Genomic DNA, 128,248 nt, shown 5'->3' on the forward strand with positions numbered 1-128,248 from the left:
AGATATAGGTTCAAAGTGAGATTGAGCAGAAAGCACAGAGGATTCCCATAGGCCCTCTGCCTCCCCCACAACCCACCTCCCACCTTGGGGTCACCGACAGTCTGGAGATCAGATCACAGAATATGCTCTCACTGGGCAGCAGATCTGCTGGCGCCCTGACTTTGAACATTCCAGCTCCCCAAACTGTGGAAAATAACTGCTTATTGTTTGGTTTAAGCTACTGGAGCTACACTCCTGTGTCATGGCAGCCTGAACTGCCTGATGATGCTTGTGTACCATCTACTAATCCCCCATCTCCTGTAACCCCTAGGCACGATGGATCTTTCTACTATCTCTGTTTTCCCCTTTTCTAGAATGCCATGTGGTTGGAATCCAACAGTGTGTAGCATTTTCAGGCTGACTTCATTCACTTCATGATACCGGCTTAAACTGCTTTCATGTCTTCTCATTGGCAGCTAACTTGGGACTGAATAGAATTCTACTGAAGGGACATACCACCAGGTGCTGATCCATCCTACTGGATGAATATACCACAGGGTATTGATCCATTCTACTGGACGGATATACCACAGGGTATTGATCCATTCTACTGGATGAATATACCACAGGGTATTGATCCATTCTACTGGACGGATATACCACAGGGTATTGATCCATTCTACTGGAGGGATATACCACAGGGTATTGATCCATTCACCTCTTCAAAATATCTTGGTTGCTTGCACGTGTTGTAAATTTTGAAGAGAGTTGCTAAAATCATCTGTGTTGGCGTTGTTTTCCTTTGTTGCTTAAAGCGAACACGCTTCCAACTCCTTTAGCTAAACACCGAGAAGCACCAGTGTTTGTTAGCTGCTAGACTGCATGCCACGAAAATACAGTTTTGTAGGAAACTGCCCTTATTCCAAATGGACTATAACACTTTGAATTCTCCCCAACAATAAACAAGATTGTCACTTCCCATCCTTACCAAGGTTTGGATTTGAAGGGCTTTGACTTTTGACGTATTGTAAAGGCAGGCAGGAGATGACTTCATCTGCAGTTCCCCAGTGTCATGTGACGGTGACCCTCTGTGTCGCAATCGTTTGCCACCTGTCTGTCGTCTTTAGTAAGGCATTTTTCAAGTTATTATATCCACTTTAAATGGGGAGTCTGCTTTCTTATTGTCAAATTCTGAGGTCTTTGTATATTATATTGGTGTATATCATTAGCTCTGGCCTTTTGCAAACATTTTCTCCTACTCATCTCTTTTTCCTGTTGGTACCTTTTCCAGAGCATATGCTCTGTGAGTCTGAGGCCAGGCTAGTTACATATCAAGTTTCAGGCAGGTAGGACTACCTACGTAGTTAGAGTTTGTCTCAAAAATAAAATAAAAAAAGAAGAAACAAAGAAAAATGTGAAACTAACTATTCTCCCGTGTGTGAAATTGAGCCGTTGACTTAGTTCATCTTCTGTTACTATAACAGGAATGCCTGACACTAGGGTAATTTATGGAGTTTCATGTGGTTCAGGGTACAAAGTCCAGATGCATGCTATCAGCATCTGTTTGGTTTCTAATGAGTACTCTGTGCTGCTTCAAGCTGCGAGAAAGTAGAAGGGACAGGAGGGACATGCACAAAGGAAAAGGAACAGAGCGCAAAGGTTCAGGAAGACTGACTATTCCACGAGAAACACATATCTCCATCATAAAGCCTCTATCCCCATGGACCAAATGCCTCCCACTAGGCCCAGGCTCCCAACACATGGGCCTGGGGAGGGAGCATACTCAAACTGTAGCCTTTCTCCTCTGCCTCTCATCCATGTACTTCTTGTTATGAAAGATATAATTATTTCATCCCAACAATCTCTAAGTCTCAACTAGTTCCAGAGTCATCTCCAGAGTCCCTTGTCTGAGGCTCAGTCAAACTCCTGTCAAGTGTGAGGCTAAGAAGTCAGGACAAGCCATGGCCCGTGAGGTGTAAAGTAGAATAGGCTGAGGGTTGATACTTCCATTCCCAAAGTGAGAAGTGGCCATGAGATGGGAAAACGGGTGGCACCTGACAAAACAGACTTTACAAATTACAAATCTGGAATCATCCAAGCACAGGGCAGAGGTTAGGCTCTCAAGACTGCTGGTGGCTCTGTTCCCACATCTTTTGGGGGCTCAATCCATGTGACTACACTCTGGAGGGGGAGCACAGTGATCTCCCTACTGCACTGTGGAGTCACAGTGGGACCACCGTGACTCTGCCACCTCCTATTCTGGCAGGTCCCGGGCACAGCCCCCAGAGAGTCCAGTGCATCTTTTGATGTTTAGTTGGAGGGCTCCACACTTTCGTAGCAGCTGTGTTCTGCTCCCCTGAGGAGCGGATGCCGCCAGCATTTGCTTATCGTGCCCTTTGCAGCCATGGTAGAAGGCACATCTGAGTCCACTTGAGACACAGCACACTGCCCAGGTGTATGGGTTGGGGACTTCACTGACGTGACCAGAGCTACACCTGGATACACTCGAGCCAAGGCTGGTTGCGGATGAGCAGAACCACGGTGTGATGCGGGAAGCAGAATCCTTGGGATCCCAGAAGGCATGAGGCTGTGGAGGGTACCCCAGGCAGTCCTCTTGGGTATCTTGAGCTATTATCATCATGTCTCCAGTGCAATATTAAAATGTTAAAATTTTTATTGTTTTTAAAGGTTATTTTATAAAGTCATTGTTATACACAATTGAATTAGTGTCTACATGGATAAACGGTACACAAAATGAGTATTATACCATAAAAATCCCCATACTTGCCCATCAGCAAACTATAAAGTATAGAGCCTAATTTAGTACCTCTTCAAATACATATATTCATTTTAAAATTTTTGAGCATGGGTTCTAGAACATAGCGCCACAGATCCTGACCATACATGGCTTTGCGGAGACTGATTGGACCTTTGGCAGGCATCATTAATTCCCCCACACTGCTTAGTTGCTAAGAAAACCATCACTGCTTGATCAGATACCCCTTGGCACTCACTTTAGCTTTCATTCATGTTTAGACTCTCTTCAACCTTGAGACTTAACACTGAAAGGCAGGATTATCAAACAGCTGTCTCTAGGAGCCAAGCATTGCACACAGGCTACGCTGGAGGCCTCTTTCTTGCTCTGTCTTCTTTTAAGGGGGAAACCCTCAGATGCTGTGGTGTCAGATGTGTAATAATTATAATTATCCCAAGTCTCAGAGAGGGACACTGGGTCATCCAAATGCACTGAGAGACAGAGCCCATTCTCCAGTACATACAGAAGCCACACTGGAAGGCAAAGGGTCCCAGGGAGCACACGCAAGAGCTACAGCAACTAAGACAAGCAATGGTCCAGTAGAATCCCTCACCAAATCAGTTTTTTGTTTTGTTTTGCTTTGTTTCGAGACAGGGTTTCCCTGACTGTCCTGGAACTAGACCTATAGACCAGGCTAGCCTCAAACTCACAGAGATCAGTCTGCCTCTGCCCCCCAAGTGCTGGGATTAAAGGTGTGCACCACCACACCCTGCCAAATCAGTTATTTTTTAATTCTAATGTAAGTAGAAACGATCTAAAATATTTTTAAAAATGGAAACAGGTCTCGCTATGTCGCAGTCAGGAGTAAGCTCAGAATAGGAGTATCTGGGCATACTGTTGCGTTATCACAATTACCCACATTGTCTCTGGCTCAGCCACATGCCGTATTTTCCTCTGCAAGCCCAGAGAAAACCAGTGATTACTTATTGCAGCAGCAGAAGAAAGATGCTGGAGGGTCACCTTCTAATCTGTATTTTCCAGAACTGGGGAGGTCTTTGCAGTCTGCTATGAACTTGCGAAGCTCTGTCTCTGGGAAGCCATTTTGCTGGTAGTGCTGCATGGGAGAAGGGAAACGTTCAGGTTAACAAGGTCCTCTCCCACAGCTGTATTCCAAATTCACGATGGTGCATTTGGCAACAAACGGAAGTGATCTTTCTCAGGACTATTTCGTTGCTCCCAGGCATGTCTGGGAGCTATCCCCTCTGGAGCCAGCTGCTCGGGAATCAGCTTCAGTCTGTCTGTGCCTACCTCTTCCCATACCTGGAGAAGCTTGGGAACCTTGTCCATACCCTCTCCTGGGAAATACTCAGCCAGCTTTGTCCTAAGTGCTACGGTGTCCACCACCAGTCTGCCCCGCAGCCCCGTGGTTCTCAGTGTGAAGGAAGCTCCTTGGGTGGAACTGGCTTCAGGCACAGAATACCAGCCAATCTAGATGAACAGAGCCTGGCTAGGGGCTGAGCAGTGAGTGTTCCTATTCTTCCACAGGTGACCTCACAAAATTTTGCCTTTCTCAAATGTGTATTTTGTATGCCCAATACTTACTGACCATTATTAGTCTAACAAAAGATTCTAAAACATACTTAAGGCCTGGGAACATACAGTTCAATGGCACAGGGTTTGCCTGACATATGCCAGGCCCTGGGTATGACCCTTAGTACAGTTAACAATGAATTTTTTAAAAAGGAGAAAATAACTTTTCTTAACATAAAGACTGAGAAACAAGACATTCAGCATTCTAGAAATTCCATATTCCTTTGTTTTTTTTTTCGATTCCACGATTGCCAAAATTGAGCTGCATCTCTCTGCACAGTCCTCCTTCCTCCTAGCCCTAAGATATGTATCACCTCTACACAGCTCTACAACAGCATGCTCTGGCTCTTGACGAACCCACCTTAATCGTTTCATACGTGTCTGTGATGAGCGCAATGAAGAGGCTCAGAATCATGTATATGAAGAGGCTGATGAAGGAGTAGAGGTAGATTCGGCTGAACAGCCAAACCAGGTAGCTTTTCTGCTGCATTTTTGCAAAGGTGGAAAACATATCATCTCCATTTATCAGAGAGAAAAGGCACTCGGAGACCCTGTTCAGAGAACGGAACTGGGGAAAGGGGGGAAGAGAAGTTTAGTGTCTTCCATGTTCTCTCGTATGGGAGGTTTTTGTTCATGACATCATCCTGAAAATGGTCAGACCTGGTATCCCAGGTGACACTTTCCCAACAACCACCCCGAGGTAGACACAAGCATTTGCTTTGCTGCATATGACATGTCTGAGGCTGCTGCTTTTTCGGGGCTCAAGTGGGTGGCTTTTTTGACGTTCCTCTGAGCTGTAGCAGCCTGACAGAGAGCGGGAAGAACAGCTCTGCTCTCTCCATGCAGAGCTGACTCCTTCAGAGTCAGACTTTCCCTTCCCTTCCCTTCCCTTCCCTTCCCTTCCCTTCCCTTCCCTTCCCTTCCCTTCCCTTCCCTTCCCTGCCCTGCCCTGCCCTTCCCTTCCTCCTCCCTTCCCTTTCCTTCCTCCTCCCTTCCCTTCCCTTCCCTTCCTCCTCCCTTCCCTTCCCTTCCCTTCCTCCTCCCTTCCCTTCCCTTCCCCCTCCCTTCCCTTCCCTTCCCCCTCCCTTCCCTTCCCTTCCCCCTCCCTTCCCTTCCCTTTCCCTTCTCCTCCCTTCCCCTTCCCTTCCCTTCCTCCTCCCTTCCTCCTCCCTTCCCTTCCCTCTCCCTTCCCTTCCCTTTCCCTTCTCCTCCCTTCCCCTTCCCTTCCCTTTCTCCTCCCTTCGCCTTCCCTTTCCCTCCCTTCCTTTCTCCCCACTTACCTTTCCCTCCCTTCCCCTTCTCCTCCCTTCCCTTCCCTTCTCTTCTCTTCCCTTCCTTTATCTTTCTCCTTCTCCTCCCTTCCCCCTCCCTTCTTCTCCTCCCTTTCCCCTCCTTTCCCCTTCCCTTTCCTTCCCTTCCATCATCCTTTCCCTTTCACAGAAGAAACCCATGAAACACCTTGAATGCTTCTGCAGTGACATCTAGGTCCCAGACTCACATGGTCCTTTGTCTCATTTGGAAGCTCATCCAAACTCAATATAAGGTCTAATGTTCAAGGCAACAGTTTTCACAGCAAACTTATCAAATATTCCTACAGTGTTTTTTCCCTGTAGTTGCTTAAATGTATATTGATTGGTGAACTCAAATGAACTAACCACTGGTATAATTATCTAATGTATTCCAAATGGGATTTCAGGCAACGGGGCAGATCAATGACACTCCCAGGGTGCTCACATTTGACTGGTTTAGAACTACTGACACCCTTACTCTTGGACCTAATATGTGGATGTAGACATATGACTTTCCATAGTTTAAAGCTGAATTACATAATCAAAGAAGTTCATTTGAGAAGGATAACTCTGTTGGCAGTTGATGGCTGTTAGCTGGAGGGAGTCAGTGTGGGGACCTTGGCAGACTGACCATACTAACATAGACGGCCGCACACCCATGTGCATGTGGGATGCACTAATTGGACCCATTGGGTTATTTAAAAAAGAGGACATTAGCAGTGCTGGGATTAAAGGCAGTAGTGGTGCACGCCTTTAATCCCAGCCAGCACTCAGGAGGCAGAGGCAGGCAGATCTCTGTAAACTTGAGGCCAGCCTGGTCTACAAGAGCTAGTTTCAGGACAGGCTCCAAAGCTACTGAGAAGCCTTGCCTTGAAAAACCAAAAAAAAAAAAAAAATGACATGAAGTTAGAATCTGGAAGGAATTGGGAGGAGTAAGGTAATCAAAATGATCAAAACATATTATGTATATGTGTAAAATTCTCAAAGAATAAATAAAAGTATTAATATTTTTCAAAAAGATAAAACAGCAAATTATGTGTGTTGGCACAAACCTGTCATGCCAGCACTTGGGAGATAGAGGCAGAAGGACCAGGAGGTCAAGGTCGTCCTTGGCTACACATGTGAGTTCAAGGCCAACCTGAACACAAACAAAAATATAAATGAATAAAAAGTACAAATCATAAAAATAGAAGCCATTGGCCCGTTATTTGCACTTAATACTGTCAGGAAGAAGTTGTCTATCAGTACCTTGTCATGGTAAGGGCCCAACACGATCCATCCACAAAAGCAATAGCCTAGGTAGATCATAGTGGCACAGCAACAGAACCTGATGACATTGGGCAGCGCTGCCTGGAGGGTCAGAATAAGGAGCTGTGGAAGTAAGAGAGGCATTAGAATCTCTCTGCCCTTTAGCCAAGGCAGTAGAATAATTCTTATGGGTTCTGTAGGACTGCTTACGTTATACTTTGCAAAGAAACCCAGGTATCGGATGACACCAAGCCACACGAGCATGGTCGAAGTCCCAAGAAAGATGCTACAGACATCATAGCTTGTGAGACTCTAGACAGATGGAAAAGATTGGTTAAATAGCAATGTGTCCGTTGAGTCAGACTTATCAAGTAGCTATGCAACAGGAGCTGCTCTAGGTATGAAAGATAAAGCAATTGACAAACAGTTTTTTACCCTCGTGAAGTTTACACTCTAGTGCAGAGTGTGGAGCATAAACCAGCGTCAGATGAATACAGCCTTCGGTACATTCAGTAACGGTAAATGCTGAGGAAGAAGGCCAGCCAGAGAGGGAGAGAAGGAACGCGTTATGAGTTGGCAATTTGAAAGAGGATGAGCAGGACAAATCTCAGTGAGTAAGTGACATGGAAGCAAAGATCTGAAAGAAACGAGGAAGAAAATCAAGCAGAAACCTAGAAGGAGCCTTTGGCACACAGAGCAGCAAATACAAGGGACCCAGCAAGAAGCAAGCAACAGATGGAGGTAAGGCGTGGGAAGTATAAGGCCTCATGGGTTTTGTCAGAAAAGGTCAGGGAGATTTGAGAGCCTTGAACAGGAGCAACAGGACCAAGTGCTGGCTGTGACAGACAGCAGACTGCTGGAGGCATGAGAGGGTTCTGGGTCTAAGAGCCAGAGAGTCATTTTCAAAGGTAGAACACATATGATCTCTGTGGGATACAGTATGGGAGAGAGGAGATTCATAAAAGAGAGGAACTTCGGGGAATGTACTACTGTTTGGGGCATGAACTCACAGAGAGTTGCCTTTAATGGACACCAGAAAGTCAATGGGAGAAGTGGATTTGAATTGAGGAGGAAGACTGAGGGGATTCTGAGGTGGGTCTGTTAAACCTGAGAAGATATGTGGATAGTCAGAAGATATGTGGTCAACGCATGGACATTCAGGATGCAACACAGAGACAACCAAGGAGGAGATGCAGATTTAGCAAACACTGGCAAATAAATAGCAAAATATCTGTCTGGGTCAGGAAGATAACACCAAGGCAGTGGCAGAAAGGAGCTCTCCATGTAGGATGTCTCGAAACATTCTCACATGGGGGTTGGCGAGTGAGAGGGAACCAGCCAGGGAAGCTCTGAAAGCCAGCCAGGGATCTGGAGGAAGCCTGGGTAAGTGTCAATTCAGCTAAAAGGCACCTCAGCACAAACCAGATCAGCTGTGAGAAGCTACTGAGGGGAACCACGGGACATCTGCAGAAAGGAGTTTCCACAGGGAAGTGAGGCAGCCAGGTAGGGAGACGTTCTAGAAAAAAGGGGCTGGGGGAATCAGAATCATCGTGAGGGTTAATAACTATTTTTGAGATCTTTCATTCTATAAAGTGGAGCAGAGATCTGGGGAAATAGGTGGGTAGAGTAACTGGGATTTTAATTTTACACAAGAAGCAAGAACAGTATGGGAAAGTTCCAGGAGAGAAACAATTGCTGGAGAGGAGAACACGGAGCTGAAGTTATGTCCTCCACTAAGAACCTGGGGCTAGCCCCTGAGAGGCAAGTGAAGGGGCTAGCCTTGGATAGCAGCCTGAGAATATACAGACACTGGGGACAGTGAGAGGGCTGTGGAAGGGGTGTCTCTTTCTGTTCTGAAACAGGAAGTGATGTGGGGCTGGGAGGATGTGTAGAGGTTTCAGAATAGAAGAAGATAGTCCAGAAAATGAAGAAAATAGACACTCTTCGCTCACTGAAGGAAATGATAGTTGAAGTTGGTGAAAATAAAGAATTGTGTCTTGTATGATATGTGCCTGTAATCTCAGAATTTGGGAGGTGGAGGCATGGAGATCAGAGTTCAAGCCCAGTCTCAGCTAAGTGATGAGTTTGAAGATAACCTGAGCTGTATGAGATCCTATCTCAAAAGTAAATAATAAAGAAATAAAGAGTTACAACAAATCTACCATCTTTTTGTTGTCGTTGTTCCCTAAAGTTAAACTGCTCAAACGACAGCCTTATATGGCCACAGTTGGCCTATGGTGAGCAACATCATTCTCTAACTTAGGTCTACTTATTCCCCAGATCCTTTGCAGGTGGGTTTGTCTGCTCTAGAGGGTGTGAACAGGAGTAAAATCTGCTATTCCTGTGCTTAGGCCACGTGACATGTGACACTGGAGAGCTGCCACCAGCTGGTGATTTCACTTCCCACGGGCTGTAGCCAGTTCATGAGGCAACCCTGTGTCACTCATGAAGTCAGGATGAGCTCTTAACTTCTGAGGAGGAACTAATGAGGAGAGTTCAGGTCCCTGAAGACTGCACGGAGCCGAGGGATTGGCCATGGTAGAGCCCCACCCTGACCGTTTCAGAAAAGAGGGCAAGCTGCCCTTTGACCCAGCCTGTGTATTGAGTCTCTACCTAGGTTTACAACCAGCTGCATAGGTAATGTGCAGTTAGTTACAGCAAGTCTAGGGAACTATGAAGTTGAGTGAGATTCATTTGAACATTTTTAATTTTTGTTGTTGCTGTTGTTTGGGGAGAAAGATTAATCTTAGACCAGATTAACCTTATTTCAAGAGAATAATAACAATGGAAAAAGTAAGAACGCAAGCATCTTTGTGAGAGGAAATCATGTAAAAACACACAGGGTCATGTGTTGACCTCACTTGCCTCAGGCCCCACACCTGGCTTCAACATTTTCTTTTAACTCTTAGCATAATTTCTTCAGTGTAGACATGGCGTTTAGTGTCTGTGGCCTGGAGGGTCTCAACTATCCTGGTATAGCACAGAGTATTTTCTGGCCACTTTGATTCTGACCTCTTAGTTTATGGATTATTTTTAAAACTCTGATTAGGAGACTTCTAGACATGGGGTTGGAGAGATGACTCGGTGGTTAAGAGCACTGGCAGTTCTTCCAGAAGAGCCAGGTTCAAATCCCAGTACCAACAAGACAACTCAAAAATACCTGCACCTCCTGCTCCCGGGAATCTGACACCCTCAGACAGACATGCAGGCAAAACACCAATGCACATGAAATAAAAATAAATAATTTTAAATAATGTTTAGAAAACTGCTATTTTAGTTTTGATTTAACTGAATATAAAGCTCAGAGGAAAGCATTGGCTTTAAATCTCTTCATAGCTTGGAAAAGTACATTTACCATTGGGGTTGCACAATTGGGAAGAACAGTTTTTACCTTGGCTTGGATTTCCATTTTCAGAATCGATCCAACGATGGTCAGTATATCACTAACAATAATCATAATGTACCAACCGTTGATGAACTCCATTTGATCAGAGGCAGAAACTTCCTTCTTATAGTGGAGAAGGAAGAAGCTGACAAATTCCTTTAGGGAAGATGAGAAAGAGTATGAGCATCCCTGTGGCCGAGTGTGTCAGCGGCGTCTCAGGGAGCAGTTTCCTACCTGCTGAAGCTGAAGACCCCTAATCACAGACCTCGCACAGAGGACCAGCGAGGACAAGCAGGTCAGAATGACAAAGGCATCAAAGATCATCATATAGTGGGTGTTCTTCTGAACTGGAAGACAGAGGCCGTGAGGGTTCAGGGATGAGGCATTAATATGATGCTGTTGGCTTCTTTTTTACAATGATTTAGATAATTCAAGCATTTCAGAACAACAACCAAAAAAAAAAAAAAAAAACTTGTGAGCAATCTTCCCGTTAGCGTTTTTAAAAAGCGGAGGGTCCTTCCTTTAAAAAAGGTAACACTCCAAATCAAAGGTCTTTAATTATCAGCTTGTGGTCCTTATGCTGAATGGGTGCTCCTGGCTGGGTGTGGTGGTGACATCTCTAACCCCAGCACTTGAGAGCAAGAAGCAGCAGAACGGTCACCAGAAGGTCTAGGCTACCTTGGATTATATACTAAGTTTGAGATCAACCTGGGCTACATATAGTGAAATCCTTTCAAAGAAAATAACCAATCAATCAATCAATAAGCCTTTCTACATTGCTTGTTAACATACTTAGCCTGGTATAAAATAATCATTAAGCACCCCTATATACCTGGGACTTTTCTAGCTACTAGAAGACAAGACAGCTGAGGCCCCTGACCTATCGGGAACATCTATGACGGCAAGACAAGCACAGGAACAAGCAGGTGCGTGGACAAACGTACAGATGGAGTGAGACAAGGAAGTTAAGTCGCAGCTACAGATTCTGCCCAGCCACTCTCTCCTGACTCCGTTCCGAGCACTTTGTGTGCACAGATCCTCACAACAGCCCCAGAGAGGCTGTGGGGACTTCCCCCATGTTGCAGTGAGAACCTGAAACACAAAGGGTCACATAATTTGCCTAGGTGACACAGTAAGTGGCCCAGCTGGCATTCAGTCCTTCACCGCCTGCTCCCAGCACCTCCCAATCTGCACCAGGGTCCTTTTGTCTTGTTTTAGTATCACGTGGAGACGTCCTCAGCTCTTGCTATAAAACTACTGACCCTGGTTCTAGAGAAATTCCCAGGAAACCATAAGGATGACCTCAGCTAAGACTCTCAACAATAGAGGAGAGGGGGCCCCAACTGGCCTTGCCCTGCAATCAGATTGATGAATATCTTAAATGTTACCATAGAACCTTCATCTAGCAACTGATGGAAACAGTTCTGAGCCTTGGTTTCCTCATCTGTGATTTTAAGGATTCTGCTGCTCATTGAGATATCTAAAAAATACTAGCCTGAGGACACAGGCATGTGTGGCTGTTAGTGCAGAACTGAACATGTAGCTACATAAGGAGCAGGCAGGCGAGGACGTGTGGAGACGGTAAAGAGCCGTGCTCTTTAAAGACAGTGCTGCGTACTGTCTGAAACACCAGACATCTACAACAAACCCATCTGCTTACAGAATATCGAGAGACTCGGGACTAGCTCAGTCTTTTACTTACTGGTCCTTATGTCCTGCAGGCAATAATTTAATGCTTCATTATTTAACTGCCATCCTGCAAATGAGCCGAGCTCATTACTTACTTGATCCGGATACGTGCCAGTCTTTGCATTCTCTGATAGAAATGTCATTATCTAGACTTATTTTGATTCTTCCACTGTGAGCCCTGTTGTCAAATGTTATCTGTAAAGACAAGAAAAAGGGTCCAGCATGCATGACTAAGTTTTAGAATCAAGATGGCTCTCTGAATTCATCAGGATCAGTTCATTGAAGGATACAGGAAATGTTGATCCTCATCTCTGGCCAGATGGTGACTGTTAATCCCTGAAGAGTACCCCTTGATTTCTCTGAGTTGATAATATTAAATTAGATTTGCTATAGAGAAATTTTAGTGTCTAATACCCCGGTTTTTAGGATGCATTCCAGCCCTGGATACCTTAGCAAACAAGAGTGCCTTCCCCTTCTTCCTATTCTAGAAACTTGGCTTGGCAGGAGTTTGTACAAATTAGGTCTGCCCCACCTTCCGACAGAATCTTAGCAATGGATGGCTTTTTGATGTTTGGGGAAATCATGTCTGTCATTTCTGTCTTTAGACACCCCAGATGGAGAGTTTTTTTGTTTTCATTCTGGGTCTAGATTTCTCCATCACTATGGTATCACATGTATTATAAAGGGCTCAGTGACAGAGTTGCTAGCCTGCCTTGCTTCTGAGACAACCAGGTGAAAACTCTGAGTAGAGACAGCACAAAGCTACAGCACAATGCCTTCTGTCTTCCTCCCGTGTCTCCTTCTCATCCCTGTCGATAAAGGGGTGTGCAATCAAGGAAGACTCCTAATGCTAACTGTGGGCCTTTACACACATGTACACACACACACACACATATGTATATATATATATCCACCCACACATGCATGTGCACACACACATGTGTGTGAAGACACATATACAGGTGCCCATACACTACATACATACACACACACATCATGGGCCACACACATGTGAACACATTTACACACCACACACACAAACACACCCAACAAGGACTTCAGAGGTTCATAAAGAACCTCAGAAAACATCGCGTGAGACTTCTGAATGCAGATGAACATTTTTTTTCTGTTATAAATCCAACTTAACACATGCAGGCAAAGGTTAAATACGATTTCAATGAATCTTAGGCATCGATATCAGGCCCCACAGTGAAGACAGTAAGAGACAAGGTAAGTCCCTGTCTTACAGAACACACACCGAGGTGCAGAAAACAAACAGCAAGTTAGCAATATGCAGACTAGAGCCAGCTGGAGCGATGTCCCAGGATGTTCAGGTACAGCATCCTATATCTAGTACCAGTATACGAACATGAACTATACACCTAGATAAAACGGATCTTCTCTAGACAGGAACACAGCCCACACTTACAGTCAGAGTAAAGTCGTAGCAGTCAGGAAGCTCCTGGTGGCGAACTGTCTGCAGATTAATGGCTTTCAGCTTAAACTGAAGCTCCACCGTCAGGAGCCTGGAAAGCAGAAGATACTTGACATGAGGGACAGACATGGGACGAGTTGTGTGCTCCTCCAGACAGAGGACATGAGATGAGGGGACACACACAGGCCCATCCAAATGCTCCTCCAGCGGACAGTCGAGAACACGGGCTGAGCTATCACCCTTTGGCTGTCCTCACCTGTGGAAGTCCAGGGTCAGGTTGAGCCTATTTTCTCCAGGTGTTCCGATGTCAAAGGGTTCGTCTGGCTCTATCAGGAAGCATTCTGCAACAGAAAGAAACAAAACCATAAATAAAACTGCATTTTCAAAGGATGATGGCTAAGATCAACTATTCATGCTGTTGCTGTTTAGATCAACCCTGTGGGAGCTCGGTATCAATGCCGCTTGTCCGGACATTCCTGTTTTTAAGACATTTCTGGAGTGATCGGATATTTAGACAGACCCAAACTCTGCCTCAGGATGCCATCATTCTCCCTGTCTCTATCTCCTCTATGTGTTATCTGTTTGTTTTCCTTTTGAATTCATGAGTTATATAACAAGTGTTCACAACAGGAGCTGGCACGTAAGAGTTGTACAGTTCTTCCTAAGCCATGAGAGCACCGACTGTCATTGTTTTCAGAGATGCAGTCATCACGGGGCTTAGGTGTAAATCAGGAAATTTAAAAAAAAAATAGTTGAAGGTTATAGGAGATCATCACCTGTTTCAATTTCTGGGTCAATGTCAAAGGTATCATTCCCGGGGCAGATGGTCCCTCGCTTGTAGAAGTGCTGACAGATTGCCATGGCCGACTCCTTCGTCCCCTTGTTCTCGTAAGCGTGGTTGCCAACAGAGATGTTGCGAAGCTGCAAGTACTTCATCCAAAAGAGAGAGATGGGAATGGAACAACACCCAGGGCAAAGGGGGTGCCAGTCGGGGAAGAGGAGAGCCACTATAACCCTTCCTGGCCATGTCTTGAGAGGGGGGGTTCCCATCTCCCTTCGGGGTGCAGACATTCAGGAAACACACACTGGATGCTGCATCTGAGTGAGTGGCTCTAAGGAGTAGCAGTGAAGACCAGAAGGGACAGCCACGTCCAAGGAAAGCCTGACAGAGGCCTTGAACACTCAAATACTTTGTACCATCTACCCAGGAATTCTCCAGGTCAAAACCGCCTTCTGATCACAGGCTCTCCTACACTCCCAGCCCAGAATCTTCTTCCTCACTTAGATGCAGCATCCCAGGTCATTCTATGACTGGTAAAGTAAAAATGAAGTTAAAGATTCTTAGCCAAGCACCACACATCAGAAGTAAAGCCATTGCCCATTGCTCATTTGTAGTCCTTCCCTGTCCCTGGAACATGTACAATAAAGATTTTGAACCTATTACCCAACATTTTTGTGTCTCTCTGATATTTCTGTCTTCATGGAGTAAGTTCATCAAGTGCTATGCCATTAAGCACTGATGGGGGGTTGGATATGTATGGAAACGAACAGAACATGTGTCTCTCTGCTGCAGGAGCAGGTCTATACAGCAAGGGCTGTGGTTTCTGTGGATTCATTAGGAAGTAATGCAGAGGTACTGGGACCACTGATTGGGGAATAAGAGAAAGCGGCAAGATACAGGACTTAACATGGTGTATTTGGACTGTTACATCAAACAGTTCCAACATAACAGGGCCAGTGGGACTATGTGGACATTTTGGCCCTCTGTGTCCCTTCCAACAAGAGCTGACTGTGTAGACATCTTGATCTTGGCCTTTCACGCCTCCAGAACGGTGAGAGGGAAGTGGCTTTTGCTCACTATCCTGACAGATGGTTTCCTCCAGCAGCAGAAAGAACGTGGCAGTGAAGGTAAGGGATCTTCACGGAAAGAACATGGACACCTAACAAGCTGTGTGGCTTCAGAGCCGGGCACAGTGTTTTGAAGACTGAGCTTAGTCCTAGTGATGAGGGTAAAGATGGTTTATATAGAATTTACCTGGCCTTGTCAGGCATAGAGACTGCTTTTCAGAGGTGGAGGCAGGAGAATCAAGACATCAATGCCAGCCCCTGCTACAAGGAGTTTGTAGTCACCTTGGGTTGCATAAGGCCCTGCCTCAAAACAACAAAATGTAATGGACTGTTTACTTCTTATCTCTACATAACACCTAAGAAACATAGAAACTTGATACAGTGCTCACAGATACTTAATACATTTGAAAGTTAAGTCCAGCGTTGAGAGATGGCTCAGTGTGTAAAGCACGTACCACCAAATCATGAGGACCTGAGTTCAAATCCCCAAAACCCATGGGACACCAGGTCCAGTAGCTTGCATCTGTGATCCCAATTTTCCTATGGTGAGGTGAGAGACACAGACAAGAAAATTCCCCAAGAAGCTTGTAAGCAGCTAGCTTAGTATATGCAACGGTGAACGGAGGACTCTGATTTCAAACAAGGTAGAAGCTGAGGACTGACAACCAAGGCTGTCCTCTGACCTTCACACAAATGCCATGCCACATCCTGCATGCACATGTGTGCACGCACACACACATGCACCTGTACACGCACACACACACACACTTTATTTTGATTCTCTAAACTTACCTTCATCACTAAGTTATTTGCTATTTTCCTTCTAAAAAAATTTTTTCCCTATATTTTCACTAGAATATTTTTTCTTTTTTTTTTTTATTGAGAAAAGGAGAAAAAAAAAAACAAGTTTCCACCTCCTCCCAGCCTCCCCTTTCCGTCCCCCTCCTCCCACCCTTCTCCCCCTCCCCCACGCCTCTCCCCCTCCCTCTCCAGTCCAAAGAGCAGTCCGGGTTCCCTGCCTTCTAAAAATTTTAAGCCATGATTCTGTTTAACAACTTTATGCAGCCTTTGTCCCTAAGTTTCCCGTTCCCACTGCTAGCTAAGAGCCCGGGCTCCAGAAAGACGTGTTTCACCCCAGCAGCTCATGACCACTGTTTGAACAGGCTGCCTCCAGAAAAGAAGAGTCATGATTGCTCAGGAACAATGTTTGAAGAAGGGATTTGATGATTTTGAAATGTGACCTTAGGTTAAAAATACTGTGGTGGCAAGCGTCTTTCATCCTGACAGGCAGATCTCAAGGCCAGCCAGGTCTACAAAGCCAGTTCCAGGACAGCTAGAGCTGCTATACAGAGAAACCCTATCTTAAAAAACATATATATATATATATATATATATATATATATATATATATATATATCTCAAACGCATGTTTAATTATCCCTTCACAAGAAGTGGCTCTGAACCTTGAGAAGGTACTAATTATAGCAAGAACAGCCCAGAATGAAAACTTGACCCTGGAGTATGAGAAACAAGTTTCCTTTTGTCGGGCAGATAGCCAGCATCATGGGATCAGCATCAGGAGTGACACAATAGCCTGACCTTACACAAGCTTGAAGGCTTTGGTTGTTCAAGATTAAAAACCTCATTATCTATTCTAGGCCTCTAAAGTATAAGCTTTGAAGACTTAATGACTACTTATAGCCAGGGTTGTGTTAGTAATTTCAAATATTGAAGCTCCCGCGTCCAGTCCTAGCCCTGATTCTTTTCATTAAGTCACTGAAATGCAACTTTTCTGATGGTTGGAAATGAAAGCTTTTGTCAATTTTTAGTTGTATAATTGTTTGTTAGCAATATTTTTTCAATCAATTTTTAAATATGCATTTAATTTTAGGTGTGTGTGTGTGTGTGTACATGGATGTGCATGCATGCCCTATGAAGGAGTAGGTAGTACTACTAGGCCAGAAAGACAATGAATTCCCTAAATCTGGCATTACAGGCAGTTTGCGAGCTGCCTGGTGTAGGTGTTGAGAAGCAAACTCAAGTCCTCTTAACCGCTGAGCCATCTCTCCAGCCCTTAAACTATATTTCAGTTACTTCTTCATAAGTCATCTCTAAGCAGAACTGTTCAGTACTTGGGTGTGAGTTTCTATATAATCTGTTGCTACCATTTCTCTAGTCTGTTCTTTCTCCCAGATAAAGAGTGCACACACTGTCTGGCTGTCTCATTGTTAAAATGCTTGCCTAGCTTGTGCGGGGCCCCGAGTTCAACCGCTAACACCTAAAACAAATGAAACCAACAGCAAATGCACACCATCTATTTACCTGGTTCACTGCGAAGAGGACCTGGTCATACACGTCACTTTGAGTGTACACTGCGTATGTGTCTTCCATTCGATCCATGTATCCTTTCAGGAAGAGGTGTTTGAAGGCTATAGTGTTCTCTTCCTTGAAAGCTACTACCATCTGGTTGCTTAGTCCAAACAGGACCAGCTTGAAAAAGAAAAAAGAAACAGCAGGAGGGTGAAATGTCTGAGCAGGAAAGAAACGGAGGCATGTGGTTCCGGTCTTGGCTGGCAAGAATGTGCAAGGGATTTGGCAGGATGTCCAGAAGGCTCACGGCTTGGGGGCTGGGAGATGGCTTAGTGGATGAAAGTGCTTTCCTTACAAGTATATAAGGACCTGAGTTAAAATCCCCAGATCCAAAGAAAAGTCACATGTGTGCCAGCACTCCTATAGGGACGTGGAGTGGGAGACAGAAGACTATCCAAAAGCTCATGGGCCAGGTACACTCATGTCCTGTGGACACAGTGGAAAACAACAGACCCAGTTGGAAGGTGAGGACAGACGCTCAACTTTGTCCTCTGGTCTCCACAGGCATGCCATGGCGAGTAAACACTCACATTCCCGTGCCCAGATCTGCATAACATACACCATACATACAGAGAGACAGCAGACAGGCAGACAGAGACACAGACAAATGGGGAGAGGGAGAGAGGGAGAGAAGATTCACATTCCTGTTCCCAAATGTGCACACACATACATCACGCATACAGAGAGAGAGCGCAGACAGACAAACAGCAGACAGAGACATACAGAAAGACAGAAGGGAGAGGGGGAGACAGAGAGAGAAGAAATGCTTCCACTTCCTGGATAACAGACTAAGAAAGTCTAAGTCCTACGAACAAACTAAAGTCCTAGACCTCATTACCCAAATTGTTTCAATAAGACCCAAAATAAAAACTATATTATCTAAATTCAAGTATACTAAAATAATATCTCATTAATATTCAGACAGAATTCTCCATAAAACTCAACTGTGAAGACTTGAAAAGAGCTGTTTCACTGTGCGGCCATCAATCAAACCTGCCTCACTCCAAGTTTCTAGTCTTTCCCCCCTCCCAAGCCACTTCAGGGTCTCCTCCTGCCCTCACTCCTTCCTTCCCTCCCTTATGCACTCTGTCTCTCTCTGTGTCTCTCTCCTCTCTCTCATTCATCCTGTTCCCTTCTCTCCGCTCCCCTCTATTGAATACTGTGGTTCAGACCCAAGGACAAGGCAAGGTATACGTAGAAATGATACTGAGCATCTATGTGTGGACGCCATTGCAGGAACTGGCCCCACAGTTACCAGCCCCTCAGCACAGTCCCCAATACAACAGATTTGCAGATGAGTTTGTAAAAGTTCAGAGGAAGTAAATAATTGCAGTCACGTGACAAGTGCATAGTCAAGATTGTAGTCCTTGTCTGAAGGATTACATACAAGCTCCATTTAAACCATCATTGTGTTGCTAGGATCTGGTGAGAAAGAACGCACTTGTCTCTCCCCCTTTGACATGTGACCTGAATCCATATACCATAGTTTTCTACCTCACAAACATTCATTTCTCAAGAGTTGCTTTAAGCTAACTATGACAGCTTGGTATTCTAGGGACCTGAAATCTATCAAAACTGGTCCAAGGATCTCCCAAGGGTTCCCAAAGATACTCATATATACACATATATATATAGTCAAACATCCAAATGCCTCCTAGAATTCAACACTGAGCCAGGTACTGGACAACAAGGAAACAATGTGGCCTGGTCCTCAAGAGAACCTAAGAAATAAAACTCTAGGAGACCGAAGCTGAGGCTGGAGCTCCAATGCCAGGGAAGGAGTCCGTGAAGGAGGAGCTGTCATCTCAAAATTGTCTTAGCAGCCCACACTCTGACAATTTATCTCACAACAGACTGTGTGGCTCGTGTTAGCATCTTCTCTATAATCTCTAACACTGTTAGAGGTCAGGTGAAGGTGAGATCTGTCCGTCTGTCTCTGTCCTGTCTCTCTCTGTTACTCTGTCTCTCTTCCCTCCCTCCTTCCATCTCTCTCTCCCTTCCTTTCCCTCCCTTCCTCTCTCTCCCTTCATTAACAGCTCTAGTCAAAACTATAAATAAACCTATTTCCTCCCCCAATAGTCTGTAAAGTACCAAGCACTGGGTTCTGGTCACATGGTGACAGACAGAGGCTACAGTGGCTGACAGATGAGGAGGGCACTTAGAGCTACAGCCATCTTCCTTCTGCTGCTGAAAAGCAAAATCTCCCAGTTAGAGAGACTCCTTTCCCTAGAAAGAGATCGTCCATCACCAAGTCAACCTAATTTTCCCAACTACAAAGTCGCCTGTGTGTGACATGTTGAGTAATCAGGTCCAGACTAAAGACAGATTACAGCTGAGTCAGATGTGGATCACTGGCCATGGGGACACACGCCTTTCATCCCAGCACTTGGGAGGCAGAAGCAGGTGGATCTCCATAGAGATGTTCAAGGCCAGCCTGTTCTACAAAGCAAGTTCCAGAACAGCCAGGGCTACACAGAGAAAAACAGAGAGAGAGAGAGAGAGAGAGAGAGAGAGAGAGAGAGAGAGAAGGGTTGGAGAGATGTCTCAATGATTAAGCATTTGCTGCTCTCGCAAAGGACCAGTGTTCTTGTCTGCTCACAATGCCCTATAATTCTAGCTCCAGGAGAACTGGCACGCTATTCTGGCTCCTGGGGGCACTGTCACATATATGGCAAACACACACACACACACACACACACACACATGCACACACATACACACACATAAATAGATAAATAAAAGTTTGATATAGTTTTTCTTTAAAAGATTCTCAGGGGGAGGGGAGGGAGGGAGGGAGAGGAAAGAGAAAGAACATAAACGCTAGGTATGGAGGTTCCTGCCTGTAATCCCAGCACTTGGGAAAATAAGGTAACAGGATTTCACAGACTTTGAAGCCAGTCTAGCCTACATAGTGAGTTTGCAACTGGCCTGGGCAATAGATTGAGACTCCATCTCAACACCTAAACACCTTTGTGTGCTTCTTACCTAAAGGCTTAAACCACTGGCTAACATCTTTTGACCACTCTAGTAAACTACTGGGGATTCTCTAAATCGATGAGGGAGTATTTATGAGTGTAAGCTGCGAGTGTGCAAACCTAAGACCGTGCATCGCTGTCCTCTGCTATAGGGTCCTGTGTTACATGGGAATACACCTGCACTAAGCCTTGTCACTGTGGGAGAGAGAGACAGGGATGCACTGCTCGGGTCCTAAGACTTGAGCATGAGCACGTATATAAAACACTGAGTGTGGCACACAGCAGCCACCCAAATGTACCCATTATTACCCTAAGTAAATAACATAGCATTCCTATCAGCTGGTACAGACTCCCCATAGAGATGACACAAATAAGCTTTTCAGTGTTGTGACATGTTGCTTTATCACTTGGAAATAAAATTTCAGGTGCAAGTTGCCAATTATGAGACTGAGAACTGAGCGTGTTTTCATGGCGATATATTGAGGAAAAAGTGCCCCTGCCTCTGGAGTCTCCATGAAGTCACTCATGAGCTATTTTTCCAAACACTGCAAGCATCAGTACTTCTCTGTGAAGTGAGAGAGGCTGGGATTTCCCCAAGAGGAGGGTGGTGGTTAGAACGACGTAAGATGATGCGCTCAGACAGAGTGCTCACCCAAGTCCAGAGTTAAAATCTAGATAAGAATTCCATCAACTTCAAGTGTTCTAGAAAATGGTTTACTAATCACAAGTACCTGTTTTCAATAGGCAATTAAGATTAGCCATCTCAAAATTAAAAAAAAAAAACAACAACAACAAACTATCCTTCAATAGCAGGTGTTCACCAGGAACAGAAAATAAAAATACTAACCTAAATTTGGCCTTCATTTTAGTCCTACTGCTTTTAACAAGAGATGCTTCCCCTCATGGGCAGGAAATCCCACTTTCTGACATTTATTTATTTTGTTTTTGTGTGTACACATGCAAGGAGGTCAGAGGACAATGACAGGAGCCGGTTCTCATCTTCTGCCACGTGGGGTCTAGGAATCAGTCAGACTCAGGCTGCCAGGCTGGGTGGTAAGCCCTTTTCCAGTGAAGCCATCTTGCCAGCACCCAAAGTCCATTCTTATAACAAACCACAACCGTACATGCAACTATCACAAAACTTTGTTCCTCCAAAAAAATTTTAAAGAAGTTATGGGAAAGAGATTGACTTTTTTCCCTTCTCACAGAAATGAAAGCGTGTATTTTATACACCCGTGCAGGATCCCTTCTGCCTACCCCATGTTCTTCCACTACACAGTTCTTATTATCCAGGCCTGTAGTAATCCCAGAGATTGACTACAGCAAAAATCCATGCAGTTTCTAGAGAAAGGAATGCCCAGAATATGAGAAATAAAAGAAAAATCTCACATTGGGAGTTAGCTAGAATCTGTGGAAGATTTAGGTACCTCACAAGAAATGTCTTTATTAGGATTCAGAGGTTAAAATTGTTTATTCCTGAAAACTGCGATGGTGGTAAAATTACATTACTGAAAAATAAAAATGAGCTGGATGTCTTGGTAAACACCTTGTTATAGCAGCACTGGGGAGGCAGAGTTATGTGGATGTCTGTGAGTTCAAGGCCAGTCTGGTCTACAAAGGGAGTCACAGGCTAGTAAGAGCTAAATAGTGAGAGCCTGTCTTGATTTTTTTTTTAAAGAAACTTAACAGAAAAAGAAACAAAAAGCCAAAGTTTTTCACAAATGTTAAAGAGAAAAAAGTTTACAGCTGTTGCGGTGGTTTGGATAGGTATGACCCCCACAAACTCATGTGTTCCAATACTTGGCTCATAGGGAGTGGCACTATTGGGAGGTGTGGCTTTGTTGGAGGAAGAGTGTCACTGTGGGGGTGGGCTTTGAGGTCTCATGCTCAAGCTAAGCCCAGTGTGGCACACAGTCTCCTTTTGTTGCCTGTGGATCAAGATGTAGGACTCTCAGTTCCTTCTCCAGCACCATGTCTGTCTGCATGTCACCATGTTTCCCCGCCATTATGGCAATGGACTAAACTCGGAAACTGTAAGTCAGTGCCAATTAAATGTTCTCCTTTATAAGAATTGCTGTTGTCAGCCGGGCAGTGGTGGCGCACGCCTTTAATCCCAGCACTTGGGAGGCAGAGGCAGGTGGATTCTGTGAGTTCGAGGCCATCCTTGTCTACAAGAGCTAGTTTCAGGACAGGCTCCAAAGCTACAGAGAAACACTTTGTTTGTTTTTCAAACAAACAAACAAAGAGTTGCTATTGTCTTGGTGTCTCTCCACAGCAGTAGAAACCCCTTGCTAATACAGGTGTATCTTTTCTTATTTTCTCACGTCCCTTATGTATGTTGTTGAAAGTTGTCGCATCAGCCAGGCCCTCCTTCTCTGCCTGCACCACACTTGTCTTGGGAGTTGCTTACCTGGACAGTCACCATTGCAATTTTCAGAATTTGTATGGCGAGTTTCCAAGGCTTCCTACCCCGAGCCCAGAACTTCTCACAGGGATTCATAAAGAAGAATTTGAGTTTGCGCCTCATCTGGTCTTCTAAGAGAAGCAGCTCACTGGGGGACGAGCTCTGGTGAATGGTACAGGGACTGTCATCCTGGTGAGAGCCACAGCCGCTTCCCACCACCTCGGGGTTTGCCATCGCTAGGGAGGGAACCAAACAAGCCCACTCAGTGGGGAAAGACACAGTGTCCAAGGATCACCCTCAGTGAGGCAGAACAGAAAGCCGGGAAAGTGGAGGACACGAGAAAGGAATGGGGTGGGCGCTGCACTTCGAGCCTGGTTCAGCTGAGAATCAAATGTTCTAGCACAATTAACATTTGCTTAAGGCCTCCCTCCCTTCCCAAATCTAAACCTGCAGTTTTCTCGAACTCTCACTGGGAAACCCCTTAACAGGGACGTATCATAATAACCCCTTGTAAGGCCCTAGTGGTTTGCTTTACTTTATTAGATTACAATTCCATCCAAGATCTCCCTGGAGCCACCTGTCACCATACTTATCAAAAAGTGTGAAATATAGGCTGTTTCCCAGCAACACTTGGAGATGTGGCTTGAAAGCCATCAAAACAGTAGATGAGGCTAACACGGAGACGCTTGCCATCCTCTCTTGGGAAGCCTGCGCCCATGCATGAGGAGGCCTTACTCTTCCTCCTGGAGCACCCCTCTCTCTTTTCACCCCCATGCTTTAAGATGTGTCAAAATGTCATCGATAAACTCCCACCCGGCTTCATGTTAACTAGTCCTGAAATTTTTTTATCCCTATCATAGCCAAGGATCCACTTTTCCCTGAATGGAAGTACCTGAGAGATGGCCCAAGCCACTGCTGGTGACTGTGGTAGAGCTGTGACTTCTCAGACTCAAAACTACTTTAGTTAGTACATCTAAGAAAGCTGGCATGGCTGCCCAGTGTCCGTAGAGTTATCCTGTATCCCCACACGATCTTAGCTGAACACCCATTAGCATGGGGGATACCAGTTTCTAACTGGTTTCAATACTTAAGCGAATTCTCACCTTGTTGAAAGTTAGCGTATTTAAGGGCTGTTCCTACTAGATTGTAGGAGATTACATGTTTAATGTGATGTAAAAGATTAGATGTTTACATGTATGGTTGTATATGCTATGTGTGTGTTTTCTGGCTCATTGGGTACTAGATACAGCCATTGCAAAGATCAGGGTCTGAGAGGCTGAATAAGAACTTCATAAGTAAATAAGTAAATGGACCCTGAAATGACATGCATATTTTCATGTGGATATAGTCATTCATTTTCCTCTCTGGGGAGAAGCAAAAACTCCCATACAATGATTAATCAATAAATAGGTTTTGTAGGAACCAAGAACCAGTTTAGACCTTGATATTTTTATGATTTGTGTCAACTCACTCAGCCCACATTGAGCCTCAGTCCTACAAAATGATAATCTCTATCCTTGGAAGATTGTAGCAAACATTAAATGAAGTGCAAATAAAACCTTAACACAGAGTGTGAGCAGGCAGCCTCACCTGCTCTCTACCCCACTCGTCGGGGAGGCTCTCTAACACCGCGAGATTTCTAGGGACTGTGTGAGCCCCCAGAATGGAGCTCAGCTACACAAAGGAAGGCAATCCTCAACTGCGACCCAACTCCAGAACGACCCAATACTGACCTTGCTTACCTTACCCAGCGCGTTTCTCCCTTTGAAGCATGTGTGCATGCTATTTCTTTGGCCTCTTTGATAGGTGTAAAGAAGCTTTTTCAGACTGAGGAAGGGGTCTCTCCAGAGCCTGGGAGTTACCTGGGATTTCCCCTCAGGCTAGTAATAATACTATGAAAACCCATTCGAATAAAATACCCACACCTCACCAAGAGAGCAGAGTCCTTCCACACGAAACAGAAAGCCTGTCTGAGTTTAATGTTTTCCTAACAACTTGCACTCAACAACGAAGGGGGAAGACTTTTGCCTACATTTATACATCTGATAAGTCATACCCACTTGCTTTCCAAGTCTAGAATCACACTCTGCATGTAGATTACAACATTCTCAGCAAACCCAAGATTCCTAAAATGTAGATTTGGGCTATAAAAACCAGTCATGAGTAGCATCTTAAACTCCTGATTAATGAAAAGTAACGAGGCCACTGCCGAGTGAAGAAAATAATGCATAAAACATATTCCTATGTAAACAAGCGCAGTCAGTTCCTCCCAAAGAAGTGGCTCGCCTCAAGTGTGGTTTGCTCCAGTGTCACAAGACACCTCAAAGCATGAGTGTATGTAATAATACTTGGGCAAAGACATAAAAGAGAGGAAAAAAGCGTGGCGAGACAAATTTTCAAAACAGTGGAACGATTTAGACAGCATTTGCTTGTTTTTCCATCTGGGGAGAGAGTCCATACATTGTTCGTGTGAGACAAGTTGATTTTTTTTTCACTTCTCTCTCTCTTAAATTTTATTTTATTTTATTTTGGGTTTAGGGGAGGTTGTAAGGAGAGAGAGTAGATACAAAGGGATGGGGAAATGAGTGGGATAGAGATGCATGGTGTGAAAAGCACACAAAGAATAAATAAAAGGAAGGAGAAAACGAGAAAAAGGAAAGAGAGAAAGAGAAAAAGGAAGGAGAAAAAAAGGAAAGACAGAGAGGAAGGAAAAAAGAAAGAGAGGGAGAGAAAGAAAGAAAGAAAGAAGGTTATGGTGTTTATCACAGCAATAGAAACACTGGCTAAGAGAGACGCAAACCATTTCTGTTCATTAGCACACATGAATAGCTACAGTGGTGAGTTTGTGGCTACTAAAGTGTTTTGTGAAGTCTCACCAAACCCTTTTCCACTGTGATACAGAGAAAATGAAACTTTAAACACACCAGCCGTGTGCCACGTAACAGTAACCTACAGGAACAATGAGAAAACAGCCAAACACCATTAATTTATTTAAAACGCTGCTCAAGTTGTTCCAGGAGCCCAGCTTTCATTCCCACTGACTGCTAATCTTACAAACCCATGGGGAACCACACTGGCTGACCAGGTATTGACAGCCACTTTTTTTCTGGTGTCAAGGCCTGCTGCGGGGAGGGGGGGACAACAGCAGACGTCCACTCAGGTGCCAGGGCGCTGGCCTAGCCTGACTCACAGACCTCCTAATCACAGCAGCCAGAGGTTGAATTGGGTTGAGCGGCAGAAATGTAGCTATACAGAGGGAAGGTGTAATTGAAGAAAGCACCACCAACTGCCACAGGCTGCTTCCTCAGCAGCGGGACATCTCACCAGACCCCTCCTTTCCTCCCTTTCTCTCTGGTTCTACAATACAAGTCTATGACTTCAGGCCACTCACTGGGTCCACACCGAGCCTTGGTTTTTGCTCCTGCAAAACGAGAACAGTTCTATTCTTTCCGCTGTCCCTCCTTCCTCTTTCTTCTTCCATGCCATGGGACTACATCTGTGGTACCCATTCCTTGCGAGAAAGCAAAGTCTGGCCTGCTGCCATCCTAATACCACACCCTGAGATATTTGGATTTCTGCAACCTGCTGGAGTCCTACTAGCTCAGAACCTCTGTTGTTGCCCCCATTTCTACCTCTGGCAACAGCCTTTAGAAAGGGAAGGCCCAAGTTAAGAGCAGACACGAAGCCGCTCCAGGAATGGTCCCTGAGATTCTGGTGGGAGTCCAGTTGACCTCCAGGGGACACCGGCCTCCCAGAGAGCAGGAACACTCTGGGCTAAGATGGCATCCTGCACTGGATTCTCACCGCTTGCTTCCTAGGAAACACGACTGGTATCCACAGGCAGGACTCTGCTGTCGCCTCCAAACCTTGCCGAGGTGGCACAGAGAGGGAGGGTGTTCCCACCCCAGCCATGAGCCCCACTGACCTGTGGTGCGTGCTGGAGCCCCGTTTGTGACAAACTGGTGCATCTCGCATTCGGCTCCCCTCTGTGTGCCCTCCATGGCTGGCACAGGTGTCCTGGGCCCCTACCCTCCCGTTTTATGTCACCTCCAACTGAAGACATCGGGCTCCCTCCCCGAGCGCCAGCGCCGCAGGCTAGGTTCTTAGGACACCTGATGCCCTGGGGCGGCGCTGGGCTAGGCTCACCTGCGGCCCAAGGCGCGCCGAGGGGGCACCGGCGGGGACAGCGCGGACTCGAGGGGAGGAGTCAGGTCCTGGTAGCAGCCGAAAGATCTGACTGATCAGCGCAGAGTCACCCTCGGTTTGGAGCCCGGAGCCCACAGGCTCCAGCCATCCTCCCTCCTCGGGCCCCAGCCTTGTGACCCTCCTCCCCACGGCTCGGGTTCCCTGCCACGCCCTTTGTGGGGCGGCCTTTCTCTGAGACAGGTGGGGAGGGGAGGCCGTCTGAAGGATTGTGGTTGTGATGCTGTCCTCTCTGGCACACCTCCAGAGGCTTATTCCCTGCGCTCCCACCATTTCCTTTCCCTGTAAGCTGGAAAGTGACTGGTGAGGTGGATCACTAGGGGACCATTCCTGCTAGGGGACCGTTCCAACAGGTTGGGCATGGAGCTGTCAAGGTGGTATGGAAAACACACTGAGGCTCGGCTGCAGTGAGTTCACCTGGCTCCCGGGCCTGCTAGGCTCACCTTTGCAGACAATGTGAACTCGGAAAATGTAAGGCATCCATACGGAGCCTTGGATCATCAGTCAAAAGATGGGAAATGAAGGGCTGTGGATTCTCCCCAGAGCGCAGGTGCAGAAAGAGCCCTGGGGAGCCCTGGGGTGCCCTGGGATGCAATGCGAATACAAATATGTCAGACACCTTTACAAGGCTGGAGGGTGGTTTAGTTAGGAAAAACCATCTGCCTTGTACTCTTAAGAAACTGAATCTATCCCCCAAATCCGTATGGCACCCACAATCTCAGTCCTGGGGGAGGTCAGAGGCAGAAGGATCCCTGAGTTCATTGGCCAGCCTGTCTAGTCTAACTGGTGAGCTCTGGGCCAATGAGAGACCTTGTCTCACTGGATTCTTGAGTATGCCACACCATGGCAGTCCTCTGGTTCTCAGAGGCATGCGTGTGCGCCAGTATGGCAACACATAGGTGCATCTTTACACAAACTGGCACACGCTCGTGCATGCATGAGCGTTTCTCCTAAATTTAATGTTTATGGACGTTGGTGATTTGCCCGCATGCATGTCTGTGTGAGGGAGTCAGCTCTTGGAGTTATGGACAGTTGTGAGCTGCCAGGTGGGTGCTGGTCCTCTGGAGGAGCAGTCAGTGCTCTCAACTGCTGAGCCATCTCTCCCGCCACCACACATGAATTTCTTAAAAGTGCCAGACTGGGGGGGGGGGGGGATGACTCCGTCATTAGGAGCTCTTGCTGCTCTAGCAGAGGCCCCAAGTCTGGTTCCCGGCAATGCGGCTCACAACCATTTGTACCTCCAGGTCCAGGATACCAGGTGCCTTCTTCTGGCCTCTGAGAACACCAGGTAGACCCTTGGGGTGCATGTGCATGCACGCAATCAAAACATTTATCCATGTAAAATAAAAATAAACCTTAAAGCAAATGCCTGGGAGCAGTCTTTAAACTATAACCTTTTCTTCACGAATTCCTGTGAAATGTTTAACAGTGGTTCTACCACTTATCAAGACTAGCAGGAACTTTAGCTAACTTTAATTACAATCACTTGAGATTTGTATTAATTTATTGTTTTATTTTTATTATCTTGGGGCATGAATACCTACCTGGCAGGGGAGATACCATGATCACGAAGGTGGTTTTCCCAGGGCTGGGGCTTCTCCGTTGCACTCTGGATGCGCTGAGCCCTGCGGTTTCCCCAAATGTGAGAAACTAACTGCATAATTTGCAGTAGTTGGGGACTGTGTGCATGCTCTCCCTTGGAAAAGAAGTAGATCGTCCTAACGGGGTATCCCACCAACTATATCCAGAACAGACGGATCATTTTGGAAACTTTTTTCTCAAATGCTAGATAAGTTTGCACAGAGAATTTATAAACGAAACTATCCTTTCTTGTGTCTTTTTGGGTGGGGGAGTGTTTCTAGTTTTGTTTTGCAATGGAGTGTAAAAGGTTTATGCTGCTCATTAACCCGAATCCCAAGTGGGATAGACGAGCTAGATGCTGAGAGGATCTAACTGGCACACTCTTTTCCCAGGTGCAATTTGGAAGTATAATTTAATCTCTAGTGCCCATTGTCTCTGCACAGTTTAATGCTGACTTCTTCCATGCTGTAGCTGAAGTTATTGTTGTAGGAAGAATTTGAAATGCAAAATTGTTCAGACACGATCTGAATTTTGGATGGATTTGCAGAAATGAGAGATGACCCTCAGCCCTACTGCAGGTGAGCACTGTCTAGTAGCAAATGAAAAAAGTCTGGCTTTGGGCGTCAGTTCAGTGAGGCCCAAATTCCCTTTTGTGTCTCTTCCCAACTTATTTATAAGGAATCATTTACTCTCTTTTCCTCTCCACTTCCCTTCCTGTCTAATCTCTCCAATGAAAGGAATAGTGAATAGCCTGAGGGATGGGAGAATCATCATTTGATTGAGTCACATGACTTGTGCCTTCACATGACAGCATTATTGAACACAGATCTTATTTTAACTCTGAAGCTGTCTACTTGGCTGAGACAGTTCATTCACCCTCTTCTCTGACTCTCTCTCCTTCTTCTCTCCTTTCCTGCTCTAATAGAAAGTTCTTTGTGGGAACCGGTACTAGCTGAGGAGCCTTCCTGGCTTTGCCCCACCTTCTTCTGCCTTGCTCTAAGGAAGCACTGTCACCCCCCACTGACATTTGGGAAGTTTAGTTTGTGAATGGCATTTGTCTAGACAAAAACAGATTCAGGCTTAGATACAATTTTCTTGCTTTAAATGTAGTACTATCACTTTAAAAACATTCAAAGTGCCCTAAGGATTAAAAAAAATAAACATATCTGGTGTTTGTTCACCAAAACTCAATGCCTGCTCACACCAAAGGTCCCTCACCAGCACGCAGTGGGCTCGATGCCTGCTCACACCAAAGGTCCCTTCACCAGCACGCAATGGGCTCGATGCCTGCTCACACCAAAGGTCCCTTCACCAGCACGCAATGGGCTCGATGCCTGCTCACACCAAAGGTCCACCACCAGCAAGCAGGTCATGGTTCTCCCCCGACAGATGTTTCCGAGTAGAGAGCGTGAAGACTCATCCAGCAACGGTGTACTCTGCTTCCTTACGAGGTTCTTTGCTTCCTCCCGAGCTGCTGCCCCAGCCTCTCTGGAGACACCTGCTCTCTGTACAGCACAGACCTTGTGCGGGGACAGATGGGGCCTGAGTCATTCCAGTACCATCTGGACTCAACTACCCTGCAGAAGTGACGATGGGAATTACCCCCTTCCTTTATTTGCTTTAGTGTATTTCTCACCCAAGTCTTTTTAGACTTGCCTTTTTTATAATTGCCACAATAGGATGAGGAGATAGCTCTGTCAATATAGTGTTTACTGTACAAACATGAGGGCCTGAGGTTGACTCCCAGGATCTACCTAAAAAGGCCAGGCATGTGGTGTGTGCTTGTAATCCTGGTGTTGGCGAGGCAAAGACGGATGGAGTCGTAGGGCTTTATGGCCAGCCAGTCTAGCCTACTTGATGAGCTTTGGGCCAGTGCAAGAGCCTGTCTCAAACAACTAGATGGATGGCTAGTGAGGAACAAGATCCAAGGTTGCCCTCTGCCTCTACGCACGTGCGTGCAAACACACATACACCACACACATATACCACACACAGACACATACACATACACACAGACACACACTCACACACAAACCACACACACATATACACACATACACCACACACAGACACATACACACAGACACATACACACACATACACATACACCACACAGAGACACAGACACACATACACATACACCACACACACATACACACAGACACAGACACATACACACAGACACACACACATACACCACACACAGACACATACACACATATACCACACACATACACACACTCACACACAAACCACACACACATATACACACATACACCACACACTCACACACACAGGAACTTGCACACATGGATGTTTATATATACTCACACCACATTAGAATTGGTACTTTCCATCAATGGATATTAAATTTGCTGCACAAAATCTGACAAGGTAGAGATAGGTTGATTTTTAAGCCTTGCCCCCAGGACAGGTGTCTGCATCTGATTTTCTCATTTTTGAAGCTGAGAGTTCATTGAGGGTGTTCTCCTGTTCCCTCTGCCTTAGACTAAGTAAGACAGCTCCCCAAGAACTTAGAAGTGATCCCACAAGGGCAGAGTTCAAACACGGAGACCCCTTTCCTTCTCACCTGTCCTCTCTCCTAAGGACACTGAAGCAAGTGACAGTACAAGGATGCTTTTCACAGCCTCCATTCTGAGCTCTTCAAAAAACAAAATAGAAAAAACTATCTTAGCTCTAACGTGTCAGATTTCCTATGGCAAACTCACTTTGAAATTTCTCTAAGCGTCCTTATTTTCTGATGTAACTTCTTCACTCACTACATCTTCACTTAACTGACGAAACAAAAACGAATTTTGAATATCTTCGAGTTTGCGGCAAGTTTAATCCACGTCCCCTGAGAGTTCACAGGCGCTCACTAGTCACCCCGGCCCTCTCTTCTGGCCACTCCCACTAGTCACCCCGCCCTCTCTTCTGGCCACTCCCACTAGTCACCCCGGCCCTCTCTTCTGGCCACTCCCACTAGTCACCCCGCCCTCTCTTCTGGCCACTCCCACTAGTCACCCCGGCCCTCTCTTCTGGCCACTCCCACTAGTCACCCCGGCCCTCTCTTCTGGCCACTCCCACTGGTCACCCCGGCCCTCTCTTCTGGCCACTCCCACTGGTCACCCCGGCCCTCTCTTCTGGCCACTCCCACTAGTCACCCCGCCCTCTCTTCTGGCCACTCCCACTAGTCACCCCGGCCCTCTCTTCTGGCCGCTCCCACTGGTCACCCCGCCCTCTCTTCTGGCCACTCCCACTGAAGTACGGATTCTGTTCTTCATGGATCTGCAGCGTGAGAAATCACTACTCACTTCCCTTTTCTCTTTTACTTTCTTGGTATTGTGACTCTTGACTCATTCACTGGGGTGTGTCCAAAGCAAAGATGACAGCAGGACCTGTGTCTCAATCAAATCACAAGGTTACAATCCTCTTTAAATCCAGTTATTGGATTGTGGGGAAATTTTTTAAAGGAAAACAAACCATTTTAAGAAATTTTTTGAAAAGCCTTTGCTAATATCTCTTGCATTTATTTTCTAGAATAAGCAATTATATATTTACATACACTGCATGGATGTGTACATAATGTAAGACATGCGTGCATCAGGAGCTGTGTTGGGCATTACATCCACTTAAAAGAAAGAGATATTACCCCAGCCTTAACGTAAGGAGTGCCTTAGCTGCACTTTGTGGTGCTCAAACGGAGGAACAGGAAAGAGTGACTGATTCTCTCTGTGCTGTGTGGCTTTGCAGAGGAAATGGCACCTGAGCTGAATCTGACAGGTTGAAGGGCCTCACAAAGCAGTGAAGATGGAGAAAGGGACTCGGGCTGAGACAGGAATAGAAGCAATGCCACCGTGTCCTGAGGAAAAGGCTTCCACGGAGGAGCCACGGGGACTCGCTATCGCCTGAACCAGGATGGCAGAGCTGCTTAACACCAAGGGACGAGCATGTCATAGCTGCCTGGTGTGGGTTTTTTTCATTCAATTTTGTGTCTATTTTAGTCAATGGTGAGTTTACACATTTTTAAATTGACACAAATATGAACATTGTGAAGCAGAATGTCAAATTCTCAAAAAGAGTTCATCTCTGTGTGAATGGGTCATCTACCCAGTGCCCACTTGGAGACTGGACAGCTTCGAGTCGCTCGTTATCAGGTCCCATCTCCCCATACCAGCACTGGGATGCACCCGCTGGGGTCTCGGACCTGAACTTGGGTCCTCACACTTACATGGCGAGCGTGCCTCCCTTCAGTCCACGGCCTAGCCTTTACCCCCTAGCCTCATGCCCCTTGGTTCCGAGAGGTGGATCAAAAGTGCTGGGTTGCACTGTGAGATGCAGAAAATGGGGTAAGACGGTATCTGGCACCCGCCAGTCATCTTTCAAGTCATGCTCAGAATTTTGTACAACTTTTTGTACACCACATGGGGCTGTGCGAAAAGTGCTGCCAGCCTTGGGTCCCTGATTCCGAACACTACATGGCAGCTTAGAAGATAAACTAGAGGGAAAAAGATGAGTCGTGTCCGGCACTGCTGTTACCAGCGAGGTGACAGATGAGGCCATCCGAAATAAGGAAAAGGCAAAAGCATCGTAGAGGAGATGTATCTTCAGACACACATTCAGGGAGGAGAAATGGTAAGACTTAGTAACAATCGGAAGCACTGCCGCGAAAGACCGAAATCGCTGGCGCTTTCCTGGCTGGCGGGAAAACTGCCGGCTTTTCTGGGGTTACGTTAGGTGACGTCACAGCATGACAACCAATTACAAGCCTGTTTTGACAAAAACGGTTGGGGGCCGATACCGTATTGGTGTCGGGGATTTTGTCAATCTCCATCTTAGCAACGGACGCGTCCTAGCAACGCCCGCCAGCTGCGGTTGCTGGAGATTAGAGATTTATTTTTCCGGAGCGAGAAGCGTCAAGCCCCCGTCTCCAACCCTTAGAGAAGCTTTTCTCCCGGGTACTGACTACCAAGAGGCTATCTTCTTTTGCCTTTAGTGATACAGGTAAGGCGGTTCAGAATGGGCAAGGGTAAACTAAATATCTCATTACCATTTCAAGGGCGATCGGAAACCTCCCTCAATGTTCTAGACACCGGGAAGTCAACGAAATAAGCAAAGACTTTTTTCACTACTTTCAAAGGGCTTCCAGCCCAATCCAGAGACAAAACAGCTACGAGAGAGCAGTTAACAGCGATTTAAGAATGCTGGGAACAGAGAGAAGATACTGTCTTGTTCTAGCCCTTGCATTGCCTGGCACGCAGTAGGAGCTCAATAATTTATTCATAAATGAATATGAGAATGACGTGGTCCTGGTTGCTCATCTACACCATAGAAGATTAACATGGGCTGAAGCAGATCACTGGGGCCTGGGAGAAGGCTAACCAGGAAGTCAAAGAGAGATGATGAAAGAGGTTCTTGTTTCATTTCCCAAGGGATCACTGTATCTAGGACCTAATTGCTGCTTAGTGCGGCCTCTCAGCCTTCGTAATCCTGTGTGCTGAACGCTGAGTGAGTCCACAGCCACCCCTCAGGCAGTGTATTTGGGACCTGTGTCAGCTCCTCTCAGCATCGCTAGAATATGTCACATCAAGACTGATTCAGGCTCAAGGAGAAAGCAGACCACCAGTGCAGGATAATCTTCAGATACAAGCTTCCAGAGTTGGAAAAATTCTTCTAAAATGCAAAATCCACTCTTTGGAAGTAGAAAGGGCTTGGGAAATGCATTTCAAGTGATGTCAGTCTTATACTTAGGGAAGTAACTTGACCATTTTATTCATATGTAAAAAGCATATTCATTGTATAGAATATGCAATGAATGGTCATGGTGGTCGTATTAGCAGTATTAATGTGTGTGTACATGCGACCACACGCCTGTGCAATTGCCCACGCTGTAGCTGTATGAAGTAGGGTGGTGTTTACAATGTTGTTGAGTATTTTAAGCCGAATGGAACTGGAATAGAAAATGGAGAGGAATATACTGATGAGAAATCTTCCAAAAGAGAATAATGTCTACGCTTTGAATTTATGATTCTGGAGAATGGTGTGGATAACACTTCATCTGAAAAACTGAAAGAGCATTTATTGCAGAATATCTATAAGAAGTAGAGCTTTGGGCCGGTGGAATGGCTCAGTAAATAAAGGTGCCTGCCACAAGGCCTGGTGACCTGAGTTTGCTACCAAGGCCCCACGTGCTGCATGGGGAGAACTAGCTCCAGCAAGTTGTCCTCTGTCCTCCACACACACACACACACACACACACACACACACACACACACGTGTGTAATTTAAATTTGTTTAAGTATAAAGTTCAGGACTGAGGAGACAACCTTGCCGGCTAAACTGTGAGCACCTGAATTTGATCACTAAAAACTAGGTTAAAAACAAACAAACAAACAGCAAGGTGAAAGGGTTGGAGAGATGGCTCAGTGGTTAAGATCACTTGATCCTCTCGTTGAGGATCCAGAACCACATGGTAGCTCACAGCCATCCGCAACTCCAGTGCCAAGGGATCTGATGCCTTCTTCCGAACTTCACCAGCCCAGACACGCAAGTACAACACACACAATAAAATAAATAGTAGTTCTAATAGTAAGTCTAAAACTTTTTCATCGAGGTGTGGTAACACACACTTGTAATCTCAGCACTTCTGACGCAGACATGGGAAGGTTCCTCAAGCTTGGCGGTCAACCCGTTTACTGCTGGGTGACCCTGTCTCAAGAAACTGTGATGATAGGTAGATAGTGCCTAAGGCACGACATTCTAAGTTTTTCTGTGCCACACAAACATGCCCCTTCACACACACCGGTGGGGAGTACAGGAGGGAGAAGAGAGGAAGAGAAAGGAATAGACATTTCTTTAAAATTCAGAATCATAAAATACTGATCAAAGCACAAATTGTGCCTTTATTGATGAAGACCATGGCTTTAAATAGTTCTGTCTGTGTGCTGGCTAGTTTTATGTCAACTTGACACAAGCTAGCGTCATCTGAAAGGAGGGAACCAAAATTGAGAAAATTCCTCAATAAGTTCTGGCTGTAGAGCATTTCCATAATTAGTGATTGGTGTGGAGGGCTCAGCCCACTGTGGGTGGCGCCATCCCTGGGCTGGCGGTCCTGGGCTCTGAAAGAAAATGCTAATTAAGCCACGGAGAACAAGCCAGTAAGCTTTATCCCTCTGAGCTTCTGCATCCGCCCCAGGTTCCTGCCCTGTTTGAATTCCTACCCTGAGTTCCTACAACACAGAGTGTAGACCAAATAAACTCTCCCCCCCCCCCCCAACTTGTTTTTGGTTGTGGTGTTTCATCACAGCAATAGAAACCCTAGTAAGATATATTTGTAATGAAACACAGAAATCCGAGGGATGTTGTGGTGTGGAGGCTGTGTGCTCACCCTCTCTATGTCCCCTCGTCAGGGACCTGACCCCTTCATCCTTCATAAAACACGGATGGAAAAATGACAGTAATAACAACACGTGACTAAGATTAAGGTCGCAGAAAAGCTGAGGCAGAAGTATCTTAAACACAAAGCCGGTGTGAGTAGGCAAATAGGGAAATCCTGTCTCAAAAAAATTCATATAATTTAAAATGCACATGAAATGCTTCAAACTGGCTGGGCAGTGGTGGCGTACACCTTTAATCCCAGCACTCAGGAGGCAGAGGCAGGTGGATCTCTGTGAGTATGAGGTCAGCATGGTTTACAAGAGCTAGTTCCAGGACAGACTCCAAAGGTACAGAGAAACCCTGTCTCAAAAAAACAAAAAAAGAATTAATAATAATAATAATACACACATTCAAGGCTCAACATGAAAAGCGCTTTCTATGCAAATCTGATGGCTTAAATTCAATCCCAGGACCCACATAAAGGTGACTCCACAGAGTTGTCCTTTGTCTGTCACACAAGCACAGTGGTACATATGCCACCCTCCTTCCTCCTCTGCATGCATATATACACATACACAATAATGATAATGTTTTCAAAGCATGCAAACACACGGGCACCCACACTTTGGTCACAATTCTGTAATGAGGGGACTAGGTCAAGAACAACAGAAGCTGATGATGTCTTAGACATCAGCTACAAGATAATGCTCAATCTGTGTTGATGTTGATTTCGTAAAATAAGACAAACCTCTCTGAGGTGACAAGCTGAATAATGATTTTATTTTTATTACTTTTATTGAGCCCTCAAAGCCGCCTTCTGAGGGGATTCCATTTTCCCTGGGAAACAAAGAAATACATAGAGACTAAGACGGTCCGCAGCTTGCCAGGACCATTCAGCTAAAAAGTAAGACTGTTTGTAAATCCCGGTGCACAGACTCCTGAAATCACGACTTATTCTGTAGCCCAGGCTGGCTGCAGTGCAAGGCAATCCTCCTGCTTCCACCCCCAAGAGCTCCAATCATAGGATGGCCACTATACCTGACTCTGAAATCACACTCTTAACCATTTAATAGGATGAGTCTATGGTGGGCATCTTGACAGGGATTTGATGCCGTGGATGACCTTGCCCAGTGCCACATCCTGCCAAAGCACCCTGAGGCGGCACAAATAAGACCTCAACGGTTACATGTAAGACAGGAGGATGACTTAAGTTATATTCATCTACAAACTATGCACAGATGTGCGTGCTGTGGACCTGACTCACCCCATGGCTTAAAGCTCATTTGTGTAGCCGAGACACCTGTGAGGAGACACAGACCAAGACAGCATCGAGCAACCACAGAGAAGATCCCAGGGCAGCAGGGATGGCCATGGGGCACCTCAACCAACGGCTCCATAGGAACCGTGTCTTATCAATCACATTGCTGTTGCACTAAAACCTTTAGACACAGTCCACAGCTAACCCTGAGTTCCTACTGAAAATTCATTGCTTATTTAGTCTAGGCCCTAAGCCTAGAAAATATTATGTTCACTAAATAAGAATGCTTCATACCTGAAAGTATAAGCCAGTACTTAATAATGCTATCTCTCATTGTAGCCTACATCAGAACCATGGCACCAAAAGCGCAGAAGAGCCCCAAGGGCCAGAAAAAGGGCAAAAAGAAGGCCAAACAACCATTACAAGGTAGGATTATCTTTTTGTTTATGGGATTTTTTTTACTGGGTTATTTCTTGCCGTGTATGTTATTTTGTATTATTGCATGTTGTTGTGTACTATGGAGTATATACTCTTGATTTATCTATCAAGTAAAATGAGATACTTTTGCTCTTATAAAGTCAGACAGACATTGAATGGTGCTTAGCCTTTCCCCCACATATGAATGAAATGCGACCGACCACACATGTGTTACTAAAAAGAAGACAGTTTCCTGCTTCTCCTGTAACCAGTCGGGTGGCAGTTGAATTCTTCAGTATATATTTTTATTTATGGTTTGTGTTTGATGTGGCATAGCAAGGGGAGATCACCTGATTCAAACTGTAAACTCGATATCCCATTGCCTTTCAGTTGCCGAAGAGGAAGAGCCAGTGAACATGGAGAGCATGGGTGAGCAGAAGCAGCACTGGGGATTTGCTATTTAGAGGCTCACGACGAAGCCCAGATGTGCCCCAAACTTGGGGTCTGCTCGGGTTGCACCCCCACACCCCAGAATTTTTAAAATAAACAATAGCAATGAAAATAGAAAGCAGAAATTAAGTGGAGAAATAGGTTTGGTCAAAACAGTCCTTTAAAAACAGAAATGTTTGAGACTACGAAGGGGTAGTCAGATGACTGTGGGTAAAGCACATTCCAGGCGAACCTGACAACCTCAGTTGATCCCAGAACCCCAGTAAAAGTGAAAGGAGAGGCTGGAGAGATGGCTCAGTGATTAGGAGCACCGACTGCTCTTCCAGAGACCTGGATTTGATTCCCAACACCTATATGGTGGCTCACAAATGACTATAAATCCAGTTCCAGGGTACCTAGTGCCCTCCTTTGGCCTCCAAGGGTACTCTGCACTGCATGCACATGGTGCACAGCATGAACATCTATTCATATAAAATAAGAATAAATAGTCTTTTGTTTCCTTTTCATTTGTTTATTTATTTTAAATCCACACCATAGTTTCCCCTCCCTCCTCTCCTCCTATTCCCATCGTCAGTCCCCTCCTCTTGCTTCCGTTCAGAAAGGAGCAGGCCTCCCATGGGTGTCAACATAGTATGGCATATCAAGTAGCTGTAAGAAGAAGCAATGCCCCTTGTATTAAGACCGGGCAAGGCAATCCAGTATGAGGGATAGGGTCCCAAGAGCCAGCCGAAGCATTATGGACAGCCCCTGTTCCCATCGTTAGGAGCCCCACAAGTAGAATAAGCTACACAGAAAGTTACACAACTATCACACGTGTAGAGAGCCTGGGTTGGTCCTATGCAGGCTCCTTGGTTATGGGTTCAGACTCTGTGAGCTCCTATGAGCCCGGGTTAGTTGTTTCTTGTGGCTCCTCCAATCCTTCCTCCCACTCTTCAGCAGGATCCCCTGAGCTCAGTCTAATGTTTGGCCGTGGGTCTCTGCATCTGTTTCCATCAGCTACTGGATGATGGCTCTTTGATGATAATTGGGGTAGTCACCAATCTGATCACAGGAGATGGCCAGTTCAGGCCATCTATTGATAAAAAATCTTAGCTAGGGTCATCCTTGTAAATTCTTGGAGGCTTCCCTTGCATCAGGTGTCTACCTGGCCCCAAAACGCCCCCCTCTCCAGTCACCTCTTTCAGTACTCTCCACCTCCACCCACCCCACATCCTGATTCCTCATGTTCCCATCCCCACCAAACCCAGTTGCCCTTCTCAGGGAGATCGGTGCATCCCCACTTGAACCTTCCTTGCTACCTAGCCTTTCTGGCTCTGTAGACTGTAGCATGGTTACCCATTACTTTGCAGCTAATGTCTATTTAGGAATGAGTACATACGATGTTTGTCTTTCTCAGTCCGGGTTACCTCACTTGGGATGATTTTTTTTCTAGTTCCATCCATTTGCCTTCAAGTTTCCTGACATCATTGTTTTTAATAGTTGAGTAATACTCCGTTGTGCAGAAGTACCACATTTTGCTTATCCATTCTTTGGTTGAGAAGCATCTAGGTTGTTTCCAGGTTCTGGCTATTACAAGTAAAGCTACTATAAACATAGCTGAGCAGTCATCAGAAGTCTCCAAACAAAAAAAGCCCAGGACCAGATGGTTTCAGCACAGAATTCTACAAGATTTTCAAAGAAGAACCAATGCCAATACTTCTCAAATTGTTCCACACAATAGAAACAGAGGGAACATTGCCAAACTCTTTTTGTGAGGCTACAATTACCCTGATACCCAAACCACAGAAAGACATCACTACAAAGAGAATTACAGACCAATCTCACGCATGAACATTGATGCAAAAAAACTAAATATGCACTGCTGTGCACTCACACTCACACCCCACATGTGCATCCTGCACTGCTGTGCACTCACACTCACACCCCACATGTGCATCCTGCACTGCTGTGCACTCACACTCACACCCCACATGTGCATCCTGCACTGCTGTGCACTCACTCCCCACATGTGCATCCTGCACTGCTGTGCACTCACTCCCCACATGTGCATCCTGCACTGCTGTGCACTCACACTCACACCCCACATGTGCATCCTGCACTGCTGTGCACTCACACTCACACCCCACATGTGCATCCTGCACTGCTGTGCATTCACACTCACACCCCACATGTGCATCCTGCACTGCTGTGCACTCACACTCACACCCCACATGTGCATCCTGCACTGCTGCACGCCCGCCCACACCCACACTTGTGCATCATACACATACCTGGTAATAATTCCTAACCTATCATCAGAGTACTAAAAGATCTTCTGTCTGAAAGTTATTACTTCTATACTGTAGCTCAAAGGCAGTATTCGTCTGCTGCCAGTTCATTGTTGCTGAGCTCATGGCCAGCAGTCTGGTAGCTGATACCTGTGTGAAGCTCTATCCTCCTCTGCTCCCAGACCTTCCTTGGTCTCTCGGGAACAAACAGCATCCCACTTAACAGGTAGGCTCAAGTGAATGCCTCTTACTGCTGATCTCACAGCCCAGTGCTGCTGCCTCAGGTCCTGATGCTGTCCTCTGCGCTTGCCTTGAAGCCTAATAGCATCTGCTCTTGTTAAATTTCACCTCAAACTCTGTTGGGTGGCAGAATCCTCAGGCCTTGCTCTATCCTGTCTGTTATGCTGGGCCATGAAGGTACATTCTAACAGCTGCCTCTGTTCACAGTAACCATTGATTGTCTACCCCAGCTACAAATAGCCTATAATGTTTCCTAGCTACTACACAAAGAAACGTTAAATCCTATTTTTATATTGCCTTTAAAATGTCTGGTTACTGGCTGGAGAGATGGTTCAGTGATTAAGAATACTGACTGTTTTTCCAGAGGACACAGGTTCAATTCCCAGCACTCACATGGCAGCTAACAACTGTCTGTAACTCCAAGATCTGACACTCCCACACAAACGTACATGCAGACAAAACACCAATGTACATAAAACAAAAATAAATAAAATGTCTGGTTAGAGAAAATTGGCCATTTTTGTGAAAAATACCAAGTTATGTACTGGGTGTCTAGTCAGGGTAAGAAACATAAAGCACAGTCTTGAGGCAGGGTAATTACCTCAAGTTCAAAGCCAATCTGTTCTACATAGGACATTTTGGGCAGCCTGTGCTTAAACGGCGTGAGACCCTTTCTCAGGTTTTATTTTTGTTGGCATGATAAAATCACTGGGCACATAAAGCAGCGTAAGGGAGAAAGGGTTTACTTGGCTCACAGTTTCAGCTTATACTCCATCCATGAAGGGGTAGTAAAGGCAGGAGCTGCAAACAGCCACTTCCTTCACATTGAGAGTCAAGAGCTGAGAAAAACAAGCGCAAGTGTCCTTGCTTGCACTCAACCGGATCTCTCCCTTCTCATACAGTTCAGGGTCCTCCCTCCTTGCCAAGGGAATGGTGCCACATGCATGGACTGAAACTGCCCACATCAGTTAACTTAGTGAAGGCCATCCCCTATAGACACGCCCATACAGCCAATCTATTGTAGACAGTCTTCCCCAGGTGATTCCAGGTTCTGTTGCATTGATAATTAAAGCTATCAATCACAGACCATCTCAAAAGGCCTTTAAAAATTAAACTGCAGTTTTAAAAAGAGAGCATGGGCTTTTTCGTTTGTTTGTTTTGTCTCTCCAGTTTCTTGAAGCTTCTTGCCTTTCTGAACACCTGTGTTAGTATAGTACCTGCTCTTTTTCCATCTTGGGTGCTGAGGAGTCCCCAGTTCCTCCCAGCAGCTTCCTAAGGAAACCACGGAGTCTTTAGTGCGTAGTCTGTGTGCTGGACATCACCACTGGGACCCAGGAATGCTGAGATGGGAGAAGATGCTATAGGGAGACAGAGGCGGGCCTGGCAGGGACTAATGATATTGAATAGGATAAGACTCTGGAAAAAATCCATAATGAAGGTTGATGACGGGTAAAATGCTCCCTTCCCCTGTTGCATCCTCTGACCCAGGACACGCCACTGCTAGGGACCGGTCTGTGGTGGGAGGAAGTAGCAAGACCAGGGACAGAGACAGACGTTGAAATGACCTAAAAGAAAATCACCACACCTTCAGACCGGTACTTCCACCCCTAAAAGTACCCCAAAGAAACGGTTTGTAGTACAAGAGCAATTCATAAACATTTTTTTTATTTTTTAATTTATTTATTTATTAAGGATTTCTGCCTCCTCCCCGCAACCGCTTCCCACTTCCCTCCCCCTCCCCCGATCAAGTCCCCCTCCCTCATCTGCTCGAAGAGCAATCAGGGTTCCCTGACCTGTGGGAAGCCCAAGGACTGCCCACCTCTATCCAGATATAAGAGTAGTTATAATAATTAGAAACAAATAAGAAAAACTGAATATTCAACAGTAAGAAGATGGTCGAATACAGGGATAAATTAATTTAAAATGTTTCAGAGATACTATTTAACATCACAGTAGAAATACAAGGGAGGTGACAGTTAAGCAGTAAAAGGGTTGCATGGGATGATAGAGGAAAACATTAATGTTCCTTAGAGGATATTAATAAGCCATTGGTACTCTCTTTTTATTTTGCCCTAGGTTTTGTGTGTGTGCACGCATGTTTGTGTTTGAGTGGGTGCACCCATGTGTAAACGCAGGTAGAGGACAGAGGACACCTTTGGATGTCATTCTTGTTTGAGATGGGGTCTCTCATAGGCCTGGAACCTCTCCAAGTAGGCAAGGCTGCCTAGCCAGGAGCTCCAGAGATCTGCCTGTCTCTACCCCAGGCTCACCGTTGCTGGCAGGATGAGGGTATCCCACCATGATCTAGGATTCCCTTTGTGTGCCATGAATATGTTTTATTACCTGGTTAATAAAGAAGCTACTTTAGTCTGTGACACAGAAGAATGTAGGTAGGCAGGAAAACTAAAATGAATGCAAGGAGAAAGAAGGCAGAGTCAGGCAGATGCCATGTAGCTGCCGAAGAAGAGAGATTCAAGCCAGCCTCTGAGAAAACAGACATATAAAAAATGAAGTAACACCACAGCATGTGGCCAAACATAGACTAATAGGAATGGGTTAATTTAAGATGTAAGAGTTAGTTAACAAGAAGCCTGAGCTAATAGGCCAAACAGTGTTGTAATTAATATAGTTTCTGTGTGATTATTTGGGTCTGGGCAGCCAGGAAATGGAAGGGCAGTCTCTGTTCCCACCACGCTGCCCACCTTCTGCGTGGGTGCTGCCAATGGAGCCCAGGTCCTCAGGTCTGTAAGGCAAGGGTTAGTGACAGAGTCATCTTTAAAGTCTGTGGTTCAGAATATTTACCGTGAATGTAGTTGCTTCAGATGTAAGACTGAGACGTTTAGAGTCTCACATCTGTAACCAAGAACATTCCTTGATACTAGCATTTTAAGTTGTATTTAATGTCCCAATTGCACTTTGTTCTCCCAGGCCATCCAGAGATTTATCCATTAGTATTAACGACCAAGACCCAGGAAATATTCAACTGTCGAACAGATGAAGATTTCACAGATGAGCAAACATATAAGCTCATCAAAAAAGAAGATATCTTGGCAGACTTGCTGAACCGAGCCGCAGTGTCTGACTTCCACCCGGTGAAAAAAATTGTCCGGGTAAATACAGGCTTGATCTTTGCTCTCAGTCCTACCTCAAGAGCAGCCCAGAACAAGTTAGAGATGATTTCGCATTCAATTCTGGCATTCCCTTTATGTTCAGCCCCCGGAAATCCTATGTGAGAATGCTAAGTGAAAGGTTCAGTCTTACCCCGTAGCTTAAAATAGGAATCAGGCTGGGCATGGTGGCACTTAGGAAGCTGAGGCAGGAGGATCACAAGACTGAGGACAACTTGGGACATACAGCAACTTCCAGGCCACCCTGAGCTGCAAAAAAAGATCATGTCTCAAAATTTTTTATTATGTTGTTTTAAATTGTTAAATTTATAGTTTTGGTCCTGCTTTGCCTCCAAGCATCGAGACCACACCACCAAGCAGTGCACATAGCTCGCTCTTTTTTCTAAGGCGTGTGTGCATGCATGTGTACACATGAGTGTGCATTGTGGGTGCATGTGTGTATGCATGTTGCATGTGTGTGCATGTGTGTGCGCATGTGTGCGTGCATGTGTATGCATGAGTGTGCACTGTGTATGCATATGCATATGCATGTGTGTGCGCGCACATGAGTGTGCACGCATGAGTGTGCTATGTGCATGCATGTGTATGCATGAGTGTGCATTGTGTGTGCATATGCATGTGTATGCATGAGTGTACACTGTGTGTGCATGTGCATATGCATGTGTGTGCATGTATGTGTGCATGTGTGTGCATGTGTATGCATGCGTGTGCACTGTGTGTGCATGTGTGTGTGCATGTGTATGCATGCGTGTGCGCTGTGTGTGCATGTGTGTGTGCACATATGTGTTGGGCTGGGTGAGTGTACTCTGTAAGTGCAGGCGCATTGTGTGCATGTGTGTGCATGTGCGTGTGCGCATGTGTTGGGCTGGGTGAGTGTACTCTGTAAGTGTAGGTGCATTGTGCGCATGTGTGAAGAAGATGGCGCTCATACATATGTTCGAACAAAACACTTAATTGAACGGTAAAAATTACATGAATCCATTTTATTTTTGAGAACGTTTTAATTAAATTTGAGGATTTGGTTTAGCAGGCAGATCATCACCGTGATTACATTGCAGACTATGTCGATTTGATGTTGGCACCAGCACAAAGTGATGAGCTCTGACCCTCGACCCCCGTTGATGTCCCCACAGGAATATCCTGGGGATGAGTTGCTACTCGTCTACGACAAAGACTTCAAATATGGACTAAACTTTTACCTCATTGGGACCGAGGAAGGCAAGGAAAACTTTTTAAAGGTAAGAAAATCATAAGCCTTTGCAGGTCAGCTGCTGGGTCATCCCTAGGCTCCTTGACACAGCTCTGTACCCTGAGCTCAGCTCAGCTTCAGAATGGTGAGCTTTCTCAGTTCCTGTAGAGGAACTAAGGAAAATAAATTATACCTCAGGATAGAGTTATCCCAAATAGAATACACACATATACATATATTTGTGTGTGTGTATATATACACTCACATATATACACATGTATATATACATACATAAATATATATGTATGTACTTATATATAATATGTATATACATACGTGTGTGTATGTGTGTATGCATTACTTTCCTCTTATCAGATAATCCTTCATAAATCCAGGGAAACTGAGTTTTATATTTTAGCCACCAAGCTAAGCAATCTGTATTATTTGTAAAGACGTGCAATAAATTATGCTTTCTTAGCATATGGAATATCCTGTTCATCCTCCCTGCTTGGCTGGAAGCGCCACCCCAAGTCCCTCCCCCATTTCTCTCCAAACCCTACTGCATCTCAGAAAGCCTGCCAAATGATGGACCCCTTATGGGGTGTAAAAAAATTTAATCTGGAAATTCCACCAAGGGGCTGTTTTTCCCCCACTGGCCCAGGGCAAAATGGTGGTAAAACACCCTTCTCCCCAACACCTGCTCTCCGGCAGGCTAAGACTGGCTTTCAACTAGGTAAGCTGTTTTTCCCAGGGCCTGCTGCGATTTTCAGGGTGTCCCGCCAAAGGCGCAGCTGTACCAGGCCCTCGACCACCTGTTACCAGGACAAGGACCTACCTTATCCCCTTTCTCAGAAGGCATTCTGTTCAAAGGACACCCCCTGTTTTTTTGACTCAAAGCCTACCACTGTGGATACATTGCACTAGGCTTCGGTCCCAGCATAGACTTGCAAAATGGTCACCTGCAATTCGAAGCCAGATCCACGAATGCCCTGGGCAGCCTTTAACAAAATCTTTTTAAATTGGGGCTGATACCATATGTCTTAAATATCTAAAAATTTTTGCCACTGTGGGACAAGTGGCCAAAACTCCCGTATGCCCACTGGGTGCTACGCTCCCATCCTTCCCTCAATAACCAGTGTCCCTCAGCACCTGTCCTGTTGGCTAGGATCACGGCGCCTCCAGATTCCCGCCTACCTGGGAATTGTGACCCTAAAAATGCTGCCCTGACCATGCTGCCGGAAATACTGGCCCCTCCCTCACACCTCTAACCCTGCCTACCCAACTCCCTCCTACTGGGTCACATGTCCTATACAGTGGCCAACAGCCCTCTTACTCCTCTCCCATTCATCCTCCCGGCCCTTTGAGACAGAGGTCAAGGGCCAACTTCCTCCTCCACCACCCTTTTGCTTACTGGACTTATGAACACATAAGTTGGCAAGGATACAGGAAGCGCTCCATGCACCCCTAAAAAAGTCAAGTTAATTGTGTGAGACACATGGATTATAAGAATGGCCAGATGTTCTAAAATGCTTCTGTTATGCTCTAGACCCCTGAAGTGCCAGAGGAACAAGAAGAACCCAAGGAGCATGCTCCAGAAGACATGTACATCTACAAACCGCCTCTCTCCAAGCCGTGGGTGTCTCTGGGCAGTGAGAAAGAAATTGAGGAAGAATCCGTCAAGGAATCAAAAAGGCGGGTCAGAGTCTTTGCTGCTGTCCAGTCCTAACCTCCCCCCCCCCCCCCCGCCCGGAACTAGGAGTGTTCTTTCCTGGGATAGCCTGAGCTTTGCTATATTGGAAAGTGTGGGGTTTCTTCTTTTTCTCATAGAAGAGCTGTAAAAAGATGTATGCAAGCTGGAATGGGGCTGAGAGACTTAAAAACACACAGACAGAGAGAGACACGGACACGGGCGGTCCTTCATACAAGAATGCCAATTCCAAGATTAGTGTGCTCAGAGAAACCTTATATAGGGATCCTTAGCTACACCCAGCTCTCGGGATCTATCAGCTGCAGGCCTCATCGGAATCCACTCCCCTGCCATTAAGGTCTCGTGCTCAGAGCAGCTGCAGACACAGGTGTTTTGCCCAGTTCACTCCAGCAAAGGGTCTGAGGCAGGCAAAGAAAGGCAGGGGGCCAGGGATCTACAGCTCCCAAAAAAGAATGGTCTTTTCCTTTGGCAGGTGTCAGGAATTTAATCTGCCCCCCCCAAAAAAAAGGATATCTTTAAAAAAATCTCTTGACCTCTAGTGCCCCAGAGAGTAACATTACTGGTAAAATGGGGAGGGGTCTTTGCTAATATATAATGAGTTGTATATAAGCTATAATGAGGTCACACATAGAATAGGTTCCTAATCTGATTTGACTGGTGTTCTTTTTTTAAATTTTTGTATTTGAAAGTTTCTTTTCATTTTGCATACCAACCACGTTCCCCTCTCTCCCCTCCTCATGCTCCTCCTATGCCACCCCCTGTCCATTGACTAGTGGTCTTATGAGAAGTTGATCAAGTATAGATGTAGGCAGGGTTGCCACATGGAAGAGACATAGAATTGGCTCTCAGGCCCTCCGAGCCCCCAGCTCAATCCCCATTGCTCGGAGACTGTAGAGACCTCAGGGAGAATGTACCTATGATCAAGGAAGGATGAGGACTGCTCGCTGGTACCAGGAGTTGAGAAAGAAGCAAGGTCAAGTTCTCCCTTGCCCCCCAACTAGACAGCTTCAACAGTCTAGCCTCTATGGCTAGACTAAACATAGAATAAATCCCTGTGTTTTAAGCCACCCCAGTTGTGGTCATCGATTACTGCAGCAGTAGAAAGGGAATACAGTAAGTAGTGTTCCCTCTCAGAGCAACTCTTGAAAGGAGGCTTGGGTGCAGTCAGCTTAGCGGGGTGCTGGGCAGGAAGGAAGCCCTCCGAGGGAGCAAGCTTGCCATTGTCTCTAGAAGGAAGGCTTTGTCCTGAGTTCATAAAGGAACTCGGGAGTACAAATTACACTCAGGGTTGTCCCAAAGAGAAGCCATGGAGATGGACTTCCGAAGCCTCCCACCAGTCCACTACTGGTCAAGATGTAAATTCCCAGTCACTGCTTGTCTTTTTGACAGGCAAGGAGGCCTCAGTCACGGTGACCATGGCTTCATCGAGGAATAGTGGCTGCAGGCTGTGGGAACCAAAGCTCAAGAGGGACAGCAAGAATCCACAGCAGTCTCTGAGTGTCTGGGTAAACCAACACTCACACCCACTTCTCTCCAGAGATTTCATTGGGGTTTCTTTGCTGCCTATGTGTGTTGCAGGTGACGTACATGATTTCTAGGAAAAGAAGTCAATTTGGTGCCCCCGTGGCTTTCAGAGACCAGAATGCTTCTAGCGTCAAAGATGCCTACATTGAGTGTGCTTCCTACGTTGATAAAAATTACACACTCACACAAGCTGAGAAAGACATCGGCTTGCAAGTCATTCCCGAAGTCAAGGGCACAAGCACTCAGACAAGATGGTAGGTATGACATGGTAGAGCCGTCACAAAAGTGTGCTCAATTCAGGAAGACTGAATTGTGCCCAATAACTCTCTTTTTAAACTCTTAGGGAACACGACATAAATATATGTTAAAACTATGAAGCAGGACAATGGGAAATGGTGTTAATAATCACAGTGCTTGCTGGTTCTCACCTGGAATTGTGCTACTATCTTCCTGCTGAGAGACTTTGTTTATGATAGGGTCTCACTATATAGTCCAGGCTGGCCTGGAACTTGCTATATGTATTTTGGGCTAATCTTCCATTTTCAGCAATCCTCCTGCCTCAGCTTCCCAAATGCTGGGATTAATTACAGGCATGTGCCACCACACCAGCTCTAAGTGACCATTTTTGCATCCCGTGTCAGACTGTCTGGCTGCATTGGCTGCATTTCTTATTTGGGCCACTATCGCTTATGAAAAAAACAAGAAACTTCCATCCAGAACGCTTCGAATAGCATCTAAAGTCTCATTTCCTTCACAGTGTGGCACACAGAAAAGCAGTGGGCCAGCAGGAAATGCTGGCGAGCTCTCATACAAAGGAGACTTGATGTACAGTGTAAAAATGATCCGTGGTGGTGTCTGCTGGGGGGGGGAGGCAGGGTAGAGGAAGCTGTAAATGGAACAGGCTGGCCAGGTAGGAAGTGGCTATAATTAAAGCAGGCAAAATGTGGCCACTGTTAATTTAGGCAGTGGCAAGATACAGAGATGATAGGATAGAGAGATGTGTACATTTAAAACACCATTATCGAAACCAAACAGTAACACATCTGCTCCAGCTATTGCCTGATGCCACTTTCATGGCAGCTGTCCTTGCTCCCCTGGACATAACCAGCGCTGCACTCCACATCCTCTTCCGTTTCTTATCTACCTTTCGCCCCAAGCCCGCTCTGACATTACCTATATTTGCTTCTCTCTGATCCAAGTTTTGGTATTCAACTTTCTTTTAACTATTAGGGCATTTCCTAGAAATGCGACTACACAGTATTATCCAAGGGAATTTTCAGAAGAGGAAAAAGAAAGCCTGGAACAATCCAAGTCTTTGGTCGACTTTCTCAACAACGTGTCCACAAGGTAAGAAAGTATCTATTAAAAACTTTAAACATAATATGCACCCAGTTATTTTTAATAATGGTGTCTCCAGAAGCAGCTTCCTGTGTGACACATAGGAATATGGGGACAGTTGTTAGTAGGACATGAGTGAATGAGTCTCAGTGATTCCTGCCCTCCATGGGACTTATGCTGTGCAGCTGTGGGTTATGAGCAAGAATAGTCCTCACGGGCACACATTCCTCCTCAACCATCCTCATGTCTGTGATGACAGTTCTAATGTCACTGATACTAAAATCCAGCATGTCGGCTGCTTACCATCCTCATGTCTGTGATGACAGTTCTAATGTCACTGATACTAAAATCCAGCATGTCGGCTGCTTCTTTTTTTTTTTTTTAAATAAAACAGTGTTGAAATAGCCCTTCAGCAAAATGAAATCATGAACACATTTATCAATGACTGGAAGAACCTTGCAGAGGAAGAAAGCACCTTTGGGGACAAGAGCGACACCCACCTTAAAGAGTACCAGTCCTTTACAGACCTTCACAGCACCATGGAGAAAATGATTACCTGTGTCTCGTGGCACCCGACCATCTATGGTAAGGGAAAGTCTTATTTTAGTATCTAAGACTGAAGATGAGATTGACTTCGGCTAACATATAAGGCTTGCTAAGTGCCGGGGCCCTGCCAAGCAAGCATTTCCCACACACACTTGGGGAAAAGACTTGTTCAGGCCACACAGCTGCAGGGACAGTGAACGAAGAGTCTGCCTTTGCCTGGGGCCTGCCAGACTCCTGTGCTGAATGTGCTACCCTAACCCTCTGGGCAGACAGACACCTTTAAAGAGCTCAATAGCTCAAGGAAAGCAATCGATGTGTTCAAGTGTAGCATGGGAAAAAAATTAAGTCTCTGTTCACTTTGTCCCTTCCTGCCCTCCTCACTGACATTTTTTTCTGATTAAAAATATTTCTTGAAGGCTGGAGAGATGGCTCAGTGGTCAAGAGCACAAGCTGCTCTTAGAGGAGACCAGAGTTCATTCCCAGCACCCACACCAGGTGGCTCACTGACACCTGTAACTCCAGCTCTGGGGGATCTGATGCCTCCTACTGGTACCCAGGGCACCTCCACTCATATGTGCAGACTACACAGAGACAGACACGTAGTCACACAAGTAAAGACAAAAATCATATTTTTATTACCAAGTCTTCCAAAAAAGCTGGCTCTGCTGACTGCACATCTCAGTTTGCACCAGCTACACTTTCAGTGCTAAGGGACATGCAGCTCATGCCCACAACATCAAATCTACCACTACAACAAGCATGGAGCGTGGGGGCCTCTGTGCATGGGGACTGCTGACTGCTTGGTACTTGTGTTTGGTTCAACAGGACTCATAGTCGTGTCGGTGGCTGTGCGCCTCTCCTACGAAGAGAGAGTCCACTTTTCGGGTAAACTACTGCTCCAGCCATCCCTGATTCTTTTCTGGAGTTTCTCTGACCCCATACACCCTCAGGTAACAGATGGCCAGCTCACCAAAAGCTTAACTTTCTCAAATGCCACGTCCTCAAGTCTTTAGAAAAATTTAAACTGCAAATTATTTCATGATCTCCTAATGTTGTAAATCACAGGAAATAGGTTTCTTTCTTCGCAGATTGCAATCTCATAGGTGGAACCAATGTCCATGATAAAATTCAACAAAAGTGCCTCTGAGAGCTAGCTCAAATGTGCATTATTTATAGACAGCTACAAAATTAGACTTCTCCCCATCTCAATATTATGTAATAGATTTTCTTGTTCTTTTTGATGCATGGATTGACTTTAGTTGATGCTGGAGAGCCCTGATGACATCTTCTGCTTTGAGTTCTGTCCGAGTGACCCTAACATCATCGCTGGAGGCTGTATAAATGGACAGGTAGTTAGGAATTGTCTTCAGGTGTTTACTGACGCTGTAAGAAGTTTGGATTGGGGTAACTTTAGAACTCCAGGGTGCAGTAGGGCACAGGGAAGGCATGTTGGCCATGTGGCAACCACTGTGCTATGACTTGAGTAGAAAGATAGGTCAGTCATGGGATTGGCACTTAAGATACACATGGGAGCTGGGTGGTGGTGGCGCACGCCTTTATTCCCAGCACTTGGGATGCAGAGGCAGGTGGATCTCTGTGAGTTCGAGGCCAGCCTTGACTATAAGAGCTAGTTCCAGGACAGGCACCAACGCCACAGAGAAACCCTGTCTCAAAAAAAAAAAAAAAAGATACACATAAGAACTCAGATCTATCCTTTTTTCACTTATACAGCGCAGACCCACTTGGCTAGGCATTGACCTCTCAAGATGTGCCCTTTGACATCAATTAGCAATCACGAAAATGCCTCAAAGACATGCCCACAGGTCGTGCTGACTTAGGTAATGCCTCCCTCTTCCCAGGTGACTCTAGTTTCAATAAAAACTAACCAATGCAATAAGCTACAAGCATTGCTGCCTCTTAGGAAAGAAACCATTGCTTGAATTTACTACGTTTCCTTCATTTTTCTTCTAAGACATATACTTCATACCACATTGAGATTCTACCCTCCGCCGGGCGGTGGTGGCGCACGCCTTTAATCCCAGCACTCGGGAGGCAGAGGCAGGCGGATCTCTGTGAGTTCGAGACCAGCCTGGTCTACAAGAGCTAGTTCCAGGACAGGCTCCAAAACCACAGAGAAACCCTGTCTCGAAAAACCAAAAAAAAAAAAAAGAAAAAGAAAAACCAAAAAGAGATTCTACCCTCCAATGTTGTATTAGGGAAGCCAAACACAAACTTTAAAGCCTTTCTATGGTCTAAGCTTCAAGCTATTTCACTCAGTGAGTCTGACAATTAGAAACTTCACTTAGTGCACAGGATGTAGCTGGAGAGGGTTGCCCAGAGACTGCAAAGCCCTGAATTGGATCCCCCAGAGAATGGGGGGCACACACCTGCACTCTCAGCACTTGGGAGGCGGAGGCAGGAGGATCCAGAGTCGAAGGTCATCCTTGGCTACATAGATAGTTCAAGGTCAGTCTGGGCTATATGAGACCCAAGCCCATTAATAAAATAAATAGAGGCATCTGTTCTTTCTGTGTGTGGCTGAGACAATTCTTTAGATTCACACATCAGCAGCTTCCAGTACATTTTTCCAGAACAGCAGGAAAATCAGAAAAGCAAACACCTCCCTGGTGTTTCTTCAACAGCTGCTGAGATTGTAGTAATGACCCATCCCCTAAACCAAGAAAGTTTGAAGTGCCTTTGATCTGTGACAAAAATGGTATGATTTTGTTTTAGAATGTTGTAGAAAGGGGCACAATGTAATAGAACCACTCTTGTTTCTCCAACACTGGCAGTCTGTGACCATCTTGTTTACTGACAGGCTGGCTAGTCATTGACCACTGCCCTGACCTGGCATTGTATATTCTACTTTGTTCTTGTTTTTAAAAGAAGGATCATCCAAGTAACAAGCAAATTCTGAGGTAGCAGTTAGAGGCAAGTAAGATAATTTGTCTGCCTTTCCTCCCCAGTGATTGGAAGTTTGTACTTAATTCTTGAGAATCTGGGTAAATTCTGATTCTCCCCAGGTCGGAAGCAGCTATACCTACATACAGAGCAGGACAAGGGACAAAATCTTACCAAAGCATGGAGAAGTGCCCGCTATTTGTCTTGCGTTTATTTGCTCAATAACAGCATCCATGAGCATAGAACAAGGAGTGGCGGACACTGCTGGAGAGATGAGAACACTCTCAGTATCTGCTGGAGAGATGAGAACACTCTCTCAGTATCTGCTGGAGAGATGAGAACACTCTCTCAGTATCTGCTGGAGAGATGAGAACACTCTCTCAGTATCTGCTCTAGAAGTCACAAGTTACATAGGCCTCAAGCTAGATCTGAGTATGCCCTAAGGTGATTGATTTTTCTCAGGCTCCATACCAATCGCTTCCTACAAAGCAGTCTCTCAAACCCAGTCCTCTGTGTCCTGAAAGTGCTGCGCTCACCTTTCTCTCTGTTTTAGGTCGTCCTCTGGGATATCACAGCGCACGCGGACCGCATAGAAAACATCAAGTCCGGCGGCAGCAGAAGTAAAAAGGCCACTCTCAAGGTTGGCTGTTTCTAGCTTCCTTCTCACAGGGATGTTCCTCTCCGTTCCAGAGTTCCGCAAAACACACATAACAGGGTCGCCAATCTTTGTAAAGACTCTGTACAAGAAACATGGCAATATTTTTTTCCATTCTTTACATCTGTCTGTAGGCATTTTCTGAATCACTTTTTATGGAGGTGGTCACTAAAAACATAATAAAACAAGGTTCTTTGACCAGCACAGGATTTTATGGGGTTTTGCTGCTATATTTTTGTTAAAGAAAATGAAGGAAGCAAATAATTTGCCTAAAGTGATTTTCCTGAAGGAGCCTAGGATGGAAGGACAGAAAGTTTGGGTACCCAGGTGCTGTCTTACAGGCTCTGAGCTTGCACGTGCCACCTCGCCTCTCCAAGGGCCAGGTCACATGGTAAGAGGAAAGGGTGACATTGGATAAAAGTGCCGTCCCCAAGCCTGGTGAACTGAGTTCCATCCCTGAGACCCACATGGTGGAAGGAGAGATCTGACTTCTACACTCAAGCACACCCACACACATGTACACATGTATGAAATATATTAATGTCGATTTTAAATTTAAAAAAAAAACATGTAATGGTTCCATGAGGCTGTGGACTCCATCAGGAGTACTGGAAAAGGCAATCAACCTCCATGTCAGTACTTACCCTCCGTATCACACGTTCCTCCAATCCCAGTTCTCCAGCCCTGGGAGCCATAGGGCTCTCCCTGAGGAATGGTAGGAGATATGCATCCCTGTGCTCATGGAAACACTCATTCAAGAATAAACTGGGTCCATAGTCCTTGTGAAGTTTAGAGACTGGACTCCATTGAAAGGGAAAGTTGGTAAGTCTGTTACTAAATTTGTGGTATACTGAAACACTAATCTGTTTTTACCTAAACTGATACCACTCTGGGTTTTTCCATTTTAACTGCAATTGCCGGTGGAGTTCACCCATCTCCTCTCTGAAATCTAATATTCTTTTAACATTTCTCTAGCCTATGTTTCTCCTTGAACCAGACAGTAATAAAGAAGCGATGTACATCAGACACTGTGCAGTGTCTTCGATAGAAAACGGACATAGGAAAGTAATCACAGATATACACTGGCTGCCAGACTCATTTGAGGTGAGTGTTGATGGCTGTGCGGGTACTGGGAATCAAACCTTGATCCTCTAGAGGAGCAGCCAGTCCCCTTAACCACCAAGCTCAAATTCTGTTATATTTGTGTTGTTGTTGTTTTGATACAGTGTCTCATGTATCCCAGGCCGGCTTTGAACCTATTATGCAGTCAAGGATGGCTTTGAATTCTGACTCCCCTGTCTCCACCTCCCAAGTGTTGGGCTTACAAATGTGTGCACCATGCCCCGTGTATGTGGTGCTGCTGTAGGGTCAGACCAGGGTTCTGAGCACACTTGGCAAGCACTGTACCAACTGAGCCAGCCACAGTCCCTGCCTAGTTTATAAAATGTTTGTTCAAGCTTCTGAAGTAGTATTGCAGTTTCAGGGGTTTGTTCTAGCTTCCTTTATGTTACTGCAATGCAATGCTTTTACTAAACCTCTTAGAAGAAGGAAGGGTTTACTTGGCTTACACTTCCAGGTCCCTCCTCGAGGGAAGTTGAGGCAGGGACTTAACACAGAAACCTTGAAGGAATCCCACTTGACAGCTCTAATGTGATTAGCCAGCTTTCTTGGTTTTTTTTTTTTGTTGTTTTTGTTTGTTTGTTTGTTTGTTTGTTTTCCAGACAGGATTTCTGTGTGTAGCCTTGACTGTCCTGGAACTTGCTCTGTAAACCAGGCTGGCCTCAAACTCACAGAGATCTGCCTGCCTCTATCTCCCAAGGGCTGAGATTAAAGACGTTCATGACCATGGAATTATACAGCCAGAATCACCTGCTCAGGGATGGTTCTGCCCACAGTGGTTTGGACCCTCAGGCACCAAGGAATAAGATGATTTTCCACAGACACGCCATATGCATGTCAGTTGGATCTAGGCAATTCCTCAACCAAGGCTTCCTTTTCAGTTGACCCTAGGCTGTGTTGAGTTGACAAAGATAATAAGATCCTACAGTCATGAATCTCTGAGACCATCAGGGTGGCCTCAGTAGAGATCCAATGAAAGTTGGCATTTCACACACAACCAGAAAGGGTTGGGAGCTGAGGGTGGGTCAGCCTGGTCTGCGGTTACCTGGCTGGCAGGATGCCTGCATGCCTGGTCGCAGCATCTCCCCCTCACCCAACCCTGCTAAAGCCCCTTTGCTGTCTACTATTTTACATATGAACCCTATCAAGACAGCCATTTTTCCGTATACATTTGAGAGAGCCAACCTCACAAGTTACTCCTGAACGTGTTAATCTCCTTAACAAGTAGTTAGTGTGGACTTTGGACCTTCTAAGAGCGTGAGTGGATCCTGGAGATCCTCTCTGTGCTTGCGGGGCTGTGTAGTAATTTGACAGGGGATGCCATTGGTTTCCTTTTATCTTCTAGACTCTGTTCTTTTATGTTAGGGGGGACAGGGTCTTTCTATGTAGCCCTGGCTATTCTGAACCTCTCTATGTAGATGAAGAATTAAAGTCATCTGTCACTATGCCCAGTCACCGTCGGTTCCCTCCTTGAGACTTATCCCCTTTTCTATGGCTCTTACCTGTTTAATAGTCTCCTGAAACTATTTGGCTTAGTTAACAGTGGATAGTGGAAAAGGGAAAGATCCTGCATTTCTAAAACTAGTGAACCATTAAACAATGTGTATCATCTACATTTTATAAAACATTTAAAATACTTTGTGAACATGCAGTTAAAATTCACACTGTGAATTGGAGAATCTGAGAATCAACCCTTAATTAAAACTGTGTAAAAATATTTCTGTGAACAAGGAGTGGATAAGAATTCAAAGTACAGTTGTATTTTATCTTAAAACTCAGATTTCAAATGTCTATGGTAGTGTTAATGATATCTTTTAAAAGAAGAAAAACTTTTTAAAAGAGGAAAAAAGCTATGAGAAAAATCATTTCTAGCTACTCAGAATTTGCTTTTTTAATAATAGTCGTTATGCTTTCGGAACTTCATACATGTAAACTTGGTGAAATACTGATGGCTAAGGAAACCAGAGGCAGCTTTAGAGGGAACTTATTATTGTTATTTTACCGAATTTTCTTTTCTTCAAACGTTTTAAATAGATTAACAGAATGGGCTCTGTCTTTGAAAATCGAAGTGGGATAAACTGTCAGCTGGTCACGTGCTCAGCAGATTGGTAAGTTTCATTTCAAACATTTCCCAAACCCTTAGCAAGTTAGGCTCTTTTGCTTCGATGTTCCTAAAACCCATCTTTTTCTTCACTCATTCCATAATCGTTACTACAGCAATAACCTAACATGACTGAAGGAGAATTGTGTAGTGTTGCTGGCATTTAAAACAAATGAACTTTGACCTGGAGCAATGTGGTGTGTGCCTTTAGTCTCAGCGCTCAGGAGGCTCCAGTAGACCAGGATCTTAGATTGTGAAGCCAAGTCATCTACAAAGCAAGTTCTGAGCCAAAAGAGAACAAAAGAGCTTTTTATGGGGATAAATTTGAAAACAATAAGAAAACGGGAGCCAGCAAGAAGGCTCAGCTGGTAAAAGCCCTTGGCAGTCCCGGGAGCCAGGGTGGAGGAGAGCGCCAACTGTCAGCTGTTGTCCTCTGGGTACCACTCATGCCCATGGCATGCCAGTGTCTGTGCTCAGACACATCGTGCACACAACAGCAGTAATAATGGTAATAATAATAACCGTAATAGAAAACATAGTTAACTGCACTTTCTCATTGGTATTTGTGCATAGCAGTATCTGCTTCTTCATACACTGTATTTGTCAATCTATGGTATATGCTGTTCACATCCAGTTCATCTCACATGGGACAGGAAGGCTTCCTAACAGTAGAAAAGTGTTGTTATAATTTGACAGACATGTCAGAGGCTATTTGTTTAGATAAAATTGCATCGGCCCATTTATAGAATTAAGAATTCATAACAACATGGAAAATTTAATACTTATCTAGATAAGTAATAATGCTTATCTAGCCTCCAAATACCAGAAAAAAATTACTATTAAAAACAGCTTTGTAGCTCATAATCAAAGCACTCAAAAGACTGGAGCCTGAGAATTATGAATTAAGTCCAGCCGGAGCTATATGGTAAGGTCCTATTTAAAAAAAAAAATCTTTGAATCTCGGTGTGGTGGCACACACCTTTGACCCCAGCACTTGGGAAGCAGAGGTAAGTAGATCTCTGTGAGTTTGAGGCCAGCCTGTGTGTATAGTGAGTTCCAGGACAACCAGAATTATGTAGTGAGACCCTGACTCAAAAATCCAAAAAACAAAAACAAAAAATCTTTGGTCCAGACAAAAAATAATGACATAGTATTTATGATAGGGAAGCTAGAAGGAGCAGAAACTGTGGGGTTCAACCGAAGGCACTGGAGACTTTAATAACCACCATTAAAATTGTGTTTTTGATAGATGAGCTAGATGAGCTTATTATATATGAGTTGTGTCTTAATAAAGCTCTTATATTCCTTTTCAAAGTCATCAGTTTCCAAATTGAATTCTCCTGTATTACCATCGAGACAAAGAAAATCAAACACCTATACGCATGGTATGATTTGTAAATCATGGAGCGTGGTGCTGGGGGGATGACGCAGTGCTCTGGCTGCTCCTGCCGAGGTCAGGCCCAGTTCCCAGCACCCACATGAGAAAACTCAGCACCTCCTGGAACTCCAGCTCCAGGAAACCAAGGCTCTGTTTGACCTCCATGGACACCACATTCACACGCACGAAGTCACGTGCAGCCACACACAAACGTATTAGTTAAAAATCAAATCTTTTTGGAAATGAAACACAGAATGGCCTCATTTCATAAAAGCTTAGTTTCAGAAACACTAGGAAGTTGCCATGTTAACATGTGATGTCTAGACATTGTGCCTCTTGCTTGTTCTTAATGAAATAATAATACTAATCACATGAGCTTTCTTTTAGCACAATATGTTTTTGGGATATTAGACCCCTAAAACCTACAAGCACAGCCGCAACGAACGCCGCAGCCACAACAACCGCCACAGCCGCAACCAACAACAACACAAACTCCCAACAACCAGCAGCAGAGAAAAAGAAAGAAGAAACCATTGAAATTCCCTTTGATGTGCCGTCAACTTTCTTGCACCTGGATCTGTCCTGGAAACCCCTGTCTAGAGTAAGCAACGTGGGTGCGGTTCTATCCTACACCCCACACATTCTGCCTACAACAACGTGGGCGTGGTTCTATCCTACACCCCACACATTCTGCCTAGCTTGCACCGTGAGCCCACCCTCCAAATGAAGAATGGCTCAGACTAGCACAGGATCCCAGTGTTCACTAATTCCTTCATTCAGCCAATAACAACCTGACTGAGGATGATTGATGCTGATCTAGACCCAAACAGACACCCAAATCGCAGTGAACTCGAGGCTGGTATCTCCTGTATAAGCAAGCTACATTTAGAAACAGCTGAGTGATGATTCTTTAGCTGCATATTGGTTCCTTGAAGATTGGTTGCTACTCAGGTGGGCCCAGGAAAGTTAATTTTCTCTACTTCAATAGGAAAAATCTGCACATTTTAAACATCAGTAGTAAGAAATGACAGGCTAGTACTGCAGCAAACAGAGCTGAGAAGTCACCGAATAAGAAGTCATCTGTATTTAACTTGAGTGGGCAATTCACCTTGAAAATGTGTATGGGAACATGTGGAGGGTGTGTGGAGATCTTTTCTTTAGATGTGTGATTCTAATTTCAAACTTGATATTTATATTTTCTTTTAATTTATGAATATCACGTCAACACTCCTCGGTGTTGGCTCCCAGAGAAGGAGCTTGGAGGGGTGAGACTATTTCTGAGGTAGCTGGGAAAGAACATGAACGAGAATATTAATAATTGTCTGGAGGAGGGGGCTGGAGAAACGGCCCAGTGTGTTAAGAGCACCTGCTGCTCTTGCAGAGGATATGGGTTCCTTTCCAGCAACCACGTAGTGGCTCACAACCAGCATTGCCTCCAGCTCCAGGGCATGGGATGCCCTCTTCTGACCGTTGTGAGCACGAAGCATGCTCATGTTGCACACACATACATACCCAAGCACCCATATACATAAGGTGAAATAAATCTAAAGCAACTTTTAAGAAAGGAAATAAATTGTCTTGGGTAAGATTTGCTGAGATGTAAAACAAATGAATATGCAAATGTACCCAAGAATAATCGCATAGCGAGGAGATAGAGTCAGAGGGAGAAAATAGGGGGAGATTGCCATACAGGAAGAAACCCAACGGCCATTTATTATTCTGACCATGGACACACGATGTAGGCACAGAGCCACATCCATCATTCAGACCAGCAGGCATCCGGGTAGAAGCCAGGCCCCTTCTGAAGCTTCATTCTACTGAAGGATTTAGGGATCAGGGCACTAAATCACCGTTTTAAGCTACAACAAAGGTGAGTTTGGGGATGGATATAAAACGTATGAAGAAAGAAGACACTTTGTGATTGCGCCCAGGCCAGCTTCCCTTGGTTGCATGGTCTTAGAAATATGGATTTAGATGCTTTCCATGGGGAAAAGTAACTGGGATAAAGGAGGGGCAGGGAAGTAAAAGGTAAGTTTGTTACCATCTAGGAGCAGAGGGGACAGGTAAAGGAAAAAATGCAAGGGTTTGCTAAGCATGTAACTTTCTTTTATGTTCTTCCAACAGATAAAGCTGTCTAAGGGGGAAACGAGCTTAGATCACTGTCCAACCAAGCTGAGCCTGGGCGAAGACCCTCTTCTTTGCAGAATACAAGGTAACTAACTAACCGCCTTTGTCCATCAAAAGCTCATTTTGGTGCGTTCATATCCGTCTATGTCTAAGGTGAGTTACCTGCTGGAACAGTCTGATTTGTAAGAAGGATTCAAGTTTATAATAGCTGTAAGAGAGATGGCCTGTACTAAAGTCATCAGGACACAGAGGGCGCCACCGAATTCTGTGGTTCAGCTTTGTAAGCCCTGAGAGTGCTGCATTTGTGTGTGTGTGTGTGTGTGTGTGTGTGTGTGTGTGTGTGTGTGTGTGGTTTGTCTGTCTGTCTTTCTGTCTCTGTCTGTCCTACCTGTTTTATTGCCCATGCTGGTTTTGAACACTAGACGTCAGCCCCTGCCTCCAGGTTGCCGCCCTGCTGAGTTTCTGTCCTCACTGCTTTAAATGATGAGCTGTCCTATGGAACTGTGAATGGCAGAACCCTCTCCTCCTCCCCACCTGCCTTTTGGTCGTGGTGTTTCATCCCAGCAATCTTAGCCATAACGAGTACGGTGGATATGACCAAAATACATTGTAAACAAGTATGAAAGCCTCAAAGAACATAGAAATCAAATGTACTGTTGAGTGAAGCCCACCTAAGGGATATGTATTATTATAAAAAGAATAATTTTATAGACCGAAACTTATTTCAGGCATAGCCAAATCAATTATGAAACACAAAGAAACCAATTTCTATAATTATAATTTTTAAACTAACAGCTACATGGCACCATGATAAATTAAACCAAATGAAAGAGGAAAATTCATTTTTAAATCTAGCTTGGCTCAATCCATACCTCTTTGGAAAGTGATGGAAGGGCGTGCACAAGCTACCTGAACCCTCTGAGTGTCTGCTGAGTGATTCAACTGGAGAGCAAAGTGCCCTGGAAACATACAAAGTGCACAGAACTACCCAGCAGCTGAAGCATTTCTCAGACACTTGCCTTGTCCCCAAGGATTTCAGTTGTAAAATTTCCAACTTTTGTTTAAAGTCCATTATTGGGTAGGATTTGTTTGAAACAGAATCTTCCTTACATATTCTGGGCTGTCATGGAACTCACAATGTAGACTAACTCACAGAGATCCACCAGCCTTCTGGGCGCTAAGATTAAAAGTGTGTGCCACCTGCCCAGGGTCAGAAGACTTTTACTGATTTTTAGTGATGCCCACCCCAGGCTCAGTTATGACATGGGGTCATGGCCCTGACTTCCAAGAAGCTCTGTAAGCTTTGTTAGCCCAGTCAGCTAGCAAACAGTGGTCCTGCCATCTGTGAGGGATGAGTTCCAAGATCTTCAATAGCCTCTTCAAGACACAAACACACAGATTTGCTCTATAAACAAGACAATTAAGATGCTAGCAATGGAACTATTCATAAAATACAGCATTATGACTGTATCCTGGAATAAAGCTTCCATGAATCGGTCCCTAAAACACTGGGTTGTGTTTCCGGCTTGTCACTTGAAGCGTTTTTGCAGCTTCACCGGTCTCACTGATCTGCACTTCAGCACCGTTAGTAAGTTAAAGGGGACTGGGTCACTGGAGCCCGAGCTCGGCAGTGCCACCGCTGCCTATCTGATTAGCAGGATGGCTAAGTGACTGATGGGCAGGTGCCCTGTCCAGCGGATGTGCTGCCCCAGGGGCAACTCACACCTTAGCCGCATGGAACCAGATGGCACCATGTCTCATTGCCCTGAGGAGACTGACAGGCAACTTAAAATGAGGTGCTTCTGGAATTTTCCATTTGCTCTCTCCTGACATCAGTAGACCTTGAGTCATGAACTGAAGTTACAGAAATTGCAACCGCACGCGGAGAGACTCCGTCCTAGCGACTGCTGAGGGAGAGGCATGGATGTGATCTTCTGTTGTTGCACACTCGTCTGTCCCTGTGCTGCCCTTCAGCTGCTGCTTCAAATGTTGAAATTCTGCCTTTAGAAACATAAATCCTAAAATTAATGTTTCCTTCCTTCCTTTTGTGCTGCGGGGAAGTGAATTTAGGGCCTCACGCATGCTAAGGTGCCATGCTCACACTACATTCAGTCAACGAGTTATTTCTTAAGCTCTCAAAAAGCCCCAGGCTCTGAGAACACAGCAGTTGAAAGGCAGGTCTGGGGCGGGAGAGATGGCTTAGCCCGCGAGAGCACATGCTACTCCTCTGGAGGACCCCCGTCAGCTCATAGCACCCACAGCAGATGACTCACAACTGCCCAACTCCTGCTCTGGGGCTCTGACACCCTCTCTTGTAGAGTGGCCATCTGCACTTACACGTACACACACACACACACACACACACACACACAATTTAACATAATAAATCTTTTTAAAGATAAGTCTTTCCAGGGGCTGGAGAGATGGCTCAGTGGTTAAAAGCATTGCCTGCTCTTCCAAAGGTCCTGAGTTCAATTCCCGGCAACCACATGGTGGCTCACAACGATCTGGAATGAGGTCTGGTGCCCTCTTCTGGCCTGCAGACATACATACAGACAGAATATTGTATACATAATAAATAAATAAATATTTAAAAAAAAGATAAGTCTTTCCTTTCACAGAGCTAATATTCTGGTGGAAGAGATATCAAATACATTTGCATGCCCTTAAGGAAAAGCCTGTTTAAAGTAAGTAGTTTGTAGCACACCCTTAAATTGTCAAACAGGAAGACATGCCATCAAATGACTATTTTCTTTCTGGACAACATGATGTTATAAGTTATCCTTAAAGAAAATCATTTCGGATAAACCACATCATAGAAGCAAAAGTGTGTTCCCAGCAGAGAGACACACGGCCCATACAAAAGTTCATGTTACCCACAATCCCAGGGTCTCAGAAAGCTTGGCCACTTCCTGCCTCCTGGGTGAATAGCCAACTTTAAGAATTTTATTAGATAGTGGTTTTGGCCCACTGCCAGCTACACACCTATTCTGGCCAGCCTGGATCTGGCCAGCGGAGCGCACACAGAACTTTCCTGTGGCATTTTGCCTATTGATCCAGCCCTGGCTTGGACCATGACTCACCTGCCCCTGTTGAATCGGCTCGGTTTTCTGGCATTCTGTCGCCATCTAGTGACCAAAGACCTCTCCTTTTGTCCACCATCTTAGAACCCAGAAGTTAGTGGCCCCTAGACACAGTTCAATAAAAACTTTTTACATTTTTAGGTAAAGATCTAAATAAAGTAGCGTTTTTTGCAAAAAAAAGTAAAATAACATCAATACGAGAAAAAATATCCCAGTCTGCCGGCCTCCAGAACAGCTGTCCCTTATGCTGCTTGCTCACTCAGCTCTAATGCGTAATATATATATATATATATACATACGTATATATATACACATTATGACATAGTTGGTGGTGGTCTGAAAAGGTGGGGAGTTACAGCTAAGCTGAAGCCTGCTGAGTCTCGGACTTAACCGATGCCTTATTGAGAAGGGGACAAACGTAATAGATGCGTGTGTCAAGCAACGGCAAATATGATATGTCTTTCTCTCTAAACAGGTACTTCTTCTATCCACGTTCTTCAGAAAGACAAGATGTTAAACCAGATCAGAGCCCTGAAGGCAGCCGAAATAAACCCCTACCACAATCTCGAGGCTGGGTTAGCCAATATGCTCAAGCCAATAGATGATTTCTGCACCAAGTTCTTTGTAGGGACAGAGGTAAGCTAGAATTGTCTGGTTTTTAAACTACATCCCCACCCCCACCCCCACACACACGGTTGCAGTTTTATAACCTTTAGTTGACATGTTTGCTGCCTGAAGGCGTTTTCATCTTTCAATATGTTCAATTTGTATTTAAGAGTTTTGACTGAGATGCCTTGTAGACTCAGGTCTGAAATCTCCTTAATGGGCTGGGGACGTAGTTGGCCGAGTGCCTGCCTAGCATGTGTGAGGCCCTGGGCTCCATTCGAGCACCACATAAACCAGGCCTGAGAGCACACATGGGTGATCTCAGCACCCAGGAGGTGGAAGCAGGAGGCCGGAAGAGCACACATTCAAGGTCGCCCCGATCTGGGTGACCTGGAGCAGGTTCACGGTGGGACCACTGCCTCGCCCCACTGTCGCTCACCTCACCGCCTCTGTCTCCCATCTGTGTGACTGTCTCCTCGGCTGCTCCACATTGGAGGCTTCTGTCTTTCCCTCTCCTTAAAACAGCTGTAGGTTAGCACCGGGCTGCACAATCCTTAAATCCGAGCTGAGAGGTGTACTTCCTGTTCTCAGCTTTAAAAGGTAAATGCTGTGATGTATCGTTCCTCTCTGCCTTATTCCAGGTCTTTGTTACATCCTAACTTGGTTAAAATGCTGAGAACAAATCACTGAACGACCCAAACCTGTTCTCGCCCAGCCACTCACCCTCAGAAAGTTAGGAAGGCCAGCAGACACGCATAGCGAGTCTCCACAGCCAACCGGGTCACTCCTATCATCATGCGTACATAAAGCAAACTCGTTTATTTCATCTTGGAATCAAATGCAGTAACAATTTTGAGCCTCTCTTTCCACTTGGCACACTGAATTCTCATGTGACTTGTTGCTTTTATTTGTCTTCGTCCCCCTAGTCTTAGCCCAGGGCTGCAGAAAACAAGGTCTCTTGCCTCTGAACTTACCGCATTTATCCAGAACCTGTTATCTTTCTAGGAAGGTGAAGTGATATACACAGACTGGAAAATGGAGAGAGACTCTGAAACTGGACGGTTTATGTGTAAGTTTTATGGGCTAGCTCCCTATTAATAAGATGTTCCTGTTGCTATTGGCATATGTTAATTATATGTAATAAAGGGGTTCCTTATGGCATTTTAACACATATAAAATGCATTTTTATCATCACCTTCTCCTGTCTGCTCCCAACTCCCAGTGGTCCCCTTCATCCTCCTACCCGGTCCTTATTAATGAGCCAATGAGTTTCACTGGGCTTGCTTACTGGTCCTTGGTTCAGACTTCTTTACAGGAGCATGGGCTTCTTTGCCAGCGTCTACATCACTGAAGAGATGTCATACTTTCTCCAGCCACCATGGACTATCCTCAGATATTCAGGAAGTAGCAGGGCTTGGTGAGCCCCTGCCTGACTAAAAACCTTCATCTGCCTATAGTTCCTCAGGGGAAATGGGGCCTCGTGGGTCAGCTCTCCCTTGCTTGCCCAGATGTTATGCCAGTAATTACCAGTGCCGTGAGATCAAGAGTGTAGCCACCGCATGTGTTCTGAAGACAGCCTTCTACCTCTCTGTATTCCTTTCGTCTGTGAAGCTTTGCACCTTGGGGGTATTGCTATACTTATGAGCTCATTCAGGGATGCCCATGGTGGACATGTGTGCTGCACGCAGACATTATGTATCATAGTGGCACCATTCAGTCCTGTGACCCACAGTAGAGGATTCAATGCCATGGCAAACGTGACTTCCTCCTGGTCTCATACATGCTCCTGGGGTCCCATCTCCTCTTACAGCCTGATTTTGAAACTATTTAGCAGTGGAGGAACGGTCATTTATTTTAAATGACCTTTATTCCAGTTTGATGCTGTGGGTTGGACAATGGTGAGAGGAGACAAGGAGGAAGTGCCCTGTTGGCAAGGCAAACAGCTGCTAGTGTTACGGCTGTCAGCAAAGAGAGAGTGCCGGAGAAGCCCAGAGAAGAGCTGTCTTTCTCGGGCTGTTAAGAAATGGTCCCACTTGGACCCGCAGTTGAGCTGAGTCCTGTCTTAGTCCATGTTCTATGGCTGTGAAGAGACACCAGGACCACAGCAGCTCCTATAAAGGAAAACATTTAGTCGGTGCTGGCTTACAGTTTCAGAGGTTTAGTCCATTGTCATCATGGCGGGATGCATGGTGGCATGCAGGCAGACGTGGTGCTGAAGAAGGAGCCAAGGGTTCAATATCTGGACTGGCAGGCAGCAGGGAGAGAGAAAGACATTAGGTCTGGCTTGAGCATTTGAAGACTCAAAGCCTATTCCCAGTGATACACTTCCTCCGAAAGGTCACACCTACTCCAACAAGGCCACATGTCCTGTCCTTTATAGTTACCTTTGTATGAGCAGATGGGAGTCATCTCATTCAAACCACTACGGCCCTGAAGGGTGGAGACTTTTCAGATTAAACGAGGAAAGACCCTCCTTGTCCACAGAGCAACAAGGGCAAGCACAAGGGAACCCAAAGGAGCAGTGGACAGGAAGGAAGCAGGAAAATTCGGGGCCACAGCATAGCAACCCAGAGGTCAACAACAGCCCACAGGGACAAAGAACTCTGATGGTATCAATGAGATTTCCAGACCCAACAGTATTTAGAAAAAGCGCCTGGCAAGAGAGTAGAGGCTGGGCCAGCAGAGCTGGCTATTGCCTGTGGAGGTCCTAACGGAAGCAGGGTGCGCAGTCACAGCAGCCTAATAAGAGCAATGTGGACTAGCAGGGAGGCACGGTCACAGCCACATAGCGAAAAACATGGGCGATGTGAGGCTCTCTACGCCAAGATTTCCTGGCCAGTGGGATATGGGTGGTCAGGATGGAAAGGAGCTGCTTTTCATTCATTGGCATTTAGTCCATTCCCAGCAAATGAGAAGAGCTTTAGCCCAGGGCTGTGGGAGCCCCTGAAGCCGTCAGCCGAGCGCCATGAGACAGACAACGCTGGGCCAGCCTGCTATTCCCATTGAATAATGCTTGCAGGGTGGGAGGATTGGTACGCAGCTGCCCTCAGTTGTAATCCATGTGCCCTGTTCACAGTCCGTGGGCTGCAGATGCTTTCCTTGTGAGCTCCCACCCTGCATCTGTCATAAACACCAGCATGTCTCCTGGGCAAAGGCAGAGGGAGCTGCCACAACTTGGTCCCTTCTCATCTGCCTAGCTCTACACAACCAAGCAGGAGAGAGAATTCCATCCTCTTAGGGGAAAAAAAGGCAGATTACCCCAAATGAGATGGGGGTGTGGTCACGTTAAATATTTCCACATGATCCAAGGACCAAGTCAAGAGATGCAGATCTGAGTGAGGACAGTTGGTATAAACCACTGTATGCCGTAGACCCTTAAACTGTGCAGTCAGCACATATGCATGCCAGGTACCCTTCCAGCACTTTCCACAGCTAAATGCCTGTCATTGTCACAGCAGCCCTGTGGGATCGCTGCCTTGGGCGGCAATGGCAGTCTTTGAATGCAGGCAGTCTGCCGCCAGTCTGTGCCTTTTAGTTTTGTTATAATTGTCTTTACCCGATCTGGCCTGGGGGCTCTGACACTCCATTTAATAACTTAGGGACAGCTCCGTTCATTGTTGAAAGTCACGCTAGTCTTCCAAAGGACACCAGAAAGAAAAGATTAGCGTAGGATGTCATTAACAACAACCCACCTTACCATTGTGGATAATGTCATAGCTGATCAGACAGTTTCCGAGGGGTTCCAGGCCCCAGGATAGCCCTGCTCACTCAGAGACAGTGTGGAGGGAAACTTCCCCAAGGGTAACCCTGAAACAAACAAAAACATTCACAAAAACAAAGCCACTGGTTGTCTGGGGCATCTTCTGCCTTACAAGGAATTTTCTAGATCACTCAAGAAGGCCTGGGAAATATGAGTTCTGTGATCTTTTCAAGATGAAGCCTCAGAAAGAGGATCTCTTGCTTCCTGCCCAGAAGAGCCACCATTCTTATTAGTTTATTATTATTATTTATTATTGTTGTTGAGATCAGTCTGTTCTATATTGTATAAAGCAGTGGCCCTTCAGACCAGGCCCTGACCGACCGATGAGACTCCTCTTACACTCAGCCTGGGGGTGAGTTTTTAGGATGGAGGATGACATTTGCAGCATAATGGGCATTCAAATGGTATCTGTCTGGTACCACACACAGTGCACAGACTGATAAATTATTATCAGTGAGAGTAGAAAGAGTGCCACCCTGTAAATGTATCAGGGTGACTTGGGACAGTAAGGAAACAAGGGCAAATTAAAAAAAGAAAAAAGAAAAAAAAAAGAAAATCAGGGAAACTAGCCCCAAGAACTTACCAGACATTTCAGACTTAGGAAAGGCTATAATTCCCTCACCTGCCCTCCCCATGTCTCAAAATGTAGGTACTTAGACCTGCAGAGACCATGGTTCCTCCAGACCTGTCAAGGACCCTGTGCAGGGGAACTCCCAGACTATTCCTTCAGCTTAGCTCATTCTCGCCTGATACGGCCTCCCAGATAAAACTGCTGCCTGCCTTCCTGTCCACCCACCTAGACCTTCTTCCCTTCCCTCGAGCTGGACCCAGCCCTGCCCTTTTGCCTTTGCAACTGGACTGAAGTGGACAGCTCAACTCTGACCCTGAAGCCTGCATCCACAGCCAGCAAGTCAGAACAGCTCCTTTGACTTCTGACTAACTTCGGTTAGTCAGCTCACCCTCACAGGCCACATTTCCTTCAGTCTCTCCTGTTTCTCAGAACCCTTGAGACCTCTTGAACCCCACTCTTTTTAACCCTTTGTAGTCATCCTGCAACCCACTGTTTATGTAAAAAAAAAAAACATCTCTCACCTCTAAGGGGCTAAAAGAAAATTTATTCGAGAGCCAAATGAGAATGAGAATGATCGTGGTCTGAAAACACAGACTTGAGCCACCCAAAGTTCCCTTTCAAATATGTTTCTTTTTTTCCCCAAAAAGTTCTTGAAATTTTTGTTGCAACAAAACAAAGAAAGTCATAAATCCCAACACTTTTCAGGTCCATTGCTGGACACACCAGGGAGCTGTGTCACGGCAAAGGGCGGGGACTTCTGCTCTCAGCCTCAGGTGGTGCCTGACGACACCACTGTGGGGTCAGTGAAGATAATGACGAGGACCAGAAGTAGAAACCAGGCAGTCACTTGAGGCGAACAGTTCCATTTTTGTCCTTGGCCAGAAGCAGGAAGTGTCCACGCTTTTCAGCCCCTGAGGTCCAGCGGAGAGTTCTGGTTTCTTATCGCTTTCTGAATGAGCACCTCTGCCTGGAAGCTACACCTGAGCCTGTGACCTCAACTCCAGTTCTGACGCTGATCCTTTCTGGTGAACAGCTTTGGGATTAGACTTCTGGATTTTCATAGTGGGAATGGGTTATATCAATTCCCCAGTTACAACTCATCTCCTAAATGGTTTTAGGGTCTCTGCTCTTGAGGGAAGAGTATTACAGGAGCCTTAGTGACCCCTTCCTACTAGAATGTCTCTGCCCCTAAATAGAGACGTGGTGTTCTGATCTGCTCCAAAGCTGGGAATCAAACCCAGGACCTCTGGAAGAACTGCCAGTGTGCTTAACCCCTGAGCCATCTCTGCAGCCCAGGATGAATAATATCCCATCACCTACCTAGGCCACATTTTGTTTGGACGTTCACCCACGGTTATTCCCGCCTTTCTTCTACTGCAAATGGTGGTGCCGTGAATGTGGATGGACAAATAGCCTTTCAAAGCCCTGATTTATAATTTTAGGAGGTCCCTTTCTCTCTAATATCCCTTCAGTGTTGAATGGGGGCCGGGGGGGGGGTCAGCCCTCACATACCTTTAAAATGATGAGCTGCAGAATCAATTTGCAGTTTTAGTGTAGATAGAAAGTCATTGCAGCTTAGGCCCCGTAGGTCTTTGCTTTTATGGTCATCCCTGGAGTCTGGAGCAGGGAATGAAGAGCATGCAGGTCAACCCTGGCAGATGGGAGAGAAAGCCAGGCCCTACTCTGATACGCACTGGGCAGGGACCTGAGAGGCAGGAAGCCCCGCAGGCCTGTGGCCGAGGATCTGTTGAGCTCTGGTCTCAGCACCTGAACTTTACCTTTGTTAGCTACAATCAGTGAAATCGCTTCAAGCCTGTGGCTCTGGCCAGAAACCAGGCTGCTCTTAGCACTGCACCTCACTCCCTGCCTGGCCAAGCTGCCTCCATATCTTGATCCATACCTTTACTGTGGATTAATTATAGTCACCTCTCACTACCCACCCTCCCTCCCTCCCTGTCTCCTTTCCTCCCTCCCTCCCTTTCTCCCTTCCTTTTCTCTCTCTCTCTCTCTCTCTCTCTCTCTCTCTCTCTCTCTCTCTCTCACACACACACACACACACACACACACACACACCCCTAAACTACCACAGAAGTCCTCACTGGGTCCCCACCTGGCTTCCACCTGCCTCTAACCCATTCCCACCATAGCAGCTTCGGAACCAGCCTTGGGTCTGAGCTGGACTCATACAAAGACATTGCACGTTGGCCTCCATCTGAACTCTTTTTCCCTGCAGGGCCGTGCACAGTCTGATCCTCCTAGACCTGGTCCATTCATGCCTGTGGTTCCAGGTTCCATTTACTGCTCCTCTTCCGGGACTTTGGTGTGTGTTGTCCTTCGGTGCGCACTGTTCCTCCTCACCAGAAACTTCCAGCACTCAACTCCACTAAGACCTAAATGATTCCTTCCTCCAATCATTCTACGTTAGGAGTGTCCCTTGTCATTCTTCCTAGTGATGGTTTCAGTTACTTGCTGGAGGATTTGTTTACTGGATATCTTCTCTTCCCACTAGACTGTCAGCCACTTGAGGCCAGGACCACATTGGGTTACTAGCTAGCCAATGTCCAGCCACCCACACGAAGACCTTTGTATATATAAACAATCCACAAATAGTAACTCCCTGAATGAACTGACAAACAGGTAAATGAGGGAGAACGTGGCATTGAGAAGTGGCCCGGGAAGCAAGTTTCTGTGACAGACCATGTACCCAAAGTTGGCCTTGTCTACTTCCACAGCTAAGAAACCTGTAAACCTCTACACTGTCCATGACGGGGCTGTCCACACCGTTCAGAGGTCCCCTTTCTACAATGACATCATCCTCACTATTGGGGGCTGGAACGTGGCCATCTGGAAGGAAGAAGTCATGGTAAGCTTCCTCGTGGAATGGAGTGGGCGGGCATGCCTTTGTTACTGAGAAAGACAATGGGAGCAATGACTGTTCCAGTTCATCGTGCCCGTGGGGCACTTTATAGAGAAATGAGAACAGATGGCCTGGCTCTAGCTCCTCAGCAGAACCACTGGGAGTCTTTGAAAACACCACCACGTGGCTTTCTTTCCAGAGAGGAAGTAAACAGCACAGCAAGGCTCTTGTTCTCTGGAACCCAACCCAATAGTGTTTGCTCTCGAGAATATCTATTGTGGGCAGCTCCTCAGACTTGAGTTTTCCTCCTCGTAAAGCAGGAGGTGGGACCCTGATGACTAGAGGAGCCCCGGGGATCACTGGGCAGCCTCTTGTCTTCTGCGCCAGCAGCATGTTGGCAGGTTCAGGAAGCTGGCATCTGTAGACTGAGGGCCCAGGGACAGCCGAGCATTGCTTGTCCAGACACATGTGTGCACTGGTAAGATCTGGTCATGATTAAGAGATGGGCCCTGCCAGATGGGAGCAAGACTGCCAAGACAAACAAACAATAAAAAAAAAAAACAGTTAGATCCAGTGAAGCAGGGCAGGGCAAACTGGTTCTTTTTGGTGAGATTTCTGGATTACTATGCCCCTTTGAGAGAAATATGAGATTGTGAAAACCTGGAGGAACAGGGACAAGAGGCAGAGCACATATGTGTGTCACAACTGGAACATACATGCTCGCCCACCAAATAGCCCCCCTTGGATATCTAATTCATATAAATAATTCTAAAAAAAATAAAAATAAAATAAAAATAAAACTTAAATCTCCATCCATAAACTTTCTGTCAATAATGAAGGCTTCATTTTTTTTGCTATTGTTGTTTGTTTGTTTGTACAATGAGGAAGGTTTTTTTAGTAGAAAAAGAAAACTCTCCAGGCGGTGGTGGTGCACACTTTTAATCCCAGCACTTGGGAGGCAGAGGCAGGTGGAACTCTGTGAATTCCAGGCCAGCCTGGTCTATAGAGTGAGTTCCAGGACAGGCTCCAAAGATACACAGAGAAACCTGTCTCAAAAAATAAATTAATAAAACAAAAAAAAAAACAAAGAAAGAAAGAAAGAGAGGAAGGAAGGAAGGAGAGAAAGAGAGGAAGGAAGGAAGGAAAGAAAGAAAGAAAGAGAGAGAGAAAGAGAGGAAGAAAGGAAGGAAGGAAGGAAAGAAAGAGAGAAAGAGAGGAAGGAAGGAAGGAAGGAAAGAAAGAAAGAAAGAAAGAAAGAGAAAGAGAGAAAGAAAGAAAGAAAGAAAGAGCGAGCAAACAACTCTGGTATGATTTTCAGAAGACTGGCAGGAACAAAAAGCCCCTCCCCCCACCACAGACTTAAGGTATTGAGAGAATGGGGACAGAAAGGCTTGGAGGTGACCAGGCCTGGGCAGTCTTCTGCCCTCGTGACAGGGTTTCCTATGCATGGAGTTGACTTGTGGGAGACAATCCCATGCCTTGTTTTAGTCACCGAACTATAAGGGACACTTGGACATACCTCTGGGTAGGCGGACATGCCAGTAGCGTAAAGCATATTCCAATCTCTTTCCTCTGAGACAACTTTCCCAAGTTAGCAAATTATCTCATGGTGGAAAGGGGGGAAATGATGATTCCCTTATGCTTTGGTGCCCGAGAGTCTCTCCCAAACATAGCTACAGCCATCTAGACTGGCTTATGAAAAGTCTGCAGGCGCTGCTGCTGGTTTGGAGCTGGAGTGGACAGCTGCGTTAGTTCCATGGTGATGAAAACCCCTCAGCAATAACTTAAAGGAGCAGAGATCTCGCCTGCCTGACTGGTATGTGGTTGTGTAGCTCAGGTAGTTCTGGTCCCTCCCACGCCGAAGCAGCATGCAGACAAAGATGCTCACCTCTCCGCAGACAAGAAGCAGAGGCACAGGATCAGGTGTAGGCTTCAAAGGCGAGGCTTTCCTCTAGCTAGGTCCCACCACTTGAAGTTTCCAGACCATCCCCCAAACAGCATCTCCAGCAGTAAGCCAAGTATTTGACCCATGAGTCTGTGGGAGATACATATTCAAATCATAACAGTCATCTTTTTGTGGATGCTCAGACTGTTTCCATGGGCAGCAGGTTTCTGTCATCAAGATAAAGTTAGAGGAGAAACAGCCTCAAATGCTCCTCAAATCTGCTGTCCACAGATCCTCATAGAAACAGCCATCCTTTCAGAGGCAATGGGGATATCAGGACCAGAAACTAAACTGGAAGGTTCAATCTCTTCTAAAAACCAACTAAAACAAGAAAGAAAAAGGTTGCTTATAAAATATATGAGAGAGAAAAATAGATTGTCCTATATAAAAGACCACAACATTTTTTTTAATGTTTTTCATTAAAACATTAAACCAGATGGCCCAGTGGGTAAAGGTGGAAGGAGAGAACCAGTTCCACAAAGACGCCCTTCGACTTCCACATGGGCACTGTGGCGTGCACCACTCTGTCTCCGTGTTTCTCTCTCTCTCTCTCTCTCTCTCTCTCTCTCTCTCTCTCTCTCAACAATTAAACCCTACAACAAAAGGAAGTAAGACTTCCAGTGGGATAAACTTATGGTTAAGTAATAATGGCCACCTGAGCTGTACTTTTAGAAAAAAATAAAAGACTGAATTTTCCTTGGGTCAGAGCAAAAGTTTTCAATGTGTCCTTTACACTGTGTTTAGACTGGACCGCTCCTTCAGACATGCTGCGCACCGAAAAGGTACACTGCAGGGCACTGGTCCCTGACACGGCCCGGCGTATTCTACATCGGCAGAGAAGATGGATACGTCGATATCTGGGACCTCCTGGAGAAAACCCACGAACCGGCCCAGTCCCAGAATATCTGCATCACCATGATCACCTACATCAAACCCTGGACCTTTTCCTGTATGTTCATCTAATCCTTCGAGCAACGGGTTTGGAGAAGCTACGAACGTTTGGGCTGGGCATTCACACGAAAAGGCCCTCCCCCTTCTCGTGTTTTCCTCCAACCGGCTGTGCCTTCTGATCCCCACGCTTCCCTTAGTTTCTCCAACAACACTCCCTTCTTTCTCTCCATCTTGCTCCCGGACTCTGGGAACGCCAAAAGTGTCCCTCGCTGTTTGGACTCCTCGGCCATGATTTCTCAGACTTTTGATCAGGTCCAACCAAGGCTGATTTTGAACCACAAAATGGGAAGCATCTGCTAGTCTTCACAGAGTATGAGGGAGTGGTCCTAAAGTTTTGCTGCTTTTTGGCTATTTCTTTCCAGGAATACTGAGTTGGCTTTTTAAATATCATGTACTTTAGTGATGCTCCCAATGACCACATCCGGCACCTCCCTTCACGGCATCACAAAACTCTCTAGGGTTATAGATCTACTAAGCCATAGTGTCTGGGTTGAAAATGAGTAAACAGCAATATCCTACCTACCAAACAAGCAGAAATCCAAGGACGTAGCTATAGAAAAGTAATTTATTCCCTTGTTTTTTTTTTCTACCTGTTTTTCTAATTTGTCTCTTTGGCTCAAATAGTATTTTCTGTGTAACTCCAGGATGCCTGTCTTTACTGGAAGAACTTCCCCCTTTGTTTCCAAAAGTCTATAGACACAAGGTTTTCTCAATGATTTTTTTTTTCTAGAAACACCCCACCCAGAGACTCAGGCTTCATTCAGGATCTCTAGAGCATCTGCCTGGTTCCCACTTAGCCATGAAGCACGACCAAAGCTTGTTCTCCTACCCTTGGTACAAAACCCTGGCTTCGTACCGGCAGGGCTATGAGTGTAGCATTCAGGAATTTGAACCAGACCTTCTGAAAATGAGAAGAGGGAAGCATCCAGGAAGCTTGGGGAACGAGCATTCTCACTCTGTTCATTATTATTATTATAGTTCAGTGTTTTGTCATAGGAAAACCACGGTTCGAGCTGTGTCTCAGAAACATGTTTACACAGAACGATCCTTCAGCTCTTGCTGTGTTGGCTCAGGTGGGCTTTCCTCAGACGGCAGAGAAAGTTAGCTATCAGCTCCTCTCCTTAGATAGACACCAGGAAAGCCAGATTTGAGGTGGTGGGAAGCTGACAAAGACTTGGGGTTTTAACTTTCATCCCAGCAACTGGAAATAATGACATGACGGTGTTTACATAGTCCAGCCATGAGCGCCTGCTGGAGCGCCAAGAACGCGGCCACCACAGCAGGTCCTTTGGGAAACCAAACAACAAAACAGCTTTTATGTTTAGCCTCTTCAGAGGACTTTCTGTTTGTTGACTCTCTCCTTTTATCCTAACCCTCCAGCGAAGCAGCAGTTCATAGCCATAGCCGATTACTATGGAACACTGCATATTTTAGAAATTCCGTGGACACTGAGCCACCCTTCCTTCAATGAGGTTAGTAAAGTCCCGGCTTCCCGAGTTTAATGTCGCTGATGCATTTCTTTGTCTAAAATTATACTTACTTATTTGCGTCTGGACGTTGGGGAAGAACTTGCGGGACTTGTTTCTCTCCTTCTACCATGTGGGTACCGGGGATTGAACTCGGGGCAGCAAACTTGGCAGCAATCACCCTTTCCTGCCAAACCATCTTGCCATCCTTTGGGGGCATACCTTAAACGTGTGTTTAAAATGGTGGCCTTTTAAACTTGGGACATTTTAAATAATAAGGGAATATTTTATCATATGAATTAGATAGTTTGAAGCTAAGGAAAATAATCACACATTTGAAGTCAAACGAATGATGTGGGTAAGTCGTTCTTTTCAAACACCCTTCCCCAAGGACTCTGACGACACATCATACATCTCTCTATCCTCCCCCCTAATATCTGCATACTGCTGGCCCTGCATCTGAGCCGCAGTACTCTGCCCCTCCAACCTTATACTCACCATCTAAGTGTTTCGAGCAATCCTAAGAATGAGGGTGTAAAAGGATTGATGACTGAAAAACATACATATATATATGCACTCACATTAAATGTATAGATTGCAGTCTATTGCATCCCAGCATCACACTAGTTCCAGACAGGCAGCAAGCTTGCCCTGACTGCCTTCCCCAAGGGAGGTCTCTGTTGACTCCCTCCTAATGTTCATATGACTGCATGCTAAGCTTGCTGGGGGAATTCACCTCTGCTTCTAGTCTCTTTAAAGTCTCCAGAGAGGGCTGGAGAGATGGCTCCGCCATTAAAGGCTAGGTTCACAACCAGAAATATAAAGTCTCTGTAACTATCTTCAGCTGAGTTTACCAAGTTCAGTTGAGGACATGCAACTCCAGTCTCCAAAGTAAGAAGGGAGAAAAGAGGGAAAAAGCAAATACTACCGTAAAAGCAAAATCTACTGTAAAAATTGAAGGTTTTTACAGCTCTCTCCTTCCAACTATAACAACAAAAACCACAGGGGCCTAAATGTAAGCACAGAAGCAAGCACACGGAGCTAACTTCCCTGACCTGCAGGCGCACCTCCAGTTCACACCCCACTAAAGGATGAGAAACATTCTAGTTGGTTCTTCCGCTCATGGTTCAGAAGGTGGTTATACAGTTTTGGTCAGGTGGAGTGGGGAAATGTGGTAGGAAAATCCTAACCACGCAGCAGCAGGCATCCGGACAGAGCCTTGGAAAGACCAACGGCGTCCCTGTGGGGCTAGCTCATCACAGGCCTTTGCTTCTGGCAGGTATCAAGTGTGAACTACTACTTTGAAAGAGAGGTCAGGCACCTGGAATATGTCCAGCAGCGCAAGTTGATCCGTGATCAAGAAAAGAAAGAAATGGCCCTGGAACTGGTGAAGAAGAAAACCGTGAGTGAGATGTCAGAAAGGAGAGATGCCTCCGCCTCCTCCCCGTGGGAAAGTGTGGCTGAGCTCACCCCGCAGGAGTCCTGTGCACTCCACAGCTTTCTGCTTTCCCTTATGAAAACCAAGAGGACATTTCTTTGGTTTCCTGGGCCACTATGAGTGACAGTTACCTGTTGAGCACACCATGAGATCCTATCCCATTTCTGTTTATCGCATGTGGGTGTGTTCTGTACGTGGTGGTAAGGCTGCAGACAACTTACATACCTCAGAGGGCACTTTACATAGTCAGTGCTCTGTCATGTAAGTCCTATGGAAAGAACTCAGGTCATCAGGCTGGGCAATAGGCACCATACCCACTGAGCCAGCTCCCCAGCCCTGCTAACAGAGAGAGTCTGTCCGTGCCATCCTTCTGTAACTCACTGTAATTCTAAAGTCCTTTCGTGTAAATACAAAGATTCCCAGGAAAGTGCTTCCGTTACATGGAATTCCCATGTCTGGAGAGCATTGCATTGAAACAAGCCATGAGCTGTCTACCAACAGCTACCTCTGATGCTCGCTGGAAGGCATTTGGCTAAATCACGAGACCACTGCATCAAATGGTTATTAGGCTAAGGATGGTAGCAAAAAGGCAGAGAGGGGTATCTTTTGTCGTGCTGTGATGGACAGCACTGTGAACCCTGACACTGAGACGTGGGGAGCATGTCCACCTTGCATGCAGCCGTCAGAGGAACACAGCACTCTCCGGTCCACTCTCCTCTGTCCCTCCCTCAGGGACGGGAATGCTGGAGCTGGTTCTCTGCCATCTGCTAGAACTGGGGACTTCTCAAGGCTCGATAAACAGTTCTTGTGTTCCTACTCAGATCAGCTGGGTTTGCAATCATGTCTCTTGTCGGTTTGTCTCCTCCCCTGCCAATCTGTCAGCACAGATTCCTAACAAACCCCACCTGTGGCCTCTTCACAGCCAAGCACACAGTAGCCTTCGAAGTAACTTTCCGGGAAAGAGCCCAGGTCTCTAAGCAAAGCAGCAGATGTGACTACAGCGAGGTCCCGCACACATCACCCACTGACAGAATCACGGTCACACAATCAAAGCGAAAGACTCATTCCAAAAGCTGCCCTTGGAGGTGACAGCACACAGCAATCCCAGCGAATTAACTGTCCCACTACAACCAATGAGCTGGGGATGGCTTGTTGTACTCTCAAGCACGGGTCTAAGTGCTCCTGTAGGAGCCACTGTCACACTCTCCCGCTACAGTTTACCCACAGTTGCCACAACTCCAAGTACAAACAACCTACCTTCCAGGCCACATAGGGAAAGCAGGACTCGTGGGAAAGACTGAGCCAGGAGTTTGTTAGTCTTTAGCAACGGTTTTCAACCCTTTCACAGGAACCAACTAAGCCCACTGGAAAACATAGATGTTTACATTACAATTAATAACAGTAGCAAAATGACAGTTAGGAAGGGGCAGCAAAAATAATGTTACAGGTAGGGTCACCATGAGGAACTGTGTTAAAGGGTCGCAGCATGAGGAAGGTTGACGACCACTGGTCTATAAAGGCACCACAGAGGACAGGCTCTTGCCCACTCCCCACTTCTCCAGACCCTCAGACAGCCCCTCTGTCCACCTGTCCTCCTACCCTCCCATAAACCCCTTCGGGAGAGCAGCCACACCGGCTCTTCAACAAAACCCAACTCCTTTTCATTCATCTTTGGTTTTTAAACTGCCAGTGGCTGACAGAGCTGTCTCGCTTGTTCCCACCCAGAAAATCTACAGCAAGTCGAAAGAGCACCTGGAGGCGGAACTGAAGCTGGAGTATGAGAGCTATCTGGAGCTTGAGAAGGCCGTCCTCTTCAGTCTCGGCCTAGGCAAAGTCTCAGAGAAGGGACCATACATGGAGATGATTTAGCCAAGATTCTCCAAGATGGTCCCTGGATTGACCCTGCTGATCTCCCCTCTCCTTTTATTGATTTGCGGTATGCAAGGTGAAACAGCGGACTGATCATATATAGGTGTATTTTTAAATGCAGGCTTTAGCTCACTGGTATGAAAAGAATTAAACTCTTATCAGATTTAATTCCATCTCATGCTGAGTTTTATTGAGCTGTGCTGAATGTGGGCTTTTGAATAAGAACATCTTTATTTTCCTATAGTGGCACTGCACAGCTCCTGACAGCCCCTCCTCCAAAGTCCTGGTCACGCAGAGGCCCTAATCCCTGGTGGAAGTAGGAATCCAACTTTGCCTCTCCCCACCACATGATTTTTGTGGCCTATCCATAAAAAGGATTTCCATGAGCCGGTGCACAGGGCCATGTTCTCAACACAGTATTAGCCAACTGAACCCAGAGATGTCATTTTTGAAGGATAACACATGAAGACCTGGGTGGATTTACCCAGGAAAACAAGATTTATTTAACAGTAGAAAAATGAGCCTAGAGATTGACCAAGCGGATAAGTTAATTGTAGTGCTGATAGGTACAGAAAATATTCGTTAAACATGCAGCATTCATGACATCAACACATTCTTAGCAACATTGGAAAAGACCTCTTTAACCGATCGATGAAGGGAAATCAACAATGGAAAAGACCTCTTTAACCGATGAAGGGAATCAAGAAATGCACCTTCTCATGGCTGTCTTAACGACTTTTCTATGGCTGTGATAAATTACCACTATCAAGGCACCTTATTAAAAGAGCCCGTTTAAGATGGGCCTCACAGTTTCAGAGGTTTAGACATCATGGCCACCGTGGCAGGAGCATGGCAGCAGGCACTGGAACAGGAGCTTGAGACACAACCATGAGGTGGTACGCTTCCTCCAACAAAACCACCCCCCCTAATCCCTCACAAACAGTTCCACCAACTAGGGACCTAGTTATCCAAGCATAAGAGCCACTACAATGACAAAGATGTAAAAGAATTTCTCTAAGACGTAGAATGGCATTGTACCCATATAACTAGCACAGGAAACAGCACTGTAGGAAAACATGGAGCCCTACCATAACACTCCCATCACCCTGCCCAAGGAGGGTAGTTTTAGCTTGTGGGGGATTAACAGAAGGGCTAATCAGGAAGGTGACACAATCCACTTTCCTGGTAGGAAGATAAGGAATGGATTAGAATAGAGTCACCTAACCAGAAATCCTCTTAGGAGGTCATGGTAACAGTTCAGGGTGAGAGACGAGAAGGCCCTGGAGATAAAACATAGCATGAAGATGGAACTGAGAGCTTCACTGAATGGGAAAGGGGAGACAGAGTTTATAGGTCAGGTTAATGGAGGGGAGGGCACTGTCAATCAGCCAGAGATTGCACATTCCCACCTGTGTGTCCTTGGACAGATGACAGAGCTCTGTGAGAGTCTCAGCCAACCATGTTGAATCCACATGTTTAGCAGCATACATGGGCTGGAGTTTATTGTTGCTTAGAACAGCAAACTCCTAGGCTGGTCTCGAACTCTCAACCATTCTGCCTTGAACTTCATCCAGGGGGCTTGAATTGCTCAGTGAGTTTGCCTTGAAGCACTTCACCAGGAGGTGACATAGATCTGAGGCAGATCTGCACCTGTGGGAGGAGAGAGAAGATGGAAGACAGACAGACTGCACCTCAGTCTCCCAGCATCCCAGTTACAGCCCAGCAGTGTACTGGGTTCTGTATCAGGCTCTTGGAGCCCAACAGCTGACACCCACTTCTCTCGCTCAGAGCCTTCATTAGCAGGTGACAGACCTGCTGAGTCCCAGCAAAGAACTCAGTTGAGTTGAGGCTCGAAATAGAAAATGACAATACAGGGCCAGCTGGTGTGTATGAAATAGAGCTAAGGGATGGACCTCCCCTTGAGTCCCCACAGTTTAGCCCTTGTCCCCTGCTGTCAACTCCTTCCCCAGCCTCCCTCCACCTGTATTGTGGATCAATTCAAGCTTCTTTTTCTGTCCTCTAGTTCTTTGGTCTGCCTTACAGTGTCGTGAAAAGAGAGGGGACCCTAGATCCTAGCAGACCTGAACCCAAAGCTCAGCTTCATCACCTTGGATAAGCTGCACTGTCCCCTAATCTTAGTTAAAGGGAAATTCTCATATACATACCCCCTCTTCCCTCCCTTCCTCTCTGTGTACGTGTCCCCTCTTGTGTGTATGTGTATGGGGGGTGCATGCACACACTTGCGTGTGCACACTTCATGCCCATTTGTTCACGCGGATTCCAGAAGAGGACGTCAAGTGTCCTGTCCTGTCACTCTTTATCTTACCTAGCTTGATTTTTTTCTACCTCTTTACTTTTGTTTTTTTTTTTTTTTGGAACATTACACACTATTCAATAACTAGTCACCCAATATCTGATTATTTAGATTAAATGTAATAATCATTCAGCTTTGCAAATTGCTTTCTGCTCACCAAGAAATGTACAATTAAGCCGGGATATTTTCGGGTCCACAGATAAGTACATCATTTGCGTGCACTTTAGATGAAAAGGCAACGAGCTCCAGGGGACTGTGGCCGTGTCCTCTGCGGGTTTGCAAACTCACCATCGTAAATAATTAACAGCTCCCCGTGCCCTTCTGCCCCTGAGCACGGGCGGCGGTAGGTAACATTCTACCTTGGTGCCAGGCTGCCAGTGCCAGGGCAGATACCAGGTAACTGAGCTGAGTCCTCACCTGGAACCTGAATCCCAGTCAAGGGCAGATTAAAGCCTGTCCGGGAAATTCACTCTTTGAATGGCCCATGAGCTGTCTGATGATCACAGTGGGCAGAATCCCACCCTAAATCAGCCTGGGAAGTCCACTGAGGAAGACAGCAAGGGGCCAGTGCAGTTGCTCTCAATGTCACCTCACTAACAGATAGGACTTGGATACTGACCATTAATCTTGGTTGTGCTTCCTTGTAACATGGCAGTGCCCTGGAGTTGAGAGGACGGAGGACAAAAATGTCCTTTCAGTCCCGGCTCATCAGTGTTCATGAAAGTCTGCCACATTTTGTTTCTTCTTGAGGAAAAAGAAGAAAAGCATAAAATGCCAAGTTCCACCCTTTCTTCTCAACTAGGCAGGCATTTTCTCAGTGTGGAGACACTGAGCAGGCTCACTCCTCTCGAGCCTCAGTGTTAGGCAAACTATGTGAGTGTTTGTGTATGTGTGCGCACGCGCGTGCATATGTGCACACGCATTTGTGTATGTGTGCGTGTGCATGTGGTGCAAGCATCTGCAGTGTGTGCACAGGAGAAGGCGTATGCCCATGTTGACACATGTGGACTTCTGCTGCCTCCTATCACCTCCCCACTTATGCCTAGAGAGAGAACCTCTTACTGAGCGAGCCGCTCCCAGGCTGGCTGGACTGCTCTCGGGACAATGCTGGGACTACAGACCCTCACTGACCTGCTGTTCACATTAACGCTGAGGACCCCGTCCAGGTTCCTCGTATCTACAGATCATCTGCTCTTCCCCACAGAGTAACCACCCCAGCCTCCGAATAACCATTTTGATCACTCAACACTTACAGAAAATAAGTCCCATTGCATGGAATTATGAAAATTAAATAAAATCTGAGAAACTAATGTGTAAGGTATAAAATGCAGCCGGGGCAATGTGAGCAACACTGAACTTCTTTGGATTCTGGGATGAGCTAAATCACCAAAGGTTTCCCTACAATTGCTATGCTGTGGTTTTTGCTGTGGTGTGACTCCTGATGGTTGGTGTTTAACACTCATCGTGATGTTCCATTCACACACTCCACTGTGTAAATATGCAAGTAGTGTGTATTCGTGGACAATTAATTCGGCTCCACAATTAACATTGGTCTCAACTTAGAAAAACAAAAGTCTGAAACCTAGAAAAACAAGAACAAATCACGGTTTTTAGTGTAAAAAGAGACTCCCATTTAAAAGGTAGGGCGGCCTTTTGTATATTCCTTTCAATTCTGGGTCAACCATGTGACCATGTAACCATCCCTTGACTGTATTTTACTCCTCTTTGTTGACATTTCTCCAGCAGGCCAGCTAAGCCCAGCACCAGGAAGAAGCAGAGAGACCCTTTGGATCTAAAAGGGAACCTGAGGGGAAAGGTCATATTCTCAGAAATGCTGGAAGGAGACAGAGTCTGAACCAAAAGGTCCATCAGTTCATTCTGGGCAGAGAGGGGGTGGCAGAAATGGATTATTCTTGTCCACATTCCTGTGTCCATGTTTGCTGGCTCCAAGGTACACTGGAGCCTTGTGACAGAATTCTAGTCCACAGCGTGTGGGTAGAAGAGACAAACCCTCCCCAGGTCTTACCTGACTCCCTGAAGTCCCCCCAACTTTAACTTGTCCAGCATTTATAAATAGAGAAATGTTTCTCAACCACAGCAGATTTTCACAACCGGGAATTTCTCTTTTATCATATTAAACCGCCGAGCGTTCTGGGTTTCTTTGTTATACTGGAGCAGAGTCCACGCTGATAAACTCAGGTAGATTGACAAGGGCACCACCTCGTCATTGGAACACGTGCAGCACTAACTAAATCAGAAATCTGACTTAAACTTACAGCAAAAATAATAATAAAAATCTATGAAACCTTAAGTCAAAAAAGGAAACCTTTTCTAAGCTGACGGTTGCTTGTGCCCACAGGTTGAGAGAGTATACAGCAATCTAAGGCAACTCCAAGTCATACGCCAGGGAGCTCAGCTCACCTCAGATCCTACGTTTAATTTATTGATTTATTTAGTCAAATACCGCAGTATTTAGTAAGCTTATATTTTCAGTCAGCAAAACCCACCTGATGTGATATTCCCTTCATTTCTTAGTTAAATACAGTACCTTCAGCACTAATATATGTAATATGTTAGTATAGCCAACATATTACACATCAGAGCTGTCTTAGGTTTTAAATATTCCATACAAATACCTCCCCCCACACACAAAAAAAACTAGAAAACACAAACCAAAGCCTCACCTAACAGCTTACACATACAACATGCACACACACACACACCACACACACATGTGCACACAACACACACATGCATGCACGCACATACCACACGCGCACACACACCACACATACCTCACACACACACACACCATTAATACCCTAGGATTTTATCAGAAAAGAGGTCATGTTCTTCTAGGTAGGAACTCAACGGAAGATCAGTGGAAAAAGAAGGAGGGGGAGGAGGGAAGAGGAAAGAAGAAGGAGGAGAAGGGAGGAGGAGGTGAAATCTCTTGGCACAAGAAGTAAAAGAACAACTGGGAGCTATCAGGGCTCAAGGCAGCTAGGACAGGCACATGGCCAGCTGTGCATCAGAACATAAATCTGTTGAGAGGTGAGGAGATGCCCAACTGCTTGACGCTGGCACGTTAGCTGGGTACCTCACAGCAGCAACAGCTAGGAAAGCCTGTGTTGTTTCTGACTGTTAACACACAGTTGGTCGTTTCTGGTTCCCGCTCTGCTTGTAGAGGGTTCCCACATTTGGCCAGTCTAGGAGGAAGCAATTAGGAGCGGGTATGAGGAGACAGCATTCTGCACATTTCCTGTTTCCTCACAAGAGAGGAAATCCTAAACCTCAGGGCAGAAAAGGATTGCCTACCACTTTGGCGCCCCCCATTTACGGTCCCCAAAGTCAAAGGCTGACTCACCTGAGCGAACGGAGCTGTTCTGGGTGTCCTCTGCACTGCCCAGAGCCAGGAAATCGTGTGCGCGTTTTGTTGTTGTTGTTTTGGTTTGCTTTGGGTTTTTTTTTTTTTTTGAGGGTTGGTTTTTCCCAGACAGAATTTCTTTGTGTGTCCTAGGATGGCCTTGAATTCACAGTGATCCACCTGCCTCTGCCTCTCCAGTACTGAATTAAAGGTGTGTTGTTGTGAGAGGCCGCTGCTCAGCCCTGAAATAACCACAAAGAATCTGTATTAATTAAATCACTGCTTGGCCCATTAGCTCTAGCTTCTTATTGGCTAGCACTTACATCTTAATTTAACCCATTTCTATTAATCTGTGTATCGCCATGTGGCTGTGGCTTATTGGGTAAGGTTCCATCCGGTGTCTTTCTCTAGTGAGGCTACATGGCTTCTCCTTGACTCTGCCTACTCTATATATCTATTGTAGCCTGGCTATATTCTGTTAAGTCAAAAGCAGCTTCTTTATTCATTGACCAATAAAAGCAGCACATATACAGAAGGCCCTCCCACACCAGTGAGGAATCCAAGGAGCAGATTTCGCTAGCAGACTTGGAGCAAGTCAGAGGTGCACTAAGAGGAGGCCACTGAGCCACGTGGCACAAGGTAGATTTTTTTTAAAAATGGGTTAATTAATTTGTAAAAACTAGTTGGAAAAAACATAAGCTAAGGTCAAACTTTCATAATTAATAATAAGTATCTGGGTCATTATTTGTGAGCTGGTGGCCCAAAGAAAAATCAGCATGCACCACCACCGCCCAGCGTGTGTATTTTTTAAAGATTTGAGATATATATATATACACATACATATATAGATATAGATATAGATACAGTCATCATCACTGGATCCTCTAGAGCTCATCGGAGATTCTGAGCCATCCCATGTGACTGCTAAAAACTGAACTTCTTGGTCCTCTGAAAGAGCAGCAACCACCGAGGTGTCTCTCCAGCCCTCGCAGAGGGGTTTGCTTGTTTATAGAGTCAACAGGTGTTAGCACTAAGTCTGCCAATGAACGGGCACAAGCAACCAACCCACAGAAGTATGCCGACTCACCTGGGCAGGGATTTGCCTCCTGCTCTAGAGCTACTGCCATCATCCGGAACTGTGATGTTCCCATCTGTACATATCTGGCTCTTAGCTCTGATCTTAGGAGGGGAAATAGGTTTGTTATGAGTCTCCTACCACCTTCTGTTGAACAGATGGAACTCAGGGGAAGATACACAGCGACACGGTTACAGTGTTAAATGTACAGGGGAAAATGTGGTGCGGGCAGCAACACTTGCAGAATTCCTGGGCAGACATCCAGGCAGCAAGGACCAGGCTTCAGATGTTTGTACCAGCATCCTACAGAGGTCGTGAAGAATGAGCCATGTTGGGAACACAACATTGGACAGGCTGCAGACAGACCCATTAGGAGACCCTCACCCTGCATCGCCACCTCAAGATGAGACTGGGTAAATGTTCACCTGGACAAGGCGCATTCAGCCCTTAAACAGAGAATATTCTGCTATATTAGCTGTATGCCCAACTCCAGAGCAGCTCTGACTTTTATACCCCTCTGTTTATGATGGAAAGGAGGCAGGACTGAGACCATAGCAACATTCCCTCAATTGCTGTGTATGTCCAGCTCAAGGTATACATCACCATACACTTAACAAGTTATGAATTTAAGTATAGAAAAAGTTACGCTTGTTGATGACAAGGGATATGAGTTTTCTACTCAGGAAATGATAAGGTTTACCCCAAATTTTACTTTTAAAAGATTTTTTTTTTAATTTTAAAATTCCACTATATGTTTCTATGTGTGTAGCGTGTACCCCAATGTGTGTGGTACAGCTTGGAGGAGTCAGTTCTCTCCTTCAACACTGTATGACCCAGGGATCGAACTCAAGTTGCCAGGCTTGGAACCAAGCGCCTTTACCTGCTGCCGTAGTCAGTGTTCTAATGCCGTGAAGAGACCCCAGGACCACAGACGCCGTGAAGAGACCCCAGGACCACAGACGCCGTGAAGAGACCCCAGCACCACAGATGCCGTGAAGAGACCCCAGGACCTGTGAAGAGACCCCAGGACCACAGAGGCCGTGAAGAGACCCCAGGACCACAGACGCCGTGAAGAGACCCCAGGACCACAGACGCCGTGAAGAGACCCCAGCACCACAGATGCCGTGAAGAGACCCCAGGACCTGTGAAGAGACCCCAGGACCACAGACGCCGTGAAGAGACCCCAGGACCACAGACGCCGTGAAGAGACCCCAGGACCACAGAGGCCGTGAAGAGACCCCAGGACCACAGATGCCGTAAAGAGACCCCCAGCACCACAGATGCCGTAAAGAGACCCCCAGCACCACAGATGCCGTGAAGAGACCCCAGCACCACAGATGCCGTAAAGAGACCCCCAGCACCACAGATGCCGTGAAGAGACCTCAGCACCACAGATGCCGTAAAGAGACCCCCAGCACCACAGATGCTGTGAAGAGACCCCAGCACCACAGATGCCGTGAAGAGACCCCAGGACCACAGCAACTCTCAGAAAGGAAAAAAATTACAGACCTAAACAGAGAACTCGCAACAGAAGAATCTAAAATGGCTGAAAGACACTTAAGGAAATGTCCAACATCCTTAGTCATCAGAGAAATGCAAATCAAAACAACACTGAGATTCCATCTTACCCCTGTAAGAATGGCCAAGATCAAAAACACTCAGGACAACTTACGCTGGAGAGGTTGTGGGGAAAAGGGAACACTTCTGCATTGCTGGTGGGAATGCAAGCTGGTACAGCCCTTTGGATGTCAGTGTGGCGATTTATCAGAAAATTAGGAAACAACCTTCCTCAATACCAAGTAATAGCACTTTTGGGTTTATATCCAAAGGATGCTCAATTGTACCACAAGGACATGTGCTCAACTATGTTCATAGCAGCTTTGTTTGTCATAGCCAGAACCTGGAAACAACCTAAATGTACCTTGACCAAAGAATGGATAAGGAAAATGTGGTACATTTACACAATGGAGTACTACACAGCAGAAAAAAAATGATGACATCTTGAATTTTGCAGGAAAATGGATGGAGCTAGAAAACATTATTTTGAGAGAGGAACCCAGACACAGAAAGACAATTATCACATGTACTCACTCATAGGTAGTTTTTAAACATAAAGCAAAGAAAACCAGCCTACAAACCACAATCCCAGAGAACTTAGACAACAATGAGGACACTAAGAGAGACATACATAGATCTAATCTACATGGAAAGTAGAAAGTAGAAAAAGACAAGATCTCCTGAGTAAATTGGGAATATAGGGACCTTGGGGGAGGGTTGAAGGGAAGAGGGGAGAGGCAGGGAGGGGAGCAGAGAAAAATGTAGAGCTCAATAAAAATCAATAAAAAAATAAAATAAAAAAACAAAAATGTAATGTATAATTAAGAAATACAGGTTAATAGATAATCATCTATAATAGTAAAACTTGTCGTCATAGTAGTTATATTAGTATGTAATATATAATCATATTATTTAGATTTTCTAGATGTATAGAGATATATTTCAGTTAGTTAGGTATTTTTAAAAAAAGAAAAAAATTAAATTGCGGTTGGTTTATAGTTCACAGGTTTAGTCCATCATTGTCATGGGAGGAAGCATAATGACACCCAGGCAGATATGGTGCTAGAGAAGTAGCTTACAGTTCTACATCAGGATCAGCAGACAGGAGGAAAAGAGGGAGCCATTGGGCCTGGCTTGAGCTTCTGAAACTCAAAGCCTACCCTCACTGACACACTTCCTCCAACAAGGCCACATCTACAACAGCAAGATCACATCTCCTAATAGTTCCCCTCGTTATGGGCCAGTCTATGAAGGTCATTTTCCTTCAAACCACCCCATCAACTGAACCATCTTGCTGGACCTTCAAAAGATTCCTCAAAGAAATAAGCGAAGTATATTACAGCCAGGGATGGTGGCTCACGCCTTCAATCCCAGCACTTTGGAGGCAGAGGCAGGTGGATCTCTGTAGGTTCAAGGCCTGCCTAGTCTACATAGTGAGTTCCTGGACAGCAAAAGCTGCATAATTAAATCCTGTCCCAAAAACCAAAAACAAAACAAAAATTAAGATAGATAAGGATATAAACATGATGAAACAGCTATAGGAAATGACTTTTTATTCATGAGTTTTACATGCATTTATGTATGTATGTGCATCCAGTGCATGCCTGCAAAGGCCAGAAAATGGCCAGATCCTCTGGAACTGGAGTTGCCGTTATGAGTCTCCATGTGGGTGTTGGGAGTCAAAACCCCACTTGCAAGAACAAGTGCTGTTAACCACTCAGCCATCTGACTAGCCTAAAATGTTTCTTTTTATAGGCGGGGAAATGTGCTCACCACACCGCATATGAAAGTGTTTACACTAAAAGGCTGAGGAGAGAAAGGACACAGATGCAGCTCTTCCTGTGCCCATTTGCTGGCTTTCAGCTAACATAGCACTCATATCTGCTGTGTAGTTACTTCCTCCACATGGAAAGAGGAAGACTCATCCAGCAGTCAGAAGTTTACAGGACTCCGAACCTAGGAAACTGCAGGACTAACAAGAGCCCACCCTGAAGTTTGTAAGCAGTGAGCAACTGCTGGAGGGAAGAGAGCCTTCGTGGAGCCGCCTGCAAGTCCTGCAGAGTCCTGACCAATGCATGCAGGGGTGGGCTTCCCCAGGAGGCAGCTGCCTCTGAGTCACCCATGCGCGCGCATGCACAGCAGCCTCATAAAGTTACTTGCTGCTCAAACCACACTCGGTTGGAAGTGGTTTGGTTTTGTTGTGGGTGCTACCCGGAGTGAGCAGACATTTATTCATGTCTCCCCGGGAAACATCAGACGAGATCAAGTGCAGACCCACAACCTCGGACAGCCAGCGGTATTTGTGCTGCCCTTCCTTATCTGCCAGTCTAGACAAGCTGTTCTCACTTACCTCATGATTCAAACTCGCTCCTCGGTCGAGGTGAGCTTGACATGGCCACAGGGGGAGAAGGTTAGGCAAGAATGGACGCAAACCAGCTGGCAACCTAGGTCTTGTAAAGGTCAGAAACAAAGGGTGGCTGTTCGTTATCGGCAGCTGGAGCAAGTACACAGGTGACAGGCTGCTCTGGTAATGTCACAAAAACACCCTGGGAGAAAGGGGGTTCCCTTGCTTGACTTAGCATGAACAATACATTTCTAAAGTTGGAACTTTATTTGGATGAATGGAATTTCCACAGACATATGTAGGGCTATAGAAGGTAACCCAAGATCTCACTACACCCATGTCTTCATTAGGCAGAAACTGATACACCCCCAATGACTTGAAAATGTATTGAGAGGCCTTGACAAGCAAGGACGAAGATCATCCAATCCAGAGGCTTCAACGCTGGACAAGAAAAATAAAGTCATCAAAGGCAGTATCTGCCCCGTGTGGTTTCTCTGCCACTCTGCCAAGGAAGCATTCCACGTATAAGTGCTGCTTGAGTTTACGAAACGACTTCTTTTTAATAAAGTACAAATTAGAATTTTGCATTTATAGGAAATAAAATCTATACACATGTGAACTGGGCTAAAATCAAAAGGGGTATACTTTACTCATGGTTTGCGTAAGAAGATCCATTTAAATAATCTAAATAATCAGAGACCGGTCTTGTGGTAAGATACACTTCTCATTCATGCCTCATCTAATCATCCTAAACTCTGCAACAACGATACCCAAAATCTAATCATCCTTACTCTGCAACAATACCCAAAATCTAATCAGCCTCACCCTGCAACAATACCCAAAATCTAATCAGCCTCACCCTGCAACAATACCCAAAATCTAATCAGCCTCACCCTGCAACGATACCCAAAATCTAATCATCCTCACCCTGCAACAACGATACCCAGAATCAAATCATCCTCACTCTGCAACAACGATACCCAGAATTTAACGACTCACTTTTGTAAGTGACTAATTCCCCAAATCCATCTTAAAGACAGATGCATAATTTCTCATCAAGGAGTATTTTCTGTGTAGGTGTGTTCATGTCACGTGTCCATATGGTCCATGGAGGCCAAAAGAGGGCAAGAGGTTCCCTGATGCTAGAGTTACAGCCAACTCAGAGCCAGGTCCAACGGCAACAAATGCTCTTAACTACTGTGCCATCCTTACAGCCCCAAGGATATATTTTAATCACATTTTAAGTCATTTTATAGCCCTCTGTTTTTATCATTCCTCAATTTAAAAAAAAAACATTCTAAAAGTATCTTTTGAAGTCAATCATCTTTTAATAAATAGCTGATTCTCTTCTAAGCTATTGCCCCTCTAGGCATATGGCAATGAACTAGACATTACAAGATTCTTGTTGCCATGGGAACACTGTTTACATATGAAAGGCAGATAACAAGACAACTCCAGATAAACACTCTGATGAAAATAAGCCAGTGCCAGTAGGTGTGATACAGCTTATGTTTTTATAAACTTATTTATCGTGCATGTGTACATGCCTACATGTGTAACACTGTGCACTTATGGAAGCCTTTCTCTCCTCCCACCACGTGGACTCTGGTGGTCCAATTCAGGTCCTTGGGCTTGGCAGCAAGCACCCTTGCCTGCTGAGCCATCTCCAGCCTGCAATGGTTTGAATGACAATGTCCCCCACAGGCTCAGACTTTGAACACTTGGTCCCCAGTTGATGGTGCAGTTTGGGAAGTTTAGGGGGTGTGGCTTTGCTTAATGTCACTGGGGGAGGGCCCTGGGGTTTAAATGCCATGCGCCATTCCCACTTTGCTTGCTACCACCTGCAGAGATGGTCCAAGACCTGAGCCTTCACCTTTCAATTCCACCCGCCATGTCTGGCACTTTCTTATCATAAGGGCTCTTAGTCCTCTGGAGTGTTAAGTCCAAACACACCCTTCTTTCTTTAAGTTGCCTTGGTCATGGTCCTTATCACAGCGATAGAAAAGTAACTAATACATAGCCTCCTTGAAATGACATTTCATCAGAGGCAGGGATGATGAAAAGAAACTAACTACCCAAGGAAGAGGTGGACACAGAGATTCCCAAGCAGAGAGGTAAGTGAAGAGAGACCCTGGGACAAGTGATGTCCCAGGGTGGGTAGAGTCCAAGGAACAACACCCAGGAAGGGATGCACTCAATCTCTCCAGGTCACTTTAGTCCCACAGAGAGCAGAGACTGGACAGAGGGAGGATCAGTGGCAGCACATACGGAATGGAAGAAACAAAGTAGACTGTCAGCAATAACAAAGCAAGGGGCAGGTGGGTACCTATCACACGCAGGTCTTCAGGGGTGGATGGGGGGTAGGTGGAAAAGACTAACGGGAATGGCAGGGTAAGATCAAGAACAGCAGAGTGCTGGGCACATCTGCCAGCTCTGCCTGCTTCCCATGCAGTCTCTCCTTGTAGTTGGAAAATCTATTCCCATATGCTTTAGGTCACAGTGGTTCTCACCCTGTGAGCTGCAGACCCTTCGGGGGTCGAACAACCCTTTCACAGGGGTCACGTATCAGGTATCCTGAATATCAGATATTTACATTACAGTTCAACAGCAGCAAAATTACAGCTATTAGGTAGCAAAGAAATAATTTTATGGTGGGGGGTCACCACATGAGGAACTGAACTAAATGATGACAGCCATAAGAGTGTTGAGAACCACTGGACTAGGGGAAGGATACAGTTAATTCCTAACCCCTGGAGACAGGGAACAAAACTGGTGTTTCTGTCAGGAAATCCACAACAGAAAGGCTGCAGAGCAGTGGTGACCACAGCAGCGCCGTCAGGACCAACCTGTTGCTGCCTCCTTTCAAGCTTTCTTGGCCCGCCGATTGTCTTTAATATACCTTAATATACTGAAGCATAACTTTAAAAAATTACACATCGTTAAGTATGCAACCTTTGAACCAACAAGAACAAGATGTAAGAGTCTGTCAACACCTTAGGAGAACCTTGCCTCTGACTCGTGGTTTTAAAATTCCTTTTCTGCCTGAGTTAGCCAGTTAATTTTTGGCTAAGTCAGAATGTAACTAAGAATTCCTACTTCCAGCAACGCTCTGCTCATCAACTGTGAACCAAATGATTTTTGCAAACTGGTCAGGAAATGAGGAACAAAGATCATTTCTCCTACACTCAGATGAATAGGAGCCCAGTTTAGTTTTGTGGGGATTTTTGAGACAGGGTCTTACTAAATAAATAGTCCTGGCTGGCCTTGAATTTACAGTGATCCTCCAGCCTTTGGGGGAATTAAGTCTTAAGGGCAATACAATTTTATCATTTCAAAGTACCTGAAAATGATGGTTTTAAATTCTAAAATTACATGCTGGGCAGTGGTGGTGCATACCTTTAATCCCAGCACTTGGGAGGAAGAGGCAGGTGGATCTCTCTGGGAGTTAGAGGCCAGCCTAGTCTACAAAGAGAGTTCCAGGACAGCCAGGGCTGTTACAAAGAGAAACCCTTTCTCAAAAAACCAAAATAAGTAAATAAATAAATATAAAATTACTTTGTGATCAGAAATTCCAAATTCATTTTCTTTAGGGTCCCCAGCATAAGACTACACACTCTGCCGTCCTTCATGAACAGCTATTGCATGAGATGCAGCAATCCTCAGAGAGCACAGTGAAGTCTGTGTGGCTGAGCATCAGCACCAAACACGGGGAGCACGTCTCGCTTGCTCGCAGGACTTCACTGAGCGTTTTGACAGCAGCCACTACTAAAACCATATGATCTAAGGACCACTTTAACAGGAAATCACTTTGGGGTTGTTTGCTTTTAGACAAGGTCTATGTAACCTGGCTGTACTGGAACTTGCTTTGTAGAACACACTGGCTACCAACTCACAAAGATTCACCTGTTTCTGTCTCCTGAGTGCTGAGATTAAAGGTGTGTGCCTGGTCATTTGATTTGCATTTTTTTTTTTTATGGCAACTCGCTTCTACTGCTTGAGGTATACTTACAAAGCCTATAGGCAGATTCTTTTGGCTCTTACTTCAAAATATATCCATAATTCTCTCTGTATGGTTATAAAGTTACACACACATACAGCCTCTATTGCTGCTTCTCGTCTGAATGGCCATATTTCCGTCTTAGCTTACAGCACAATTGGAAAGACTATCAACTAATGTGAAATGCCTTCAATGTTCTAACCTAGTTTCAACAGGAGACTGCAAGCCCAATCAAAATAAAGAATGGGGATGAAAGGATGGCCTGATGAGACCCGGAGAGATTCCAAGCTCATTTCTGAAGTGCCCTGCTCATCCTCAAGCAGAGGCAGGACCCCCAGGTTCTCAGAAAGCACCTAGAGATTACCATGATTGGGCGGATCCAGAAGCTGATGAATGTGGGTCTGAACGCGAATCAGTGAGGACTTGCTCCGGACAGGGAATGTTCAGTGGGTAAGATGCTTACACCATGCATGGTGCCTGATGCCTGAGTTTGACCCCTACGGCTTCCATACACATGCCATGGGAGGTGTCAGTCTCCCCGCCCCAAGCACACCACACCACACACACACACACACACACACACACACACACACAAATATAAAGTGTAATTTTTTAAAAAATGTTTATGTAAAGGCACATACATGTGGTGATTCTGGAAGCAGCGGGGCAATAAAAAAGGCTTTGGTTTTGACAGTGATTAGACAAAAAATGTCTAACATAATCAAGTAATCAAGCCACAGAGACTGATCAAGAACTATTCTCATTAAAAATAAAGTAAGAACAGGCCTTGAAGTATTTCAGACTCCAGAAAATTCCAATTTTGGACATCAATATCATATACATTTATGGATAGCTCACTTAAGAATACAAAAATGAGCCGGGCGGTGATGGCGCACGCCTTTAGTCCCAGCACTGCAGAGGCAGAGGCCAGCCTGGCTCCACAGACAGTTCCAGTCCAGCAAGGGTTACACAGAGAAATAAGAACATGATAGGACTGGAAAGACGGCTCAGGGGTTAAGAGCACTGACTGCACTACCAGAGGACCTGGGTTCAATCCCCAGCACCCACATGGCAGCTCATAACTGTCTGCAACTCCGGTGTGAGGGGACCCGACAGCCATGGCAAAACACCAATGCACATAAAATAAAAATTAAAAAAAAAAAACTATGTAAAAGTAATCCTTAACATCAGCTGTAACAGCCTGGCACTCTTACAATATTTCAATTGGAACCACTTCCTTAATTCCTATAGTGTGCATGATAGAAAGGGAAGAGAACAGAGACACCGTCCTTACAAAACATTTAAAACACTGTTTACTCATGACATACACCTGGTACAGTCTCTGGGATTTGTTACAAGCTTTAAAAAAAGGAAAGTCTCATACAAAAATAGTTATTTTCTTTATACTAGTGGCTTTCAAATTAAATACCTGGATGTTATGTGTGTTACATAAGAATGGCTGTTACATTAAAGACTTTAATATTGAGAAAAACACTAAGAAACCAGTTTTGGCATAGCTGTCACACTTTAAACTTGGCAACTCGAGTTGCACACACTTTTAAAACTACACATTCTGTAAGCATAAGTTTTTATACACATTGCAATCTAATTTTTAAAAGTCTTCTCAATTTACATTTTTCAAACACCACTGTGATTTCTGTAACAACTACCCATAGATGTACTTAGCCAAAATAAGTTAATAAAAAAAAAAAAAAAACTGTACCATGTAGCATCCTGGCAAGATGACTTCTTTAGAAACAAGGGCAATTATGAAGTCAGGGTTTTAAGCGTACCGCTACAAACAAATACTTAAAGCCTCAAAGAAAACAGAAAGGCACAGAACAGGTGAAGTTTCCTTAAGTCACGAGTGCAGGTCACTTGGCCCGGTCAGTGGCTGAAGGGCTCAGCTGGAAGCATGACTTTTCTTGGGATGCATGCAGCAGAATGGGGGCTGCCATGTCTACTCACACGTCTCTGCTGTGCTTCTATTCAAGTGGTTCTTCCATAACTTAGCTTTTAACTTAAACAATCTTTCCCTGAAGAACACATTTTTTTAAGCTAATAAATTTGGCCTCATGACACATAGTTTTCAAAATACATGGAATTCTACAGTCAACCCCTTCCCTCAGGTAAAACCTATATATACACAATGCACTTATATAAATATATACATATCTTCAGAATCATAAAAATATTTAATTTTATAAGCTTAAATAATTACTGAATGTTAATACAAAATACATTAATATCTGTATAATTTTACGTTTATAAAAAGTTTTCTTGTAGCAGCATTCGTATTGCAAATGACATGCGACCAAATGACATTGCACAAGGACTCTGACTGCACATCAGCTGGGCCAGCTGCAGTGTCCTCTGCAGGGGACATCTGTCTCCACCTACAGAAGAGCAGTTCACAATGCACCGGGGCCGCGCAGGGGGAACAATGTCCCTGACCCTTATAAACACCTCCAAGTTTCCTCCATCCAACCTGCAAGGTTTATTAAAATGTCGCAAAGTTACCTTTACTCTATCTAACCAGTTCATAACTAAAATAACTGTATTAATGAATAGTGATTATAAGTGAATCACAGGAACATATTAGGAATTCACTTGCAGTTTCAACATTTAAAAACAAAACAAGAGAGACACCATGAGGAACAAGACAGGACGCCGAGAGGATGGACCTCACACCTAATGACATCTCAAATAAAACAGCCCATCCGTCCATCTCAAACACTCATATTCAGCTTGTTTTTGTTGAGCTCACGTTCCAGATTGCCAATCAAGGTATCCATACTTTCTTGCAGATCTCTGAGGTTGGCTTTCTGACGCACTGTAGACTCAATGGTCTCCATTGTCAAGTATGTCTGAAAGGTGCACGATTTAGACATGGGGATTCGCTGCTCAAGCGCGACCTCTGCTCCATCCACTTTGCTGTGATCTGCATTTTCTCCATCTTCTAGGGGAACATCATCATAATCCAAATCCTTGAGATTTTCTTTCGTATTTAGAACATAGTTTTCCCCACAGCTGCTCCAGTCCCCTGCGTAGCGATTGCTGATTGGGCTATCCAATCTGGCCTGCCGTGGCCTCAGCACCCCCGACGAGTCCGCGCTGCTCAGATTCAATACACATGGCCGCTCTTTCTTTCGCCTCAGATAATGCAGAGATGACTGCTCCAGGCACAAACTGTCGGTGGGTTCTTTCACAGTTAAACGTTGCACTAGAAATGAATACGTGTACTTTAGTAACGGCCACCGGCCTGGGACAGACAGAGCACACAAAGAGGCCATTTAATGATCAACTACAAACATGCACTTGAGACATGCGTTCTACTGAAAGCATCCTACAGTGATTTCTCTACCACCAGATGCAATCAAGATTAGGCATAGAGACTAGTAGAACGTTCAGTGGTACTACTTCATGCTAAATAAAAACATTCCCCAATAAAACTCGCAACGCTGATCAACTTTCTGTGCACGTTAATTGTCTAGCTGTCATTCTAAGCTGGTAGCTCCTCTTAAAGACTACAGCAAAAAGCGGACAAGCCATGGTGTGTAAAGGGCACGGAACAAGAGGTTCCTTCTCCACAAACATCTAGCTGAGGCAAAGGCTTCTACAGTGATCGTTCTAGCTCTGACCTTAGTGGGTTTTTTTGCAGTTAGCAGTGTGTCATCAATACCAAGCAGCCCAAATTTCCCTTTGATAAAATGCATGAATATTAGACTTGGTCATTGTTACCTGAGTGATTACACAGCATTAGCTACTAATAGTCTTCATGTTTTCTGCCTGGAAATAGCACAGGGATTTTATTTTCCAATTCTGGTTAGAGATTTCACAGCTTCAAATAGCATTCTTTGGATTTAGACTATCTTCTTCTGAGATAAGCTTCATTCTACCATCCTGTGTTGTACTGGTCATACAGCCGATGACACACACACGTGACTTCACACAAAACAAGACTTACATTGCTTACTGAGAACAACGTTTATTTGTCTAAGGTTCTTCTGCATAGAAAACAGACTGTGTAAAATGCTAAGACATAGCTATTTAGGAATAGCCATATTATCTCTTTCTGCTTGTTTATTCTCTTCTGCCTCTCCCTTAGAGCTCCCTCTCTAGGATAAGGGGACATAAGCCAGTGATAACATCAATTTTGCAACACAGAATGAAGGTTTGTTTGCAAAAGAAAACAACTTAAGAACGGTACACACATCTGAGTCTTCCACTTAAAATAATATTCCCAATGTTTTACAGAGATCTTTTACATATTTCAACTTTTATTTTAGCAACTGTACACTGAATGTTTTTAACATTTCTATTTATTACATTTTTAAAGATCTATTTTGTGGATGAATGTTGAGGCTGCACGTATGTACATGTACAGGTTTGTGCCCGGTACCAGAGGAGGACACAAGAGGCGCCTGATCTTATTACTCGCTGTTTCCTCACTTTGTTCCTGTACCCTCTGTGCTATTCCTGTCCTCACTCCTGGGCCTGAAGTTTCTGACAAGCAGTCAACAGCACACTGGCAATCTGGAGAAAAGCCCACGTTTCTCCTGCTCAGTCAGGACTCTACTGAAACTTTACCTTTAGTTTCTTTGGAGATCACTCAAGAAACCAATTAAATCTTTACTTTACATTATTCTAAGAATTCAATTTCTGAAACATAAATGTGGATGTCTTCTTAGACTATTGATACTGGGACGTTGTCCTACAAATTTGTAAGGAAAATGGCTAACCTTAACCCTGAAGGTCTGCCTTTCCCTATGCTGCTACCGACTGTCTGTTTTCAACAGGATGAAGAAAATGCTGCCAAATAAGGGTGTTGGAAACACTTCAAAGCATTTTCCTTATATTTTATACCTGTAGATTCTAATTCCCTATATTGTTTTCATTTAGAAAACAACACCTTTATTTAATAGAACTATATTAGGTGACCACTAGTGCGAGGAACTCAGACTATGGGGCAGGTAAATATCACCAATGACCTTACAAATTCGAGAACCTAGTAAGGAGCAGGAAACCCGCCCCAAATGTATTCATCATGAGGAACGTGGAACAACGACAACTTTAAATCTATGTCCCTACTCTGAAAATAAGGGTGGACTCACAATAGCATCCAGGATTCTTTCCAATCGCAAGCCCGTTGCTTTTTTTAAAAGCCCCAAACACAAAGCATATAAAAAGAAGACTGTCCCCTAAAAGTATAAATGTTTCTACTGCGCCAGGACCCTGCTCACCCAGCTGCAGAGCTGCTGGCAGAGAGAGATGGGCAGGGTGTGCAGAGGGCAGGGTAGCGTTACCTTCAGGGGCTAACATAACAGGTTTCTCACTTTGCAGACAGGACTTTACCAACAGAAATCTCAAAGTAAATTACCTCTTGCTCCAAATGAGGGGGCGAGGGTAAGATCAACAGAGAAAGCAAAATGTGTAGCAAAACCACAGATAGATAGATAGACAGACAGACAGATAGACAGACAAATGACAGAAGAGGCTGAAGGAAACTCTTTGATGGTGGAGGAGAACCCCAGAAGAGTAGTTGACTGTACACCTTCCACGGAATGCGTGGGACAGTCCTGGCGCTCTCTACGCCACACCTCGGTTGTCAAAGACGCAGTAACTGCACCTTACTGACACGCTGTCCACCTTTCCCAAGAGCCGGAACAGGCAATTTAGAGGGGGAAACTATTGTTTCCCCTTATCCTCTGCCAGGTTCTGTCTTTTGTCTAGGTACTTTCAAGGAAAATAACAGGCTATAGAAAAAGGTTATGATTACAACCAGCAACGAAAGTCTCTGGAATACAATGTTGAACACAAGACAGCTGTTTAAGTTATCATTACAATATAGTCAATGGGATGGAGAGATGGCTCAGAGGTTAAGAGCACTGGGTCTTTCTGCTGTGGAAATGGGTTCAGTCCCCAGCACCCACATGACTGCTACCAACTGTCAGTAACTCCATTTCCAGGGGCTCTGACGTCTTCTGGCCTCCACGGAAATCTAAACAGGAAATACACAGACAGATATGCAAGCAAAACACACATACAAAATAAAATAAATCCTAGAAAAATAAAAGGTAGTTAATAATAAATCTATTCCAATTTCACATACACATAGACGTGTGTGGGGCACAGAGAAGGGGGGGTGCTGGGAAGACGGCTCCGTGAGTAAGCACTGACCGCACGAGGGTGAGGACCTGCAGTCCCGCAAGGAAGAAGGAGAAAAGTTGTCCTCAGAGCTCAGGTGCACATTCATAGCCCCACACATTCACGCACAAAATAAAGAAAACGTAAAAACCAAATTTTAAGAATTTTTATATTATCTATGTATGCTTTTTTTCTGCAGGTATGTAATATGCACTATGCAAATCACTCATGCCCACAGAGGTGAGAAAGAGGTTATCAGATTTCCTGGTACCGGAGTTACAGACGGTTGTAAGCTACCCTGTGAGGCTGGGAGTTGAACCTGGGTCCCCTGGAAGAGCGACTAGTGCTCGAACCACTGATTCATCTCAGTACCATGAAAATCAAATTTTTTAAAACCAAAATATCAAAGATAATTGCCAGCAGGAGCTGAGGTAATTTAAAAACAACCACGTGTACAATAATTCTGTCGGAAAGACTGGACATGGGCTGGAGAGACGACTTGGTGGTTAAGAGCATCTGCTGTTCGTCCAGAGGACGCCCATCTGGCAGCTCACAAGTGTCTGTTTAACTTCTGCCTCAGGGAACCTTTCTTCTGGCCTTCTCAGACTCTGATATACACAGGCACGCGTCATATAAATAAAAATAAAATAAATCTTAAGACTACAAAAAGAATAAACTTAAAAGAAAAACGAATTTTGCTTCAGAACAAATTAAATAAATGTGAGAAAATAAATTAATAATTGAGTATAATGTGCTCAAAACTGTGCTGCACATTAAGGACATCCTTGTACTTAACTGCCACACAAAGTCTAGAAACTTAGCTTGCCAAGGTCAGAGCATTCACTGTAGGTGGTCCAATTAGCACCCCGATTCAGGTCTTACTACACCCAAAATGTGTACAATGGCTCAAATGTCTACAACGTTACGAGCAAACGCAAAATATAGCAAGTGTCAATTCTTCAGTATTGAAAAAAAAGCAAAAACCTAGACTTTTCCCCCCAATTACATCCAGGCATTTTAATCATCAGCTAACCCGTACATCCTATGGCTGCTAAAGAGACGTCCAGAGACCCCTTTACCTGGCCAGAGCTGGAGCAGGTAATGAAGAACTTCAATGTGTTTTTTAAAATCCAAAGCACTGGCGAGTTCTTCGGAATCCGTGAAGACTCTGTTGTTGTGGGGCGAAGTCTCTTGCCTCTGATTGAGTAGCACTGGTCCAAAGCACACAGCCAGATTCTGGCAGGTCATCTTATTCACTTCGTGGTACGAAGCCACCAACTTCAGGTGATCTAGCAACATCTTTAGGGTTGCCTGATAAATATGTTCAAACATAACTTAATCCACTGAGTGGTTAGACGGCCACGTAAAAGACTAGCAACATATTCTGAATTCCAATGGGCCCCCTTAGGAAAATACATTTCCCATCAACTCGCTCCTTCGTCCTCGAAGTGACCCTGGGGTTGCACTAGAGGACTGGACTGCCACACCAGGGAGCCTGAACTTAGAGACGGGCCAGGGACTGCAGTGATTGACTACTAAAACAGGCCACCATGCTTCTCATCTCCCCACCATGCTTTTTAACCAATAAATATTTTATAAACACACACAATTATAAAAATAGAAAAATAATGGTTAGAATTTTTTTAAAAAAATGTATTTTCTGAATTAGGCATGGTAGTGTACGCCTTCTAATCCCAGCACTTGGGAGGCAGAGGCAGTTTGAGTCCAGCCTGGTCTACAGAGAGTTCTAGGACAACCAGGGTACACAGAGAAACCGTATCTCAAAAAACCAAATATATACATATATATGGGTATATATTTCCCGAGAAAATACTGTTTTAAATTCTTAAGTTAATTAAGGAAGTTGACTCAAAGACTATCTAAATTTTAAACACCTAAGGAAAAGAGTGATTTTTTTTTAAAATAGTATATTTTATCAACATTCCAAGAAATGAGGTGTAATTTCTTTTTATATTATATTAAACCAATGAATGTGAATTTAAAACTGCTATTCAGGGACTAGAGAGATGACTGAGTGGTTAAGAATGCTTGCTGCTTTGGCAGAGGACCAGAGTTCAGTTCCTAGCACTTACATCAAACAGCTCCCAGTGGCCTGGAACGCCAGCTCCCAGGGGACCCGGCACCCTCTTCTGGCCTCTTTAGGCACCATGCAAGCACATGGTGCACATACATACACAGTGGCACTTTAAATACACATAAACCTTTTAGACAGACAGACAGACAGACAGATGGGTGACAGACAGAAAGACAGACAAACCGTTCCCTAGTTTTGATTTGCTAGAAATTTCCTTCACTTTCTTTTTCATTTTTTCTTTTTCTTTTTGTACCTCTGGCTGTCCTGGAACACATTTTGCAGACCAAGCTGGACTTGAACTCACAGAGATTCTCCTGCCTCTGCCTCTCAAGTGCTGGGATTAAAAGTGTGCATTACCACTGCCTGGCTAATAAAATAAACCTTCAAAGCAGAACTTAGAAGGCACATAGGCACATGCGTGCTTGGGCTAAAGTCACACACAGACAACACAAAACTGATTTCTGGACACATTCAAGAAGTGGTAAAGGCAGAGCCTAAACCCGAGTGCACGAACGTCAGAGACGTAGGAGACTGTGCGGTGATGGCGCTTCAGCATGGGCTCCTGCGAGCTTTCGGGAAAGACGTCGATCGCGTACACTCACCTTCTCAACATCCGGCAAGCAATTCAGCAGGCCGACGGTGAACTTGGAGTCACTGGACTCGGACGCACAGCCATTGGGTGGCATTTTCAGAGGGCTTTTCACCATCGCGTCTAACACAGCCTCGTACAGCTGCTTTGTTATCAGGGGAGAAGGGAGTTCTCTTAGATAGTCCTTAAGGACACCTGTGGGAACAGACCAGAGACAGCCCTGATGGGTCTCCGCAGTGGAGTAAGCGCTGGGAACACTTTGAAAATGCAAACGCTATGGCAGTCGACTTGACATTCTGAAAACAATATAAACAGCAACATGAAAAGTATCATCAAAAAACACTGGTGATTTGCATTCGTGTAAGTTTCCTTAGTAATTAACTCTGTTTGGAACGTGCTAAAATACAGCCATAATTTCCATAGTTTTGCTAAGCCATGATGAAAGATGTTCTTAATATATAAGCTCTCCTGACTGCCCCCACGAGAAGATTCCGCACGTGCAAGCAGTTAAGAAAGTAAGACAAATGCATGTTAGTTGTAAACTATTCTCCTGCCCAAATTTTGAGCTTCTAAACTTTTAGTGGGTACTGAGGGGACACCAACTGCCCAAAGCCTTTGTAAATCGGCGAGGGACATCAGTGACATCAACAAATCTCCTCTCTAACTCTGCACTTGAGTCTTAGATATAATAGATCGTTAGTCTCCAATGTTCTGCTGTCATTCAAAAGGAAAAGGATCACTTCTTATACCAAGTACATTAAACAGAAGTCAAGAACGGAAGGCATCAGATTTCTCACTGTGAAAGTTAAGAGAAGTCTGAAGAATATTGGGAAGCATAAAAACTGTGTCAAGAGATGACTATAGTACATGTATTTTTAAAAACACTTTAGTTCAGTAGCAAAAGGGAAGGCAGGACCTGCCTCTATGCCATGTCTAGGGCTTCGCCATACAAGTGAGTCTTAGTGATATTGCTTGAAATTAGGGTACACAAGAAGAAACGACAGTTTCGCAGATAGGCAGAGTGTCTATGGGATGTGTAAGTTTGCTCCGTACAAAACTTAGGAGGCTTAGGAAGACAGGAGCAAAGAGCTGGACCTGAGAATGAGCAACTTAAAGATGACTGTGGAAGGTGTAGGGATCTGAAGTTCAAGGTCATCTCATCTTCTGTCACACAGCAAATTCCAGGACAGCCTGATAATTGAGCCCGTGTGTGTGTGTGTGTGTGTGTGTGTGTGTGTGTGTGTGTGACACAGAGACAGTATTGGGAACATAAAAACCATGTCAAGAGATGGCTAGGAAATAGCTCCAAAGGGAAGAGCTCTCTCAAACACAGCTAAGGAAGAACAACGAAAGACCCACGTGGTCAGAAAAGGTGCTCTCGGGGATGAATAGAAAGAAAGGCATGCATGTTGCCAAGGAGGACAAGGAAAAGCTGCATCAAGACAGACTCTGGGGTACCAAATGATACACAATAACTTGGTTAGAAAAGAATGGCCAAAAATGCCAGGGGGTGCAGCCCATTCCTGCCCCACTGCATCAGAATCTCCTGCCAGGACCCATGCATGTATTTATAAACAAATTCCTCTTCTGAGTGTATGGAAAAGGGTCTCTGTAGCAAGGTCTAGGAGCCAATGACCTAATGGCAATTAGAGATAAGGACCACAAAGAGAAGAGCCCTGAGAAAAGGACATCAGCTGTGTTGGCAAGCAGTAAAGGACGGAGCCAGATGGCTGGCTAGATGAATTGGCATGAAAGAAGACAGCAGAAAGGTCTCCAAGGCCCAGGAGAGAGGGGCTGGAACCAACTCGGGAAGTCCCCAGAGAAGAAAGCAGAGACTCCTGAGAAAACAGGAAGGCATGGAATGAGCTCAAGATGTCGAGAAGATCATGTGTATCCCACACCCAGGGAAGCGGGAGGATGAGAAGACTCACTGAGCGGTCAAAGCAGAAGGCACTGCTCGCCCCTGAAGGCGGCGTCCTTCTCTGTGGTGTGAGGAGACAAAGGGCATCAGAGGGGTGATGGATTTGTAGACACCGGAGAACAAGGGGTGCAGCACAGCGAAGGGAGGGAGAAAGGACAAGTGGGGGAGAGAGAGAGAAAAGAAAAAGAAGCAATCCCAACACATCAGTACCAAAAAGAATTAAATACTTGCGGGAAACAAAAAAGGTACGAAATTTTACTCAGAAAACTCTCTTGAAAAAATTATAGGGGAGCTTAAAAAAACAGTCTGTGTTTATGGACCTGAAGATAACAACACTCCCTAAACTGCTTATGGAATCAATGCAGATGCTAACAAAATCCCAGCCAGGAGCAAGCGGCACAACTCAGGGAGAGCGCTTGCCTAGCATTTATCATCCTTGGGTTTGATCCCCATTGTCACCAAATAAGTAAAACAAAATCAATCTACTTTATCACCAAAACGTATAAACTGATCCAAAAAAGTTCCACCCCACTCCCTATCCTGCCCCCACTCCATGCCCCCCACCCCCTCATCCTGCCCCCACCCCACACCCCACTCCTCCAACCCCCACAGCAGGGGCAGCGCTAGGGTCTAGCTCCCTCACCCCCCTGGAGGCCTTCATTTATCCACAAAGTGATTCCTGCAGTTACACAGAACACAAAGGACCTAGACTACAAAAAGAAGAAGCAGCAAAGTTGGGCACGCTGGTTCCTGTATCAGTTTTCCAACACTGTGACAAAATATCTGAAAGAAGGAACCTTTGGTTGGTACATTTGAGTCTCTCTATACAGCCGGCTGCCCTGGAAATCACTATGCAGATCAGGCTGATGCTAAACTCACAGAGCTGCACCTGCCTCCGCCTCCCGAGAGCTGGGACTAAAGGCAGGCAACAGGAGGCCTGACCTAAGACAAGTAATGTTTTAAAGAAGCGTTTAACTTGGCTCATGGTTTTGGAGGTTTCAGTTCGTGGCTGGCTCCATGGGTAGGTCTGTGGTAAAGCAGAAGCACAATGGAGGGCATGGAGAAGGAGCTACCTTCTACCTTCTAGCTGCTGGGCCATTGAGAGCAGGAGGAAGAGGCCAGGGACAAGGAGCAACCTCGAAGGTCACAAACGGGTAAAATAGCTCCTTCAACCAGCGCAGGTTTTCCATCTTTCCACCATCTTCCAATAATGGTATCAGATTATAAATCCACCAACTGGTTAATCCACTGAGTCAGAGCCCTCATGAGCCTGTCATGGCCCCAAGCTCCATCCCTGCACACTTTCTTCAGGGACATCTCCCATCCACACCGTAACAATACCCGAAAATGCAAGTCTCATCGTACAACCTAAACAAGACGACAGTGTGGCTTAGGCATCGCTAGACATACATATGCTGAGGACAACTGGTACGTGAATGTCATAGCAGCTCTACCGGTAACAACCCCACACTGGGAATCAGGCAAGTGTTGGTTGAAAGATGAATGGATGAGCCAACGCCGTCATACCCACTGCATCCAGAGAGTGGAACACTGTCTGGCATAGACACTTGGAATGACATGGGGGAATTTCAAAGTAATTTTGCAAGTAAACAAAACCACATCTGTTTGCTTATAAAAAGCAAAAGTAAAGTCCCTCCTGTATGGTTCTATTATATAACTTTTAGAGAACAGAACCAATTTATAGCAATAGGAAGATCTGTGGCTGCCTGTGAATGGGGGCATTGGGGTGGTGGATTGTGCATGCAGAGGAGACTAAGGAGGACACAAGGGGATACTGGGGACACTTGTATCCTTGATATTCATTGTGGCTATGGTCTCACGGCGCATACACACGTGAAAACACCAGCTGCATGCTTTAAATACATGTGCTTTATTTTATTTTATGGCAATTATGCCTCAATAAAGCTGTTGTGTAAGATTAACTACTGGCATTGTGGGGTGGAAGCTTTGCCAGCCGGGAGAAACAAAAAGGGGCCATGGAAGGACACTCAGGACATTTGATGGAAGTAACTGAATAGTGAACCATAGGAAAGAACACTGTAACAGCGGGGACTTAGGAGAAAGCAGCAGGCACACGTAAATTAAAGGAAGCTAACTCAGTGGGAAAAAGCAACTGGAAAAGGAATGAGGAAGCCTGAAGGACAGGAAAGGCTAGAACTGGAACGGAAACAATTCCAAATTTTAGCAATAAGCGGATTCTGGATCTTAGGAGTGAGTCACCGAAGTCGAGTTGACGAAGAGGTCACCTGGCACCAGGCCAGGAGGCACACGGATCACGAACCCTACCTGGAACTTGGGAGGCTAAGGCAGGACTGTAAATTCGAGGCCAGTCAGAGCTATTTAGTGGGGCTCCGTCTCAATCAACAAGTCACTTGGGACAACAAACCCAAGAATCTTGTGTTCGGAATTTGGTGTTTGCATGTTAAAATCATTTAAAATGATGGAAAATATAAGCAGAAAGAAGGTATCAAGTATTTCATTACACAGACTTCACACACTCTGTCCCATGCCTGTTCTAAAACACAACGCATCCCACTCTGTTCCAGACGAAAGGACTACTAAAAACACATCAGCTTCTGAACACACAGCGCACGCATTTCGTTCCTTTCCTGCGTTTAGACTCACTGAGCTATTATTTTCCAGAGTTTATGCAGAAATGTAGCTCATGCAGAGGAAACACTCGAGGCAACGTCACCACTGGCTAGTTCCCAAACCCACGGCACTCTCTCTTTGGAGGCACGGTGGCCCCGTGTGTAATTTATCCCAATCCCACCACTGTTTCTCAAACAAATCATGTCATTGTTTTTTGTATTTCTTTTAATCAAGAAAGGAGCTCCAAATTCTTTTGTAAAATAGTTTAACTGAAATGGAATAGTGCAAATAACAGAGGGAAGAACCATGTAGTTTGTGGCTTCAGACTCTCCTATTTAGAAAAGAAAGTTACAAACCAGGCCTTCGCGAACCTATATTCACGTCTACAAACACTGCAAGTATCCAAACTCCAGGTCCCTTCTTAAACAAAACAGTCAACTCAAATCACACCTTCCATCTCTAAATACTCAGCGGCACTCTTATTCCCAAGCTAAGGCTTCACTGAGACAAAAATTTACTTTTAGTTTCTACTTTCCTAGAAATAGCTACCTCTATACAATTTTCCTTTAATGAATTCTTAAAGCGAATCCTTTGCTAATTTCACAAATTATATGTTATCTCTTTTTTTTTAAGTAACAAGCCTCTCTTTACAAAAGACGTAGTTTCTGATTTGTTAAAAATTCATCCGAGCCGGTAGAGAAGGCAGGGGAGGGGGAGGAGGGACCATCTCTGAGTTTGAGGCCAGCATGACCTATATAGCAAGTTATAGGTCAGCCAGAACTACATAGTGAGACCCTGTCTCAAAACATAAAATGAGGGGCTGGAGAGATGGCTCAGAGGTTAAGAGCACTGGCTGTTCTTCCAGAGGACCTGGGTTCAATTCCTAGCACCCAACATGGTAGCTCACAACAATCTGTAACTCCAGCTCCAGGGGATCCAAAACCCTCACACAGACACACATGCAGGCAAAACACCAATGTGCGTAAAATAAAAATAAATAAATAATCTTTAAAAAGTTTCAAAAGAAAGTAAATAACGAAATATTCATAAGAGAGGAAAAATGCCTTGGTTTGCTTCTGTTAGTAGTGAACTGCTTGAGATCAGAGTTACATCGTTCAAAATGACAGAAAACATTCTAGAGAAATTAGCCACTCAGCGTCCTGAGCCAGAACCTCAACTATCCCTAACCTGCAACACTAAAAGTAAACTTCAAGGTACAGTATCAGTAAGCAGTAAGCGAATTTTTCTTAAATGCTTACCTAAACTTAAACGTGTATAAAATAAGAAAACAAATTAGGAGGTAAACATCATTACATCAAGAAAAAAACTGTTAAGACAATCAAGCATAGAAAACAAAACTATCAAAAATACCCTGAGGCCAGAGGAACCCACTGGGGCATCTACGGCTGGAAGGCTTTGAAGCCTGGGTCTGCTTCTCAATAGTCTTGGGTTGGAGGGGATCACATAGGGGAGAAAAGACGAGCCTGGTCAGGAGCTGTGAACTATGAAAACCAGGTGAGCGAAATGGATGCACCTCTACACTGGCCCCCAAACGTTAGTAATTAAAAGGTAAAGAAATTTTAGGTGGAAAAACAGACCCAGAAGATTATTGGTAAATTCAAATTCAAACACCGTTCCTGTTCTCCCAATACCTGCTTCCACACAATGCTGCCTCACACTGTCTGTAACCTCTCCTGGCTCTGCTTTCCCAAACATTCCATCTCCTCCAAACTTTCCAAGGCTCTTCCTTCTTCGTCTGCCCCCAAAGTTTTAGATCGCCCAAGTTCTTGTCTTTTTAAACTTTTATGGACTGTCCCAGGATTGAATTTCCTTTGTCAGTCACTCTCAACAAACTCCCATTATTCAAGTCCCCACAACTGCTAGTGCTGTTTCCAGTGCTAGACACCGGGATAGCTGTTGTCACTGCTGGGACAAAGATGTCTCTGCACGCTGGGCATGGTGGCGCTGACCCAGAACCCCAACACATGGAAGGCTGAGGCAGGAGGATTGCAGAGTTACTTAATGAGACCTAGTCTTGGGGAGAGGAAAGGAACACCTCAATCGCCAGCAGATGAGAACTCACTCCACTTGATCTCTCCATCCCCATCCCCTACTTCAAAACTTCACGGCAACCTTCCCCAACATTTCTGCAGCTAAAATCTCATGGGCAACCTTCCCCAACATTCCTGCAGCTAAAACAATATCCCTGCTCCAACGCATTTATTTCTGCTGATAGTACATGACCAGTAACGGTTCAGAATCATTCCTCTTGCTTGGCTTTGGGTGCTTGTTTGCGCCCTCCATCCCCCCCACCTCCCCACCCCTACCCCAGCCGCACTGGAAGAGTTGGGAAAGCACCATGGTTCCTTGACTTCCTTCTCTTCAACCCATCACACAGTTCCCAAATTAACATCCCCCAAAACAGCCTTCAATGACCCCACTCCCCTACTCAAATATCTTGACTGGACCCCTTCCACCTATTAAATAATCTAAATTCTCTGATCAGATGGGCCGTTTCCTTTCCACCAATCACCTAAGCACCAGTCAAATTGAACTCCTGAGCCATTTTAGTTCTCCCCATGAAGACTCGGACCTGCTGTGCTGAATGTAGCCCAGGTCTCACTTCCCCCATCACTGGCTGTATCTTAATAACTCCCCTCAGAAAGTAAGACTCACAGTCTATGGGGGAAGGAAAGTAAGACTTCAGAACAGAATCAAATCAACGCCGGTTATAAAAGCGTATTTCCACTTTCTCTCCTGCAGGTGTAGTCTTTCCAGGATGAACATAAAATGAAATCTATTTTTTACCTGTTATCACATTTATATCTGGGTACTGGCTTTCACACAGACCGACAGTTTTGCTATCCTTCTCAAAAGCCTCGCGAAGCTCTTTCTTGACAGCCGCTGAACCACACAGTCGATACAGGCCTACGACCTAGAAAGAAAACGCCTCGTTACGGAGAGAATAATGAATGCAATGGCATACATCACGTGAACTTGGCAACAGTCATCGCAACACCTCAGATGCAGCTTCTGAGATCTCAAATTAACTGTTTCTACAGTAATGGGAGAAAAAACACGTTTTAGGTAAAAACAGGCAATAAAATAAAAAAAAATTAAAAAGGTAAAATAAGGTCATTTTAGGTAAAATAGGTAATAAAATAATAAAAAGGTAAAATAAAGCCTACTTTAAAAGTCATACAGAAGTTCCACAGACAGTGCTCACAGGGACCTACAAAAGTACGTGTTAGGAACCCACCGCCAGCTCTTCTAATTACTACGTCTTTGGAAGCTCAATACATACCCAGGGAGAGGAAGCCAAACTGGTCTCAAAAATAAATAAATCAATTAAATTAAATTTTTAAGAAAATCCCTGATTAATCTACTGGATTCTTTTGAAAAACTAAACCTCAAATTTAAGGAGATGGGGTGGGAGGGGGCGGAGTTCAGCTACAATCCCCACAGCACAAATAACTGGGTATGCTGGCTCAGAGGTGTAGTTCCAGTCCCTGGGAATAGGAGGGTCAGGAACTCAGGATCACTCTTAGCTGCATAGTCAATTCAAAGCCAGTCTGGACTATAACGGCCTGTCTCAGAAGGGGGGAGGAAAGGAGGGAGGGACAGAGGGACGGAATTTAAGGAGAATAAGGGGTTGTCACCCATCCTTTCAAATCAAAAGGCTACTTAGGAAGCAGCCACCCTGAGCTGAAGGAACAGTTACAGAAAACTATTTCACAATAATGAGCCATGAGCAATCCTCAAAAGCTTGAATTAAGGATCTGCAGAGAGTGCTCTAAGTGACCTAGAAGACAGCAGCAGAGAGCTGGGTTCCACACGGGAGAGCATCACCACCATCGCGGGCAAAGGATATCTAGAGAACTCGACGACTAACTACTAACTGGAACACCGTCAAAAACCTGAATCTACTTCAAAGAAAGACCCATGCAAAGTGCTCCTACTTGCCAAAGGATCCACACAGGGGCAAAACCAAGGAAAGTGCTAGAAAGACAATTCTCATTTCAACTCCTAACTGAAGTTCCGAGCCATCCATACTGAGAACAGCATGTTAGGGCTAGCATACCACCTCGAGAAACATGGTGAAATCACACGTAGGTGCGCACACACATGGTGCATAGACATACATGCAGGCAAATACCATGCGCATAAAATAAAATAATAATTAAAAAAGAACGCAGGAGGCTGGCAAACCTAAAATCTCGAGAGATCACCTCTCTGTCATGGTCCTGACTAACAAATAGAATCCATTTACTGGGGAAAACCCACAGATAAATTAAGTTTGTTATTTCAGGCTAAACTGTACGTTTAAAATGTGCAGTACAAAGAAAATAGAGGCCAAATGTTAAACAAGATCAAGGGAAATGCTTCTATAGTAAAGGAACCAACTTTATTATAGTGCTTTGATAGAGGCCCATTTAAGTATAATGAAGTCCTATAGTAAGAATTTATACCTTTGAACCTGAAGACAAAATAAACCTGACAGACTAAAGTACTCGTTAAGACAGTAGGCAATAAGCTGATCAAACATTTTATGACAATCACAGATCCCCATCACAGATTTTTAAAGGCTAAAGAAGTGAAGATCTGTCATGTGCATCAAAGGAAGGACATTCAGGATACAGCCCTCTGTTCTGAGGCTGACTGAGGCATGAAAACTTTAGTCACAGTGGACAAGCCATGACTGTGATCTCTGGAGAAGCAGAAGCAGCCGTGTGCAGAGCAGCTACAAGATCACACGTCCATGTCACACCTCCTCTTTGGTTTTCGCAGTGAAAAAGCAAAGACAGTAGCAAAGAAGCAAACAAAACTTAGACGGGGGACTGTGTGGCAGGCTGCAGGTACAGGTTTAATAGCCCCTGTCCACTTGGTCTCTTAGATGGGGAAGAAGGAAAGGACTCAAAACAAATACTTCTTAATATGCCACTTTCTAAAATGATTTTTTTAGTTATTATTTTATTATGTGTACAGGCATTTGCCTACATATATGTCTGCGTATTATGTGAATGCCTGGTGCCCACAGAGGCCGGAAAAGGATGTTAGGTCCCCTGGAAATGGACTTACAGACAGCTGTGAGCCACTATGTGGTTGGCGGAATCGAAACCAGGTCCCTCTACACGAGCAGCCAGTGCTCTTTACTGTTGAACCATCTCTCTAAGGCCCAAAAGACTTACTTTTAAGTGTGTGTGTGTGCGTGTGTGTGCGTGCGCATGTGTGTGTGTGTGTGTGCGTGTGTGCATGTGTGTGCGTGCGTGTGTGTGCTTGCGCATGTGTGTGTGTGCGTGCGTGTGTGTGTGCATGTGTGTGCGTGCGTGTGTGTGTGCATGTGTGTGCATGTGTGTGCATGTGTGTGCGTGCGCATGTGTGTGTGTGCGTGTGTGTGTGCATGTGTGTGCGTGCGTGTGTGTGCTTGCGCACGTGTGTGTGTGAGTGTGCGTGCGCGCGCGCGCGTGTGTGTGTGCGTGCGTGCACATGTGTGCAGGTATAGAAGTGTCAGCTCCCCTGGAGCTAGAGTCACAGACAGAGATGAGCAGCCAGACATGGGTGCTGGGAACAGAATTTGAGTCTTCTGGAAGAGCAGGAAAAACTCTTGACCACTGAGCCATCTCTCCAGGCCTCGGAAACACAATCCTCAGAACGTCAGGACTTAGGAGGTGGAGACAGCAGGATCGGGAGTTCAGGAGCAGCCTCCGCTACCTATCTGGTTTATTAAAAACAACACGTTAATCCAAACGTACTGCTGAGAGCTTCCAGGCCACAGGAAATCTTTATTTTGTACTACAGACATTTAGTTATCTGTCCTGAGTGTGCACCCGTGTGCCTCGGTCCACACGTGAAGGTCCCAGGCTCATTTTCTCCTTCCATCAGGTGAGTCCCAGGGATCAAATCAGGTCAGCGGCCTTTACCTGCTGAGCCATCTCCCTAGCCCAGGAAATCTTCCTTAAACTTTTATACAAGTAAGAATCACTGCTAAAAGCAGCGGTCTTTGAGACAGGGTTTCTCTGTGTAGCCCTGGCTGTCATGGAACTCACTTTGTAGACCATGCTGGCCTAGAACTCAGGGAGCCACCTGTCTCTGCCTCCAGGGATTAAAGGCGTGCACCACCATCCCCTGGCAAAACCAGCGGTCTGTGTGCACCTGTTTTCTGCACCTTTCAGAACATAAACTACGAGAGTAGTGCTTGAGCACCTTATTTTAATTTTAAATTTAAGTTTCTATTTAATGATTAACTTGAAAATCTACCTAATCTCTGAGCTTCTACACAAGGTGGGGGTGGGGACAGAAGAGGAAATGGAAAACGTTATGCATAAATTAGCTGGCTGGAAGCTGGACTGTAAGCAAAAAACTTGCTCCAAAGGCAACATCAACTGGAGACAAAATCACGTGTCTGCGCATTTAAGTCCTTCTGGAAGGTTATACACCCTGTTTCTGGCTACAATTTTCACACTGTGTTAAAAAGAAGAACGGATTTTGTTTCTTCTACAGATTGCCTTTGTGTCCTATTTTAGAAGTGTGGAAAGATGTTTCTCTGGTTAAGAGCACTGGCTGCTCCCCCAGAGGAGCTTGGTTCAATTCCTAGCATCCACATGGCCCCTCACAATTGTCTGTAAATCTAATTCCAGGGCATTCCAACACCCTCTTTGGGCCTCCATGGGCCCCAGGCAAACATCGAGCAGGCAAAATGCCCGTACACATAAATAATAAAATTAACAAACAAAATGTGGACATGGGTTCTGATCATTAGGAGCTCTCCTCACCTCAGGTGCGGACCCAGAGTAAAGAGCCGGGTAAGATTGGACTTCTGAAGAGGGAACTGGGAGAATCAGGATGAGGTTAATCTCAGGTGTCAAGCCAGGTCTTGTGACCCACCGTTGGAATGGCCCCAGAATTTCAAAGCACACAGAAGTATGTATTAAAGAACCGAGTCTTCCTATGTTAGCAGCTTTTCAAGACAATCTGCTGTAAAGTAATCTAGTCCTAAACCCCATGTAGTTCCGTCTCACAACATAAACTGTGGCATCGTGTAGCAGGCTCTCAAATCACAGGCAACGAAAGCTAAGCTATGACACATTCCAAAAATAATGCAATACCAATACAGCAGGGTTCGGGAGATGTCTAAATCTCTCTTGTTTTTTCAACCTTACCTTGAATTCCTGTTCCCCAGACTTAACAAGCAATCAATAAAGGAGAGCAGGGAAAGGCAGTGAAATACCTGGCAGCCCCTCTTCTCAATTTCCACAATACATTTCTGTATCAGCAGCGGCACCATCGACCCCGCGTTTTCTTTCTCCACAACCTTCTGAATGTCAACACCAAACATGACGGACTCCCGGCTTTTATCAAGGCCGTGGAGAGAATTCTCCCACTGTTCCAGGAGGGTCACCTTCACATAAATAAGGCCTCTGGGTTCAAGTTTGACCGCCAGCTGGTGTGTCTTTGTCACTCTGAAGAGAGTGGGCAGGATAATTGTACCGTGACAGCACACTCGGTTTCTCCTCGGAGTGGGCTCCCAGCTGAACACCACCAGCTTCAAATGCTGTGCGTTTTCGATCTCTATGTTGAAAGTGTGGTCCATGTCTAAGAATGTCGTCCGGCAGGTGAGCAAAGCTGTTCTGGCTTTGTTCACCGAGTCTACCTGAATGGCACAGAAGACGTCTTTGGAATCCATCCGGGGTGGCTTGAGCCCCTCTGCTCCATAGAAGTGCACGCTCATGAGGCCGGATATGTACTGTGAGCACTTGGGCTGGTCGGCAAAGCTGTAGTGTCTGAAGGCATCGATGTCTATATCGCTTTTGCTACAACTGCTCGGAATGGCTTCTCTTCCTTTCCCGAGTTTGTGCTCGGATCCGTGCTTGCTCGATTTAGTTCTCAGTTCGGGTGAATCTCCATCGCTAAGGTAACCACCCTTGCAGGAATACTTCGAGCTCCCGGTAGTTTTCTTCTGGTAGCTGTGCTGAGACGAAACAGTGGTATCAAGATGGTACCGGCTTATGACGTTCCTGGTCGGGTTCCCAGAGGGGAGAGGGGCACCATGTGGCAGCTGGCGACAGCTGCACTTGGAAGGGGTACTCTCTGGACTGCTGATATCGTGCGAGGGTCCCCTGGCACCCAGCTTCCGGCTGAATTCTGGCAACCTTTTCATCTTCATGGACAGTTTCCTCACAGTGCGTGGAGATTTTATTTTATCTGGCAAAGACCAAGTAATGGAACTGCCTTTCTTCCCAGGGCTAGGGCTCGGAGAAGATGGCTCCATACCTCTCAATTCAGTCCTATTTGCAGAAACCAAGACCCCAGGACCTTAAAAGTGAGAAAGAAAGTTACTACAAAGAGAAGGGCACAACTTCTTTTTTTTTTTTAATTCATTTATTAAAGATTTCTGTCTCTTCCCCGCCACCGCCTCCCATTTCCCTCCGCCTCCCCCAATCAAGTCGCCCTCCCTTGTCACAACTTCTTATTTCTGCTTTAGAAGCCAGCTGGTGCTCCTGTGGCCAGGGCTGCAGGGCCCTTTCCACACCTCCCTCTGCAGTGCTCTCCAGCGAGTGCAGATCCCTACGTGGTGGCTTAAGTTTTGGAGCAACTGGAAATGCCTCTAGCTCAGAACATTCATCTAGAAGGACAGCTCTAACGTCACAATGCTGCTGTATTTATACCCTCTAAAGCCAAGGGGTGCACAGAGCAGTGTCCATTAAAAAAAAAAAAAAAAAAAAAAAGTTAGCCAGGCGGTGGTGGCGCACGCCTTTAATCCCAGCACTCGGGAGGCAGAGGCGGGCAAACCTCTGTGAGTTTGAGGCCAGCCTGGTCTACAAGAGCTAGTTCCTGGGTAGGTACCAAAGCTACATAGAGAAACCCTGTCTCGAAAAAAACAAACAAAAGTTAAAAACCAAAGAAGTCTGTAATTGGGCAGCAAAGAGGCCGACTTTGTTCTGAAAGTTTATTAGGCTGTTCTATATCCAATTAAACTTCCTGGAACTGGTTCTGGCACAACACTGACAGAAGATGCTAAATAATTTTTCTAGTTAGAAAGGACGGATTAATAAATTTCATTCTTTTAGTCTGTACATGTTCCTACTAAGTTTTCAAATTAATCAAAAAAAAAATATGCTCTGAAGCCAGGTGGTGGTGCGCACCTTTAATCCCAGCACCTGGGAGGCGGAGGCAGGAGGATCTCTGTGAGCTCAAGGCCATTCTCGACTACAGAGTGAATTACAGGACAGCCAGGACTGTTATTTAGAGAAACTTGGTCTCGGAAAACCAAAATAGAAAAAGAAAATGTTCTGAAAACAGAAACATTGCACAGTGGACGTTGGTGGCACACACCTTTGATCCCGGCACTCAGAAGTACAGACAGGTAGGTCTCTGAGTTTGAGCCCAGCCTGGTGTACGAAGCAAGTTCAAGGACAGCCAGGCCTACACAGAGAAACCCTGTCTTGAAAAACACCCCCCACAGTTCAGCATCATCCCAATTATTTCATATTCGATTTTCAGATTCTTGAATACTCCTTTAGATAAAGATCCAATAACCCTAATACCAGAATCTAATCTTGGCAGAAGTATTTCAGGATTAAAGTGAGCATGTTTATCTGCTTAGAATCCGCAAATTAAATCGTTACCACGAAAATCGCCCTCCACCCTTCCCTGTATCCTAACGACAAGCATCGTTCCAGGCAGAGAGAGACTACTTTAAGTACGCACACTGAGCTTTTCTGGTGAACAGTTAGTAAGAAATGGAGGACTTGCCTACCAGACAAAGCATCCCTTGTACTGCCAACCACAAAACAGTCCTACGGGCTCACTGGTCTAGAACATTCTATAGTAATCAGGGTCCTGTTTTATCTAACATTAACCGATTTTGCTATAGAAAGGCTACTCAATGTATTAAACTGCTCTGGGTTTTCCTAAATTATTAAGGAATTTAATAATCTGATTCTTTTTCTAAACTGTTAATAAACAGTTCCTACTGGAGTCATTCAGAGATTCTACTGCAGACAAGAGGAAACTTATTAAAACAAAAATGTAGGGCTACAGAGAAGGCTGAGCGCGGAAAGAGCCTGCTGCCCGAAACATGAAAATGGAGTCAAATCCTTGGAGCTCATGTGAGTCAGTAATAGGTGTTGCTACAGAGAGCAGGAGGTGGAGGGGTGCAGCCTAGCCTGGCCACGCAGTGGTTAACAATGAGAAGAACCTCCTGCCTCACACAAGGAAGAAGGGTGAGGACAGACACTCAAGGCTGTCTCTAACCTCCACGAGTTCTGTAGTGTGGGTGTGCCCTGACTTACACACATGAACAAGCACACACATGCACACACCACACAGGAACAAACACACACACACAACACACACAATTGCTTTGATTTTTAATATTTAAGAGTTGAACTACTACAAAATTCTATTGTCAGTGAAACTAGAATTATATCAACTAAATCACAAAACAGCTATGAGAAGTATAAAATGAAAGATGCTTAAATATAGAAATTTATGCACCAAGCCAGAGGGGCTGGATCCTCCAGGAGCTGGAGCTATAGGTGGCTGACTGTCAGCCAAGTGCTGGGACCCAAACTCAGGTCCTCTGCAAGAGCAGCAAGCACGCTTCACGCAGGTCCGAAACGTCTTCACTTTATACACACATACAGCCGGCATCATCTGGGTTTAGTGCTAGGAACTGCCAAGGAGTAGGAAATAGAAGTATCAGGTGTACAGTGACGTTTACCTGTAAAGGCAGATTTCAGCACGGGGCTGTCCTCTGCCGTGATGCCTTCCTGTGTCCTGGGTCCTAACCTTTGCCTGCGAGGCTGCGTAACCTCTGTGGACTGGATGGAGTCTGCAGGGCTAATTCCATCTGACTGTGTACTCGGCACGTCACCTGCGTTCTGGGCAGAACACAGCCGCTCCTCATCATGCATCTCAGCCTTCCTCAGGTCTCTCGCAGACACCATGTTCGCACGGAGAGCAGGGAGCTTCACTGTGGTGGCGTTAGCCTCCTCAAGACTCAAGACACCTGCTGCGCCAAGCTCCTCTTCCTCGGGGATGGGATTGTACCATATCTCCCCTTCATCATCAGCATCATTGTCCTCACTGAAGTCTACAGAGCAGTTTCCTGAGAATGCAGAGCTGGCGGCAGCACACATCGCATGTGTGCAGTGTTCCCTTGGGGACTTGCAGAAGGACTGTGACGGCGCATATCTGGGTGGCGACACTGGGGAGAGCGGGAAATTGCTTCTCTCTTGGCATCGCTTACTCTCTTCCAGACTCTGAGACCTCAGGGTGCTCTGATACAGCCAATTGCGTTTCTTTGAGACAGTGATGTTGTTAAGGGGCTGATGACCTCTAAGCTCAGCATTATCCTGTACATCTTCAGGTTCCCTTTTCTTCGATGCAGACCCATAGACATTTTCAAATAAGTCTGCTTCAAAGGAGAAACGAGAGAGCATAATAATGTCAGGTACAGCAGGAAAGACATGTCACTTCAGATCAGCTCTTAAAACGTTTAAAAATAAAAATGATATTAATTATATTCACAGATCAAAATCAAATCACAAAAACTTTTTTCCATTGAAATATAATTCTAATTTAGAAATCCAAGTGGGTATATAAGTGTTATGAAATTCTAAGGGATAAATAAGTGAACAGTGCCTTTATTGTAAAATACAACGGGGCTCAAGTCTTATGCTAAGCAAACTATCTGATCTATAGAAAGTTACTAAAGAGTTAAAGTATGCTTTTAATTGATATCTGAGTGACATTCAAAGGACCACACAGCCCACTAACAGTAGGAAGTGATTGTCTCTGAATATAAGACAGCCTGCATTTTACCATATGGGGCACAGCTGATAAAAGATAGATGCCATGTAAAAACCCTACTCACCAAACCCAAGTTCCTCCCTGGGACCAGCTAGTTGGCAAATAGAAGCGGCAGCTTCCCCACCCCGACCCCTCCCTTGCGGAAGGACCATCTCCACCCTCCAGGTCTGAAAATGCAAACATGACACATACTCGGTAAGATCTTGAGATGATTTCCTTTCAATATGTTTAATTAAGGAAAACTTGATTCTAGCGTCTCTCTTTTTGGACCAGAGAGATGGTTCAGTTAGGAGTACTTACCGCTCTCATGTTAGACACAAGTTGCGTTCCTAGCACCCATATCAAGAAGCCTGCACCCCTGGAACTCCAGCTCCAGGGGATGACTCCTCTTTTGGCCTCCACAGGCAACCATATTCACACGGACATAGACACATAATTGAAAAATAAGCCAGGCCTAGTGGTGCACACCTTTCATCCTAACACTTGGGAGGCAGAAGCAGGCAGATCTCTGAATTCAAGGCCAGCCTGGGCTACAGAGGGAGTTCAAGGGCAGCCAGGATTACACAGATAAACTAAAATAAAAATAAAATACGTATTTTAAAAAATTGTTTCTTCGGTTCTCCCTCCTCCATGCCCAAAGATAACAAGAACAAGGATCTCGGAAGTCATCAGGGCTCTGGGTTCTCAGGGATCACAGGCTCTTTCCCAGGGCTCTGAAATCTAGAACGACCTTGCCTTTCAGGCCACATCTCTCTCATTGTGTAATAGCATATCAGACCTGTAAGAGACACTGTTTGCACACAGTTCAGACACAATGACAAAGCCGAAACTAGAAGTCACATCTTGTTGATCTTCTCAGAGCTCCTTAGCAATACCCAAAAATTTATGTAGCTGGACACATTATTTTGTGTCCTGCCATTGTTTTTCACATACTATCCATCCCACACCACTCCTGATGGGCATCCACATGCACTACATTCCAAGGAACCGGAATGAGAAAAATAAATCTATTAGCATCTTATATCTAAGCAAGTTGATGTGTTTAACCAAAGCATAATACTTCTAAAAGGAACAAGTGCACTGTGAGACACTCACTATTTTTGTTATTGTGCATGTGGTGTATAGAGTGTGTGAACATATGTGTGCATCCATGTAGAAGCCAGAGGATCCCCTGGAACTGGAGTTACAGAAGGTTGTAAGCCACCGTGTGAGTACTGGGAACAAACCTGGGTCCTCTGCAAGAGTCACGCTCTAAACCACTGCGCCTTCTCTCCATCCCATCATGCTTTATTGAGACAGGTTTCTCATTGAACTCGGAAGGCTGTGTGTAATCGTCTCTCTCCTCCCTTCTTAAGTTAAAAACTAATGCCTAATTCAATTGCACAGATTTTAGAGTTAAATCTTGCTTCAGATTACAGATACACAAGAAGACGGAGGTAAAAACAAGTATGCAAAGTTGCAGGGCAAAATTTAAAAAAAGCACTCTCTTACAACGATATGTTAGTTGCTATAGTTTCCAGGTTCTAACTAAAATGATCTTATTTTGAAAATCTGTAAGAGAATGCAAGAGTGGCGACTTTGGGGGAGTTTTTCACTGAGAAAAGTAGGCTGCATAGTGGTAAACTACTTGAGCCCATTTTATTCTCTCAACAATGATTTCATAGTAAAGACAGATGGTGTAGTATACTGAACATTTAACTGGTACGTCTCTCGCAGCATCAGCTGACTAAGCAGCAGTGCATTTTGTCGTTAACTGGAAATGCCCAGCACCCACGGCATCTTTCCATTGCTCCAGCATCCAGAAGCAGTGTCCTTCCTTCTCTTTAAAACCCTCAAATAAAACCAATTCTATAAGCATCAGACATTGATGCCTATGCTTAGGTTTTGTTGGTTTAAGAAGATGAACCTGTGTGTGCACTTCCCAGATAAATCTGAAGGGAGGTGGAGAAAAGACACATTTTCTTTTCTTTTTTTATGACTAGCAATAAAAACCCTGAAGCAAACTATATGCTCACATTTGACACATCAGAGACTGAAAAAGTAGAAAGGAAAAGTTTGAGATGGTTTTGTTTGTTTGCTTTTTGCTTTTCCAAGACACGGTTTCTCTGTGTAGCTCTGGCTGTGCTGGAAGTCACACTGTAGACCAGGCTGGCATAGAACTCAGAGATCTCCCTACTGGGAACTCAGGAGGTATTTGAGAGAGCAGCACAGAAGAGAAGGGGAGCAGGATAAGTAAGTACGGCTAGGGGTGCTCTCTAGCTCAACCTCAAAGCTCCCCCAGGCCTAACTCCTCAATCTTCTCACACGCTGACTGGGTAAGGCAGTATCCTCACGATGCCTGCCAAGCGCCTACACTATACCGCATAATTTTAGTATTCTCACAGTGGCCCAAGGAAAGAAGCCACAAGAAGCTGAGTATCTTGTCTAAAGTCAAAGAAGCAGGGAAGGTCTGTCCAGAAGTCCAGAACCTATAGACTACTGTTCTTCCACGTTCACCTCTCTGGCAGATTCCAAAATCTCCAACACTGATTGGTGAGAGATGGGATCAATTAAGATAACTGCTCAAATGCATCACGTACTATAAGTAAGTACTAACTATTAATCCATACAAGATTGAAGCAGAGAACTCTGCTTTGCTCTAACTGGGGTCAGCATAAGCATCAGGCATTAAATAAGAAAGTCATTCCAAAGTTGAGGCACGTGGGAACTCCAGGCCCTTACTTAAGAGCGGCAAACGGCACCATCTGTCCACCAAAAGCCTATTAAAATGCAGAAGCTCAGGACCCTGCCCAACTCTAAGGTTTTCCTGGAGTCCATAGACACATTGTTTGAAAGCATCCTTCTCAAACAGCAAACACCAAACCTTCTGCAACAAGGGCCTAGAAAGCAGCCTAAGATATTCTCAGAAGATACACAGACATCTCTTTGATTGCAAACCACTGATTTAGAAGCACAGGACTTTCAAACCAGCAGGACACCATTTTCTGCTGATTTTGTAATTCTCAAAGTTTTTCAGTCACCAGCAACTCCAATGTTCCATGGCGCTCTTCCAAAACAACAAACAAAAAAAAGCTGCACTTGCTTCCAAAGGCCAGAATGCCACGCTGTCCCACACAGGATTTCAAGCGAGAAGACAGTCAGAAACCGTCCACTTGCTGCTACTAATGTTGAGGATGCTGGGGGGGGGGGGGGGGGGATCAATGCAAGAACAACAAAGAAACCAGAGTTTCAAATAGTTCAGAAAAGTAGTAGATGGGAATCTGTATCATGGTATCAACTTTACTTAAGATGGTTAAATCTGGGGCTTGGGGGTCTTAGAGAAATGGCTGAGCTAATAAGAGCACTGGCTGCTCTTCCAGAGGACTCGGGTTCTATTCCCAGCCCCCCACGACAGCGAACAGCCGTCTGTAACTGGGTGGGTACCTGGCACACTAGTGGTGCGCAAACAAAGCAGTCATGCGCATTAAGATGAAAATAAATCAATCTTAAAAGGGAAAGAGGAGAAAGGAGAGGGGCAGAGTCAGTCATGGTGGCACAGGTCTGTAATCCCAGCACTCAGGAGGCAGGCAGAGCTGTGTAAATTACTGAATTCCAGAGCTATTGTAGAGACTCTATGTCCAAAAAGCAAACAAAAAAAAGATCATACAAATGGGGAACTGGGGCTGTGACTCAGTGGGCACAGTGCTTGCCCAGTGTGCACAATGCCCTGGATGCCATCCAATGGGGTACGGTCATGCACAGATCTGGAGTTCAAGGCCAGCACTGGCTACAAAAGCAGCAAAGAAGATCAAGCCATCTAATTAACACGACCTTAAAATTTCTAGGTTAAATTATTAAGTTACATAGCAAAGTCTTTCACAGAAGCAAAAGTGGAGTCAAGGAGGCTCAATTAAAGAATAGTCACACTAACTCAACCGATGCTCCAAATATATTTCTAAAAATTACACGCTAATTAAAATTAAGACTTATAATGAAGTGCAGTTGGCAAATAAACTATGATTCCTTCATAATTTTACGGCTTGCAGAAACTTGACAATATTTACTGTGTGTAATGACTTTAGATTTCTTAAATAATCATCTCAATTAGGAACAAATTGGCCAATCTGTGAACACTGCACACGTAAACGCATCCGACTGCTGGCATCATGACACAGGAAACGTTTAATGGTTCTTGGAGCCAGATAGCAAAACAGAAAGCCACTTGTTTCCATGTCATAACAGCCTGTAAGAGTCTCCAAACATTTTAGTACTCAGAGTAGGCAGCTCCAGGTCATTACACAGCTATTAGATTCTGAACTGTAATCTTATTTTGAGAAAATATATATCCGCCGGGCAGTGGTGGCGCACGCCTTTAATCCCAGCACTCGGGAGGCAGAGGCAGGCAGATCTCTGTGAGTTCGAGACCAGCCTGGTCTACAAGAGCTAGTTCCAGGACAGGCTCCAAAACCACATAGAAACCCTGCCTCGGAAAAAAAAGAAAAAGAAAAAAATATATATCCTTATAAATACTTAGAAAGTGTGATATAAACCCTTTAAAATACTTACCTTCCTTTGTACAGCTAAGAATTGACTGCTTCAACGCTAGACTCTGCAATTTCTCAGAAGAAAACAGTTTTGAAAATTTTATTGCAGTCTCTTTTGTGTGTTGGTGGAAGAGTGGATCTGTAATCACATCCAAGTCTTGACCCTACTACGCACATATTCTACCACTGAGCTATATAAACAACCCAAGAAATATTACTCATATACTCTACCACTGAGCTACATAAACAACCCAACAAATTGACTCAAAAGTGTACTCCAAGAAACATCAACTTTAAACGGTATATAGCAAGGCTGTAGAGATGGCTCAGCAGTAAAGAGCACTTGTTCTTGCAGATGACTGGGCTCAATTCCCAGCACCCACATGGAGGCTCACAGTCGTGGATCATTCCACTCCCTTCAAGGCACCAGGCAGACACGTAGTGCCCACAAATACGTGCAAGCACGCAAACACATAAAATACATCTTAAAAAATACTTTAGTTAAAAAAAATAAACTAAATTAAATTATCATTAAATTCTTTTAAAAGTTTTAGAGACTATTCTAGAATCCCCCCATCTTCTTCTATGCATGCACTCTAAACCGTGTTTTATAAAACTCCATCCATTTCCTCAGGCCAAGTCATTTAATAAAATTAATTGTATCAAGCCTCTAGAAGATTTTGAGTCCCTTGGACCTTATATGGAAAAGTTTTTGAGCCCTGAGAAGAGTCTGAATCCAGACAACAGTGTGAATCTGTACACAGCAGCTAAGTGAGTGGGCGGGCACCCCAGTGAGATGCCTTCAGCAGACTCCTTACCTCTAGGTCCTTTGTGTTGCATGACAATGGTCTTATCTTGGGTGGGGAGAAGAGAAGGGAGTGGAGCTGGTGGAAGAATCCAGGTCGGTGCTGACCAGCAAACCACCAAGAAAACTATCTGCCTCGCAGATGCCAAAAAACCTATTTTGTTATTTTTACTTCCTAAAGAATAGATGTGTGATATGAACAGAAGTGAGGAAGCCAGAGTTTAGGTAGGAGATTTTGGCAGCTTTAGGTTATTTTTCTTATAAAATACTGCTATAGTAATTGCAATATTTAGTTTTAATTTTAATTGCAGAGTTTGGTTTTAATATTTGTATTTAATGTCATAATAGAAGAGCAACAAATTCATCCTTCGAGGAAATATACTTTTAATTCCCTGAGTATTTACACTATGACTAAAGTAATTCGGTGGTGACTGTTTCTACAAGGAATTTTGTTATCAGTGAAAGTTATCAGAGTTGAATTGAACTGAGCTGAAGGAGCTTGAAGGTCGTCAGACTTCGACACCAGTACTTTGGAGCTGGGAAAGTCGGGAGAGGGGGTTTGTTGTTGATTTGGGTTTCCAATGCTTTGGGCTTTTGTTTTTTATGTGCGCTTGGTAAAGTGCACTTCTCCTGACAAAGACAAGACTACTCCTTTACTTGGGTGAAACAGAATCTACTGCTGAATATATGTTATCTGAATATATCATACAAAATCATTGTTTAATTAGAACTTTTGTGATCTTTGCTTCTCGACACATTTGTGTTTTATTGATTAACGATGGTGTGTAATAACCCAATTCTGTGGGATCTGTAATCTTTCCTCTTTCTTTTTTTTTTTTTTTTTTTTTTTTTGGTTTTTCTAGACAGGGTTTCTCTATGGCTTTGGAGCCTGTCCTGGAACTAGCTCTTGTAGATCAGGCTGGTCTCGAACTCACGGAGATCCGCCTGCCTCTGCCTCCCGAGTGCTGGGATTAAAGGCATGTGCCACCACCGCCCGGCTTTAATTCTTTTTTTAAAGACAGGGTCTCACAGTGTAGTCCAGGCTGTCCTGGAACTTAGAGACCCACCTGCCTATTCCTCCAGAGTGCTGGGACTAGTGGTGTGGGCACCACACCTAGGCTGGACGTGCACTTCCCGTGAAAGCCTCAAATACTTTCACTACTCAGTATTTTTTAAACGCTTCACTGACAGACCCTGTATGTAACAGGGTGTCAAGACACCACGTGGTTTTGATCTGTTTCTTTCCCCAGAGAATTTTGATATTGACAACAAAATTCAGAGATTTCTACAACTGATAACCTAGACCTTCATAGCTTATGAAAAACAGGCGCATACCAAACTAAGGAGTGTGAGCACTATATAAGGACAAACAGACTTTTAAAAATATTTTTCTACTATAAATAATGTTTCCCAAGTTTTCAAGTGACCTTGGGTACTTGGGCATGGATCTGAGTGACATTTATTTTCATTACCATGCCAGTATCCTAGGTTGTTTTTTTTTTCATCCTACAAGTGGATAGAATCTTTGATTTGGGTTTAGTTTGGTTTGTAGGGTGTGTGTGTGTGTGTGTGTGTGTGTGTATCCAGCATGCTCACATGCAATTCTGAGTTCAAGTACGTGTGAGGGCCTGGAGGAGAAAAAGAGCCTAGTAAGTAAAATGACAGTTTATGAAGCCTGTAAAATTCTACCTTGGATGGAATTCAAGTTCACAAACTTCCCAAGTCTTAGGGTTTGCCGAGAGCTACAGAGGAAAATCAAGGCAGTGCCGGTCATCTCAAAACCTACAGAAAAAGCAGGTAAAGAACTTAGCTTCTGCTCACTGTTGTTCTAAGGGAGGAGACACGCTAACTCTTGGAGAAGCGGAGGAAAAAATCCGAAAAGGGAAAGGAAAAAGTAGGAAGGGAGGAAGAGGGAGGGCGAAAAGAACACAGCTCTAATGCATGACATTGGCAGAGTCACGCGACCTACTGCAAAAACACTGACCGGGACAGAAGCCCACGTCAAAAACAGGAGAGCCAGGGTTCTCAACCTGTGGGTCGAGACCCCCACCGGGCGGCATATCTAATATATACATTATGATTCGCACCAGCAGCAAAATTAGTTGCAAAGTAGCAACGAAATGATTTTGTGGTCGGAGGTCACACGGCATGAGGAACTGTATTAGGAAGGTTGAGAATCACCGCCCGGGAGGCTCACGGCGTTGCTGAACACACTGACCGCAGTGTCCTACCTGTCAGTGCGATTCTTTGGTCCGCGGTCACCGAGAGAACGTGGTTTTCGTGCACTTTCCAACTGCCCAAATTTGGAGAAGTTGCCTGCGCTCCGGGAACTTTGGGTGCTGTCCCACGAGCGCGACCCTTCATCCCCAGGGACAGCAGGCGTCCTTTGTACATCCACCTCTGCAGCTTCTTAACCGTCACCGCAGGTGGCTTGAGGAGCGGAGGCCCCTCGGGACGGTCCTCTTGGCTGCTGGGTATCACAGAGGTCCCCGCAAGATCCCTATAGGGACGACCCGAGGACCGGCCCGAGTCCTGGCAGATGGAAGGCAGGAAGGCGGCGGACGCAGCAGCCCGGTGGCTGTCCCGGCTCCAGCCGTCCATCCCACCTACACGTGGCTGGGGCTCGTCCCTGTCCCGGTGCGCGGCGCACGAGATCCAGCTGTCGCTCGCCCACCGCTGGAGCAGCGGCGGCTGGGGGTTCCCGCGGAGGCTCTCGAGACTTCTGCAACTGGACAGCCTCATCCGAGGACTCGGCGGCCGTCCTACCCCGGACTCCTTAGGAGGCGACTGGGGCGGGGACACCTGCTGCGGCTGCGAAGGGCGGTCGCCGCCTCGGGGGCTGCAGGCTGGGCGCACGGCTGCGCCGTGGGGGAGAGGTGGCTGCTGGCCCCGAGCCCGGGCTCCCGCGGGTCCGCCCCGCCGCGTGCCCGAGTCAGGGGGCAGGTCGTGCATGGCCTGGATCAGCAGATAATAGGCCTCTCGCAACTGGGTCTGCAGCCTGCCCGTCTCCCGGCGGCCGCCCTCCACCCCCGGGGAGGAGCCCGCCGCTGGGGAAGGCGAGGCCCGCAGCGCCTCCGCCCCCTCGGGCGCACAGCCCGCGGGCAGGTTCTCATAGTAGTCGGCGCCCTCGTCCTCCCCGTCGTCGTTGTCGTCGTCAGCGTCGCCGCTGCCTTCGGGGCCCGGGATGGCGCGAGTGAGCGCGCGGCCCAGAGCGGCGGCCTCTCGAGCCCCGCGAGGCCCTGCGACCCGCGCGCCTGGTTGCTCGGAGCGCATCCCGCTCCCCCACGCGGGCTGCTCCATGCCCGGGCTCACGAGCCCGCGGGGCGCCGAGCGTGCCTCGGAGAGCGAAGCCGCCACGGTATCCGCACGCAGCTCGAGCGCTCCCGGAGCGCGGCGCTCCCGGTGCCGGCCGAGCGTCCTCCGCCAGGGCTCCGCCATGCGCGCAGCCTCAGCAGCCCGGCTCGCCCTGAGCGCGGGGCAGGCTCCGAGTCCCGCGCGGGCGGAGGCGGCGGCTCTCCATGACCGCAGCCGGTCCTCGCCAGCTCCTCACATACTTGGCATAACTCTGCCGCGGCGGGCCGTGGGGGGGCGGGGAGGGAGGGCGCGGGCGGGCGGGCGGGCGCGGCAGCGCGCACGCCCCGGAACTGGAGCCGCGACGGGGCGCGCGGGCCGCTGCGCTGCTGCCTTCCAGAGGTGGGCGCTCCGGGGGCGGGGCCTGCGGGGCTGCAGGGAAGGAAAGGTGGAGCGGGTCCCGCTGCCACCCCGCCACCTTCCCGGGCCCCTCCCCGCTGCCCCCCGCGTGAGGCGTGGCTCCGGTGCAGCAAGTCCTAGCTTGAGGGTAACAAAGACTGTTTGGACGGATCGAGTGCAATGCAGGTGTATCTCTCTGGAGCGAAGTTCCAATCAGTTCCCTCCCCTCCTGGAGCTGGTGCAAAGGAATCTGCGGACCTGGAGAAGTCAAGAGGGCTGCTGGCTGCTCTTGTAGAGGACACAGGTTCGATTCCCATGCCTGATGGCTCACAGCGGTCAGTTACTCCAGTTCCAGGGGTTGATGCCCTCTTCTGGCC

At 45.5% G+C, this 128,248-nt stretch overlaps 3 protein-coding genes and 1 non-coding gene across 5 annotated transcripts; 2 read left to right on the forward strand and 2 right to left on the reverse strand.

Annotated features, from left to right (window-relative positions):
- Positions 1–3,548: 3,548 nt before the first annotated feature.
- On the reverse strand, positions 3,549–23,201 carry Mcoln3 (mucolipin TRP cation channel 3). Of its 2 annotated transcripts, XM_041655118.1 has the most exons (12): positions 22,974–23,201; positions 17,541–17,708; positions 14,147–14,300; positions 13,627–13,711; positions 13,365–13,461; positions 12,031–12,130; positions 10,481–10,593; positions 10,253–10,402; positions 7,072–7,173; positions 6,862–6,984; positions 4,686–4,892; positions 3,549–3,848 (listed from the first exon to the last, which is right to left on the reverse strand). In XM_041655118.1, exons 1-12 carry the CDS (start codon positions 23,199–23,201, stop codon positions 3,714–3,716), a joined length of 1,662 nt encoding a protein of 553 aa, XP_041511052.1. In that variant the 3' UTR covers positions 3,549–3,713. The 2 variants fall into 2 exon arrangements, with proteins under 2 accessions (XP_041511052.1, XP_041511054.1); XM_041655120.1 differs by lacking the exon at positions 17,541–17,708.
- Positions 23,202–28,706: 5,505 nt separating this feature from the next.
- On the forward strand, positions 28,707–28,870 carry LOC121453947. Its single transcript, XR_005975125.1, has one exon. It is a non-coding gene; the product is annotated as a U1 spliceosomal RNA (small nuclear RNA).
- A 4,811-nt stretch (positions 28,871–33,681) lies between these two features.
- On the forward strand, positions 33,682–79,136 carry Dnai3 (dynein axonemal intermediate chain 3). Its single transcript, XM_041656525.1, has 23 exons — positions 33,682–33,755; positions 37,726–37,812; positions 38,194–38,232; positions 43,689–43,870; positions 45,022–45,126; positions 46,624–46,773; positions 48,364–48,563; positions 49,540–49,656; positions 50,042–50,232; positions 51,019–51,143; positions 51,453–51,542; positions 53,648–53,734; positions 54,725–54,853; positions 56,903–56,976; positions 58,735–58,948; positions 60,472–60,559; positions 64,033–64,193; positions 65,169–65,232; positions 71,227–71,357; positions 74,041–74,245; positions 75,628–75,719; positions 76,993–77,115; positions 78,877–79,136. The coding sequence occupies exons 2-23, from the start codon at positions 37,740–37,742 to the stop codon at positions 79,018–79,020; spliced, it is 2,784 nt and encodes a 927-aa protein (XP_041512459.1). The 5' UTR covers positions 33,682–33,755; positions 37,726–37,739; the 3' UTR covers positions 79,021–79,136.
- Positions 79,137–94,850: 15,714 nt separating this feature from the next.
- Syde2 (synapse defective Rho GTPase homolog 2) lies at positions 94,851–127,619 on the reverse strand. Its single transcript, XM_041659030.1, has 7 exons — positions 126,413–127,619; positions 117,763–118,455; positions 114,268–115,352; positions 109,848–109,974; positions 102,519–102,700; positions 100,901–101,132; positions 94,851–96,897 (listed from the first exon to the last, which is right to left on the reverse strand). Exons 1-7 carry the CDS (start codon positions 127,617–127,619, stop codon positions 96,404–96,406), a joined length of 4,020 nt encoding a protein of 1,339 aa, XP_041514964.1. The 3' UTR covers positions 94,851–96,403.
- Positions 127,620–128,248: the final 629 nt, after the last annotated feature.

Source organism: Microtus oregoni, unplaced genomic scaffold (genome assembly GCF_018167655.1).
Source record: "Microtus oregoni isolate MIOR12 unplaced genomic scaffold, Mior012 000000F_ref0000247, whole genome shotgun sequence".
Taxonomy (NCBI): domain Eukaryota; kingdom Metazoa; phylum Chordata; class Mammalia; order Rodentia; family Cricetidae; genus Microtus; species Microtus oregoni.

Excerpts from the sequence above, each read along its gene's own strand:
- Mcoln3 (XM_041655118.1), bottom strand. The coding sequence starts at position 23,201 with ATGGCAAACCCCGAGGTGGTGGGAAGCGGCTGTGGCTCTCACCAGGAT. Across the intron at positions 14,301-17,540 it reads TCCTCTTCGCAGTGAACCAG|TACTTGCAGCTTCGCAACAT; the intron begins GTAAATAGATGG and ends TTTTGGATGAAG. Across the intron at positions 13,712-14,146 it reads TGACCCAGAAATTGAAACAG|AATGCTTCCTGATAGAGCCA; the intron begins GTGATGATCTCC and ends TTTCTGTTGCAG.
- Dnai3 (XM_041656525.1), top strand. The coding sequence starts at position 37,740 with ATGGCACCAAAAGCGCAGAAGAGCCCCAAGGGCCAGAAAAAGGGCAAA. Across the intron at positions 43,871-45,021 it reads CGGTGAAAAAAATTGTCCGG|GAATATCCTGGGGATGAGTT; the intron begins GTAAATACAGGC and ends ATGTCCCCACAG. Across the intron at positions 45,127-46,623 it reads GCAAGGAAAACTTTTTAAAG|ACCCCTGAAGTGCCAGAGGA; the intron begins GTAAGAAAATCA and ends GTTATGCTCTAG.
- Syde2 (XM_041659030.1), bottom strand. The coding sequence starts at position 127,619 with ATGGCGGAGCCCTGGCGGAGGACGCTCGGCCGGCACCGGGAGCGCCGC. Across the intron at positions 101,133-102,518 it reads GCTTGCCGGATGTTGAGAAG|GCAACCCTAAAGATGTTGCT; the intron begins GTGAGTGTACGC and ends CATATTTATCAG. Across the intron at positions 96,898-100,900 it reads CCTGCTCCAGCTCTGGCCAG|TGCAACGTTTAACTGTGAAA; the intron begins GTAAAGGGGTCT and ends ATTCATTTCTAG.